Source organism: Bos taurus, chromosome 3 (genome assembly GCF_002263795.3).
Source record: "Bos taurus isolate L1 Dominette 01449 registration number 42190680 breed Hereford chromosome 3, ARS-UCD2.0, whole genome shotgun sequence".
Classification (NCBI taxonomy): Eukaryota; Metazoa; Chordata; class Mammalia; order Artiodactyla; family Bovidae; genus Bos; species Bos taurus.
In genome coordinates, this window is record NC_037330.1 from 18,908,450 (window position 1) to 19,048,788 (window position 140,339).

The 140,339-nt window shown below is 47.6% G+C and overlaps 7 protein-coding genes across 14 annotated transcripts; 6 read left to right on the forward strand and 1 right to left on the reverse strand.

Moving 5' to 3' along the window:
- The first annotated feature begins 13,745 nt into the window (after positions 1-13,745).
- On the forward strand, positions 13,746-23,598 carry THEM5 (thioesterase superfamily member 5). The gene is made up of 6 exons (NM_001192617.1): positions 13,746-13,939; positions 16,801-17,002; positions 18,231-18,369; positions 22,558-22,668; positions 23,109-23,233; positions 23,552-23,598. The coding sequence occupies exons 1-6, from the start codon at positions 13,817-13,819 to the stop codon at positions 23,596-23,598; spliced, it is 747 nt and encodes a 248-aa protein (NP_001179546.1). The 5' UTR covers positions 13,746-13,816.
- Positions 23,599-34,471: 10,873 nt separating this feature from the next.
- On the forward strand, positions 34,472-38,040 carry C2CD4D (C2 calcium dependent domain containing 4D). 3 transcript variants are annotated; one of them, XM_024989972.2, is made up of 2 exons: positions 34,472-35,923; positions 36,812-38,040. In XM_024989972.2, exon 2 carries the CDS (start codon positions 36,889-36,891, stop codon positions 37,927-37,929), a length of 1,041 nt encoding a protein of 346 aa, XP_024845740.1. In that variant the 5' UTR covers positions 34,472-35,923; positions 36,812-36,888; the 3' UTR covers positions 37,930-38,040. The 3 variants fall into 3 exon arrangements, with proteins under 3 accessions (XP_024845740.1, XP_010801382.1, XP_010801383.1); XM_010803080.4 differs by having other exon boundaries at positions 34,472-35,915; XM_010803081.4 differs by having other exon boundaries at positions 34,472-35,775.
- Positions 38,041-44,748: 6,708 nt separating this feature from the next.
- RORC (RAR related orphan receptor C) lies at positions 44,749-70,124 on the forward strand. Of its 4 annotated transcripts, none has more exons than XM_059884604.1 (12): positions 44,749-45,044; positions 45,513-45,550; positions 47,746-47,775; positions 59,776-59,861; positions 60,146-60,287; positions 61,562-62,074; positions 62,407-62,528; positions 63,373-63,505; positions 63,669-63,776; positions 63,959-64,069; positions 65,547-65,656; positions 68,608-70,124. In XM_059884604.1, exons 1-12 carry the CDS (start codon positions 44,764-44,766, stop codon positions 68,767-68,769), a joined length of 1,836 nt encoding a protein of 611 aa, XP_059740587.1. In that variant the 5' UTR covers positions 44,749-44,763; the 3' UTR covers positions 68,770-70,124.
- Positions 70,125-72,042: 1,918 nt separating this feature from the next.
- LINGO4 (leucine rich repeat and Ig domain containing 4) lies at positions 72,043-76,077 on the forward strand. The gene has a single exon (XM_002686037.6). It carries the CDS (start codon positions 73,179-73,181, stop codon positions 75,126-75,128), a length of 1,950 nt encoding a protein of 649 aa, XP_002686083.2. The 5' UTR covers positions 72,043-73,178; the 3' UTR covers positions 75,129-76,077.
- A 7,892-nt stretch (positions 76,078-83,969) lies between these two features.
- Positions 83,970-105,606, forward strand: TDRKH (tudor and KH domain containing). Of its 2 annotated transcripts, NM_001434881.1 has the most exons (14): positions 83,970-84,090; positions 98,285-98,421; positions 99,055-99,161; positions 99,767-99,956; positions 100,851-100,990; positions 101,097-101,418; positions 102,495-102,655; positions 102,838-103,010; positions 103,244-103,308; positions 103,590-103,741; positions 103,967-104,068; positions 104,321-104,414; positions 104,619-104,706; positions 104,884-105,606. In NM_001434881.1, the coding sequence occupies exons 2-13, from the start codon at positions 98,298-98,300 to the stop codon at positions 104,669-104,671; spliced, it is 1,683 nt and encodes a 560-aa protein (NP_001421810.1). In that variant the 5' UTR covers positions 83,970-84,090; positions 98,285-98,297; the 3' UTR covers positions 104,672-104,706; positions 104,884-105,606. The 2 variants fall into 2 exon arrangements, with proteins under 2 accessions (NP_001421810.1, NP_001098845.1); NM_001105375.1 differs by lacking the exons at positions 102,495-102,655; positions 102,838-103,010; positions 103,244-103,308; ... (3 more) ...; positions 104,619-104,706; positions 104,884-105,606 and having other exon boundaries at positions 83,983-84,090; positions 101,097-101,738.
- A 1,477-nt stretch (positions 105,607-107,083) lies between these two features.
- On the reverse strand, positions 107,084-110,154 carry OAZ3 (ornithine decarboxylase antizyme 3). The gene is given in 5 exon segments (NM_001172708.1): positions 107,084-107,338; positions 108,028-108,113; positions 108,620-108,795; positions 109,533-109,672; positions 109,959-110,154. Coding segments are annotated over 5 exon segments (708 nt in total). The 5' UTR covers positions 110,123-110,154; the 3' UTR covers positions 107,084-107,195.
- A 3,229-nt stretch (positions 110,155-113,383) lies between these two features.
- Positions 113,384-120,433, forward strand: MRPL9 (mitochondrial ribosomal protein L9). Of its 2 annotated transcripts, none has more exons than NM_001035029.2 (7): positions 113,384-113,560; positions 113,736-113,892; positions 114,589-114,713; positions 114,928-114,978; positions 116,685-116,786; positions 119,711-119,771; positions 119,906-120,433. In NM_001035029.2, the coding sequence occupies exons 1-7, from the start codon at positions 113,408-113,410 to the stop codon at positions 119,953-119,955; spliced, it is 699 nt and encodes a 232-aa protein (NP_001030201.2). In that variant the 5' UTR covers positions 113,384-113,407; the 3' UTR covers positions 119,956-120,433. The 2 variants fall into 2 exon arrangements, with proteins under 2 accessions (NP_001030201.2, XP_005203916.1); XM_005203859.4 differs by having other exon boundaries at positions 113,388-113,560; positions 119,711-119,794.
- Positions 120,434-140,339: the final 19,906 nt, after the last annotated feature.

Consider the following 140,339-nt stretch of genomic DNA (forward strand, 5'->3'; position numbering starts at 1 on the left):
ACCATCCTTCTTAGCAACCTCAGCATAGGATTTTTTTTCTTTGCTTTTTCAGTTGAGAACTTTCACCTTTTCACTTAAAGGAGACACTGTCTCTTTGGGAATTCTCTTGGACATATTTGAATTGCCAGTATCACTACTCTTGTGCTCTGGGTGCTCAGTCATGCCCAACTATTTGCGACCACGTGGACTATATACAGCCCACCAGCCTCCTCTGTCCATGGGATTCCCTTGTGTTCAAGACTTCATGCCCCTTATCATAATCCTGCTCTATGTGGCTCTCATACTCAAAAACTTGAGGAATCAGAAAATCTCTCCTAACATTCTAAATGATTCCCTTTTAACTTCTCCCAACTCTGAGAGGGGAACCAAGCTTTCCCCACTTCTGAAAGTTCCTGTACTCCTCCAGATTCTTCTGATCAAACTAAGAACTCCAGCTCCCCAGAGGAACAATCCCTGCAGGGACAACATTTTATCAGCCAGTCTGCCCCTGTTACCAGGGTCAATTTGAGCACTGCTGCTACTGCTGCTAAGTTGCTTCAGTCGTGTCCAACCCTGTGCGACCCCATAGACAGCAGCCCACCAGGCTCCCCCATCCATGGGATTCTCCAGGCAAGAACACTGGAGTGGGTTGCCATTTCCCTCTCCTTCACACTTCCAGTGCAGAGGGCACAGGTTCAGTCCCTGGTCAGGAAACAACGGTCCCACACGCTGTGTGGCCAATGCCAGAACAAAACAAGAACAGTATCAAAAGTAGCTTTTTCTGATTGCATATGCAAAGAGGACCAGTTTTGCAATTTCAAGGCAAAGTTTTATTTTAACCAGTTTTCTCTGGAATCTAAAGAATATTGTGGTCATCCTGTAAAAATAAATCATATTTCCTTTCTGTAGTCATAGTTTCATAGCTAAAATATAGACTAAATAGTGCTCAAATCCCATGGACGGAGGAGCCTGGTGGGCTACAGTCCATGGGGTGGCCAAGAGTCGGACACGACTGAACGACTTCACTTTCGCTTTTCACCTCACAGGTGGTCCCAGACGAAGCTAGCTTTTGACATACTTTTTCAGAATTCTGACGCTGAAAGTACAAAAATATGCCTAGGAAAAAAGCTTGAAGTTAACTCTTACATGTCCTTGAGATACAAACATAGCCCACTTTGCCTGAGATTTCAGCCTTTGGTTGTTTGGTGAAACCTCAAGTCAAGGAGGCGGTGGGGGGTAGGGGAGAGAGGAAAAGAGACATTTTAAATTTCAACTAGAAATCTATGATCTCTCTCTCTGTCTGTATTTATGTGTGTCTTAGTATGTGTCTTTGCCTTTGAATAATATTGCTGAGGTTAATTTGTAAATAAGCTCTATTCAATTGGCTTCAAAGAAAAGTAAGCACTCACAAATCAAGCAATTCTAAATACAATAGAGAAACTGAAGATGCTTGGACTTGTTAGACACATGCTTTGTATTACACTGAGAAAAGAAATTGTGCCTTGGGAAAATGCATGTTTATTGAGGTTATGGAATATGAAAAATATTCTATAGTCTATAGAATATGAAAAATAGAATATCAAAAATTGCCAATATGACAAATAGTTCATAATTGCTTTTATATTGGTTTTCACTAGAAATTAAGGTTTTTTTTAAGGGTTAAAAATTATAATATGTAATCAAAGCCACTGAAGTGACAAGGGAAGCATTTCAGAGTGTAAAGCAGGTAAGATATAAGTGTAAAGCAGGTGAGAGATGATATAAAGACTGGAGATACCTTGTTGAAGGAAATGAGAATAATTTTGTTCTAGAGCCAACTGTATATGGATGGGAAAAAAATAGGACAAGTTAATATAGATCCAGAAAGTGATAAAGGGTTTGTACAAAAGGAGCATTGGGAAAAGAATTTTGTATGTGGTCAGGACTTTCTAAGATTAATCAGGACTAGATTGAATTTAATTAGGTAAATAAATTTTGTAATTAATAGTACCAGACTTAAACTTGGCTTTCTGTCTGTTAAGAGAACAAAGTGTTCTTGGGATGCTGCTTTTGATAGCAGGCTGCATGAATTTCTTTGCCTTTAAGTAATTTATGCTTGCTTTAAATTTTTTTGTTATTTTGGTTATCTGGTAAATAAAAAAAGACTGTCTCCTGATATGTACAGGAATCTTAAAATATTTTTGAAAACCTCTAAAAAAAGGTTCTCTCTAAAAGAGAGAAATCCACCTAGACAAAATCTGATGGCAGGCCTTTGACATGGCTTTATTGCCTTTAGAAATTTAGTCTGAAACTCCTTCTGAGGAATTATACCAGAATCAGCATAGAAGAGCCTATGCAGTCAATAGACCAAACTTATTTTAAAAACAAAGTAGCCTTGGCTGTGTTTGGTTAAAAAAAAAAAAAAGTGGGATAATTTTAGGAAAAAAAATGTTTCACTGAATATTAAATTCTAGTTTAATATTCATATTAATTAAAGTCTGTGTTAGTAAGACTCACTTCTTGATAGTTCCTTGCTGTTATGTTATACTGTTACAAGATTTAATTAAATTATTAAAGGAACATTCCAAGTTTGTTTCTAAAGCCTAACTTTTGGGGTAAGATCAGATACTCCATGATCTACAACCAGGAGATTAACACTGGGGTGTGATCATTTAAATGGAAAGGAACATTCAAGACTATACCAAGGATAACTAATCTAGTAACACTAGAAAATTGGGACAAACGCATTATGGACAATGCCAGTGTACACAATTTCCCTTAAAGATAAGGACTAGCATGAAACAGGCTAAGCCAGACAGACGGGATATACTAGGCTGCGCCTAATGAAAGATCTTAAAGTCATACTTATGACCTCACTAATACTGCTGGCTATATTATTTCTTTTTTGGGCCTGTTTTACACAATTATTATTTCTTACATTACCAAATATGTGACTGAGCCTCTAATAAAATGATGGTCTATAGTTCCACACAAAATCAATGATTGTAATAGTATAACCATAGATACAGGAAGAAGCAACAAGAGGGAATATTTTCTTGGACCTTAAGAGACTAATAAGACAGGTGGTCCAGAGATTTCTGGGTACTGCTAACAAGTCCTAGTCCAATAATAGCATATCGAGTGGCCCCTTGGCAAAATCTTCATCACACGTGGGAATGAGCATTCCTAGCACCATGGGGTAAAATGAACATAAAATGCATCACCCAAACCACGGTCAAATTTATGGCCATGACAGAACCCTGCTGACTGAAAACTAGCACTTGCCATCTGCTTCTGCAAAGGTTAAATCAGGAATGGCTGCAGTTGCTAACCTTCAACATCCCCCGGACGGAATTCAGAGTAGAGATCAGGAATGAGACACTCTGTACTCTGCAAAACACTGACAGAGCAAGCCTTCAGATAGATAGTTTTAGGTAAGGATTTTTATGAGCCCAAATTCTTGCATCTTCTCATACCCAGAGAAATACTAAAATTATTAACAGTGACAACTGCTTTGGTTTATGTATTAATACCACATCAAAGGTTAAAACCTACTTGGATGAAACTAAACAATTGGCTACGAGTCTCTTCAAAGTGCAGGGTCTAGATTGGGATTCAGGCTTCTGGACTATTGTTCAGATACAGCCATAGATGTCGGTTGTTTTTTGTCTGCCCATCATCCCTTCCTCCCTTGGCTTCTGGTAAAGGAACTGTGTGACTTAGCAGACAGTCCTTCTGGGTTACATGTGACTCTACGGGGGAGGGGACCAATCACACCTCTGGCACTGGGGCAGGCACTTGACCAGCCTCAGTCACCTGTATGTACACTGTATAGACATGTTTATGAGTGTGCATGCATGTGTGAGTGTGCATGTGGGGGGGGCCATGCCTAGTATGTTTGAGCGTATGCATGTTCCTCTGTGTGTATGTGTTGGCATGCCTCTGCAGGCACTAAAGAGCCAGGTAACTCTGGTATGTAGTTCCCAGAGACGGGGGTGGGGAGCAAAGCACAGGGATTCATGGTGTCTGGGAGCCAGGCCAACCTAGCCTAGCAGAGGGTGCTGTGAAGGAAGCAAGTCTTTCTCTGCACCGAAGAACTCTACACCAAAACCGTTACAACACTGTTCTTTGCTGACGGGGCCACCCAGGCACAGTGGTCATGCCGGGTGTCCACTGCCCAGTACCCACCTGTGGATAAGAGAGGAGGCCACATCTCAAGCTGCCAACGAAGGGCCAGGAACTATCGCAGCAGGAAGGAAGGGACCTCCCAATGGGCTCTTTGTCTTAATGGACAGAACCTAGGGCAGAACTGCCTAGACCACCTGACTTCAAAGATGGAATCCATGGTCAGGCCAGTTTAATATGAAACTTAATCTTTTTACAGCATTCAAAGAATGGAGTGCAAGTGTTTCCCCTCAGCCCCCCAGAAGTATGAAGATAGAACCAGATCAGCCCCCAGGAAAGGAAGAACCAGTTTTTTTAGATGCTAACAATTCTGGCAGAGAACTCCAAGAAAAGAGGGAAGAATTCAGACAAAGAAGACAAAGAATTCAGAAGACCTGCCAACTAGGTCTGAGGACTAACTAGGAATAGGGGAGGTGGAGAAGGTGGCTATGGTGGAGAGGGTGGATAAGGGATAGTGGGTGGCAGGGGAAACTGCCCAACAAACGTGAGGCCTCCTTGTTTGGGAAGCACCAAGGTTGGGGGCGGAGGTGGGAGAGTCTTGGCAGAGGCTTCCCTGTGAGGGACAGTGTTCAAGACCTCCTCTGGGAGCCACTCAGGAACCAAAGCACCCCTGCCCCCAAGGCACGTCAGTAGTTCGTCCTGGGGACTGAAAAGGACTTGCCCTCATGGCGCTCACCCCACCCTCACTCCTTCATGACTGAGCAGCTGGAACAATACCCACCAGGGCCAAAGGACATGATTCCATAACCATATGATCATTCTGTGTGGACACACTCCAACCTAAGGATGCCCGTGGCCCTGAGGGCAGGAGTCCTGGGCACCTAGCAGCTGTTGGTTACGCCACCATCGCCTATATTCTGAGGGCCCATGAACTTGGCCCCTGAGTCAGTTCAACAGTTAGTGAAACCCTGTTTCAGAGTTTTCAGGGGAGAAAGGGCTCAGGTATCCCGGGAATGGGTGTTAGACATTTAACATACTCTTTAAGAGGAATGTGATCTTACTTTGTGCCCAAAGCTGGGAAAGCAGATGTGAGTGTCCATTGGTTTTGAAAGAACCACCGCTCAAGAAACTTTCTGGATTTGGGAAAGAGGGTATCCCAGGTGCTGGCCTGGCCATGCCTCTGAGCCCACCCTGAGCATGAGCACACCATGCACACACACACTTTCAGGATTTGTCACTTTCTGAGCTTAGCAGTCCTGCCTCTCTCTGCCTTTTCGCATTTCACAGTCCCAGCTGAGCAGCAAGGGGGAGCACTCACATTTCTGGGAGGACCTTAGGTTCCCCTCCACTGGCCTATATTCTTCGGGACCCCCTCCTTCAGCCCAGGGACCACACCAGGCAGCAGTGCTTGGAGCCAGGGCCTGCCAATCAGCTCACCTGGACACCAGGTCCCCTGCCACAGCCCTGCCTTACCGGTGTTATTCTTCTACCAGGAGGACATCCCACCAGCCCACCGCCCTGGTTCCCTCTGGACAGAGGACTTAGCAACCACTGCTTTTACCTCCACCCAGGGCCCCAGGCTTGGGAAAACAGGCTTTTCTCCTGTCTCGGCCAGTCTGAAGCTGACCTTCCCTGTAATACTTTGCACCCAGAGCAAAAAACAAGAACCTTAGAAACTGGATAAAGCAAAATCCTGAAGCAGCATAGAGCCAAATGACTCATCAGTTTCAACATATGACAGTTATTTTCCTCTCCAAAGGGCCCACCGTGGGCACCCAGAGTATAAAATGAATCTCAGGAAGGCCCCTCTGAGAGGAAGCCAGGTAAAGATAACTGATCTAGTAATACTCAGAGAGAAGAAAGCTGGAATAGACAAACAAGAAACTTCTGGAAGACCGAAGTAAGAAAGGCTCAGGAGTGAGCTTAGAATCAGATGGCATAATCAGCAGCCTGCAGGCCAAGTCCAATCAGAGATGTCAAGTCTGGCTCATGCAAATTTTTTTAAGATTTATTTATTTTTAATTGAAGGATAATTTGCTTTACAATATTGTGTTGGTTTCTGCTATACATCAGTATGAATCAGCCATAGGTGTACATATGTCCCCTCCCTCTTGAACCTCCCTCCCACCTCCCACCCCATCCCACCCCTATAGATTGTCACAGTGGCTCCTGAAAAATTGTTATACATTAGTTGCAATATTATAAGGTTTAATATAATAAAAGTCTGGATTTGCAGAATTCCCTGGTGGCACAGCGGGCAAGAATTCGCCTGCCAGTGCCGGGGATATGGGTTCGATCCCTGGCCTGGGAAGATTCCTCGTGCTGCAGAGCAGCTAAGCCCATGTGGCACAACTACTGAGCCCACGTTCTAGAGCCCGAGAACCACAACGACTGAATCTGTGTGCTGCGACTACTGAAGCCCACACACCTACAGCCTGTGCTCGGCAGCAAGAGAAGCCTCCGCAAGGAGAAGTCTGTGCGCCACAGCGAAGAGTAGCCCCCACTGGCTGCAAACAGAGAAAGCCTGAGCAAAGCAACGAAGACCCAGGGCAGCCAAAAAATTAGTTTTCTAAAAACTACTTAACAGGTCTGGATCTGTGCTGGCTTTTTGGGAAAATGCAAAAAGCTGGCAACTGGGCCTGGGTTCTATTATGGCAACCTTTGAATGGAACATGGACAGGGCAGCCCCCTCTAGGGTTCCTTGAGTTTGCCCATCACTTTTTGCTGTGCACAATGGTTCCTGCCCAGCCTGCCCCCCTGAGGCTTAACTCATGAGAAGGTCAAGAAACCAACATCTCTGAAGGCAGGGCCAGCCTGGGAAGGAGTCTGGAAATTAACCATGAACTTGATAGGGAGAGGTGCAGCCTTCCAGGAGGTGCCCTGTGTGAGCCTACAAGGCCAAATCTTCAGGAGGGATTTGAGTTTGCACTGGACGATATAGCAGTGGCATCTAGGAAGGCTATTAGGGAAGTTCTTTCCTCATCTAGAAAGGCTAACAGGGGGTTATCTCAGACAGAACCCTTCCAAAGTGCTGGGAATCCCCCATCCTGGCAGGGAGCCGCCAGCCCTGCTGGCTATCAGGAGAGGTCCACAGCCTGTCCCGAATGATCTGAGAAGGCTTCCAGTGCCCCTCAAGATGAGGAAGACTTTGTAAGATTTCTAGAAATGTTATAATTTTCCTCTTAAATATCTTGAAACAACACAAAAATCTTTAACAAACAAACAAACAAAAAACATGTCCTGTGAACTTGCTTGCCAGGCAGCAAGGAAGGAAGGCAGGCTGGGGAAATGAAGTACTATTGCCTCTTGGTCTTTTGAGGGAAGGGAACTGGAAAAGAGGCGAGTGGTTGCAGGTTTACATTTGGGAGGACCCAGGGCCAAGAAGGGATCTGATTAACCTACCTGTGTTGCTTCACCCCAAGCCAAAGAAATTTCTGGTTCAGTGGTGTGCTGGAGCCAGTGCTTACCAGCTTCCAAGAACTGATTGAGCACACCTTTTCCCAACTTCATAGTCAGGGTCAGTGGCCTCATACTGGTAGCTTGCGATCAGCCACCATAGGAATATTTACACATGACATGGCCCCAGAAGCATAGCCTGGGCCTGACCTGACACGTGGTACACAGGAGAACCAACTGTGGTACGCCAGTAAGCGGAAAGGGATCAACAACTCCTAGCAGAGAGTGTGTGAAAGTGTTAGTTGCTCAGTCATGTCTGACTCTTAGCAACCCATGGACTGTAGCCCACCAGGCTCCTCTGTCCATGGGATGCTCCAGGCAAGAACACTGGAGTAGGTAGCCATTCCCTCTCCATGGGATCTTTCCTACCCAGGGATTGAACCTGGGTCTCCTGCATTGCAGGCAGATTCTTTACCATCTGAGCCACCAGGGGAGCCCCCTAGCAGGGAGTTCAGTTCAGTCACTCAGTTGTGTCTGACTCTTTGAGACCCCAGAGACTGCAGCACACCAGGCTTCCCTATCCATCACTAACTCCCAGAGCCTGCTCAAATTCATGTCCATCGAGTCGGTGACGCCATCCAACCATCTCATCCTCTGTCGTCCCCTTCTCGTCCCACCTTCAATCTTTCCCAGCATCAGGGTCTTTTCAAATGAGTCAGCTCTTCACATCAGGTGGCCAAAGTATTGGAGCTTCAGCTTCAGCATCAGTCGTTCCAATGAATATTCAGGACTGATTTCCTTTAGGATGGACTGGTTAGATCTCCTTGCAGTCCAAGGGACTCTCAAGAGTCTTCTCCAACACCACAGTTCAAAAGCATCAATTCTTTGGCCCTCAGCTTTCTTTATGGTTCAACTCTTATATCTATACATGATTACTGGAAAAACCATAGCCTTGACTAGATGGACCTTTGCTGGCAAAGTAATGTCTCTGCTTTTTAATATGCTATCTAGGTTTGTCATAGCTTTTGTTCCAAGGAGCAGGCGTCTTTTAATTTCATGCCTGCAGTCACCATCTGTAGTGATTTTGGAGCCCAAGAAAATAAAGTCTGTCATGGTTTCCATTGTTTCCCCATCTATTTTCCATGAAGTGATGGGACCGGATGCCATGATCTTAGTTTTTTGAATGTTGAGGTTTAAGCCAGCTTTTTTACTCTACTTTTTCACTTTCATCAAGATGCTCTTCAGTTCCTTTTTGCTTACTGCCATAACGGTGGTGTCATCTGCATATCTGAGGTTACTGATATTGTGAGATGAATGCAATTGTGTGGTAGTTTGAACATTTTTTGGCAATGCCTTTCTTTGGGATTGGAGTGAAAACTGACCTTTTCCAGGCCTGTAGCCACTGCTGAGTTTTCCAAATGGGAGGGGAACTCTAATTGGTAGCATTTGCTGGTTTATTTATACAACAGAAGCTGCTGCTAAGCTGCTGCTAAGTCGCTTCAGTCATGTCCGTCTCTGTGTGACACCATCGACGGCAGCCCACCAGGCTCCCCCGTCCCTGGGATTCTCCAGGCAAGAATACTGGAGTGGGTCACCATTCCCTTCTCCAATGCATGAAAGTGAAAATTGAAAGTGAAGTCGCTCAGTCGTGTCTGACTCTTAGTGACCCCACAGACTGCAGCCCACCAGGCTCCTCCGTCCGTGGGATTTTCCAGGCAAGAGTACTGGAGAGGGGTGCCATTGCCTTCTCCACAACAGAAGCTAGCAAATGCTAATTATAGTTTTCCTCCCTGCTATGCTGTTCTTAGTCACTCAGTCGTGTCCAACTCTTTGCAACCCCATTGACTGTAGCCTGCTAGGCTCCTCTGTCCATGGGATTCTCCAGGCAAGAATACTGGAGTGGGTCGCCATTCCCTTCTCCAGGGGATCTTCACAACCCAGGGATCGAACCCAGGTCTCCCACATTGCAGGCAGATTCTTTACTGGCTGAGCCACCAGGGAAGCCCAAGAATACTGGAGTGGGTAGCCATTCCTTCTCCAGAGGAACTTCGAAACCCAGGGATCAAACTGGGGTCTCCTGTATTGCAGGCAGATTCTTTATCAGCTGAGCTACCCAGCAAGCCCCTCTCCTCCCTGCTGCTGCTGCTGCTAAGTCACTTCAGTTGTGTCCGACTCTGTGCGACCCCATAGACAGAAGCCCACCAGGCCTCCCTGTCCCTGGGATTCTCCAGGCAAGAACACTGGAGTGGGTTGCCATTTCCTTCTCCAATGCATGAAAGTGAAAAGTGAAAGTGAAGACGCTCAGTCATATCCGACTTTTATCGACCCCATGGACTGCAGCCTACCAGGCTCCTCCGTCCATGGGATTTTCCAGGCAAAAGTACTGGAGTGGGGTGCCATTGCCTTCTCCGCTCCTCCCTGCTAAGAGGTGTTAATCCCTTACCACTTACTAGCACACCACAGCTGGTTCTTCTGTGCAAAGGTCAGGCCTCCTCTATGCTTCTGGGGACATGTCATATCTCAGTCAGAAAAGCCTCCAAACTCAACATTCCCCTACAGGATCCCAAACAGGAAATGCAGGAGGCAGACAGCAAGCTAAATAAGAATCCAACAGGAGTTCTGAATTATGCTGAACCTTCACTGACTTCCCTCTGTTTTCTAATTGCTTATCCTGAGACTCCAGGTCTGGAGAAAAGCGTTTTCTCTGCACTGAATGTTCTTTGTTCTCTGAGCTGAGTTCACACAGAAGGAGAAGGGCTGTAGCCAGCCCCACGTTCAAGGCACTAACCAAGCACCTTTCCACCTCGCTGGATAGCTGACTACCCAGCCCACGTGTGGGAAGTGCTCTGTGTAGCAGAAGGAATCCACAAGATGTATGAAATAGTGGGAAAGGAGTTCAAAGAGAGGAGAAGAGTGCTTTCTCCACAATCTTAATTTTTCTCTTCCTAGATGGCCTTGGACAACAACATCCTCCATCCTACATGAGCCATCAGAATTCAACACCTCATGTACAATTTTGCCATCACCATAGATATTCTCCTCAGATATCTTTCTTTCTAGTTACTCTCCATCTGTCATACCCTTGATCTCATTATATCTTCTCTTAAATATCACAGCCATTGCCAGATCTTCATTTTTTAAAAAAATTTTCTCTCTCCTCCCTCTCAGCCGGGAAATGAAGGCTAAGCATCTCAACCACTGTCCTTCAAATTCCCTGTATTCCCCTGGACCACACTGTCTAGATGAACCTTGGAAATGATCAATTCACAGAAAATAAAACTTACACAAGAAAGAAAATGGAACTATAGCATATGGCAAGGCTGAGAAGAAAATTTACATAATCATAGTGATGTCAGGTTTTGAAAGTTAATTTAATCAAAAGCTGCAGAACAACTAAAGTAGGAGGGTGCTTATAGGAAGAATTTCCTGTGTTTTCCCTTTGCTCACACACACACACTCCCCTTGCTCTCACACACACACTCTAATGTCCGATGTGTGGGGTTTTCCTCCTCACCAAGCAATTCTCTATGACACCAGATGGATGCTCCATAATTTAAATCTGACACTAACCAAAGTTAGCACAGACCCCACGGGTTAAAGGCTTAGTCCCACAAGACTGTGCCCCACCTCAAATGCCGGTCACCACGTTACTCACAACTTCTGTCCGACTTGGCTACAAATCAGATCTTCCCATGACCACTCCTCTCCTTAGATTTGATCATTGGCTAGAACAGTTTATCAAATTCAGAAACAGTTTTACATTTATTGGCTTATGATTTATTAAAGGGTATTATGAAAGATATAGATGAACAGATGAAGAGATATGTAGAGCGAGATTTGGAAGGATCCTGCAAAGAGTCAGACACAGCTGAGCAACTGAACTGAACTGATCATAGAAGTTGAAGTGTGCCTACCTGCAAGCTCTCCAAACCCTACACTTCTGGGGTTTTTATGGAGGCTTCTCAACTGGTAAAGAATCCACCTGCAATGAGGGAGACCTGGGTTCGATCCCTGGGTTGGGAAGATCCCATGGAGAAGGGAATAGCTACCCACTCCAGTATTCTGGCCCGGAGAATTCCATGGGCTGTATAGTCTATGGGGCCACAAAGAGTCAGATGCGACTGAGCAACTTTCACTTTCATCACATAAGGATGATGAATCATAAACTCAGTCTCCAACCTCCTCCCCGTCCTGAAAGATGGGAGGTGAGACTGAAAATTCCAAGCTTCTAACCAAGGCTTCATCTTTCCAGTAACCAGCCCCCATCCTGAGGCTCTCTGGAGCCCACTCAGAGTCACCTCATCAAAACAAAAGATTCTCCTATCACCCAGGAAATTTCAAGGGATTTAGGAGCTCTGTGTCAGGAACCAGACAGTGAACCCAGGCAATGAAACAAGGATTTCCTTTCCTAGATTCAGCTACTGATTCTTCTTGGGATGACAGCCCCTGCCTTCTTCTCCCAGGGCAACATTCCTGGGATCAGCTCCCAGCATCCAACACTGCCCCCGCAACTCCCATGAATCCTTCTCCTCCCTGCTCCCTTTTCCTCTGCCTCCTCTTCAGTCTGTCTATGTTTTTTTTTTTTTAAGTATTTATTTGGTTCCTCCAGGTCTTAGTTGCAGCATGTGGGATCTGGTTCCCTGACAAGGGATTGAACCCAGTCCCCCTGCATCGGGAGCATGGAGTCCTAGCCATGGGACACCAGGGAAGTCCCCCATCTACCCTTTCTAAGATTCTTCTTTTCTCTCCTGTCTCCTGCTCAAGTCTCATATTCCAAATCAAGTATTGCACATACTTGCAAAGCTGCTGGCAGCTTTGATGGAACTTTGTTGGCAAAGTAATGTCCCTGCTTTTCAATATGCTGTCTAGGTTGGTCGTTTTTCCAGTAGTCATGTATGGATGTGAGAGTTGGACCATAAAGAAAGCCAAGTGCTGAAGAATTGATGTTTTTGAACTGTGGTTTTGGAGAAGACTCATGAGAGTCCCTTGGACTGCAGGGAGATCAAACCAGGCAATCCTGAAGGAAATCAACGTGAATATTCATTGGAAGGACTGATGCTGAAGCTGAAATTCCAATATTTTGACCACCTGATGCAAAGAACTGACTCATTGGAAAAGACCCAGATGCGGGGAAAGATTGAAGGTGGGAGGAGAAGGGGACGACAGAGGATAAAATGGTTGGATGGAATCATTGACTCAATGAACATGAGTTTGAATAAGCTCTGGGAACTGGTGATGGACAGGGAAGCTTGGCGTGCTGCAGTCCATGGGGGTCTCAAAGAGTCAGACACGACTGAGCAACTGAACTGAACTGAACTGAACATACAGGCTGGCAGACGGAATGAAGGAATGTTCAGGATCGCCGAGGCCTGGGGCAAGGCAAAGGGCACACAGGAATGAAGATGCCCTATTGCCAGATCTTTCCACTTATCTGGAGGTCTGAGGCCTTCTGCTCTCTATGAAACTCCTTGTTTTTAAATATTGGCAACTGGTTCAAATATTTATGATTAGACCCAGAGACTGAATCAATCAAAAAACTGAGTTCCCCCAGTCCTTGAAGAAGTTTCATTCCAAACCTTGACAAGAGTAAGGAAAATACTTATATTCTAGTCTTCTAGGGCAGCTAACTACAGAAGGTGGGATAAAATCTTTAAATTTCCATGTTTATTCTGGTGAATTAAATTCTGGGACTTTTAGTTGAAAATTGGCAGTTTTAATTCAGTAGAAAAAATACCACCACCAAAAAGAGTTCGCACCCTTGCAGACTGAGCACCTCTTCCCCACCCCACTCAAAGCTGGCTCTTTCCTAGACTTGTTTTTGACAAAACCTGTGCTGCCCTGCTCCCCATCTCACTCCCCAAACTGTCTGCTGCCAAAACTCCACCAACATACACAGATTCTCCATCAACAACCTCCAATCAAGGATCAGACCTCCCTTTCCTTTCTGGGAGTATTATTGGGTTCTTCCCAGAAAAGCTCCAGGGCAACTCTCTGAAGTTTCATATACACTACACTATTTTCATTAAGTACTCTTTTGCTCCTCAGTTCAAATATTTCTGAACTGAGGCCAGTCCTGCTCTGCATTCATGCCCAAGCAGCACCTGCCTCTCCCCAAGGGCTGGATGGAGCTCTGCACCAGCTAGAAGCCCCAAGCATCTGTGGGTGTTGCATCAAATGAGCCCAGCCTTGCCTAGTCATCTGTGGTGGAAGCTTGTTAATAAAAGCCTGAGACAGGAGAGAGGCTTGTCTGAGAGGCAGTTGCACCGACAGCACCAAGAAGCAGCTGGAGAGCATTCACTGGCCTCGCTGCTACAGCCCTGCAGCTCAGCGTTCAGTCATGCTACGGAGAGGCTTCCAGGCGGCAGTGATACTTGGTCACCATGGAACTCTTCCTGGTGCCACCCACCTCCTGCCCAGATTCAACCCTGCCTCAGCCTTCGGATCCTCCATGGAGTCCCTGGTGAGTGAGTTCTCAGTTCAACCAAATGCACAGCCCTTCTGGAGCCCAAGGATATAGCTGTTGTTCTTGTTGTTGTTGTTCTGTCGCTAAGCCGTGATTCTTTGTAACCCCATGGACTGTAGCCTGCCAGACTCCTCTGTCTATGGGGCTCTTCAGGCAAGAAAACTGGAGCAAGCTGCCATTTCCCTTCTCCAAGGATCCTCCCGACCCAAGAATCAAACTCAAGTCTTCTTCATTGCAGGTGGACTCTCTGCCATCTGAGCCACCATGGGGACCAACCCAAATCTCCTCTTCCTAGATCATGGCCAGGGCAGGTGAGCAGCTTGTTGGGAGCTATTTGATTTGGCAAAGGAAACCAAGTAGCCCAGCTCCCAAACTAAGACCACCAGGTCACTTTTCTCCTGATCTGAATCTTGTGTGGCCACCCATCACTTTCCTCCTCGGGGCTCAGACTGTTGGGACATCCGCACGTGACGGATGCTGTGTGTGGCCTTAGCAAACAGCTGATCTGTTGCCCATGGCTGCAGTTGGTGCATGAGCATGTGGTGCCACAGAGGACTCCTCTTCATCCCATAGAAGGTACCGCACCACTGCAGGTGCCCAAAACATGTTTCAGAAGAGCCCCCACTCCACACTTCGCCGTTGTTACTCACTTCAGGGTGAGGACAGCTGTGGACAGAGCTGAAGTAGCCCCTGAGGTGAGTAATGATGGTCCTCACCTGTGGTCCCTCTCCCGCCCCCCCACCCACCCCCTGAGGTAGACAGTTGCTCAGAATGAGCTCTGAGCTTCCCAGGTGGCATTATTGGTAAAGAATCCACCTGCCATGCAGGAGACAAAAAAGACACAGGTTCGATCCCTGGGTTAGGAAGATCCCCTGGAGGAAGGCACAGCAACCCACCCCAGTATTCTTGCCTGGAGAATTCCATGGACAGAGGAGCCTGGCGGGCTGTGGTCCATGGTGTCGCAAAGAGTCGACACAACTGAAGCAACTTAGCACACACAGAAAGAGCTCTAGGCCAACCATCAGCTCACATGCTCATAAGTTTGGCAACCTTAGCCATATTTCCTCAGTTTTCCCATCTGTACAGTGGGACTAATACTAGCCATTCTCAGCCTCAAAGAACAGCTCCAGGTGGTTTTCATTTTTGTTCTTGTTTGGCTGCATTGGGTGTTAGCTGCAGCACATGGGATCTTCTTTGCGACACACAGGATCTTTCATTCTGGCACTCCAACTCTCTAGTTGTGGCACAGGCTCAGTATTGCAGCACACAGGCTTAGTTGCTCCTCAGCATGTGGGAATTTAATTCCCTGACCAGGGATTGAACCTTCAACCCCTCCATTGCAAGGTGGATTCTTAATCACTGAACCAGCAGGGAAGTCCCTTCTCAGGTTTTAAAACAGGGCAATTATACTGCACCATCAAAGAGCTGCTGCCTCTAATTGTCAGCCCCAATGCCTTTCCTTCCCTTCCTTTGCACATTAGTGTCCCCTAGCCTGATAGCTCAGTTGGTAAAGAATCCACCTGCAATGCAGATCAGATCAGATCAGTCACTCAGTCGTGTCTGACTCTTTGCGACCCCATGAATCACAGCACGCCAGGCCTCCCTGTCCATCACCAACTCCCGGAGTTCACCCAGATTCACATCCATCAAGTAAGTTATGCCATCCAGCCATCTCATCCTCTGTCGTCCCCTTCTCCTCCTGCCCCCAATCCCTCCCAGCATCAGAGTCTTTTCCAATGAGTCAACTCTTCGCATGAGGTGGCCAAAGTACTGGAGTTTCAGCTTTAGCATCATTCCTTCCAAAGAAATCCCAGGGCTGATGTCCTTCAGAATGGACTGGTTGGATCTCTTGCAGTCCAAGGGACTCTCAAGAGTCTTCTCCCACACCACAGTTCAAAAGCATCAATTCTTCAGCACTCAGCCTTCTTCACAGTCCATCTCTCACATCCATACATGACCACAGGAAAAACCATAGCCTTGACTAGACGGACCTTTGTTGGCAAAGTAATGTCTCTGCTTTTGAATATGCTATCTACGTTGGTCATAACTTTCCTTCCAAGGAGTAAACGTCTTTTGATTTCATGGCTGCAATCACCATCTGCAGTGATTTTGGAGCCCAGAAAAATAAAGTCTGACACTGTTTCCACTGTTTCCCCATCTATTTCCCATGAAGTGATGGGACCAGATGCCATGATCTTCGTTTTCTGAATGCTGAGCTTTAAGCCAACTTTTTCACTCTCCACTTTCACTTTCATCAAGAGGCTTTTGAGTTCCTCTTCACTTTCTGCCATAAAGGTGGTGTCAGATATGCAGAGCATATCTGAGGTTATTGATATTTCTCCTGGCTATCTTGATTCCAGCTTGTGTTTCTTCCAGTCCAGCGTTTCTCATGATGTACTCTGCATATAAGTTAAATAAACAGGGTGACAATGCAGGAGACCCAGGTTCATTTCCTAGGTTGGGAAGATCCACTGGAGAAGGGATAGGCTACCCAGTCCAGTATTCGTGGGCTTCCCTTGTGACTCAGCTCGTAAAGAATCCGCCTACAATGTGGGAGACCTGAGTTTGATCCCTGAGTTGGGAAGATCCCCTGGAGAAGGGAAAGGTTACCCATTCTGGCTTGGAGAATTCCATGGACATGGGGTCACAAAGAGTCAGACGTGACTGAGTGGTTTTCACTTTTTCCCTTGCCTGATCACTCTCAGGAGTCCCCAGGGGCCATTTCCCTCAACACTGACAGAAGAGATTGAGAAGCCCAAGAACCCAGGAGCTGGGTTACATTACGTACAGGTACCGCAGCCCAAACCACAGCCCACCTTCCAGAAAGCCATCTAGTCTCCCCAATCTTTCCTGCCCAGGTCTCAAGATTCTGTCAGGAGATGAAAAAGAGTAAGAATTATGCCCTCCCCAATGCCAGCTGGGGTCCAGACATGCTGAGCCTGTATCATGAATTCCTGGAGAAGACCAAGACCAGTGGCTGGGTCAGAGTGCCTTCCTTCAGATCCAACAGAGACCACATCCAGGGGTTCAAGCTCCCACTAGACTTATCAGCTAACTCAGGTAAGGCCTGGCCTAAGAGCAGCCCTTGGCAGGCACATGCCCCAGCCCACTGGAATCAGTTCAGCCAGCCCCTTTTCCCAAGGCCAGAGACTTTTGGGGAGGAAATTCACAAGCTCTCTGCCAGTTCTCAGCCAGAAGTTCTTTCTGACAAGTCCACCTCTCACGATGCAGCCCCAGGCACATGGATGAGGAAAGCATCCTCTCAGCCCCTGCCCCCTCCTCCCCTCCTCCTGGGGGATGAGAGCACCCTAGTAACCACCTGTGCTCTCAGCCCAGAGTGTACCCACCGGAGAACCGCTGCCTCAGCCCTCCACCCATCTCCCTTCTCACCAGGGATGCTTGCTTTACTGTCAAGCCTTATCCCAAGTCCTCCTCCCCACCCCACAAAGGTCTGAGGATTCCCCCTTGCCCACTGCAGACCTTCCACACCGTCCCTGTTCTGCTAGGCCCAGAGACTCCTGAAACACCCACATGTCAGAGCAATAGAGCTTTCCACTTTGATCTCTCTGCATGTGCATGGACTTGGACGGGTTAACATGTCTCTCTCACTCACATAAGTGTTCTTCAAACCAAGTGCCGACTGGATGGTCCATTCAGTTTATGGAAAAAACAAAGTTGCATCAAAAATTTTTGAAGACTTTGGTTTTCATCCAAGAAGGATATGGTTCTTATAGTTGCCTTGAGGGGAAAAAAAAAAGCAGTCAGAACTTTGGGGGATTCATATCCACTTATTTTTCTGTTCGGTATTTTTATTTTGAACTACATGTGAATTAAATGCCTTACATTTTAATTTTCAATGTTTCAGTTCAGCTCAGCTCAGTCGCTCAGTCGTGTCCGACTCTTTGCGACCCCATGAATCGCAGCACGCCAGGCCTCCCTGTCCATCACCATCTCAGTGTTTAAGGTCTCTTAAAGTCTGACTTGTCTCTGACCCTACATCTACTCTCAGCCAGGGAACTTCGTGAGTGTTTCTTCCTCAAGATTCAGGGCTCCCAGAGGACAGGGCTGTGTCCCCTCAGACCGAAGACCTTGAGGACAGGTCGGAGCCTCACTCTCCAGTTGAAAACTCCCCAAGAGCAGAGCCCACATGTCCTCTGGTTCTCTCCTCAATGGTGTGCCAGAGGCCAGCTCCATCTTTGCTGCTGAATGACTGACCCTGCCTCCTGACTGGCCCCTCTGCCCTCACACACTCCCTCCTTCAGCTGTGTCACTGCCCATCTCTCCCCAGACAAGAGTGACTGGCGCCTCTTCACCAGGTGTATTGAGAGGGAAGGACAAGGCTACGAGTATGTCATCTTTTTCCAACCATCCGAGAAGAAGTCCATCTGTCTTTTCCAGCCGGGCCCCTACCTGGAGGGAGTCCCAGGGTAAGATAACGGGCTAACCCAGGGGGGACATCTTTGGCTGCTTCCTGGGCTTGGCCAAGGTGGTGCATTAGGCTCGGCCAGCCTCTGGGCTCTGTACCTCTGTCTAGGGAGGTGGGTGGAGAGTGGGAGGCACTGGGCTTCAGTCTCGCAGTGTCAGATGTGGAAGGATATTCTGTCATCTGGTTCAGTCCCCATTGGGCAGATAAGAGACAGTCTCCTTATTCCAGGCCTGGGAATTTTTCAGTAAGAAGGGGCCTTAGAAGCCACTCTGAGAGGAGTGTAGTGGACTCAGAAGATGACAAGGTCTGGAGTTAAGGGCCAGGCTTCCAGTCCTGCTCTGCCACTGCTTGTATGAAGACCCCAAGCAAGCAATTTAACCTCTGTCTCCTGGCCTTCAGTCTCCCGGAAAAGACAATGGCAACCCACTCCAGTATTCTTGCCTGGAAAATCCCATGGACAGAGGAGCCTGGTGGGCTACAGTCCATGGGGCTCTACAAAGAGTTGGACACAACTGAAATGACTTAGCATGCATGCACTTCAGTCTTGTTACCTAAATCTTGGGGCAGTAATATCTACCTCCCAGAACAGCTAAGAGAAATGAAGGGCCTCGGTTTATGGACTCATATGTATGGTTTATGTACTCATAAACCATAAAGCACAATACAGCTATCAGGCTATCTCTCCAAACTTCACCTTTGCCCAGTGGGCAAACTGAGACGCACAGAGGTAAATGATCTTGCCCAAGGTAGCACAGGCAGTTAAGGTCAGATCCAGGACTCTAACCCAGGAGGCGGGACTCCAAATCCATCGCTTCTTCTGTACTCCACTGCCTCCAAACTGGGAAGAGACCCAGGAAAGAACTCACACTGGGCGTAAATACATTCACGCTGGACATAAATACACATTCAGACGGGCCCTGAGCCTCTTGCTTAAGGACACTGGGTCACCAGGTCCACATTTGTCTGCCTTCTTGATCCCTGTTCCTGCTTTAGACAGTCACTGAAGGCTAACTGTGGAGTCAGAATCCTTGCAAGGGAGAGGAGAGAGGGGAGGGAAGGAGAAACGTAAGGGTCCCAAGACCTGAGACAGACTGAGTTGCAGTTAAACAGAATTCAAAGAGATTATTAGATGTCAGCACCTCTGCAGGCCACAGATTCTGACTGCATCCCTTTCGTCACCTTGGCCATCCTGAAGGTATCTTCCATGGGGACTTCCACATGAGTGCGTGCAGACACTGGGGGACTAGGTCAGAGCTCTACCCAGGCCACGGGTCCCCTCCCTTATGAAGAGGAAAACCCCCCAAAGGGGCAGGGATAGGGTGGAATGTGGCCTTTTATTTAGGGGCTCATGGAGGTGGGGCTGGAAAGGCAGAAGAGGACCCCTCGACACTGAGGCTAGAAGATTGAAGGGATCCAAGATGGGGTCAGCACTGAATTAGAAACACCCAGGTCAGTCTATCTCCCTGTGTAAGGAAAAATCTTGTACTTCCTGCTGTCTTTCTTTCCTGTGAGCCTCTTTCACTCTCACACAAAACACTTCACTTCTGACACTTCAGTCATCAAATGGCTGGAAGCTCTCCCAATACCAAGAAATTCTCTGTGACACCAACTGGGTGGGGAGCCTACGATAGAACTCCATTCTGACACTGTCTACCTGGAGATAGTGTCAGACCCCCCAGGTTAAAGGCTCAGTCCCACAAGACTGCTTCCACCCTTCTTTAGATGCCGATTGCTAGTGTAGGTGCACAGGTTACCCACAATTTCTGATCTGGCAGTAACTGATGGTTCCCAGTACACTTTACTCTGGTTGGATGAATTTACTAGAACCATTCACAGAACTCAAAGAAACACTTACTTATGTTTACCAGTTTATTAAAGATATTGTAAAGGATGAACAAGCTTCCATAGTAGCTCAGTCAGTAAAGAATCTGCCTGAAGTCCAAGAGACCCAGGTTCAACCCCTGGGTGGGGAAGATCCCCTGGAGAAGGAAATGGCAATCCACTCCAGTATACTTGCCTGGAAAATCCTGTGGACAGAGGAGCCTAGCGGGCTACAGTCCATGGGGGTCACAGTCAGACACAACTGAGCAACTAAACCACCACCAAAGGATGAACATCCAGATGGAAGAAGTCTGTAAGAGAAGGTCTGGGAACACATCGTGAGTTCAAGAGCTTCTGTCCTTGTGGAGTTGTGGTGCATCATCTTCCTAGTGTGGATGTGTTCGCCAACCCATACTAACTGGAATTCTTATGAAGGCTTCAACACATAGGTATGATCCATCATTAACTTCACTTTCAGCCCTTCTCCCTTCTCAACAGAACTAGAGGTTGTGGCGGCAGGACTGAAAATTCCAAGCTTCTAAATGGCAACCCACTCCAGTATTCTTGCCTAGAGAATCCTGTGGACAGAGGGGCCTGGGGGCTGCTGTCCATAGGATCGCACAGAGTCGGACACAACTGAAGTGACTTAGCATGCATGCATTGGAGAAGGAAATGGCAACCCACTTCAGTATTCTTTCCTGGAGAATCCCAGGGACAGAGGAGCCTCATGGGCTGCCGTCTATGGGGTCGCACAGAGTTGGACACAACTGAAGCGACTTAGCAGTAACAACAGCAATCATGGCTTGGTCTTTCTGGTAAAGAGCCCTCAACCAGGAGCTCACACAGAGTCACCTTGTTAGAACAAGAGACATTCCTATCACACAGAAAATTATGAGGGTTTCAGGAGCTCTGTGCCAGGACCCAGGGGCAGAGACCAAGATCCCCTGGAGAAGGCATAGGCTACCTACTCCAGTATTCCTGGGCTTCCCTTAAAAGAATCTGCCTGCAAAGCAGTAGACCTGGGTTCAATCCCTGGGTTGGGAAGATCCCCTGGAGGAGGGCACGGCAACTCACTCCAGTATTCTTGCCTGGAGAATCCCCATGAACAGAGGAGCCTGGTGGGCTACAGTCCATGGGGTCGCAAAGAGTCTGGCACAACTAAGCAACTAAGCACAGCATATATACATATTCTCTTATCTTACAAGTACCCGTCCAGCCCCAAGGCAATGAGGCAGGGTAGAATAACTGACCAAGAGCTACCCTGGAGCATCTTCACACTTGCCACTGGGTCCTGGGCCCTGAACAAAGAGGGAAGAGCAGGCGTACTGTTCTTTGGCTACAACTCTTCCCCTATTTCAAGCCATGTGGGAAGGGAACTGGCTAGAGGCGTATGTAAAGTTTTATAAACACTACCTCATTTGATTTGATGGGACACAAATTATTTTTATTCACAACTCACAGTGAGAAAACTAAGACTCAGAAAGGTTTAGCAACTTGCACAAGATCAAACAGGTAGTGAAGGTGGAGCAAGGAGTCAAACCAGGCGGGTGTGGTTGCATGGCCCCCAGTACTTTCCACCAAAGGGAGCAGAAGCAGGGGTGTGGGAAGCTGGCTGGTGGCAGGCACAGCAGGGTAACCCGTGATAGCACAGCAGGGAAGCTGACCTGGTCTGTGGAGAATCGGGGTCACACTGTTGAAAGTCAGAAACTGGAATCTCTTTCGAGTTATCTGCTTTCTAAAACTCGGTGCCTCTCTATTTTCCCCAACTCAACCAGCAATGGAGCTTTGGCATGAAGAAAGTCAGGTTACACAAGTGAGAACAAGAATTTGCACCCTCTAAATAAAGCAAGTGTTTGCAGCATCTGCTGAAGCTGGCTCTCAGCTTTCCACAGGCAGTGCCGCTCAGGAGTCCATCTTGTCATCACTGAATAGATCCTAGGTCAAGTTTCATGGTTACCCATCTTGAAAATGTGGGCTCAACACTGGCCAGAGTGACTGGTGAGGTGAGAGCTGCCCAAGGTCAGCTTAGAGACTAAAGCCCAAAAGTTCAGGGATTTTTCCATCCCCTGAAGGAGTGCACTTTTCCAAACTACAGTAATAGCTACCAGCAATTAGGTAATGAATCAAAAAAAGGCTTCTTCCATTCATTCTATCAGAAAAACGTTTTTTTCCTGGTGAAATACAATAATGGTATCAGTGGTTGCTAACACAGGCTGTAGTAACATGGAAGAAAAACCAGCTGATTTTGACTGGTTTGATCAGACAGGATCCAGATCCATTTCCTTTCCTTTCCTGGGGAAAGATGGAAGTGGGGGAGGCGGGGGTGGTGGTTTCTGTCTCTGGCCTTACTCCCTGCCCCTTCCCCCAGGTTTGTCCATGGAGGGTCCCTGGCAGCCTTGATAGATGAGACCTTTTCTAAAACTGCTTACCTGTCTGGAGAGGGGCTATTAACAGTAAATTTCAACATCAGGTTCAAAAAGTAAGTATGGGGTACTTCCCTGGCAGTCAAGTGGTTAATACACCTCACTTCCAATGCAGAGGGTGTGGGTTCAATCCCTGGTCAGAGAACTAAGACCCCACGTGCTACACGGTGTGGCCAAAAAATTAAACAAACAAACAAAAAATCAGATCATTTTTTTTAAAGTAAGTACAGATCTTTGGGGTGTGGGCCATTGAGGGGGCAGTTGGGGTGCAGAAGACCTGTCATGCTCCTTCCCCAGCCACACAGTCCCTTGGTCCCCTGGCCAGATCAGAACTTCTGCCATGCAACTCTGGTTGCTGGCAGATGGGCCCTGAGCCGGGAGCCATTTAAGTCCTTGAGACAAGGTAAGATGAAGAGAAGTTTGGGGGAGGACAGAGAGTTGAGGGGCAGGGCCCAGGGGCTTACATGAGCGGGGGCTAAGCCACCTCCTCTCCCAGCTTGATTCCCCTGGGCTCTCTGGCTGTGCTGAACGTCAACGTGGAAAAGATCGAGGATCAGAAGATGTACCTGTCCTGTGTCACCCAGAGCAGAGATCAGCAGACAGTTTACGCTAAAGCCTCAGGTAAAGAGGACCTCAGCCCCGGCCCCTGGCCCTGTCCTGCTGGCGCTATGCCCGGAACAAACGGAAGGGGGAATGCTAAGGATCCAATCACAAGGTGGGCTCCAACTGTTTAGAGTGGGATTGGGACCTGCTGTACACACAGGCAAAGTGAGGAAAAACCTAATTAGAACTTTTTTTTCCTGTATATGAGTGGCCCAGCGTGTCGCACAAAGACAGGACCCAGATACTGAGTAACTGGGTACCAAAGCTGTGAGCACCCCATCAGCTCCTGCCATCCGTGCCCTGGCCCCTGCCATTTGGCTCACCCTTCTCTTGCAGGCACTTTCCTCCAGATGCACCTGGAAGAGGATTCATCTCGACAATAGACACAGTGCCTTCAGGAGAGCCTAGCAACGACCACCTTGCCTACCAGGGACCCACCGCAGAGCAGGGAGGGGTGCTCAAGAAGTAATGGGTGAAGTGAAGGGGGGTGCTTTCCTTGCATAAATAAAGTCTCACAGCCCTGTTCTCAGTCCAAGACGCTCCTATAGTTGAAACTCAAGATTCTCCCGGGGCCTCCCACATACCCACTTTCCCATTCAGCACCAAGGGAAGCAGTGTACTGAGGCCTGCCAGGCGCTGGGTGAGGTGCCAGGCTCACAGTGATGAAAGACAAGGCCCTTGGTCTCAGCATGCACGGCGCAGGGCGGGGAGCAGAGCACCCCCGTCTGCTCCTCCCACCCCGAGGCCCTGGTTATGACACAAAGGAAGGAGAGATCAACTTTCCTCTAGGAAAGCAATCAGAGGTTTTCTAGAGGAAGCTGTGCTTGAACTGAGTCTCAAAAGTTAAGTGATGTCCACCAGGCAGGCAGGGAAGAGGAGGATATTCTGAACAGGGGGCTAGTCCAGGCAAAGGTACAGTGACTTTGGAGAACAGCAAGGTGCTGAGTGGGCAGGAGTTTAGGGAAAGAGAAGGGGGCAGGGCAGGTGCAGGCCATGGAAGGTGCCTTAAACCGAGCAGTGGACCTTGAACTTTGTCTTATAGGAAACAGGGATCCTTTAAAGGGTTTGGGCTGGAGCATGGCATAAAGTTTTGTTTTTTGGAAAGATGACTCTGGTGACAATAAGCGGTCAGCAAGACTGAAGGTGGGAGCACTGGTTAGGAGATCCCTGTGGGGCTCCAAACAAGAGATAGTAAGGACCTAACATGGTTCAAAGCAATGAAGATGAAATATGAAAATATTGCAAAGAGTACAGTTTCTGGCTTGATGGTTCCAGGCAGCATCACTGGGCATACAGGGGAGCAGGCATGAGGTGGAGGGAGATACTGAGGTCAACTTCTCACGAACTGAGCTTGAAGTACCCATGGAACCTCCACCATAGGGGGAGCAGCAGCAGGAGCCCTGGATATTATCATTTGGAACTCAGAATTGATTACATACTGACTCAGTCTGTAAGTCATCAATATAAAAACTGACATGGAATCCCACGGAGTAGATTATGCAGAATGAAAGTGAGGAGGAGCCAGAGAGCATGAGAGCGACAAGATGAGAGAGGAAGGAAGGACAGGGAAAAGGGTCAGTGACAGAACATGTGGCCACACTAAGGCTTAAAGCTGGGACAGAGAATCAAACACCCACTAAGGAGGCCAAGAATAGGACAGGTGGGAACGTCGTTAGATCAGCAATATCAAATGCTAAAGAGAAAGCGGATAAGAATTAAAAAGAGGCCTTTGGACTTGGCAGTAAGGAAGGTGGTGGTCTTTTTTGCCAGGAGATAGGAGCAAAATCTAGATTGTGGTAGATGAAAAATGAATGGGAATGACAAACTGAATGGAGATGAGTCTTTCTGGGAATTTTGTTGATGTTATTATGTTATTTAAAGAAAGAGATTTAAGTGTATTGAGGAGAGAGGTGTCATCTCGCAGAATAGCCATCTGGTCTTAGGGCTGGATCAAGAGCACAAATGGTGGACTTTCCTGGAGGTCCAAGGGATTCTTAACCGAGAATCCACCTGCCAATGCAGGGGACATGGATTTGATCCCTAGTCCTGGAAGATCCCACGTGCTGAGGGGCAACTAAGCCTGTGGGCCACAACTACTAAAACTCTGATGTCCACAAGTGGACACAAGTGGAGGCAGAAGAACATCAACATGACTCTGAGACCAGAAGGAAGGAGTTGGAGGGTGGTACAGAGAAGGATTAGAAGTTGACAGGAGCACCTTGACTTTCTCAGTGAGGTAGGAGGCAAGGCCACCAGTGGAGAAAGAGGTCTGGAGGAAGGGCAATGATTTGCATAAGCCACAGTGAGGATCAGGAAAACAAATTGACCAAGACATGGGGGCTAAGGCATGCTGAAGGCCCAGATACTGGTGAAAGGCAGGCCTCTGGAGTGGCACCAACCTGGAGTGAAAGAAAGGTGTGAAGCAGCCGGCAAAACCAAGGGGCCATGGCAGACACATCAGGTGAGAACAATGGTAAAGGAGGAAAAAGACTGATATGGCTGGTGCACATTTCTAGGGAGGAAAGGTTTGATGTGAGAACAGCTGCGTCATTATTCAGTCGCTCATTAGTGTCCAACTCTTTGTGACCACATGGACTGTAGCACGCCAGGCTTCTCTGTCCATCACCAACTCCCAGAGTTTGCTCAAACTCATGTCCGTTGAGTCGGTGATGCCATCCAACTATCTCACTTTCTGTCATCCCCTTCTCCTCCTGCCTTCAATCTTTCCCAGCATCAGGGTCTTTTCCAATGAGTCAGCTCTTCACATCAGGTGGCTAAAATATTGGAGCTTCAGCATCAGTTCTTCCAATGAATATCAGGGTTGATTTCATTTAGGATGGACTGATTGGATCTCCTTGCAGTCCAAAGGAATCTCAAGAGTCTTCTCCAACACCACAGATCAAAAGCATCAGTTCCTTGGCACTCAACTTTCTTTACAGTCCAACTCTCACATCCATACATGACTACTGGAAAAACCATAGCTTTGACTATATGGACCTTTGTCAACAAAGTAATGTCTCTGGTTTTTAATATGCTGTCTAGTTTTGTCATTGCTTTTCTTTCAAGGAGCAAGTGTCTTTTAATTTCGTGGCTGTAGTCACTGTCCACAGTGACTTGGGGGCCCAAGAAAATAAAGTTGGTCATTATTTCCATTGTTTCCCCATCTATTTGCCATGAAGTGATGGGACTGGATGCCATGATCTTAGTTTTTTGAATGCTGAGTTTTAAGCCAGCTTTTTCACTCTCCTCTTTCACCTTCATCAAGAGGCTCTTTAAAAAAAAAAAAAAGAGGCTCTTTAATTCCTCTTTGCTTTCTGCCATAAGAGCAGTGTCATTTGCCTATCTGAGGTTACTGACATTTCTCCGATAAGTCATGTCCAACTCTTTGCAACCCCATGGACTATAACCTACCAAGCTTCCCTGTGCATGGGATTTCCCAGGCAAGAATACTAGAGTGGGTTGCCATTTCCTTCTCCAGGGGGTCTTTCCTACCCAGGGATCAAAACCCCGTCTCCTGCATTGGCAGGCAGATCCTTACCACTGAGCCACCTGGGACACCCTTTATTAGGTATGGTGATGCCAAATGCTGAAACAGATAAAGCTTTGCATCTCCATAGTCTAACCCTTTTCATAAATAGACTGTGGTTTTCATTCATGTTAGGTCTAGTGTTTGGTTTTTAGCAGTCATTCAGTAACCTGACTGACAAAAGCTGTCATCTTCAACACGCAATTTCCAAAGTCATCCTGGGTTGACGCCTAGTTGCCAAATGAGAGAAGAGAGGATCACAGGGAGGTTTTCAGAACCAAGCCTCACTGTGTTTCCTCAGTCACAAGACTCCGCCAAACTGAAAGGAAGGTTAGCTGGAAAATATGGTCTAACTCCATGTTGTGGAAGAAAGGGGAATGGGGTTGGTAAGTAGCTAGCCACTACTGCCTCAGTTTGAAAGGAGAATCAGCAGAGGAGGGTGAGTCTGTGTCCAAACTCTCATCCTGCCAAGTAAAGAATTCAAATTCAGGGGGTTCAGAGAAAACGAGGTTTTTGTGGCATGGAACAGGGTCAGAGAGTTGGACACAAATTCAGCAGTGGTGGGTGGATCAGGCTCTCTTTCTAGTAACTAGACCACATACTTCCTAAGTCATCAGTCTTGAATGACAAGCAAAAGATCAGTTGACATGGATTTGAAGGGACTTGATCCAGTGCCTTCCAAAAACTGGAGATTTACTAGAAGCCACAGCCAGAAACCTTGTGGCAGCTATTCCCTCCCCAACATACTCACATAAAAATCCTTTCTCAAGGACTTCCCTAGTGGCCCAGTGGTTAAGACTCTGCACTTCCAATGCAGGGGGCATGGATTTGATCCCCAGTTGGGGAACTAAGATCCGACATGCTGCATGTCACAGCAATAAAACAAAACAAAAAAACACCTTTCTCTTGTGCTTTCATGGTTGCCTTTGAAAACCAATTAAACCCAGAGTCTAAATCAGTGTACACCAAAAACCTATTGTCCTTTGTTATGATCAGTTCAGTTCAGTTCAATCACTCAGTTGTGTCTGACTCTTTGCGACCCCATGGACTGCAGCATGCCAGGCCTTCCTGTCCATCACGAACTCCCAGAGTTTACCCAAACTCATGTCTATTGAGTCAGTGATGCCATCCAACCATCTAGGGCCTAATCTTCATTTATTTATTTTTTTAATATAAATTTATTTATTTTAATTAGAGGCTAATTGCTTTACAATATTGTGTTGGTTTTGCCATACATCAACATTAATCCACCACAGGTGTACACGTGTTCCCCATCCTGAACCCCTCTCCACCTCCCTCCCCACACCATCCCTCTGGGTCATCCCAGTGCACCAGCCCCGAGCATCCTGTCTCATGCATTGAAACCTGGACTGGGGATTCGTTTCACATATGATAATATACATGTTTCAATGCCATTCTCCCAAATCATCCCACCCTCACCCTCTCCCACAGAGTCCAAAAGACTGTTCTATACATCTGTGTCTCTTGCTGTCTCGCATACAGGATTCTCATTACCATCTTTCAAAATTCCATATATATGCGTTAGTATACTGTACTGGTGTTTCTCTTTCTGGCTTACTTCACTCTGTATAATAGGCTCCAGTTTCATCCACCTCCTTGGAACTGATTCAAATGTATTCTTTTTAATGACTGAGTAATACTCCATTGTGTATATATACCACAGCTTTCTTACCCATTCGTCTGCTGATGGACCTCTAGGTTGCTTCCATGTCCTGGCGATTATAAACAGTGCTGCAATGAACATTGGGGTACACTGTCTCTTTCAATTCTGGTTTCCTTGGTGTGTATGCCCAGCAGTGGGATTGCTGGGTCATAAGGCAGTTCTATTTCCAGTTTTTCAAGGAATCTTCACACTGTTCTCCATAGTGGCTATACTAGTTTGCATTCCCACCAACAGTGTAAGAGGGTTCCCTTTTCTCCACACCCTCTCCAACATTTATTGCTTGCAGACTTTTGGATAGCAGCCATTCTGACTGGCGTGAAATGGTACTTCATTGTGGTTTTGATTTGCATTTCTCTGATAATGAGTGATGTTGAGCATCTTTTCATGTGTTTGTTAGCCATCTGTATGTCTTCTTTGGAGAAATGTCTGTTTAGTTCTTTGGCCCACTTTTTGAATGGGTCATTTATTTTTCTGGAATTGAGCTGCAGGAGTTGCTTGTATATTTTTGAGATTAACCCTTTGTCAGTTGCTTCATTTGCTATCATTTTCTCGCATTCTGAGGGCTGTCTTATCACCTTGTTTATAGTTTCCTTTGTTGCGCAGAAGCTTTCAATTTTAATTAGGTTCCATTTGTTTATTTTTGCTTTTATTTCCAATATTCTGGGGGGTGGGTCATAGAGGATCCTGCCGTGATTTATGTCGGAGAGTTTTTTGCCTATGTTCTCCTCTAGGAGCTTTATAGTTTCTGGTCTTATGTTTAGATCTTTAATCCATTTTGATTTTATTTTTGTGTATGGTGTTAGAAAGTGTTCTAGTTTCATTCTTTTACAAGTGGTTGACCAGTTTTCCCAGCACCACTTGTTAAAGAGATTGTCTTTTCTCCATTGTATATTCTTGCCTCCTTTGTCAAAAATAAGGTGTCCATAGGTGCGTGGATTTATCTCTGGGCTTTCTATTTTGTTCCATTGATCTATATTTCTGTCTTTGTGTCATTTAAACACTTCCAAGAGAAGAAATATATTCCATCTTTCCCATACAGTCAAGAAAAGGAAGAAAACCAAAACAGTTGTATTTGAAAACTCATATATAACTTGCTTCTTTCTTTTCTCAGTTGGCAACTGGATGTCAACACTCAGGATGACTTTGGAAGACAAGTGCTGAGGATGGCAGAGGTTCGATACACCCTGTCACTTCTCCACTGGGGCCAGTTTCTAGCAGAAAACAAGCATAAGCTGCAAAACATACAGAAGGAGGAGGGTCTCAGGCAAGACCCACAGACAGGCTGGGAGTGACAGCCTTGATGGGAAAAGGCCTGGGGGGCAGGCAGGGATCTCCAGAATGGAAACAAGATCGCCAGCTGCTGGAATGCTTCTCTAGCATTGAGAGCATCGACAGATGCCTCTCTTCTCACAGAGGGTGAAGTATTGCAGCTTTCTAGGCAGAAACAAGGGGAGGTGCCACCTCCACACTTTAAAAGCCAATTCCATGTGTAGTGCATTCATCTGGAATGCAACTACTACTCAGGTATATGGGGTGGAATCCAACAGGCCATCCAGGCAAATGTGGGAGCTTATTTTGCTTGAAGCAAAGGATATGTGTTCTCCAAATATCTGAATCAAGGGCCAAGAGAAACCAAAGAGTGAATAAAGCAATTATAAGACTAACCAGTTCCGAAAGCAAGGGCTATCAATAGCTCATATCAGCTCCCCCTAAGGTCTTCCTGAAACTAAGATCAGAGAGTTAGGTTATCATCAAGGGTCCTGGGTGAGGAGCCAGAGCTGCAAGACATAGTGTGTCACCAGTCCTATCACCTGCCAGTACCTGCAGTGGGTGCGGGTGGCCAAGTTATGCTGCCTGAGGCCACTGCTCAAGGACAAGGGACAATTTAACCCGAAAGCCCAGGGAGTCTTGTAGTTGTCTGCTGACCTGAAGGAAAAGTCTCTCCCCTCTGTGTCTCTTCTTCTGGCTTGAACCCAGGAAAGCACTCTGTACTGCCCAGTCCTCTAAGTGTCCTTCTACAGTGGCACTGGCAAGAAAAAGGAGGTCAAAGTCCCAGGTCACCTATAAAGTTCTTGAGTGGCAGCAATGGTGCTGGGAGGAGGGGAAGCCACCCTGTGGGTCCTCATTCAACGAAGAAATTCTGCTTAATAATGAAGACCCCTGGAGTACAAGAAAGAACAGAGGTTCTTTAAGATAGAAGATCTGGGTTCTAGTCTCATCTCTGCTACTCTTTGGCACATCATTTCTTTTGGGGTCTGTTTCCTGCTCTATAAAAATGAAAGAGTAGATGAGGTGACCTCCAAGTTCCAGGTCTGATGTCTTATTGTTCTAATTAAGTCAGCTTTCAGCTCCCTGATGTGCCAGTAATTTGAGTGAGTGCTCTCAGATCCCCACCCTCGTCCTACTCTGCTCGGACTGCAGAGGCCCAGTGCCTGCAATCTACATTTCCCAGTCTCCTTTGTCATCGGCTTTGAAAGGCTCTGGTGGCAGACTGGAAAGCGGGAAGTCAGGAGATGTAAGGGTATTTCTCACCCTTTTCTGTTTTGAGAGGCAACTCAAGTAGTGGCGTAGATCCTACAAGTAGTTTTGTAGATCCATGATTACAGATCCTGCTAGACAGCCCTCACCTTCCTGTTTTGCCATTTTTATTTTTCCACCACCTTGGTGACAGGTTCCCTGTGATAAATGCCCTCTGTTGAACCACCTAACAGCTGCTTGCAACCCCATGGACTGTAGCCTGCCAGGCTCCTCTGACCATGGAATTCTCCAGGCAAGAATACTGGAGTGTGTAGCCATTTCCTTCTCCAGGGGATCTTCCTGACCTAGGGGTCGAACCCAGGTCTCCTGCATTGCAGGCAGATTCTTTATTGTCTGAGACACCAGAGAGAAGACTGTCTTCCTTACCAGACCCAGACTAATACAGTCAGATTGTGGATTGTCTACGGTCAGTTTACAGTCCCACTGGTGTACAGCCTAGCTAGTGTACAACCTTGCATGCCCCCTTAATTTAATATCTACCAAGAAGAGAAAACGGAAGGCAAGAGGAAGGAGGAAAATGAACAGTCAGAGATTGAGCACAATACTGGCTAAATCCAAATCTCTGCCCATTTCCCCCCTACACACAGCACAGCTGAGCACAGCTGGAGAAAACCTACACAACCTTCCTGTCCAGTCTCACTTGAAAGTCATGATCACTATCCTAAGTTACTGTTAGTTGCTCAGTCGCGTCCAGCTCTTTTCGACCCCATGAACTGTAGCCTACCAGGCTCCTCTGTCCACGGAATTCTCCAGGCAAGAATACTGGAGTGGGTTGCCATTCCCTACTTCAGGGGATCTTACTGACCCAGGGATCGAACCTGGATCTCCTGCACTGCAGGCAGATTCTTTACCATCCTCCTCCTCTCCCACTCTGCTGGGGCATCTGGGACTCAGTTGTTGGATGGCTTTTCTTTTCTACCTACAGTTTATCAAGTCTTCTGACTTTAAATTCCATTTACATTTCTCTCGGTGCCCACATTTATACTTCCAGTCTGGGCCTCTCCTTAAGCTCTGGATTCACACATCTACCTGCTTACTCAACATCTCCATTTTTTTAATTATTTATTCTTAACTGAAGGATAATTGCTTTATAATATTGTGTTGTTTTCTGCCATACATCAACATGAATCAGCCATAGCTATACATATGTCCTGGAGAAGGCAATGGCACCCCACTCCAGTACTCTTGCCTAGAAAATCCCACGGACGAAGGAGCCTGGAAGGCTACAGTCCATGGGGTCGCTGAGGGTCGGACACGACTGAGCGACTTCACTTTCACTTTTCACTTTCATGCATTGGAGAAGGAAATGGCAACCCACTCCAGTGTTCTTGCCTGGAGAATCCCAGGGACAGGGGAGCCTGGTGGGCTGCCATCTATGGGGTCACACGGAGTCGGACACGACTGAAGCAACTTAGCAGCAGCAGCAACATACATATGTCCCCTCCCTCTTGAACCTCCCTCCTACCTCCCACCCAATTCCATCCCTCTAGTCAGTATCTCCATTTAGATGTCTAACAGACAGCTCAAGTTTAACTGATCTAAAATTGTTGCTCAGTCGCTCGGTTGTGTTTGACTCTTTGCATCCCCATGGACTGCAGCACACCAGGCTCCCCTGTCCTTCACCATCTCCCAGAGCTTGCTCATGCTCATGTCCAGTGAGTCAGTAATCCCATCCAACCATCTCGTCCTCTATCATCCCTTCTCCTCCTGCCTTCAATCTTTCCCAGAACCAGGGTCTTTTCTAATGAGTCAGCCCTTCACATCAGGTGGCCACAGTATTGGAGCTTCAGCTTCAGATCTAAAATTGAGCTCCTCATATTTTCCCCCTCAGCAAATGGCAACTCCATTCTTCCAACTGTTAGAGCCAAAAACCTTGGATAATTCTCTTTAGATAAGGATGGATCCATCATGAAATCCTGTTGATTCTATCTTCAGAATGTAGCCAGAAACTGACTACTACAATGCTGATCCACGCCCCAATCATCTTGTGCAAAGATTATTTCAATATTCTTTTATCTGTTTTCCCTACTTATGCCCTTATCCCTCTCATTCTACTCTCAACACAGCTGCTAGAGCAACCTTTTTAATGCATAAGTCAAGTGGTATCACTCCTTAGCTCACCACAAGGAAAAGCTAAAACTGTTACAGTGGCTTCAAGCCCCATAAGATTCTGACCTTACTGTCTCTCTAAGGTCATCTTCCCATCATTCATTCTGTTCCAGCTACACTGGACTCTGCCCCCTTAAACACTCCAGGCATGCTTCTGCTGCAGGGACTTTGCATTTCAATTCCTTCTGCTTAGAATGCTTTCCTTTCTCCTTCCTTCATATCATTACTGAAATGTTACATTCTCAAGATGGCCATCCTTGACCCCACTATTTAAAATTGTATGCTCTCCTGACACCCTCTATGATCCTCCCCTACTTTAATTTTCTCCCCGACACTGATTTTCATCTGACAAGCTGTATTTTTTACTGATTCATTTTTGTCTATGGTTTTTCTTCTCCCACAAAAGTATAAATTCCATTTGGCCAGAAGATTTCTCTGTTCTCTGCTATATCCTCAGAGTCTAGTACACAGTGCCTGGCATGTGGTAGGTAGTCAATAACTATGGATGGATGGATGAATGAAACTAAAGAATCAAACTTCCCTGAATCCTACCCTTCCTCTGAACTTATCACAGAAGACAAAAATGTCCTTATTGTCAAGTAAGATTGAATTGGGGTTTCTGTTTTCATGTGCTTGTAGCAGAAGTCAGTCTAACTGATACCCAAGTATGATCTTTTTCACTCTTTTAGTTTTAGGGTTTTTTTTGTTTGTTTGTTTTTGTTTTTTTTTTAATTTCTGTTTAATTCCCTGGGTCTTCATTGCTATGCATGAACTTTCTCTAGTTGCAGTAAATGCGGGCTACTAGTTGCACTGCGTGGGCTTCTCATGGCAGTGGCTTCTCCTGTTGCAGAGCACAGGCTCTAAGTGCATGGGCTTCAGTAGTTACAACACAAGGGTTCAGTAATTGTGGCACATGGGCTTAGCTACCCCTCAGACTGTGGGCTCTTCCCGGACCAGGGATGGAACCCCGTGTCCCCTGAACTGGCCAGTGGATTCTTAACCACTGGACCACCAGGAAAACCTCTATGTATGATCTTAACCTTCATGCTAACTCTGAAGTTTAGATATTTTCTCTCCGTTTTTCAGATGGGAAAGAAGAACTCCTGAGAGATTAAGTTACATGCCAGAGGTCATACATTAAGTCCCAGGGCTCAAATCCCCAGCCTGACTGATGCCACAGCTGCAAGTTCTTGGCTGCAGCATTCCACACAGACCACTGTCCCCAGAAACGACACCAAGGCTGAGCTAAGTCAGAAGCCTTTGGATTGAAGGGTCTGGGTGCTGCCAGTCATCTCCATAAAGGACACTTTTGCTCCCTGAAGACTCTTAAGTATCAGATGTCAAAATAATAATCTTGTTCATTTCCCGAATTTCACAATTTGCCTTGTTGCTGTCCTTATCGTCTGTCTGCTTCCCCCTTCTATGTATCCCCAGCATTTAACACAATGAAGGGATAAATGAACTAATTCAGATACAATTCTGCTTGAAGTGAAAATGTTAGTCACTCAGTTGTGACTGACTCTTTGAGACCCCATGGACTGTAGCCCGCCAGGCTCCTCTGTCCATGGAATTCTCCAGGCAAGAATACTGGGGTGGGTAGCCTTTCCCTTCTCCAGAGAATCTTCCTGACCCAGGGATGGAACCCAGGTCTCCCGCATCGCAGGCAGATTCTTTACTGGCTGAGCCACCTGCTTAATATCATTCATTCATTCACAATTCTGACTGAGCATCTGACTTGTTCTAAGCACTGTCTTTGTGATGCTTACAGTCTACTAAGGGAAGAGGATATTAAACAGTCACAGAAATAAATCACACACACAAAAAAAGAAACTGAACAGGGCCATAAGGGAGAAGTATGGGGCACTATGAAAGCAGACAACAGAACATCCTAATTTCAATGGGAGAATGTCATTGAGGACCTCCAGATCTGAAGGGTGAAGGGGAAGTGGTCCTCGAAGATGAATGTCCTAAGGCGGGAATGAAGGATGGTGAGTGTTCCTGAAGTACAGCTGATGGTCTCATCTTGCCAGTGGTGGCCTGTGTTTCCTAGAATCTGCCTTCAAGGACAGGAAGGAAGGGGGAGACACTATGTTTACAGTTTAACACACATCTGACAAGCCTGACCTCTGCTCACTGATGGAAACAGCTCTGTCCTCAGTGTCTCTATGTCCAGATATTTCCAGCTTGGTCACTTTTCCCTGGTCCAGTGTAATTCAAAGAACCAGTCACTGCAGTCACTGTGTTTGGGAGCAACTGGGATGTTTCCAGAACTAAACAATGGGGGCCAAGACAGGATTCCAGCAGGGAGGGCTTTGCAGAAGTTACCGTTTGTGTGGTCAGGGCTGTAGGTTTCACCTAGGAGGGTTGGGTGGTGCCCGGGTAGCATTAAGGGATGGAGGCCACTGCAAACGAATGGCTGTCTCCCTTTTCACAGCAGCCCTCCCCAACTCCCAGCAGAGAAGGCCCCAGGGCACAGGGCTGGCTTGCTGCTAGAAACCTGAAGGAAAGAGTTAAGAAGGCCGGGCTGATGGACTCAAAGACAGAGCTGTGTTTATCCAGGAAAAGAGGTCGTACGTAGACAACGGAGGCCCCTGCCAGCTCCTCCCAGGACTGGGCTGGGGGAGCAAGCTGGAGAGGAAGTTGTTCCCCTCCCGGCTTCGAACGGCTCCTGGTCCGACGCCAGGACCCAGAGGCGGCCCACAGGTGAGGCCTGAACTCTGGGCGCCAGGCCGAGCCCATTGCTTTGGAGCTCAGACTCTCAGACAGAAAGTCAGAACATCGCGCTCCCTGGGAGTGCGGTGAGCCGGGCGGTAAGCGCGCTGCGGAGGGCCTCCCGGAATCAGGTCAGAAGGTGACGGAGAATCAATGCTGTCTTTGTGCTCAGCGGTTTCCTAGGGAGAAAAGGAGTGGAGAGTGGGAGGGGCAGCCCAACTACTTGGTCCGCTGCAGACTCGGGATGCGGTAGGACTGGGAGGTAGGGAGCCGGACAGCCAGGGCTTAAGTCGGGGGTGGCATCCTGTGCCCCCAAGAGGTGCTCTTCTTGAGCAGGCCGCGGGTGCTCTCGGGGCAGCAGTCAGATGTGCAGGCAGGTTGTTTCTGGCCTGGAACGACCCCGGAAGGCGAGGGAGGAGCAAGAGGATACAAGTGGGGCGAGGGACGAAGGATGGCTCAACCTGCAGAAACTTGCGCAGCCGCAAGGAACGGGAGCCAAGGGGTGGGGGTGGGGAGGGGAGTGGAGGGAGTCCCAAGCGGCGCCAGATCAGACCCTGGAGGAGAGCCCCAGTGTTCCGGAATGGGCATGGGAGAAGCGGGTAACACCCCCCCCCTCCCCTAGGGCCGCGGTGTCTCTTGAGGAGGAGAGTGAATATGAGGGAGTTTCAGCTCTGGGTCAGTGTTTGAGACTACAGACCTTTTGATAACGTGGTGTTAACTCGATTCTTCTAATAGGAGTCTAGGGTTCCAGTGGGTGCGTTAGGCCTTCTCACTCTGAAGTGGGTGTACATCTTTAGTACCAGTGAAAGCAGTGGGGGACTCTGTGTACTCGTATGTCCGAGGCCTGACTGTCTAGCCCTGGACTCCATTTCTCTCCGGACCCCCAGACTTTGTCGCCCTTTGTTTTTGCCGCTCAAAAAGGGCCTAGTGCGCCGGTTGGGCCCCCAAAGAAGGGAGCGGCAGCAGCTCACCCGGTGTACGTTTGCAGCATCATTCACCTTGGGCTCCCCTTCTTTCCTTGCCCAAGCCTCCACGCTGGACTCGGATCCTCTCGGCCTCGTGGAATTCGGACTTTCAGCACTCCACCACCACCGCCGCCGCCTCATGTGGCTCTTGGAGAAAGCTGGCTACAGGGCAGGGGCCGCGGAGCCCAGGGCCCGATGGGCGCCCTCCAGTTTGTTTCCTAAGCGCCGCACCCCGTGCCCGCTGGCTCACCCCTGCCCCAACGTCCTCACTCCGGATCGCATCCCACAGTTCTTTATCCCGCCGCGGCTCCGGGACCCAGGCGGCGCGCTGCCCCACAGCGGCGGGCGCGGCCTCCCCGCGACCTGTTCGCTGCCACACCTGGCGGGCCGCGAAGGCTGGGCTTTCCTGCCCGAGAGCCCGCACACGCGCCGGCGCGAGTCCCTGTTCCACTGGCCACCGCCCACCCCCGCCGGCGGGCTGCCCCCCGCGCCGTCCCGGCTGCACGTCTCCGCCCCGGACCTGCGCCTCTGCCAGGCCCCCGACAGCGACACGGCCTCGTCGCCGGATTCGTCGCCCTTCGGCTCGCCGCGGCCAGGCCCTGACCGGCCCCGGCCGCGCTCGCTGTCCCGGGTGCAGGCGAGCTCGGCGGGCAGTAGCCCACACGCCTCGCGCCGCGCGGGACCGCCCACGCCGCCCCTCTTCCACCTCGACTTCTTGTGCTGCCAACTGCGGCCGACCCAGGAGAGCGTGCTGCACCTCGAGCCCCGGGGAGGGCAGCTGCGGCTCTCCGCCGAGTACCCGGCCGGGCCCGGGCGGCTGCGGCTGCGCCTGGTGAGCGCTGAGGGCCTGCCGCGGTCGCGGGCCGGCCCCGGGAGCGGCGGCGGCGGCTGCTGCGTGGTGCTGAGGCTGCGGCCGCGCGCCCGGCCGCGGGGCCAGCGAAGCCGAGTGGTCAAATGCAGCACCAACCCCATCTTCAATGAGGACTTTTTCTTCGATGGGCTCGGCCCGCCGGACCTGGCCGCCCACAGTCTGAGGGCCAAGGTGCTGGACAGGGGCGCAGGATTCCGCAGGGACGTGCTGCTGGGGGAGTGTGAGACGCCCCTGATTGCCCTGCTGCCGCCCTTGGGTGCTGGGCTAGGTCCCGGGGCTTCCCTGGTGCCTGCCCATCTCAGCCTGTAGCCTGAGAGACTGTCTCTTCCTCAGGAGGGCTCCACCGGGTCTACAGTCTCCATTCTTTCCATCTGCCCAGCATGTATTTATTTTTGCAAATAAAATATCTGTCTCCCCTTGTTTGCACTTTGCGCTGTCAGATCTGCAGCCTGCCCTCCTCCCTCTGCCCTGGCCCTACAAGGGATGGAGGAAGTTCATTCAGGTTTTCTGATTTGGAGCAGACCTTAAGAAGTGGCTCTCAAACTTGAATTTGAGTATCACAATTACCAGACATCAGAAATGCTGGATGAGCTTGTTAAACACAGGGAAAGAATCCTGAGCTCTGTTCCTGACTCAGACACTAGTTCACTAGGTCTGACCTGAGTGGGTCCGAAGTCCCTGCTCAACAAGGCCCCTATCCCTTCAGGGGGCCCTCCAATCACTGAAAAGCTCTGTGACTGAAGCCCGCATAACTCTCCTTCCCCTGGGGGTTCCTGGGGGGTGCACAGGGGAAATCAACACTCCCCACCCATCTAGCACCCCACTCACACCCACATCTGATCTGAAGAGAGAGATGAAATTTCTGGGTCTTGGGAGTGAGTCAGAGGATGTCAGACTAGCAAACTATGCCTTTAGGGATCCTCTCTCCTGCCTGCTCCTGCCATACCTAGGCCTCCCTGGGGAGTAAAGCCGCACTTGAGTGCTGAAAGACCAAGATATAAGGTCACAGGGATTGAGGTCCTGGGGGCAGAGGGGGTCCCACCGGACTGTGAGAGCTATTCTCATGGATGCTCAGAAAAGGCTACCCAGGTGAGTAGGGGCAGAATGTGGAAGATGGATACGTGTAGGTCACAGTGTATTTACCTCCTACCTGAATGTCCCTGACGTCAGCAGTGACCTTCTTCTCTCTCACCCCTCCTTCTCTGAAGCTGGTTCCTCTTGGCTCGGGGCAGGCTTGGAAGAGGAAAACAGGGAGGAGGAGAGGGAGGGAGGGAGACACCGTGCCAACCCAGCTTGTTTTTCCCACCCCCTTGGGCCATTTCTCACTTTGCCAAGTGCCCATAACCAGGGCCAAGCCTTCGTTACCTATATAAACCTCAGCATATATAATGCTAGCATTACACACACACACACACACACACACAGCCCCCATGCTCCTCCATTCTTTCTCCCTCCCCTGATTAGGTCCCTCCCCAGTCCCCCAGGCCAGGGAAAATCCTGCTCCAGATGTCCACCAGGTGGTAGCATTGATCAACTAATATTAAGCACTAACAGCTACAAAAAATATGATCGCCATGAAATGGCAACCCACTCCAGTATTCTTGCCTGAAGAATCCTGTGAACAGAGGTGCCTGCTGGGCTGCTGTCTACGGGATCGCACAGAGTCGGACACGACTGAAGCAACTTAGCAGCAGCAGCAGCAGCATGCAAGGAATCTTATCCAACAACTTGTAAGCAACTCCCATGAGAGTTAAGTACTATTGTTAATATTGTTATCCAGTGTGACCTCAAGTTTTACTAATCCAGTGAGGGATAGAACTAGGATTTAAACCACAGTCTGGCCTTAGAGTCTGAGCTCTCAGTCACCTCACTATAGTGGTGCTGGAGAAGACTCTTTTGAGAGTCCCTTGGACAGCAAGATCAAACCAATCAATCCTACAGGAAATCAACCCTTAATATTCATTGCAGATGACACCATCTTATGGCAGAAAGCCATAAGAGAAAATAGCCTCTTGGTGCAAGTGAAAGAGGAGAGTGATAAAGCTGGCTTAAAACTCAACATTCAAAAAAAGAAGATCATGGCATCTGGTCCATTGAGTTCAGTCACTCAGTCGTGTCCAACTCTTTTTGACCCCAAGGACTGCAGCACGCCAGGTTTCCCTGTCCATCACCAACTCCGGAGCCTGCTCAAATTCATGTCCATCGAGCTGGTGATGCCATCTGACCATCTTATCCTCTGTTCTCCCCTTCTCCTCCTGCCTTCAATCTTTCCCAGCATCAGGGTCTTTTCCAATGAGTCATTTCTTCCCATCATGTGGCCAAAGTATTGGAACTTCAGCCTCAGCATCAATCCTTCCAATGAATATTCAGGACTATTCAGGATTTCCTTTAGGATTGACTGATTTAATCTCCTTGCAGTCCAAGGGACTCTCAAGAGTCTTCTCCAACACCACAGTTCAAAAACATCAGTTCTTCAGTGATCAGCCTTCTTTATGATCCAACTCTCACATCCAACTCTCACTACTGGAAAGTCCAGAGTTTAGTTTTGACTAGACCTTTGTTGGCAAAGTAATGTCTCTGCTTTTTAATATGCTGTCTAGGTTGGTCATAGCTTTTCTTCCAAGGAGCAAGTGTCTTTTAATTTCATGGTTGCAGTCACCATCTGCAGTGATTTTGGAGCCCAAGAAAATAAAGTCTGTCACTGTTACTATTGTTTCCCTTCTATTTGCCATGAAGTGATGGGAGGAGAAGGGGACGACAGAGGATGAGATGGTTGGATGGCATCACCGATACAATGGACATGAGTTTGAGTAGGCTCCGGGAGTTGGTGTTGGACAGGGAAGCCTGGTGTGCTGCAGTCCATGGGGTCGCACAGAGTCAGACACGACTGAGCAACTTAGCACATACACACATGGCAGGTGCTGGGCTTTGGATACAGCAGTGATCAGAACAGAAACGGGAGCTGTTACACAGAATGGAGTCAGTCCAAAACAGAAAGATAAATATTGATATCAACACATATATATGGAATCTGGAAAAATGGTAGCGATGGACTTATTTGCAGGGCAGCAATCGAGACTCAGGGCTTCGCAGGTGGAGCTAGCGGTAAAGAACCCTAGAGAATCCCTTGGACAGAGGAGCCTTGGGGGCTACAGTCCATAGCGTGACAAAGAGTCTAACGCAATTGAAGTGACTTAGCATGCAGGCACAATAGAGACACAGCATAAAGGACAAGCTTGTGGACACAGGGAAGGAAAGGAGAGGCTGGGATGAATTGAGAGGGTAGCACTGAAACGTATACATTACCACATGTAAAATAGCTAGCTAATGGGTAGTTGCTATATGACACAGAGGGCTCAACCTGGAGCTCTGTGACAACCTAGAGGGGTGGGAGGGAGGTTCAAGAGAGAGGGGACATATGTATACCTATGGCTGATTCATGTTGATGTATGGCAGAAACCAACTCAATATTGAAAGCAATCATACTCCAATTAATAAATAAACACTGAAAAAAAAAACAGAAATGGGAATCAGACAAGTTACAAAATGAATAAGCAAAATGTAAAAATGTTACTTGGTAATCTGTTTTAGAGAAAATTGAAGCAGGAAAGGGGCAAAGGAAGGAAGTCAGACAGAGAGAAGAAGGGAGGAATGGAAAGAGAGAGAGAGACTGAAACATTTCTTTTTAACCACAGTACTTTGTACCCGTAGGTCCTGTATTTTACTCATTATGCCAGTTAATCATTGCAACCACTCAGAAAGGTGGGTTCTGTTCCTATTTGACCGAGCAGATAGATCGGAGAGGTTAAGTAAACCTGCCTGAGGAGCAGCCCTGGCTGCAGGGAAATTTCAGGACTGTGGCTTCCTCCTCACCTCCTACTGCTGCTCAGAGGTGGCTGAGAGGTGAGAATTCAAGTCCATTCCAGTCAGGAGCAGTTCACTCAGCGTCCACAGCGGCAACCTTCCCCTCCCCACACCCTGGGGACCACAGAGTCTCAGGAGGAACTTCCTGGCGAGCTAAAGCCACAAAAGCATGCCCTGGGGCCACTAAGATCCAAAGACTCCCTCCAGTGTGCAGACTGCTCTGGCCTCAAAGTATGTTCAGACACAAGTCTGGACTGATATTATTGTCCTCCTTTTATTTTTTTAATTAACTTATTTATTTTAATTGGAGGCTAATTACTTTATAATATTGTAGTGGTTTTGCCATACATTGACGTGAATCAGCCATGGGTGTCCCTGTGTCCCCCATCCTGAACCTATTGTCCCCCTTTTAATGATGTGGTAATTGAGGCCTGATAATAGTAGGCTGCATTCTTATCTGTCTTTTGGCTCCAAAAATCAGAGCTCCTGCTTTTCAACGCTCCTTGCTGCATCCAAGCCTAAATGACCACAAATGCTAACTGACAGGCAGGGGGACATGGAACGTTCAGGGCCAGGAACTAGGGCCACATTTCTACTGTCCCTCCACATACAGTGGCCTTTGTGACAGGAAAGGGGAGAGCTGGTGACTGAGGTGTTTATAGAAGTGGGATGTCTTTTCTTTCATGGTTGAGGGGCCTGGGCCCCCTTCCCGAGTCACTCCAGTGCGTTGAGTTCTCCCCAGGCATGGACCTCTTAGGGAGGACCTAGAGGAAAGTGTTCCTAATCTCTGGGTCAGGCTTGCCAGAGGGGTGGGCCTCGAAGGATGGAGCTGAGGTAGTATGTGGCATGCAGGCTGCCCAGGTCCCCGTACTTTCCACCTTTCCACCCCAGGCCCCCCCAGGAGGGCAGGCCTGCCCTGAGCTTTAAGTGGTTTCTGTGGTTTAGGGGTGGGGAAGAAGGGAAAGAGAAGTTGGTGACTGTTCCCCAGTTCCAAGCCGCCACCACCACCCTCCACCCCCTCTAGGCTGCTTGCCCCTCACTTTCAGATTCCCCTGATAAGGGAACTTGGGCACGTGGCGGGTGAAATGATTCTCTGATCCCAATCAGCCTCTTCCTTGCATAAAAATGTGAGGAGGAAATAACCAATGCCCTGCTCTGAAAGAAGAGGCATTCTGGATTCCTCCAGAAAGGGGGCTGTGATTGGAGCAGAAGAGAGGAGGGGTAGGCACGAGGGGACTTCCCAAAAGGGTGAATTACCTTCTTGCCCCAGGGAGAAAGAACACCAGACATCCATGCTTAGGGCAAGGAAGGGGTAGAAATGTCCAGGAAGTGTGTAACTAGCTTAGGTCTAGGAGGACCCTGTCTTCCCAACCACCAGTCACTTCCTCCCCCACCTTACACAGTGACCCGAAGCGGCGGGGCTGAGAGAGGCAACCAGACCCGTGGTATCTGGGGCAGGCAGGGCTGCCTGGCACCATGCCAGGGCCAAGTGCCCATTGCCAGGCGCTCTGCATGGCCTCTGCTCTGTGCCCATGCTTGGGAGATCAGGAAGGATCCTGAGAGACCCAGAGTCAGAAAGGAAAGGAGGCTTAAAGAAAAGAAAAGAGAGAGATGAAGCACAGAAAACAGAAGAGCCTCAGGCATGGGGGGTTGGCAGAGGGAAACACAGAGAGAGGGTCCTGAGTGGACGCAAAGCCAACTGTGGGTGGGGAGGGGCTGGCAGAGCAGCACTCCCAGTGCCCCTGGCCCCTGCCTCTCACTGGCTCCATTGATCTGCCTGGGGGTTCTTCAGAGAGCTTTGCTTACTGAAGCCTGCCCAAGGGGCTGCACCCCAAAACAGACCAACATCCTGTTCTGTGCAGAGAAGTGTACACAGATGCGTGGGCCATGCATTTACCAAAAGGACATGAGGATAATCAGAGTCTCAGAGACACAGACACACGCCCTCAGACTCTCGGTACGAGAAGGTCCCCAAAAGTTTCCACTTCACTCTTCCTCACTCCCTACCCCCTTGTCAACCATCCTGGGAGCTGGAAAGTCCTTCTCTACTTCTAACCTCTGTCCTGTAAGCTGCAGCCCTCAGAGACTCTGGGAGCCACCTGGGAATGGGGGTGCCGCTGGGAGCCGAGCGTGAAGCTCCAGGGTGGGGCATGAGTGGAGGATGGCGAGATGGGAAGGCAGGCCCAGGAGGGGACAGCTACCCGCCTCTCCACGCCAGGTGCCACGTGCACCACGTTGGGGGGAGTGGGCTGCAGTCACGAGGCTGAGGCATGTCTGGCTCCTGCTCTGCTGTTTACCAGCTGGGAGTGAAAGCAAGAGGAGGTGCCAGGGAGCCTCCCCACTGCAGCCTGGCCCCTGGCCAGCCGGCCTGTTGGGTAACCAGGAGAGCCAGGCCCAGCTAATCAAACTCTGGGCCGAGGCTGTGCAGAGGATCAGTGGCACCCAGGACCCTCAGAAGCTGTATCCTGTGGCCTCCCCAGAGCACTTCCTCCGTGGGGGCTGCCAGACTGGGGGTGGGGGGTCTCCTTCCTGCAACTACTGCATGAAGCATGTCTCCTCTCCTCTCCTCTCCCATTGCTCCTCTGCCTCAGCACACACCTCCAGGCCTGCCCCTAGCACCCAGCAGAGCAGGAGGCTGTGAAGGCATCAAGGAGCCAGGGAGTTCTAGGGAAGGTCAGCAAAGTGCAGAGGCTAAGCAGGCAGAGGCCTCAAGGAAACCAAGAACTGCTGGGATGAACCCGACCTCACCCTGTAGAGAAGGCACCATCCCCCAAATAAGCCATCCCATCTTCATCTCTTCCCTCCCCACCTCCCCTTCACCAGTCACCTGTCTTGGTGGCTCAGTGGTAAAGAATCTGCCTGCCAATGCAGGAGACACAAGTTGGATCCCTGGGTTAGGAAGATACCCTGGAAGAGGAAATGGCAATCCACTCCAGTATTCTTACCAAGAAAATCCCAGTGACAGCGGAGCCTGGCAGGCTGCAGTCCATGGGGTTGCAAAAAGTCAGACACGACTGAGTGAGCATGCACGTCTTGGTCAAATAGAAAGCACATGATTCTAGAGTCACAAAGACCTGGGTTCAAATCACAGCTCAACCACTTACTGTCCTTGTACAATCCTTGGGCAAGTTGTGACTATCTTCGAGCATCATCTAGCTTATGAGCATCACATAGGTATCTGAAGCAACTATGCTTGCTCCATGGTGGACACTGGGAGGACTGGAGAAAATCATGGATTTACAGAAAGTGACTGGCAAAGGGCCCAGCACACAGTAGGTGATGCAGAAAGGCCAGTGCCCTTCCTGTCACCTATTCTGTCTCTCCTCAAGGCCCCAGACTCTGTTCCTCCCATCTCTCCCTGTGTCCCCTCCTGATGTCGGGACGCTCTGCCAGCCACTCCTTTCCCCTGCCTGCTGTCGGGCCAGGTGCTCCCTCCTCCTCTCTCTTCCCTCCCCTGGGCCCTGCTCCCTGCCCTCCTGGGCAGCCAGGGCAGCAAGGACGGCACCAAGGGAGTTGCCCCATGGACAGGGCCCCACAGAGACATCACCGAGCCTCGCAGGGTAAGAGGCCCTGCAGCCTTACAGGCAGGTGGAAGGGGCTCCCAGGAGGTGCAGAGGAGAGATGGAAGGGGCTGGTCGGGACGTGAGAGGGTTGGGGCAAGAGAAGAGAGGAGAGAAAGATGGGTTGGCAGGGGAGGGTAGGCTGGTGAGGCACGGCAGGTCTTGATAGAGACTGAAGGAGACATGGGAGGAAGGGCTGGGGACTAGACAGAGGAGAGAAAGAGGAAGGAGAAGCAGGAAGCACATGGAGGGGAAAGAAAGGGAGCCGTGAAGAAGGAAGAGACAGGTGGGCTGGGGGAGGAGAGGAGAGAAGAGAGTCAGGGAAACTGGAGGGAGGAAGGGCCAGCATGTGGGCAGGGTCTGGTTTCCAGTGAGAGCGCCCCCTGGGAGGAGGGGCAGACACTGCTCATCTGGCTGGGACCCCAGGCAGCAGTACGAGGCCGACCACTCCACCTTCTGTTCATTCAGCGACGGAGGAAGCTGTCCTGCCTCTAAAGATGACAAAGGTCAGGGAAGCAAGCAATAGAACCCTGTCCGGTGCCCACGCCCACCCCCAGCACTTTGCTCCCCACTGGCTCAGGGTGTGGGGTGGAGGATGCGGTTTCATTTCTGCAGAAGATGTGGGACGCTCGGCCAGGGGTAGCAGGGGGGGACCGGGGGGTGTGGAGAGTCAGGCAGTCCTTGGCCGCACGAAGGGTCTAACTCAGAGACGGCTCAGCGGGATCCCATGGCCACATGCTAGGTCAGGTGTGAGCCCTGAGGCAAAAAGTGGTGGGGCCACCTGGTGGAGGAAGAACTCCACTGCCGGGGCAAGCAAGGGGAGCTCCCCCACCCCAGGCCTGCTATGAGGTTCAAGGCTAGAGGCTAGAGAGAGGGTGCCACGTCAGGGAGGAAGCTGGGTGGGGCCAGGCAGGATTGGCGGCAGGCGGGAGGGGCCGGATGGAGCCACTCCCTCTCTGCGCAGTCCTCCCCCAACCCTACCCCACCCCAGCTGAGCCCAGACCTTCAAGTCCATCACTCCCACCCAGTCCAGTGGAGGAACTGGCTTACGGGCGCATCTCCTGGGCACAGGGACAGTGTGTGAGCCGGGAGGGTGAGCAGAAGGGAAAGATGCTGAGCATTAGACAAGTGCTGTGCTTAGTCGCTCGGTGGTGTCCGACTCTTTGCGGCCCCATAAACTGTAGCCCACCAGGCTCCTCTTCCATGGGGATTCTCCACGCAAGAATACTAGAGGGGGTAGCTATACCCTCCTCCAGGCGATCTTCCCAACCCAGGGATCCAACCCAGGGATCCAACCCAGGTCTCCGGCATTGCAGGTCTCCCGGATTCTTTCCCATCTGAGTCACCAGGGAAGCCCACTGGGCAAGTAGAAGGAAAAAGTAACAGGAGAGCACAGTCAGAGGTCAGGGGAAATACGGGGGCTTAAGGCAGGCCTGCAGCGTTTACTGAAATGAAAACTGGCCTTGCGCTCTGTGAGGAGCTGCTGTGTGGATGTACAAAATGCAGTAAGGTCTGGCAGGGGAAGCTTCTTCACAGGGACTCCTTCGGTAGGTGTTTAATAAAAGTTAACCATATGAATGAATGACATGCTCTTCCCTGCTCCAACCAGGCTCTAGCTGAAGGCTTCCCCCTCAGCAGCTGCTCCTCTGGAGGTCTGTGCCTCCCTGCCTCCCTCCCACATCAACCCATCTGTGCTCCCTACAGCCTTCTCTTCACCTGGACCAGCCACACACAGCAGGAGGCATTGCTTCTTCTGCAGGCTGGGGGGCCAGTGGAGCCAGAGCCTGCAGGAGGCAGTGTGTGTGCTGGGGATGTCTGTGTTTGCAGCTGTCCCTTCTTCCTTCTAAGCTCTCTCTTCTTCCTTCTAACACCCTCACTAGCCTACCCTCAACCCCTACACCTCAAAATTCCCAGGTGCTGCGGGCACAAACAAGCAACCAAGAGTTTTAACTCTGGCCGCTTGGCTCCGTGGTAAAGAATTCTCCTGACGATGCAGGAGACGCAGGTTTGATCCCTGAGTCAGGAAGATTCCCCTGGAGGAAAAAATGACAACGCACTCCAATATTCTTGCCAGCAAAGTCCCATGGACAGAGGAGCCTGGCAGGCTACAGTAGTAGGGTTGCAGAGTTGAACACGACTGAGCATGCTTGTGCAGCCAGCAGAATATTTACTGTGTATCTCTAAGGGGCAGGCACTACAAAATAACAATATGAACAAGGCAGACACAGTCCCTGCCTCCATAGGGCTTATTGTCTAGCAGGAAAGCTCCCTCTTCTTAGATCATGAACAGTTATAGCGGTGAGATGATGTGATGAGTGCCAGGAAATCAACTGCTGGAGCTGAGTGTGTCAGCACAAGGGCGGGAGGGCTTCTCTGGGGAAAAGACCTGATTGGGAACTTGGGGGATGAAAAGTTGTCTAGATTGAGGAGGGGCCAGGGAAGGGCCTTCCAGGCAGAAAGAATAATGTGGGGAAGTCCCAGAGTGGCGAGGAGCCTGGGACATTTCAGGATTTGAAGAGGCTTTGCATGACTGTAGGGCAGAATGAAGAGAGCAGTGCAGTGGAGGTGGTCCCACCTTCTCAGACGCCAGGTTCTTCCAGGAAGGACTGGGGTAGGGGTGAGGGCCTGAGCATTGGGGAGGATCTCTTGATCCTCCGTGGTCCTCAACTTTTGGCCCTGACCCCCTCTCTTCTCCTTACAGAGCTGCTGGCTGCAAAGAAGACCCACACCTGTGAGTAGAGGATTGGGGCAGGAACTGGTGCTGGGGTGTGGAGAGATGGCAAAGAATTCAGCAAGGGCGCCAGGAGGTCCATGTAAAAGCAAGGCACATGCCTTGCATGCTCGGAGCTGGAGCAACCGGGCAGAGGTGGCCAGGTCTGAAAGGAGGTGGAGCTGAAAAACCAGGGACATGGGGAGATGAGGAGGAGGAGTGATAAAACCTCAAGACTGGGGGGCAAAGGGAGGAGATAAGGGAGAAGCCTGAAAAGTGCGAGGGAATGTCGCAAAGAAGTAAGGAGAGCACAGTGAAAGGGAGCCACAGGAAGGAGAAGGAGCTGCTGGACAGAGGCACAGGAGATGCTGGGTGGGGCAGTGGGGGGTGGGCAGTGGTGGAGATCACTAGGTCAGACAGGGAGATGCTGAGGCAGGGTGGCCTCAGGGACTCAGGGTGCCTGCACCAGGCTTTGTGGCAGCAGAGTCAGGTTTGCTGTGCATCTCTGTGGTTAACACATCCCAAGGCATGAACAAGCCTGGGGCCAGCCTGTGCAGAGCAGGAGAACAGGAAAGCCTTCATCTTGGTAGGAAACACATGGAGAGAAACACTCTGGGTCCTGGGGACATTGAAAGACTGAGGCTGCAACATGTGAGGAAGGGATTAGAGCCCAGGAAGGACTTACCAATGGATACTAGCAAGGAATACCTTCTCTTGGGAACTCTCAACTCATCAGATCTGTCCTCCTACTTCATAAGAGAGGCTACACCCCCAGAAAATGCACCCATTGCACCTTGGTCTCAAAGCTCATGTCCCATCAACGTGCCCTTCCAGGCCCAGGATGCCTTCTCAGAATCCTTGAACTGAGGAGGACCACTCCAGGGCATGAGTCCCTTCTCCATGGCCCTGCCTTGGACTGCCTACCAGTTCCTCCTGAGAGCTCACTGCAGTTCTTTCTGCTGCCATCATCGCCTAGAGCTCCCTGTTCCGAGCAGAGAGATCTCAGAAGGCCCAAGCATCACCCTCCTCCCTGAGCTGGTCAGATAGGGGCTGGGAGGCCACCAGGAGGCTACATCCTTCTGAGTGGGGGGTTGCTTTGCTCAGCACAATCCTGATCAGTGCCTCGCCTGCCCCTAGCCACAGGGCCCCACGGAAATGCTGAGCAGGGCCCTGGGAGGAAAGCGGGTCAAGGAGTGACGCGGGTGAGCTGAGGGAGGTGGGGGCCAGGGACCATATGTGGGTGGGGGGGAGAAGGGGGACTTTCGGAGCATCTGGAACTGGAAGAGGCTAAACGCCATTCCTACCCTCAACCCCTTACCACAGAAACCTCGGCCAGGACCACACCCCCTCACCCCCTTCCAACCCCCTGGCCCTGTGCAACCATACCTCCACCCCACCCCCACCCGTGAGGGTCCTCAGGAGAACATGGGCTGACAGCCCCTCCCCCACCCACTGCCAGCTCCTGAGTGCCCAAGGAAGGCCAGCGGGGAAAGGCCTGTGCCAGGCGCCATTAGAGTCCCAGCAAGATCAGAGGCCTCTTAGGAGGTTTGGCCCAGATAATCCAGGAAAGATTAATGCCTCCTCCAGGCCCGGAGACTCTGAAAAGTGGGCTCTGGAAGTGGAGACAGTCATAAAAGGGGCCTCCAAGACAACCCCAGGAAGGGAGATGCCCAAGAGGGACTCCCAGACTGAGAGGGGCACCTGATTACTAAGGGGTCCTGAAGAGGGAACCCCGAGGCTGAGGTGCCCACAGAGCAGATATGAGGCTGAGAGGGCCTCTGAAGTTGATGGACCCCAGAGAAGGATTCCAAGACCAAGAAACTCTACAGAGACTCCCACAGCAGGAGACCCTCCTAAGCAGACCTGAACCAGAGAAAGCTTCCCATTTCTCAAGTGTAATCTGGGGTCAAACACCCTGATTTTGAGTCCTGACTCCACCACTTTGCTAGCTGTGTGACCTCAGACAAGTTACCTAACCTCTCTGTGTCTCACTGTCCTCATCTTTGAAGTAGGGATAATGGTACCTACAACATAAAGCTTTCTGTGAAGACTAGATCATCCACATAAAGCCTTAAGAACCATTTCTGGCACATGGTTAAGCATTATTATTAACATCATCTTCATTCCAAGTTCAGCAGTTTTGCTCCTGAGGAAATCTCTGACCGACTAACCCCTCCTACAGATAGTGGCATTTGTCTGATGGTTATTGCTGCTACTATAATCACTTATGCCCTAGCCCAGGGTATGTACCGTGTGCAGGGAGGGCATGAGCGTAGTGGGTGGTGGGCAGCCTCCCAGACTGCATCTCACTGAGCACGGCTGTTGGCAGTCCACAGGGTCGCAGGTGGCCCCAGGCAGACATTCTGTGACTTACCTCTAGAAATAGCCCCGTCCCTGGAGTCACCTGGCAAAGAGGGTCAGGCTCTCGGGGATCCTCGGGGGGAGGGGGAGTAAGGACCTGGCCCCAGGCTCATGTGAGCTCCATTCCGGCTCCCCAGCCAGAACTACCCTGGCGGGTGGAAACAGCTTTTACGCGTGTGGCTGTCGCCTGTGGTTTTGGAATTTTCCAACGCCCCCTGCGATTGGCTGCCCCGCCCCTCACACTCTGCCCCAGGCCCAGATTGGCCACATGGGGCGCCTGTCATCCTACCCGCTGCACCCCAGGGGGGGTTGGGGGGTGGAGTTGGGGGGGGTTGTCACTCGGCCACCTGTGTGGTGCAGATCTTAAACCCCCCGGCCCAGAAGCATTGGGGGAGAGCTAGGTGCAGAGCTGCGGACTGAGGCTCTGCCAAGAGGGCCTGGCCCCTACCCCTGCTGTCAGCTGCGCCCCATCCCTGGACCACCCCGGCTGAGAAGGACAGGGAGCCCAGGCGGCAAAGCCCAGGACTCAGTCATGAGAAGTAAGTGAATGGGCCTCCTGGGAGCGGGGAAGCCTGGGGCCCATCATCATTCCCGGGCCTTCTGAAAAGGAGGGAACAGTGTGGGCAAAAGCCAAGCGCTCTTCCCTGGCAGGGTGTGTCCTGGTCAAGGCTAGGATCTGTTGGATGGAGTAGTCGTGGAGTCTCATTCCTCAAACGGTTCTCTTAGAACAGTTGCAGTAAAGGGACTATTGAGGAACTCCTCTGTCATGGGCTCTGGCAAGGATCTCCCAGAGTAGGTGAGGTGCCCCGCGCCTTGTTTTACAAAAAGGGACTGAGACCCAGAGGGGCCCAGTGCTTCACCCCTAGATCACACAGCTGTAGTAGGTGGAGGCTGGTAATTAACAGGCAGCCCAAACTCGCTGTCCCGGCACCCACTGCAGTGTTTCCCTCCACGCCTCCAAACTACCTGTGGGCAGGGTGAGAAAGGAGGCCAGAGGAGCCGCTGTGCCCTGAAGCAGCGGGTTGGCGAGGGTAAAGACAGGGCAGCTGGCAGAGGGGGTCAGAACCCCAGCATCCAGGCCTCTGAGCCATCACACTCCCTGCCCACTGCAGGATCATGAGGACCAAGTGGAATCCAGCCAGGGTGGTGTGTGTGTGTGTGTGTGTATGAGAGACCCCTCATCCCAGGTTCAGACACCCATTTGATGAGTAGGATCAGGCAGTAGAGATGAGAGCAAAAAGCCTTCAACTTTACTGGCTTCCTGGCCCAAAGCCATGGGCCAACAGCTGGTGGGCAGATGTCTGGGGTCCCTGTTCCTTCCAGCAGAGCAGGGTGGGCAAATCGCCCTCATGTGGGGAGCCAGAGAACCTCCCAGAGCATAGGGTGAAGGACGAAAAGGGAAGCCCTGGACTCCTGTGGCCTGAGGCAGGAGGCACCCCCAGCCTCAACTGGGGGTCTTCCCACAACCCACAAAAGAGAGTCCATATTATACTGGAAAAACCCACGGGCTGAGTCTAAATATCAGCTTCTGAGCCACCTCTGTCCCTGACTAGCCTTGTCCTTAGGCAAGTCATTGCGCCCCCCTCTCTTATTTTAAAAAAAGCTGAATTTAAAAACAAAACTAACTTCGGAGAAGCTCCCGTTCTGACCAAGCAGAGAGCGGTGGTCTCCAAGTGAAGCATCCCCCAGAGTAGTGGAGGGAACTTAGAGGAGACACGGAGAGGTGGCCAAGGAAAGGAAAGAGCTTCACCTCCACACTTGGGGTGGAGACTCCCGTGCAGGCGTCCAAGCGGGGGCGGCCAGGAGGGGTGAAGAGACCCAAACTTCAGTTTCCCTTCTGGCTTCTTCCCAGTAGCAGCAAAGGTTAGTCTTCCCAGAAATGGTCTCAAATCAGCCAATCCACCTTGGGAAGAAGCAATGGTCGGATGTGCTTCAGAGCCTGGCAGGAGGGCAGGAGAGCCCGGGACTGAACAGGGGAGACACTGAACAGAGCAGGTCTACGTGACAAACCCACCCCCACCAAGCTGGTAGGCTGGAGAGGGTCTCCTCCCATCTGGGGTTGGTGCCGCCGGTCCTTCTCACTTGGACGTCTCTGGGCACCTCATAGCCCCTCATGAGTTCCAGCTACCTCCCTGTCCTCTGACCTTCTCTGGGGCGGGCAGAGCACTAGGGGCTTGGAACTGTGACCCACACAAAGACCAAGGTCCAGACACACCAGGAGCAGAAAACGGACCAGTGGCACTCCCCTGATGGTCCAGTGGCTAGGACTCTGTGCTCCCAGTGCAGGGGGCCCAGGTTCGATCCCTGGTAAGGGAACTAGATCCCACGTGTTGAAAATAAAAGATTCTGCATGCTGCAACTAAGACCCAGTACAGCCAAGTAAATTTAAAAAAAAAAAGAAAAAGATGAAGAAGAAAGGAACCAGACCAAGAAATAAAGAGAGATGCAGAGGCCAAACTCAAATGACAGAATATCTATGAAACACATAGGGAGAGAGTGATGTCTAGATAGAGCTACAACTGGAGAAATACCAGGAGAGCCAAAACATTACAACGTGTAGCCTGAGACAGGACTGAAGTGTAGAAGATGGAAAGGCACACAGACCCAGGGGGTGACAGAGAGAAAAGGAGGTGGGCAGGAGAGGGGAGACACTGAATATAGATCAGGTGTAGGAAGGCAGAAGTGGGAGGGATGGAATTTACAGAAGCTCCGAAAGAATGATAGGGTCTCTGCCATCATGACCTGCTGCCGAGGAGAGAGGAAACATCCATTAGCCAGAAGAGCTCCCCAGCCAGCCAGAGGGAGGGTGGCCCCGTCAGCTCACTCCGGGGCATGGCTGGAGTGGAGCCAACAGACATAAGGCCCTGGCGTTAGGCCTGGATGGGGAGGTGGGAGGGCAAGGGCTATGAGGTTGCGTTCTCGTCTTTGTTGTGCCCTGATCTTCCTCAAGTCTGGTCATGATGAGGAGGACCCGTCAACCAGAAAGAAGTCCAAGTCCCGGGGTGCCACAGACCTCACCCAGAGAGCTCAGGGCCATTCAAAGGGCCCCCTCCTTCCTCGAATCGCTGTTGTACCTTTGGCTTCTTCTCTCTGCCCATTCCTAACAGGACTCCCAAACACCTCCAGCTCAGGGCTTTAGAAGGTGGGAGCACCCCAGCCTGTCCCATCACCAAGAAACATGGGTATTGGTGTGGCTGCCCCTCCCAGGGGCTCCTTCCCGCTCCCCTGCCCCTGTCCCCTGATTCAGACGGGGAACAGGGACTTTCCCATGCTGAGAGCTCTCCTAGAGAGGCAGCCCTGGGGTCTCCTCCAATGACTAGTCCTTTCTGAGATCTCATCTCCACTCCTCCAGCTGCCCCCTCCCTGGGACTCCAGGCTCAGAAAGGATGGAGATATCCATCTAGGAGGAGGGATGGCAGCAGGGCTGGGCCACAGGGCCAGAGCCTGGGTCTTTCTGGGGGCCCTGGCCTTCCCACAGCAGCAGAGGCCCTCTGGAAAGGAGACTCGAGCCTCGGGAAGGCCGCTGGCGGTGCGTCTGGGCTCCTGCTCCTTACTGCTTCCTCCTGGTGATTCATCCCCTCCCCCCATCCCCTGGTTGTTTTCACTCAATTCTTTTGTTTCCCCTCCTTTCTCCTGTCCCAGACTGCGGGGGTGGCGGGGGCACCAGGAGGGGGTTTCAGGTGGCTGGCTGGCTTTCATAGCTTTTCAAAACCCCAGACTCTCCCTCGCCCACCTGAGTTTTAGCTTCACTACTTTCTCAGCCCTGGGACCTGGGTGTATCAGCAGAAAATTTTCACTAAGGGCAGACAGGAGCGTTCGCCAGGTACAGCGGCTTCTGTTCTGACCCCCACCCTGCCCTCCCCTTCCTGCTCTTTGCGGCGGGAGCCCACCGCCGTGGTTTCCAACTTTGCAGAAGCTGCGGGAACTGAGAGCTGAGAAAGGAGGGAGGCTGGTGACCGGCTGGGGTACACAGGGATCCCCTGGCCGGAGGTGTGGTCTCTGTGGGGAGAGGGACTGAGTTGGAGCTGGGGGGTGAGGGCCCCTGAGCTAAGAAAAGAGATACAGTCCTTTCTCACTCACTCACTCACTGGTTTCTGCAAAGAGGCCTGCCAGCATGCCTGACCTGAAAGCCAGACCACAGGCCAGAGGAGCTGTGGTCCTGCAAGGGGTCCTAAATCAGGAGCTCGGCTGGGGTGGGCGAACCATGGTTAAAGGCAGGAGGGGGCTGACACCACAGGAGAAGGTATGGGACAGAGGGAATAATGACTGGATCTTTAGACTAGACATGAGGCCCAGCTTTAGTTCCATGGGTGTCCTCCCTGAATTCTGGTCCTAGCCCACCCCCCTCACTTTGCACTTCCGCTGCAGCCGGTAAACATGCCCCCACCCACAATCTGCCTAGTGCATTTGAGTGTCTCATCCTTCTAGAGTGAAAGGCTCAATGGTTGGGGACACTGGCTTTCAGGTTACAGAGACCTGGGCTTGCATACCAGATCTCCCACTTCTGGTGAGGACCAGCAAGCTTGTGCAACCTTGGTCAAGCCACTCACTCTCCCCTGCTCGTTTTCTCGTTCTTAAAATGGGGACGATACAAAGAGTACCTACTTCACGGGATTATCGTGGTCATTAAATGAAAAATGTATGTAAAGCCTGGCACAGAGTAAGAATTCAGCCAACGCTTATGTCTATCATCCTTGTGTGTGCTCAGCTGCTCAGTCATGTCTGACTCTTTGCGACCCCATGAACTGTTGCCTGCCAGGCTCCACTGTCCGTGGAATTTCCCAGGCAAGAATACTGGGGTGGGTAGCCTCCAGGCTTTTCTGTCCATGGGATCAAAAATACTGCAGTAGTTTGCCATTTCCTTCTCCAGGGGATCTTCCTGACCCAGGGATCGAGCCCATGTCTCCTGTGTCTCCTGCATTGGCAGGTGGATTCTTGACCACTCTGCCACCTGGGAAGATGCCACCTGTCATCATCATCCTTAATCAATGTCCTTTGGAGAAAAAGAGAGAGAAAGAGGCGAGAGGAAAAGCCTAGCCTTGGGCAGATAGAGCACCAGGGGAAGATGAGGACCTCAGGGTGCCTCTGTCTGCACCTTTCTCTGCCAGAGCTGGGGTGGTTCTGGGGTTTGAGGGGAAAGATCCCCCTGGGTTGCAGCCCCTCCTTTGCTCCTACCACTTCCTCTCTGTGGCATAGGGCACCTGGACAGGGCCCAGGGCTGGCTTTCTAAGGTGGCACAGGGCCAAGCTCAGGATGCATTCAAAGAGCGCTATCAATGAATCTTGCAGCTGTGAGAAGGGTGAGATTAGAGGAGGCTGGAGGGAGGGGGACAGCCTACTTTGTCTCTACCGTATTTCCCCACATAGGAGGTGCTCAGAGGAGGCTCCCTGGGGATCCTTCAATCTCCAAAGCAGTCCAGAAGAGATTCATTTTCTTTTCCTAGTACTGTGTTGGAATGAAGTTTTAGAAGTCACACCGGTTGGCAGATAAAAGAATGAGCTGGGGAGGAGACCACCAGCCCCACCCTTATGCCCCAGCAAGAGGCAGAAGCAGGAAGAGGGACTACATTCTTGCTACTCAGAAATGTAGGGTGAGGACCAGCAAGCTTGGGCACCAACCAAGAGCTTGTTCAAATGCAGAACCTGGGGCCCTCCGACTTCCTGAGTAGGGACCTGCATCTTAACTAGCTCCCTAGGGGATCTTGTTGGCGACTCAGAGGTCTAGGGTCATGCAATCACTAGGTGGTTTCAGGAGGTATCATGTGTATGTGGGCACGTCGTCTCCCTCCTTGGAACTGAGGGGCCCTGGGAGAGAACCTGGGGTCGCAAAGAGTCGGACACGACTGAGTGACTGAACTGAACTGAACTGAACTGGGAGAGAACCACAGTGAGCTACACAGATCTTCCTGAAGCAGCAGGCAAGGGCAGATAGAGTGAGGGCTGTTGTGGGAGCCATGCTGCAGGGGTTGACCTCGAGGCTCCTGACCTCTGCTTAGTTCTAGTTCCTGGCACTGTTAGGCCCTTAGGTGGTAAGTTCCTGGCAGGCCAGGCTCCTGGGAAACAGCTTGAGTAATCCTGTGATTACTCAGCTCCCCTCCCCAACCTGGGTTCCCACCAGCTACTGCTTCAGGGACAGGGCTCATGGGGGGAGGCTGCAAAGGTGAGGTATTCAAGGTGTTTTTCAGCTCCAGCTCACCCCACCGCCACCTCTGCCGGTCCTCTTCCCGTCCTCTCCCCGCCCCTCCTCCACAAGTCACACTCGTGTGCACCGGTACTTTCTCTTTGAGGTTTTGGGTAGATGGCATGGCCGGGGTACAGGTGGCAGGGCCAGGAGGGAGGAGCAGGATAAGAGGGCCTGACCGTGCTGACAGGGCCAGGCCTTGGGCATGGGGGCAGGACACGAGTGTGGGTTTTTTCTGTGTTTCCGGGGCTCTCTCTCCATCTCTGCATCTGTCTCTGTCGTCTCCTGGTCCCGAATCTCTTGGTCTCTCTAGCTGAGAGGCTGGAGGGTCCAGCTCAAAACCCCTGACCCTGTGTGCCTGTCTCACTCTGTACCTCTGTCTCGGACTGTGGCTGGGGAGTGTGGGACTATGGTTGCTGGCCCAGTGGCTGGGGTCCAAACTCTGGTCTCCCCCAAACACGGGTATTTGTGAAGGTGGTCTGTGGCTGGCCACATCGTCCTATGAAAAGGGCAAGGTCTCAGTGACACTGTTGTGAGGTTCCTGGGGCTGGGACCAGCAGTGGGTCAGGCGGTAGGGCCGAGAGACGTGTCTGGGTCAGCCGTGTGGTCAGCGCATACACGCACACGGATGTGGCTCTTGGAGAAGGGAAGAGGCAGGGAGGCCTGTGGTTGAGTGCTGGGCTGGAGCCCAAGTTCCTACTGTGGCTTGGCCTAGTCTCCCTCCCGCTTACTTTTTGGGTGACCCACGATGGTTTCTGCCCTCTCTGGGCTTAGGGCCACTGAGGAGTGAGATCCCACAATGCTGGAGGGGAACTTGTGGGGGAGAGGCAAGAGCTGACTCCACAGGAGACAAGTACTTCTCTTGGGCCTCAAACGCCTTCAGGGTTCTCTTCCCACTGCTGTGCTCGATGGCAGCCAGCACACAGTGTTTCCAGCTGCAAAGCACTTTCCTCGGGTGAGTCCGTGTACCCCCTATGCTAACACCCGTCACCCCCTGCACCGGCCACGAAGGCTGTGCTGACCCTGATTTTACTGACAAGGGCACTGAGACCTAGAGAATCCAGTGGCTAAGATGTGCAGGTGTCCCTGCATTCTCTGCCCCTTTTCTAGGTATCCAGTCCTCCCTTGTTCTCTCTTCCCTCCATTCATTCCCATCTGCTCTTAATTTACTGGAAAGAATCTGAAAGTTCTCTTGCCATCTGTCCTAGATGATCAGGACAGCCTATTGGGTGGGTGCTGGGCAGGCTAGTGGGACTGCCTGAGAACTCGAGTCAGGAGAGACTCGAGATCTAATGGACAGATTTCAGACACCCTGTCCCCCATGAGAGGCAGCTGCTTACTCTGACTCGGGTCTAGGCTAACCTGAGGGGATGATGGTTTAAGGGTAACAAAAACAATATTTGGGGGAGCAGTGGGCAAGCCATGGTCACCCTCCCCACCTCACATCAGCAGGCCCTACACCACAACCAGAGTCCAGGCCTAGGCCAGAAGAGAGTTCATAGCACTGGATTTGCCCTGCAGGCAGCGGCTGCTTCCTCTGACCCTTGGAATCAGAGATGAGGGGGAGCTGTGGTCCTAGACCACTTTTACATCCTGCTCCATCCCAGGCAGGAGAAGGCAATGGCAACCCACTCCAGTACTCTTGCCTGGACAATCCCATTGGCGGAGGAGCCTGGTGCGCTGCAGTCCATGGGGTCGCAAAGAGTCGGACACAACTGAGCAACTTCATTTTTCACTTTCATGCATTGGAGAAGGAAATGGCAACCCACTCCAGTGTTCTTGCCTGGAGAATCCCAGGGACAGGGGAGCCTGGTGGGCTGCCATCTATGGGGTCGCACAGAGTCGGACACGACTGAAGCGACTTAGCAGCAGCAGCAGCCATCCCAGGCATTTTCCCTCAGAGGGGAGGCAGCAGGTCAGCAACGGCAGAGGAGAGAAGCGCATGCCCTTAGGAGTGATGAAAACACCTGAAAGGGAACCCATCCCTGCCCAGTCCCTCCAAAGATTGGCTGGTGGAGAGGCCGGCGGCTCATCCCTGAAACTTAGCAGGGAGCTGTGGGCATTGACAAGGATGGGGCAAAGTAGAAATGGACCTGGGGCCAGTAACCATCCACAGCGAAGGCACCAGGGAGGTAGATTACAATGAGCTTAGTGGGAGAGGGGGAGGGTCCTGGCAGCCAGTCAACAAACACTAACACACAAATATGCACAGTGTACACACTGGCTCAAGCAGCTATGCCTGTTGCCTCGTGAATCACATATACCTTTCGTGTACACACACACACACACACACGCGCACACACGAGCACCCCTTCAAGCAGGCAACATGCCCACTGATGTGTGTGCCCCTGAAATCACAGACATGGATCAGCAGAATGGAAAGCTATGGGGAACTGGGAGATAGACCCAGCTCCTGAGTAAGCTAGCTTTGTGAACCTGGGCCAACCATCTGATCTAATCTGGCCTATTCCTTCCTTGGTAAAGGGGAAAAAAAGAGGTCTGAATGATCCGATGGTCTCTAGTCCCAGCCAGTGTTAACATTCATGATTTGGGCTCACACAGCTGGAGGCAGAGGCCCGCGTACACACACGTAAGCATCCATACACAGCCACCCTCTGCTCTGGGCCAGGAACCTGGGAGCTCTGTTTGATCCGCTCCCTGGCTCTCAGACATCCAGAAGAGCTGGCTTGCTGCCCCCACTTTCCTGGGCTCCATCTGGCTTCTCTCTACCCTCTCTGGGCCCCACCCTGTGACCCTGCCCTCTTGGCCCCCCAGTCTCCGCACAGCCCCTCCCGGAGCCTTCACAGCCCGGCTGAGGATGGCAGGCAGCTCTACCTGGCCCCCAGGTGCCTCCCGCCTGGTGCACCACATCTTCCCACCAGGCCCCACAGTCTGCCCTGGGGGGCCAAGCCCCAGTGTGGGGAGGGCAGCTCAGAGGAAGCCCCCTGGGCGGGAAGCAGGTGTTGTGAAGTAGTGAGGACTCCTAGGTCCGCAGGCGGGAGGGAGGCAACTAGAGCTTTTCATCTTGAAGGGCTGAGCAGGTGGCCTCTCTGCAGCTGCTTTCTCTGCCCCCATAGAACTGGTACAACCCCAGCCACTCCGCAAAACTAAAACAGCCTCCACAGATCCTTTGCTGAGTGGCATTTGGCATTCACTCCTTCGTCCATCTTATTGTTGTTGTTCAGTTGTTGTAGCCCGCCAGGCTCCTCTGTCCATGGGATTCTCCGGGTAAGAATACCGGAGTGGGTTGCCATTTTCATCTCCAGGGGATCTTCCCGACCCAGGGATTGAACCCACGTCTCCTGCTTGGCAGGTGGGTTCTTTACCACTGAGCCACCAGGGAAGCCCGGTCTCCCATCTTACAAGAGGACTGGGGTAGGGCAGCAGAGGATACACCACGTCCCTCGATCTGCCTCCCAGGTGCTGGGGTAGGCTGCACCGAAGGCTCCCAGGCTCACCTCTGCTCTTTCCTTCTTCCAGCACAAATTGAAGTGATTCCGTGTAAAATCTGTGGGGACAAGTCATCTGGGATCCACTACGGGGTTATCACCTGTGAGGGGTGCAAGGTGAGTGCTCGCTCATACACAGTCTCTTCAGAGGATAGGAGAGGGGGCTCGGCAGCCTCCGTACTGCCTGCAGGGCTGGTCTCCTGAGACGGCTAGGGAGCTGCCCGGTGGTGCCTTGCCTGGAGAGCCCTGTGCCAGAGGGCCTTGTCTTCAACTTGGGAAGCGACTGCAGGACAGATTATAATGGAGGAGAGAAAACTGAGGGGTCCTACGATCTGGAGGTCCTCAGACTGATCTCGGCCCTGCCAGGGCCAGCAGCCATGGTCTTCACCTGCCTTCCCCAGGGCTTCTTCCGCCGGAGCCAGCAGTGCAACGTGGCCTACTCCTGCACCCGCCAGCAGAACTGCCCCATCGACCGCACGAGCCGCAACCGATGCCAGCACTGCCGCCTGCAGAAGTGCCTGGCCCTGGGCATGTCCCGAGATGGTGAGGCCGAGTGGGCAGCCCCCCAGGGCTTCAGTCGCCAGAGCGGCGGCCTGACCAGACGGGTTCAGCGGCACCAGACCGGGGTTCAGCAGCCTTCCGGGTCTCCGCCCTCCAAACTTCCCTCTAGCAGGCTCTGGTCTCTTCCACTGTCCAGCGTGGCGGTGGGCAGGCTGCCCTCATCAAAGGTCTTCACAGTCCCCAGCTTCAGGCTCTGCAACAACAACCCTTGTTTCCTCAAACTCCTAGGCCCTTTTCCCCTTCCTTGGGAGGGACTCTCCTCACCCGACTCGCCTCCAGCCCAGATCCCATCCCCATCCACAGTCCACATCTTTCCCCAGCTGCCCCCTTGCTCCAACTCCACCTGGCTCCCCGTACCCCTATCTCCAGCTTGGGACAAAGGGCTGTGACTATGAATGGGACCACAGTCACCCTGAGAACAGCCCGGAAGGCTGAGGTTCACAAGGGCGGCTGTTCCTGGTGCCTTTCTCCCTTTCTCAGCCACTGCCCCCTTGGCAGCCCCCAAACTGCTCCCCCCTCCAACACCACAGAAGGAGCCCAGGGTGGGGCTGGGGGAGGCATGAGGTGATGGGGAGCCAGAAGGAGCCTGTCAGCACTTTTCAGCGCCCAAAATAACAAAGTGAAAGGAAACACGCAGGGTTGCAAAGGGGCAGGCGGGGTGAGGGGCTGTGCCCCCACACCTGGGAGGGGCGGTGGGGCGAGTGAAAAGGCAGGAAAGAGAGAGCAGAAGAGGATGTTCAGAAACAAGCCGCGGAGCCTGGGTTGGGCTGTGGTGAGTATCTAGGTCACCAGGGAGCCTGTAGGCCTGACCACAGGGAGACCTGTGTTCTCGGCTCTCCTCTTCCTCCCGACCCTCCTAGATTGGGCGAGGTGACCCCGATACAGCTTGAGGCTCCCTCCCCAGCCATCCCCAGCCCCATAGCAGGAGGCCGGGCTCCTCAGCCCAGACTCATTGCTCAAATTCTGCCATTTAGTCCAAGCTGGTTTCAAGCAGGGAGAGTTTGCTCAGAAGACTGATACGTCTGCTGATACATCTGGGCTGGACAGAGCCCAGAAGCAGACAGGAGTCGGCAGGAGTGGGTCTTGAACAGAAATGCCTGGAAGGCAAGCTCCCGGGCCAGACTGGAGAAGCTCTGCTCGGAGTGAGCTCTTCAAGGAGCAGCAAGTTAATCCTGTAATGGTCACAATGCCTATTGACTCTGCCCTGTGCCATGTCCTCCCGCCTCCAAAACTCCTGATCCCCCGACCTCTTTCAGCTGTCAAGTTTGGCCGCATGTCCAAGAAGCAAAGGGACAGCCTGCATGCAGAGGTGCAGAAACAGCTGCAGCAGCGGCAACAGCAGCAACGGGAACAAGCGGCCAAGACCCCTCCCATGGGAGCCCAAGGAGCAGACACCCTCGCCTGCACCTTGGGGCTCCCGGATGGGCAGCTACCCCTGGGCTCCTCGCCTGACCTGCCAGAGGCCTCAGCCTGTCCCCCTAGTCTCCTGAGGGCTCCAGGCTGTGGGCCCTCCTACTCCAACAGCCTGGCCAAGACCGGGCTCAACGGGGCCTCGTACCACCTGGAATACAGCCCTGAGCGGGGCAAGGCTGAGGGCAGGGAGAACTTCTATGGCATAGGCAGCCAGCTGGCCCCAGACAGGGGTGGACTTCACTCTGAGGACCCCAGGCGTCCTGGGCTTGGGGAGCCAGGACGGGGCCTGGACAGCTACTTCACCCCCAGTTTCCGCAGCACCCCAGAGGTGCCTTATGCTTCCCTGACGGAGATTGGTAAGCAGCTGGGGAGGCGGAGAGTGTAGAAAGATGAGGGAGGAGCTTTCAAGAAAGGGGCCCTGTGGGACTTCCCTGGTGGTTAAAAGTCCACGTTTCCACTGCAGGGACATGGATTCTATCCCTGGTCAGGGAACTAAGATCCCACATACTGTGCAGTGTGGGAAAAAAAATGGAGTGGGGGGCCCTAGTCAGCATCACATGTAAACCAAGCATACACAAGGGTCTAGGGGGAGGCAGAGCAGGTCTAGGCCAGGCAGAGGAGCGCCCTTGGTATGCGAAAGGTAGGAGCTGGCTGAGATGGAACCTCTGCCTTCCTCCCTTGACCCCAGAGCACCTGGTGCAGAACGTTTGCAAGTCCTACCGGGACACGTGTCAGCTGCGGCTGGAGGACCTGCTCCGTCAGCGCTCCAATATCTTCTCACGAGAGGAGGTGGCTGGCTACCAGAGGAAGGTGAGGCCAGGACACCGCGCCGGGGAGGAAAGACTCCTGCCACTACCCAGGGAGTCCAGAGACAGCAACCTGCACACATGAGTGGGCTGGGCCGAGGCAGGGTATCCCAGAGAGACACAGTGTGCACCTGCTTTTAAGTACGCACCCTAGCAGATGGGTGAGAGCTTCTCCTTAGCTCCTGCCTATGGTTGTTTTACCTGGTCTTCATCGGTAAAGAATTTGCCTGCAATGGGGGAGACCTGGGTTCGATCCCTGGGTCAGAAAAATCCCCTGGAGAAGGCAATGGCAACCTACTCCAGTATTTTTGATCCCATGGACAGAAGAGGCTGGAGGGCTGTAGTCCATGGGGTCACAAAGAGTTGAACACCAATGAGTAACACACACACACATATACACACACACACCCTATGTCCTTCACCACCCAGACCTAGAAGTACAGACCTCAGCATACTCTCCTTCCTCCTCCTCTATCAACAGTAGTCAGACTTCTCATTAGCATCTGTTTCAACACTCTTTCTCTGCCAGGCACTGTGCTGAACACTTTACATAAATTACCCTTGACCCTTACAACAACCACCCTATTAGGCTGCCACTCCTGCTTTTAATGGACTGAGAAAGTGAGCACAGAGGAGTTCGTAGACGTACTCCACGCCACAAGGTAGTGGAGCCAAAGGCAAATTTAGATCCACTGGGCCCCAAAGTGCATTGTGCTAAGAACAGGCTAAAAACACAAGTGCTGAGAACGTGGGGGGTACTTGCCGTTTTGTCTGGGCTCCCAGGGCATCAGTGGGGTCCCGGGGGTCCTAAAAGACAGCTCCAGTGGGACCTCCCTCCTCCTCTGCAGTCGATGTGGGAGATGTGGGGACGCTGTGCCCACCGACTCACCGAGGCCATTCAGTATGTGGTGGAGTTCGCTAAGAGGCTCCCGGGCTTTATGGAGCTCTGCCAGAACGACCAGATCGTGCTACTCAAAGCAGGTGCCCAGGGAGAGCGGGTGGGCTGCGGGGTAGGGGGCACCAGTGTGGAATGGGCGGGGCTGTGTGGAGGGAGGTGCCTTAGGGACCCAGGACACTGAAGGGAGACAGAGACAGATTCCTGGCTCTGTGTGACAACGCGCCTGCATTTCTCCCCACTCCCCAGGAGCCATGGAAGTGGTGCTGGTCAGGATGTGCCGGGCCTACAACGCTGACAATGACACAGTCTTTTTTGAAGGCAAATACGGTGGCGTGGAGCTGTTCCGAGCCTTGGGTGAGGGGCAGGGGGAGATGAGCAAGAGAAGTCCGAGGCCAACCCCATCCGAGGCTTCCAGACCCAGGGCGTCCTCTTTTCAGGACAGATTGCCCGCTCTGCTCCAGACACCAAGGGGGTGGGTGTCCTTGGGCACCATGGCCTCAGCCGCCTTGCTCACTATTTTGTTTCCACCCTCCCAGGCTGCAGTGAACTCATCAGCTCCATCTTTGACTTCTCCCGCTCCCTGAGTGCCTTGCGCTTTTCAGAGGACGAGATCGCCCTCTACACAGCCCTCGTCCTCATCAATGCCAGTGAGTGTCACTGGGCTTGGGCAAAGGACAGTCAGGCGGTGGGGGCACAAAAGGTACTGAAGAGTCTGGACCTTGTGTGCTGTGCTCAAACGGCCTTTGCAGGTGGCACTGGTGGAAAAGAACCCGCCCACCAGTGCAGGCGACATAAGACATGTGTGTTTCCATCCCTGGGTCGGGAAGATCCCCTGGAGGAGGAAATTGCAACCCACAGGCAGGCGGTGGGGGCATGACGGATACTGAAGGGTGTGGACCTTGGCTGTGGTTAAATCTAGGAAGGTATTTATAAAGCAGAATAAGCCCACCCAATGTTGCTGTAAAATAAGATGAGTCAAAATAAAGATCCAGAGGAGCCTGAGAAAAGGAAGAGAGACGTGCAGGTGGGGCTGGAGAAGTGGGGAGACATGAGGAAGAGAGGAAGTGAGCCACTTCCCTGAGAGCAATGAGGCTGCATGTGAGTCCCTGCCAGGGATTCCACTGTGGCTCCACACTGGAATCACCTGTGGAGCTTTAAAAAATGAATGCTGTGATTCTGACGTCATGGATCTCAGGTGCAGTCGGAACACCAGAATTTTTCACAGCCTCTCGCAGGTTATTGTAACGTGCCACCAAGCTTGAGAATCGCTGCTCTGTGTGAACTCATTTTAAGGCAACAAGCCATCGGGAATTCCCTGGCGGCCCAGTGGTTAGGACTCCACGCTTTCACTGCTGAGGGTGCGGGTTCAGCCCCTGGTGGGCAAACTAAGATCCCACAAGTCCTAGGACAGAGCCAAAAATAAAAACAAAAGGCTACCTGCCATCAGGGCAGGACTCTGGATGTCCACTCCACAGAATGGAGTGGGCTGGGTGAGCCAGCTGAATGCCAAGGATTCTGAGAACCTGGGGAAGTGGGTTGTGCTACTAACCTGAGTTTGGAGACCAAGTTATCAGTCCACTGGCTCTACCAATGAGTAGAGACTGAAACATGCCCCTTGACCTGGAAATAAAGACTGAAAAGAGGACTTCTGGTTATTTTATGGAGTCAGGACAAAAGTGGTTTGTCTCCTGAAGTTAGCCACAGACTGCTGTAGAAGCCCCAGTGCTGACCTAGGTGGCTGCACAAGGCCCATCTCCTCTCTGGGACCATCTTTACCAAGTCAGGGTGAAGGGGGAGATCTTTTCTTCCACACAGCAGAGTTTTAGTGGAGAGCACTGAATTAGCTATGTGAAATATCAGGGACCAGGGAGAAGGCAGCCTGGAATGGGGAGATCAGAATGTCTCATCTCTTTCATCTCTCCCCAGTTTTCCTTATAGAGAGCTACCCGAGACCCCCACAGCTTACCAACTCCAAAACAATACACACCCACACCCCCTACACTGTCTCTCACTCAGCTAAGAAGATCTCTGTTCAGCACAGATGTCCAGAATGACACACCCTTTGGGGGAAGTTAATGTCCATGTTCTTTCTTGTTTTTGCTGTGGTCCCATCCCCTCCTTCAGACCGGCCAGGGCTCCAAGAGAAAAGAAAAGTAGAACAGCTGCAGTGCAATCTGGAGCTGGCCTTTCATCATCATCTCTGCAAGACTCATCGCCAAGGCATCCTGGCAAAGGTAGGAGCAGTCCCTGGGACAGAGGAGGTCAGGCCCGGCGCCAGATCTGTGACCTCAGGGTTTGCAAGGACCAGGGTCTGAGGGTCCAGAGGAGGAAGTGCCTGAGAGCTAAGTTGGACGAGAGAGCTTGTAACAGCACAGGACACGGGGACTGAGCAGCCACTTCTGTGTGGGTACAGATGAAAAGTTAGGGAGCCTGAAATTGGGAGGGACCTCCAGGGAACAATTCAGTTTAATAGAGCCACCGCTTACCAGCACCTGCTTGTACTGTGAGTGGAAAGATACAGAGATGCCGTCCTTACCCCCACCAAGAGTTTTTAACCTGCTGTGAAGAAGAGATTTGTATACCAATGACTAACGCTGAATAGGATGTGATACGGGATAAAATAATAATGTGATTAACAACGTGCTTTCCCAGATATACTCATCTTTGTGACAACTCAGTCAGTAAGAGAGATGTTAAAATCTCCCTGTAGTGATAACAAGACCTGAATGACTTGTTCAAGTTTACACAATCGTGGGTGATAAATGCAAGTCCCGGGGCTCTTTCTACTGCATCTCTGTGCCCCTGACATATTACTACAATAAGAAATATTGGGGAAATGTGACAGCATGGAATAGGGATTAAAAATAACTTGAGGGCAAAAGGAGAGGATCGTAAATGCTTCCTAGTGAAGGTGGCATTTAAACTAGGCCATGAAATATTTATTTTAACAGGCATTGAGGGGTGGGGTAGGCATTCCAGGCTTAGGGAACAATATGAGCAAAAATAAGGAGGCAAGACAATGCGTATATGGAGAATAGTTGGTGGAACATTTTGACTACATGCTAAGATTGGAAGCTGGGATAGATTGATGGGGGCAGGAAAGTAGCAGAAGACAACCTTAAAAATTAGGTCAGGGAGCAAATCAGAGAGGACTTTCAATGCCATATTAAAGAATTAAGACTTTATTTCCAGGCAATGGAGAGCACCAAAGGCTAGAGGAATGATATCATCAGAGCTATTTTTTAGGCAATTTAATTTGGAACCAATGTAAGGGGACCATTTATGGAATGGTTCAAGCAATGGACCCTTGCTGTGTGCCAGGCACGGTGCTGGGTGCTGAGAATACAGAAATGACTTAAATGACAGTCTCTGCCCTACATGAACCTCAAGTCTGGTAGAATAGTTCAGGAGGAGCACCAGCTGGGAGGGCAGTTGGAAAGCAAATCTGGTGGAATCCACCTTCGGAATGCATTGCCTCCCCACCGTCACCCTCTTGCTGTCAGCGCTCACTTGAACCATTAGAGAGGCCTCCAGCTGGACCCTGTCTGTCCCACTGCAGCCACACGGCACTCCTCAGTGCTCCTGTAGCTGCCACCGTGCTGATAATCAAAGCCAGAGTCTCTGTTGTGGCCAGCTGGCCTCATGGCATGACCCCCGACTTCTTTTCTTACCTCTTCTCCTTCCACTGCCCTCTCAGTCACCCATTCCAGCAGCACTGGCCTCCTTGCTATTCCTTGAACACATCAAGTTGCTTCTCAGGGCTTTTGCACCTGCTGCCCCAGGTGCCTGGATGCTTCTTCCCCTCGTTTTCCAAACAACCTGCTCCATCCCTTTATTCTGGAGAGCTTTTCCCAGACCACCCCATCCAAAAAGCTTTCTGAAGTTTTCTAATATTTATTTTCTGGCTCCCTCACTAGAATATACAGTTAATAAAGGTAGAGATTTTATTTTATTCACTGATGCATCACCACAGCCCATCATAGTGCCTAGCCAAAAGGTTCTCAACACACATAATGAGAATGAATGAAAGAATGAATGAAATGAATGAAAGAATGTTGCAATAGCCCAAACAAATGCAAGATAAAGCAGGAGGAATGAGAAGAGGATGAATTTAAGAGGTATCAAGGGATCCCATGCTGCCTGCTCTTCCCTGACTGTCCCTTTCCTAGATACCTAACCTGGGGAGAAAGGGATGGTGGCTGGTGAGAGGTGCTTTTAAGCCTCACTTGGTGATACAGGAAATTGCAGAAGAGAAATGGTTTTCTCAGTCTTTCTCCAGTGAGGTCTCTCTGCCTCTGTCTCCTCACAGGTCTCTGGGCCTTTTTCATTCCCCTCCACTGGCTGAGTGCTGGCAATGTTGATTTACTATTTGCAGTGTTGGGTATCTGTTTGGAAAATGCTTAGTCCAAAGAAACAGTTATTGAGCATTTGCCATGTGCAAGCAGTAAGATAGGTACAGAGGATACAGAGAGAGTAGGGAGGAGAGGGAGGGAGAGAGACTCGAGGAGCTTAAATCTAGGCTGGAGAGGTAGACAAATTGGATCATTTTCCTAAAATGGGATTTAAGTGCTACACAGAGGGAAGCCCAAAGGAAGGGACCCTTAATCCAGGGAAATAGTCCTAGAGGAGGTAACACTGAAGGTGCTAGAATTAGCCAAGCACAGAAGAATTGAAAAGGCATTCCAGGTAAGGGGAACAGCATCAACGAAGGCAAACAGGCGCCTAACAGTGTGTAAGAGAGTCACAGACTTTCACTATTATAAAAGCATGGGGACTTCCCTGATGGTCCAGCGATTAAGATGTCATGCTTCCAGTGCAGAGGGCATGGGTTCAATCCCTGGTCAGGGAATTAAGATCCCACATGCCACATGGCGTGGCAAAAAGATTTTTTTAAAAAGCATAAGAGAGTGAGAGAGTCCTGAACAGGGCTCATTTAAGGAGTAGCAGGAACACCATTTGGGGGTTCAGCCAGAAAACATGTTCCTGTCCCACTGCGGTTCTCGCGTGCTTCCAGTTCTTTGAATACAGACCTACCCCTACCAATGGGATCTGGCTGACCCCCAAGTGCTGAGTGTGCAGGGAGGGAGTACAGAGGGTTATCCCAGCCCAGGAAGGATGGGAGGACTTCTCTGACCTGGGGACAGAGCTGCAGTACTCACCCTTCTTCCCATGAACCCACCTCCAGCTGCCACCCAAGGGGAAGCTGCGGAGCCTGTGTAGCCAGCACGTGGAAAAGCTGCAAACCTTCCAGCATCTCCACCCTATCGTGGTCCAAGCTGCTTTCCCTCCACTCTACAAGGAACTCTTCAGCACTGAAATCGAGTCACCCGAGGGCCTGTCCAAGTGATCTGGAGGAGGGACTCCGTTCTCTTCCCTAGAGCCTGCTGGCTCACCTTTCCCTTGGTCTTTTCCTTTCCTGTGGCCCCTGGAGGGTGGTCTCTGACTATATGGGGGGATGGGTAAACAAACGCTGAGACTGGGTTTCAGCCCACCGGTCTGCCTGGCAGCAGGCCAAGAGCCAGAGGGTCGGGATTGAGGGACTCCGTCCCCAGCCTCAGCTTTGTCCGGACTCCTTTCCCATGCCCTGTCACCCCCAGCTTCTGGGAGGCCTGGGGTGGGATACAAGGACCTCTCGGAGGACCTAGGTATCCTCAGGACAATAAGGGGTTCCAGGACACCCTGGATGAATGGAACTCAACTCTGGACTCGGAAGCTAAGAATAGGACTTTGAAATACCTCATTGCACTTCCCTGGGGGCTTTGGCTGGGGTGGTGCCACAAGCTTGGAGACTGGCGGCCGGAGCCCAGAAGGACCTGCATATAACACGAATCTGCATCACCAGGTTTTCTGCCTGACCCCTCCTCCCAGCTCAGCAAGGAAATGGTTAGGCACTCGGGGGTCTTGAAAAAAAAAAAAAAAAAAACTGGATATGTGAAGGGTAAGGATCGGATGGGAGTAAGGGAGGGGCTGGGGATGATAATTTTATGGGCTTTGGATATAGGGATAGGGTATGATGAAGACCAAGAACATCACAGATAGACAGTTAGAACTCAGACTTCTTTTGTGCACTTTAAAAATAGACTTTAGGGATTACCCAAATCTGTCAGAGACACACATCCACAGACAGGTGAAATATACTCACACACTCAACCTGCAGTCATGTGGCTCTGTAGACACATTTAATCTGACACAATCTGTCTCCCTTGAGGTCACAGCTCAGAGGAGCTTAGCGGCCCCAGGGAAGAGTCCCAATCCTGAGGGACCCCAGAACATTTCACCTGGTGCTCTAGTTCCCCAGTCTTAGGCCAGGGGCGGCCCAAACTCTATGCCAGCCCCAGCTGTCTTCGGTTGCAAGAAATCCTAAAAGAAGAGGTAGCTGGACACTGATCAGTCACAGGGCCAAGAACAGACCCTTGGAGTACTAGTTGTCTGGTCCCCACCCTGCAGCCCTGCTCTTGTTATGAGAAAGGAAGCAGATGCAATTCCAGCACTCTCTCCGTGGATACCGCTGGGTCCAGCAAGGTGGAGAAGACCGTGATCTTGCCCGAGAACTTCTCTTGGTTTTATAAACAGCTGTGTTCCCTGCTTGGAGGGAAACAGCAGGTGGTCAGGGGGTTTGGTTTTTTTCTTTTTTTTCTCTCAGGGGAGTGTAAACATAAACTCCAACCTGTGCCATTCTTTATAAAATGATTTCAAAGGCAAGAGGTGTGTGTGCCAGGTGGGAGGAGCCTTAATGAAGGTTATCCTAGTGCTGCTCTGAAATCTCATTCTGCATGAGGACCCAGGTTCCTAGCCCAGGCAGCCATCAACATTGTAAGGATGCTAGCCCCCCACCCTGAGCCGTCCCCCATAGAGGTGAGGGAGCTGACTATCAGGAACGCCCCCCCTCCCCCACTGAAGCAATCTCAGACTAAGCACCAGAGCAGGCATTCTGGACTGAGAACTTTCCCCACAAATGATACCCACAGGGGACATTTAGAATGAGAGGTGGCACAGAATCGCCCAGCATTTGGGAGACTGAAAGACAACCCTATGGAGAATGCCTGGCCGGCCCCAGAGCTCCTGGGGGAGTCAGGATGTCCGAGAGACTGTGGAGCTGCCAACCCTCCCACCCCTGGGGCTCCAAGCCTCCCCCTGCGCTCCCTCCCCTCCACTGCCAGCCTGTAGTGGCGACTGCTGCAGCCCTCCCTGGTTGCTTTATTTATTTATTTTGCACCAACAGGGTTGCTGCAGACTCATTCTCGCCCGGTTTAAAAGAGAGAGAGGAAAAAAAAAAAAGGAGAAATGCTTTTTGGCTCTTCTCTCTACCTCGGTCTTGGCAGCAGGCGGCCGCAGCAGCAGTAGCAGCAGTGGCCCGGCAGGCGGGCAGGCAGGGAGTGAGGCACTTAGGGAGGTGCGGGCCGAGGGGCAGCTTGAACGGGACAGGCCCCCAGCCCTGGACAGATGCAGTGCCCAACTTGATGCCACCCTCCGGCTTCTCCGGTAAGTGACCCCACCTCCTGTCCTGGAGCTGCAGCTGCCCTTCTCCATAACATGCTCAGAGACAAGGCCAGACCCACGAGGGCTAGAGGGTTTGTGCCCACTCTGCTCCCAGCCCACCATTGATCTTGGCCTCTTAGGACTTTGATGGGAAAAGTAAGATGTCCCAGGTGCCCCTGGGCAAAAGGGCTCCAAGGAGCTCTCCCTCCATTTCCCAGGTGCTCTACTTCTGGGAAGGATTATTTTGCAATCATTGTGGATATTCCAGAGACCTTTCCTCCAGGAGCACCCCCCCACCCCCCATGTAGTTCCCCATGCTTCACTCAGGTCTGCTTTAAAGAGGCTGTTCCAGTATCAAATGTGTCCCTGGACTGGCACACAGAGGCAAGAAGAAGAAAGACCCCTCCTTCTTGAGGGTGATGCCCCTGGACCCCAGCCCACATGAGGAGAGAAAGAAGGGTTCTGACACCTATCTGTTCCTGCAAAGTGGCCGGAAGCCAGTCCGATACCCATGGAGCTTAGCAAAGGAAGTTTGCGATTACATTAGCCACCTTTAAAGAGAAGGGGGCCGGACCTGCCAGCCCCTGGTCTGGCAGGCTCTGGAGACTAAGAGGATGCTCACAAGAGTGGGAAGGGGGAAAGCTGGGTTACACGCTTCACTGCACTTTTGCTGAATGCAGGAAAGAAGGAAGAGCAGGAACTGCAGCAGTAGTGATAAAGAGCTAGCTGTCAGGTGGACTTCCCAGGACAGGCACTGGGGGAGGGGGGCAGGGATGAGGGAAGCTGGGACATTGCTCCCTGGAGAATTCTTAGCATGCCATCCATACCTGTTAGTTTGGGATAGGGAACAGAGGAGCCTGCTCAGTAGCCTCAGCTGGGCCATTCTTTCTCATGCCCAAGCCTCAGAACAGTGTCCCACGTCCCGTGCTCTTTCAGCCTCTTTCTGCAGTTCCTGAATTACTATGGTCCTCTGAAATAGCTGTAGGGTAGCCACCTGAATGATCCTTGTGGGAAGGGGTATAGTGTGGGAAATAAAGGGGGAAAAAATCACACTATCTCTTAAACTGTCTTTCCTAAGTTCCACCTGGGAGAAAATGGCCCATGTGGTAGAAAGCTGACCTCATAGCGCCCAGAAAGTCAGAAGTCTGAAAGGTCAAAGGTGACTGGGATCTGCAGCTAGAAAGAAACCCAGGCATCCTGCCTCCCAGGGAGCATTAGTTTGCTCTTGTCCTATCTGTGCAGCCATCCCTTGCCAATTCCAGTACTTCCCCTCTCTTGGGGTCCCAGTGGTCTTTGAACAGGGTGGGTCCATGGCATCTTTTCTCCTCTGTCGCCTCACTCAGCCTCCAGTGGTCATCACGGTCACCATCATCCTAATTTTTCCCAGGCACCTGGCACCCAGAAACTTACTTTAAGTTGACAGACTGGGCACACAGCCTGTGCCAAGATATCCTATGCCAGCCAAGGGCCTGCTCAGTCCCACCACAGTATGTGGTCAGACACTGTCCCTCCTCACTCATCTATGCCTCCCTGGCTCCCAATGTGTCTCTTGTGCATTTCTCAGGCAGCAGAGGCCAAAGGCAACAAGAGATCTCTCTCAGACTCCCACACGGGGTTTGAATCAAAACACCATGGAGGGGCATGAGAGAAGCCTAAGTCTGAGGACCAAGCAAACAATGCTCGGCCTCTCTCGAGTCCCTTACACCCCAACATCATCTACAGAGGAGGTGGGCTGCCCTTGGGGCTCTGGTGAGGGATTCACGTGTGCCCTGTATCCTCTGCCACATTTAATGTGTAGATTGGCTGTCATCCATAAGGCGTTCTGGGGAGATTGCCTCGTGTTAGTCTGGGGACTCGGGCCCTGGGCCAGGCTGGAGGAAGGCAGAGAGGCCGTGAGTGGAGCCTGGGGGGCCAAATTGATGCCCACATGCTTCCCAGGCTTGGATGACTTCAGTCAAGGTGAGGCCTCTCTCCGATCAGGATCCAGGGATATGACCCCCGTAAGCCTAAGACAAAGCTGTGGCAGATAAATGAGAGAAGGGTAGGCAGAGAGGGTCAGGGCAGAGACTAGGAGAGCAGCTCTCAGAAGAAGGGACCTGGTATTTCTGGATCTCTGAGATAGAGGGAAACTCAAAAGTTACTTCCCTGCTGCTTCCTGTCATGTTTCCATAAAACCTTCCCCACTGGACTAGGGTTCCATGAGTTAGTAAGCACTCAGCCTGTTACCCAGGGGTGGTGGAGGGAAGCAGAGAATCCCCAAAGAGGAGGCTCCAGGGGATGTACGCCAGACTCTCTCCTGTGTCTGCACACTACCCGGCCACGCTGAGACAGGTAGCTCAATCCCTCTCCTCTACAGAGGCTCAGGGAAATTCATGGTACCCATCATCTGAGCCACTTTCCAAAAAGGGCCATGTCATCCTCTGTTCCAGGAACAAAGAGGGCATGGCTGTGGCCACAGCTCCAAAGCAAGCCTGGCCCCCATGGCCCCCCGTCTTTTTCCTGCTCCTCCTGCCGGCGTTGGGGAGCAGCGGCAACTGCCCTGCTGTGTGTGACTGCACCTCCCAACCCCAGGCAGTGCTTTGCGCCCACCGGCGACTGGAGGCTGTCCCGGGGGGACTCCCACTAGACACCGAGCTCCTGGACCTGAGTGGGAACCGCCTGTGGGGGCTTCAGCAGGGAATGCTCTCCCGCCTGGGCCAGCTCCGGGAACTGGACCTGAGCTACAACCAGCTGTCCACCCTGGAACCAGGGGCCTTCCACGGCCTGCGCAGCCTGCTCACCCTGAGGCTGCAGGGCAACCGGCTGCGAATCATGGGGCCCGGGGTCTTTGCGGGCCTGTCTGCCCTCACACTGCTGGACCTTCGCCTCAACCAGATCGTCCTCTTCCTTGACGGCGCTTTCAGGGAGTTAGGCAGCCTCCAGCAGCTGGAGGTTGGGGACAACCACCTGGTGTTTGTGGCTCCGGGAGCCTTTGCCGGGCTGGCCAAACTGAGCACCCTCACCCTGGAGCGCTGCAACCTCAGCACCGTGCCTGGCCCGGCCCTGGCCCGCCTCCCAGCACTGGGGGCCCTGAAGCTCCGAGAACTGGACATCGGGAGGCTGCCAGCGGGGGCACTACGGGGGCTGGGGCAGCTAAGGGAGCTGGAGATCCACCACTGGCCAGCTCTGGAGGCTCTGGAGCCGGGGAGCCTGGGCGGGCTCAATCTCAGCAGCCTGGCCATCACCCACTGCAACCTGAGCTCGGTGCCCTTCCAAGCACTGCACCACCTGAGCTTCCTCAGGGCCTTGGATCTTTCTCGGAACCCCATCTCGGCCATCCCAGCCCGCAGGCTCAGTTCCCTGGTACGGCTCCAGGAGCTCCGACTGTCGGGTGCCTGCCTCACCTCCATCGCGGCCCACGCCTTCCATGGCTTGACGGCCTTCCACCTCCTAGATGTGGCAGACAACGCCCTTCAGACACTGGAGGAAACAGCCTTCCCTTCTCCAGACAAACTGGTCACCCTGAGGCTGTCAGGTAACCCCCTGACCTGCGACTGCCGCCTCCTCTGGCTGCTCCGGCTCCGCCGCCGCCTGGACTTTGGCTCTACCCCACCTGCCTGTGCTGGCCCCCAGCACGTCCAGGGGAAGAGCCTGAGGGAGTTTGCAGACATCCTACCTCCAGGGCACTTCACCTGCCGACCAGCCCTGATCCGAAAATCCGGGCCGCGCTGGGTCATGGCCGAGGAAGGGGGGCACGCCGTTTTCTCCTGCTCTGGAGATGGGGACCCAGCCCCCACTGTCTCCTGGATGAGGCCTCAAGGGGTTCGGCTGGGGAGGGCTGGGAGAGTGAGGGTCCTTCAGGATGGGACGCTGGAGATCCGCTCTGTGCAACTCCGGGACAGAGGGGCCTATGTCTGTGTGGTCAGCAACGTGGCGGGGAATGACTCCCTGAGGACCTGGCTGGAAGTGATCCAAGTTGAACCACCGAATGGCACTCTCTCTGACCCCAACAGCACCTCCCCAGGGATCCCAGGGCCTTTCTTCTTGGACAGCAGAGGTATAGCTATGGTGCTGGCGGTTGGCTTCCTCCCCTTCCTCACCTCGGTGACCCTCTGTTTTGGCCTCATCGCCCTCTGGAGCAAAGGCAAAGGCCGGGTCAAACATCACGTGACCTTCGACTTTGTGGCACCTCGGACCTCTGGGGATAAGAACTCTGGGGGTAACCGGGTCACTGCCAAGCTCTTCTGACCTTTCCTTCCACAGCGGGGCCTCATCTAGGCCAGCTTCAGATACCACAGTGGGAGAGAACCAAGGCTGCTTGGACTGGACATTCATCCCAAACAGCCCAGATCTTCCCCACCTTCTGCCCACACCACGCCAGCAGCAGATGCCGCCTCCTCATAGCCTGCCTCCTCAAGTTTTTGCAGTTTAAGGATAGCATTGTCATCTCTTCCCTGAGAGTCCCAGGAAACGGAAGGTGTAGATCCGTTTCCAGCCCAGCCCTCCCTGCACACCACATACAAAGCAGGAACTATAACCCTCCAGTCTGCTAGTCTAAACTCCAGACTTCCTTCACACACACTTACACATACCCTGAATCAGATCAGTTCAGTTCAGTCGCTCAGTCATGTCCGAATCTTTGCGACCCCATGAATCGCAGCACTCCAGGCCTCCCTGTCCGTCACCAACTCCCGGAGTTCACTCAAACTCACATCCATCGAGTCGGTGATGCCATCCAGCCATCTCATCCTCTGTCTTCCCCTTTTCCTCCTGCCCTCAATCCCTCCCAGCATCAGAGTCTTTTCCAATGAGTCAACTCTTCTCATGAGGTGGCCAAAGTACTGGAGTTTCAGCTTTAGCATCATTCCTTCCAAAGAACACCCAGGGCCGATCTCCTTCAGAATGGACTGGTTGGATCTCCTTGCAGTCCAAGGGACTCTCAAGAGTCTTCTCCAACACCACAGTTCAAAAGCATCAATTCTTCGGCACTTAGCTTTCTTCACAGTCCAACTCACATCCATACATGACCACTGGAAAAACCATAGCCTTGACTAGACGGACCTTTGTTGGCAAAGTAATGTCTCTGCTTTTCAATATGCTATCTAGATTGGTCATAACTTTTCTTCCAAGGAGTAAGCATCTTTTAATTTCATGGCTGCAGTCACCAACTGCACTGATTTTGGAGTCCCAAAAAATAGTCTGCCACTGTTTCCACTGTTTCCCCATCTATTTGCCATGAAGTGATGGGACCAGACACCATGATCTTCATTTTCTGAATGTTGAGCTGTAAGCCAACTTTTTCACTCTCCTCTTTCACTTTCATCAAGTTCCTCTTCACTTTCTGCCATAAGGGTAGTGTCATCTGCATATCTGAGGTTATTGATGTTTCTCCCGGCAATCTTGATTCCAGCTTGTGCTTCTTCCAGCCCAACGTTTCTCATGAGGTACTCTGCATAGAAGTTAAATAAGCAGGGTGACAATATACAGCCTTGACATACTCCTTTTCCGATTTGGAACCAGTCTGTTGTTCCATGTCCAGTTCTAACTGTTGCTTCCTGACCTGCATATAGGTTTCTCAAGAGGCAGATCAGGTGGTCTGTTATTCCCATCTCTTTCAGAATTTTCCTTAGTTTATTGTGATCCACACAGTCAAAGGCTTTGGCATAGTCAATAAAGCAGAAATAGATGATTTCTGGAACTCTCTTGCTTTTTTGAATAACCAACACCAATTGCCAAACCGCAGTGATAAGGCTACTTCAGGGGTGGGGCTGGAAAGTGCAACTGCTTCTTGGAGTCTGCTCCTTATCCAGGTGGTGGTGTCTCTCTCTCCCTCTTGCTGCTCTATCCCCTCTCTAGGCCCAAGGAACTAGGGCCAGTGACCCCAAGCTAAAGAGAAGAGGATGTGACGGGGGACTGGGGACTGGGGATGGGGACAGACTACACACTGGCACTGGGTCTGCATGAGCCCCCCACCCCTGCCATATCATTAAACCTGCTATCAAAAGGCTATGATAGTGGCAGCCACAACTAAATGTGATCGCTCGAGCTTTCTTTACTTCAGTCTGTTCCACCTCTTCTTTCTGTCAGAATCCCGCTTTCTACCCTTCTGCCTGCCTATTAAGCCTGTAACAATGACCTTGCCTGAATCTAACGAGCCTGACAGCCAAAGGTTTATGCAAAAGGTTGCCCACCATGCCTGAAAAGATCAGCACCCGCAACCCATTTCCATGTCAGCCCTTTCCTCTGTGTGCTCCATCTCCAGAGTTGGAGGAGAGAGTTTCTGCCTTCCAAAGGATCCCTCTGCAGAAATTCCAACCCAGGACACCCAGCTCCTCCCCTTTCTTTCTCATTCTGGTTGGAATCTCCCAACCGTTACTGTTGTGCAGATCCCTAGTGCCCTTAGTGGAAAGCAAGAGAACCTCCACAAAATGGTAACAAAAAGAGAATCTGCAGCTGTCAAAGGAGAGAGACCCAGAACACAACAGGACTAGGTTTGGAGGAGCAAGATGGGAGGGGCACTGTGAGCTCTAGTGCAAAGTGGAGGGAAGAAGGAGCAGCAGGAACTACATGCCTTTCCGCTGTCCTCATGGAGACCCCAAATGCTGAGGTGGAGTAGGAGGAGAAGATGCTAACTGCCTCTGAGTGTGCTTCAAAGACAGGGCAAAGCAGTGCCAGAAAAAGTGGAGATGCTGAGAGCTCAAGAGAGGTAGAAGCAGTCTCAGCATCATAGGAAGGGGAGGAGTGAAAGGAGAGGAAAGGAGCTGGGAGGAGGGACCGAGAAGTGGAGAGTCACGAGGTCCCGGGAACCTCTCTTTCTCCCTCCCTCTCTCTCTCTCTGCAGCAGCATCTGCACAGCATCCTCAATTCCCCTCCATCTTCTGGGCCCCCACCCATCCCTCACCCAACAATCTGCAAGCATCATCAGCTTCTGAGCCATTCCTGCAGTCATAGTCCTTGCTCTGGGGAGACTCTACTCATTAGAAGACTCCCAGCCCAAACTATCCCTGACAGGTGAGAGAAGCTGACGCCATATGGAGGTAGCCAGACTTCACCAGTAGGCAAACTCTTCAGCTGGGCAGAGGTGGGAATGTGGGGGTGGGGTGGAGAGGACGCAGAGGTGAATGTGAAACCCAGCAGTTTGGAGGGTGAGGCTGGGGAATCAGGCAATCTTGAGTACCCTGGAGCCTCCAACCCTGCCCCCCACCATGCACAGACAGTTCTCTTAGCCTTGCAGCAACCTCTCCTCTCCAGACATCAGAAAGGTTCCCCTGGGGCACGCCCCTCTTCCACCAGCTGCTTGTTAGACTGGGACTTGGCAGACAGGTGCCAGAAGTTCTCGTTTCAACTGTGCACATTGCAATGCAGAAAAGGGCAGAAGCAGCACTGCAGTTCAGGGAAATCTCCTCTGGGAAGCACCCCCTCCCTGAGGCAGTGGGGAACAGACGACGTGTATCTAGATCAGGAGCTGCTGCTGCCTGCGCCCCACAGCCTCCAGAGCAGCCCAGGAGAGACAGGCTGCAAGTCACTTGCGGGGTTGCGGGGTGCTGCACTTAGTCACTCAGTCGTGTCCAACTCTTTTCAACCCCAGAGACTGTAGCCCCCCAGGCTGCTATGTTCATGGGGATTCTCCAGACAAGAATACTGGAGTGGGTTGCCATGCCCTCCTCCAGGGGATCTTCCCAACCCAGGGATCAAACCCATGTCTCCCACATTGCAGGTGGATTCTTTATCAGTTCAGCTACCAGGGAAATCCCACGAGTCACTTAGGTGATTTCAAATTTTCTGGTATCACATTGAAAAAAAAAAAAAGCAACAGATACAATTAATTTTAAGACTGTAGTTTATTTAACCCAGTGTACCCAAACTCTGATCATTTCAACATGTTATCAATATAAAAATGAGTGATAAAATATTTCACATTATTTTTTCATACTAGGCCTTTGAAACTTAGTATATCCTTAACACTTACAGCACATTCCAATTTAGTAACTAAATTTTCACCAGCAATATCTGATCTGTATTTAGGTTTCATAAAATTCACTGTTGAAAAAATCAACTCATACATCCAAGTTGTTCCAACTATATTAAAAGTTTTCTAGGGACTTCCCTGGTAGTCCAGTGGTTAAGACTCTGTGCATCCACTGTAGGGGTGCATGGTTCCAATCCCTGGTTAGGGAACTAAGATCCCACATGTAGCTCGCTGTAGTTTTCCATAGCTAAATATTGGTTTTAACACTTAAATCAACTGAAATGAAATCAATTTTAAATCCCACTCCTGAGTCACACCAGCTATCTTTCAAGTGTTCGATAGCTACATGTAGCCAGTGGCTACTATATTAGACAGCATAGCTCCAGATGTTATACTCTAGGTGTAGACTAGGGCCTCTCCAGCACAGGTAAGAAAAGTATCCCCCCCAAAACACATTCAACCTAGAGGAAATGCCTGTGGGGCTCTGAAATGCCTTTCCAGAACACCTTCAATGAGTGACACTAATTACTGTAACAAGGTTACTGGGATGAGCACTTGTACCACAGTTGGTACCATCATCAGTAAGCCAACTGCTTACCTCACCTGTCTGGAAAGGCTGCTTTAGCTGGGGCAGGGTTGGAGGGGTGGTGGTAGTGGTATGTGTCTGTGTGTGGCCAAGTGTGTGACGACAACCAAAGACATGGGCAGGTGGTATGTGTGTATGTGCAGAAATGTTATGGTCCACATCACAGGCAATCCAGTGCCAGCCCTCACCTGGGGCGACAGCCGTGGAGATAGAAAAGAAATAACACTTATTTTATGTTAGTGGTTATATGTAGGATTTCTAATTTAATCCTCAACCCTATAAAATAGGGAATCTTCGCTGATGGAACTAAAGGTCAGGTAGATTAAGTAACATGCTGGAGTACACAGAGCTAATTAGTAAGGGAGCTGCTTCTGAACTTAGGGCTGTCTGATTCAAAAGCCAAAGGCTTTCCATGCCATTGTCGTACAGCTCCAGTCACTGTCTGCTCTCATTACCCGCTTCCCCAGGGTCTCTCGGCTGCAGGAACTGACCTGTGAGAAAGGTAAAATCCAGGGGACATCCTCTGCCCCACCTACTCTGACCAACTCTTAAGGAAAACTGGGGTCAGTTGTTGATCCTCACCTTTCAGTAACTCTAATGCACCTGATTCAGGAAGCAGAGGATCAGTTGTTGGTTTTTAATCTTTTTTTCTCAGTCTCCTCTCCCAATGTCCTTGCCTCTGCTCCAAGGACCAGCAGAAAGCAGCAGAAATTCCAGAAATCAGATGAAATGCCTGGATGCCAGCAACACCTCTTGTGATTAAAAATGGAGGCTTCAGATTTCACAGGTGCTTTTCAGAGTTCTAACCTCAACAACCTCTTAGGTTATAGAGCACCGGCTCAGGAATTTCCAGTATGGTGGGATGATTGGTGAACTGCATTACTCTCGAGAAAAATTCAGCTCTATTCACCTGCCTACTCCTGCTTGAGAGAACCTTCCTGAGATCATCCTGCCCAATCCTCTCTCTACCCCTCCTCTCTTTCATTTCAGACATGATCTCATCTAAGCTGAGAGAAGTTTGGATCCAAAGACATTCTGGCAGCACTTCCACACTCCCTATTTTGGTTCCTGAGATACTCTAATTTCCCTATGTCCTTTGCTGGGCTGTTTCCCTGATTCAAAGGAAGAGCATGCTGCAAGACAATGATCCTTAACTTTGAGAGTTACAGACCCCTGTGAGAATACTCGGTACACACAATGGACAAAAATGCTTATAGAACCTCTGCTGGGAGAAGCCTCGGGTGGCAGGGAGAAAGGTGAAGGCTTAGGCTGCCTGCGCTCTCCAGGTCCATTAGAGGCAAAGAGAAAAGGCTAGGAAGGGCTACGGTGTGAAGTAGCTAATTGCATAAGAGCAAGTGATAGGACAGATCCTATAAGAAAACATACTGTTGCCTCCAGCTGCTCTACTCCCCTCCCTGCCACCATTCTCCCCGCAGCATCTATCTCTCAGCGAGATGCAGGAGGCTTTGGGTAGGACTTTTGCTCTAAGAAGTCAGTGTGGTGGTGATGCAGGCTGGAGGGTGTGTGAGATAAGGAACTCCTGAATCCTCTTCCCCCAAACTGCTTTGTAAAGGGGGATTAAGGAGGAAGACTTCGAGCTGGATGGCGGTGGCCAAAGAGGCTGAGGAGAGTGTCTCTCTCCTAGGACGCCTGCCACAACTCATTAATCTAACCTAAAGACAGAAGAGTAGCACCAGCATAATTTCTGATACTAAGACCCATGCTCCCAGTTGCTGGTTTCTGGTGAAGACCCTTGAGTGATGGGGCGAATCCTACAATGGGCAGAGCCACTGTGTTGTTTTCCAAAACCTCAGAGAGAGCATCATTTGAATGGTTTGCATGTTGTCCAAGAAGGGAACTCTGTAAGCAGCAGGTTCTGGAACTACTGTATAGGGAACCCCTCCCTGTCCAGCCCTCTAGCTACAGTCTACTTCCCTGCTTTGCCTTGTGGAGTAGAAACAGCTGCCCACTGAATTCTGGGCCACCCACACTTTAACTAGTTTTACCTACTGCCACCTACACCTTGTTCAGAATACTCTTCAAGGAAATAAAATGGACTCTTTAGAACTGGAGATAAGAATAAAGAAATCACAATTCACCCAATCACAATTTGTCCTATGTCGTCTTCTTTTTATTGTGACTTTTTTTGTTATGCAAGTATTTTTTATTTTTATGGAGCTGAATTTGTCAGCATTTTCTTTGATAACTTCTAGGTTTCATATCATATTTAGAAAAGCCTCCTACTATCTAAGATAATTAAAAAGTCACCCTATGTTTTCTTTAAATACTTTTATAATGTCCTTTTTTTATATGTAAGTATTTAGTTCACCTGGAATTTATTTTGGTGTTAAGATGTGAAATAGAGATCCAATTTTGTTTTGTGTGCTACGTCACCTCAGTTGCATCCAACTCGTTATGACCCTATGGACTGTAGCCCACCCAAGCTCCTCTGTCCATGGAATTCTCCAGTCAAGAATACAGGAGTGGGTAGCCATTCTGTTCTCTGGGGGATTGGGGGATCTTCCTGAACCCAGGGATCAAACTCAGACCTCTTACTTGTCCTACACTGGCAGAGGGGTTCTTTACCACTAGCGCCACCTGGGAAGCTTTTATCCAACCCTTATCAGATATCCAAAGTATATGAACAGACAATTTACAGAAAAATATAATTGCCACTTAAACATACTAAGAGATGCTCAACCTTATAAGAGAAATGAAAATTAAAATTGCAGTAAGATGCCATTTACACTATCAGATTGTCAAAAATCCAGAAGTCTTATAATAGGCTGTATAAGCTTGCTGATGGCAGAGAAAACTGGTAAAACTTCTGTGGAAGGCAATTTGGCAATACTATACTTAACAAAATCTTTTTCAAATGTTGTTGATGGAATGCAAATGAGAAAAATCTTTGTGGAAGAAAGAGAATTTGTGAAATTGTATATAGCCAAATTAAAAAAAAAATACACACAATGGTCAGACTTAAATGTTTGCAGCCCTAAATGTTTACTGTACATATATACAAGAGACAAACAAAATATACTTGGGTGTCAATATAATGTTAAAGGACTGATTGAATAAACCTTAATACATGCCTCAAGCTTACTGTGAAACTTAACTATTAGGCAGATACATGTGTACTGCTACAGAAAGATATCTGGACCATGCAAAAAGAAATTGCAAAATAGTCATATATAACATGTTACCAACTGGATAATATATATAAATTTAATGTATGCATATTATAGAAATCTTGTGGAAAATCCACAAGAATCTGGTAAAACTGGTTGCTTCTTTAAGGATGAGAAACCTGTTCATTCCTTGATAGAATGTACATGTATTACTTATTCAAAACACATATTTTTTAAATTAATACAAAACGGAAAACTGAGGCTCAATGGCATCTCCTTAGTTGACTAAACATATAATCTTGCATTTATTTTACAAACATTTACTGCATGCTTATCATGTGCCAGGCATTGTAACAGAAGCTGGTGCGCACGATTCCCACATTACATGGAGCGCTCAACCCCTGAGCCCCTAGTGCCGGGCGGGGACTGGAGGCGGGGAAGGATCGGAGCCATCTCGCGAGGCTCTCCGCCGCTCTGAGTGGGTAGCAGGGCCCAACCGTCCATAACGGTCCAAGTACCCAGACGGCGACTGGAATACACTCTTTCAAAGCAAACTGCCGTCTGCATCCCCTTCCTCGCCCCCACAGAAACGGCCCCCCTACCCGCAGCTTGTGCCTTCGAGCCAGTAGACTTGGCTGGTATCCCTTTAATCCCCAGGGAAGGGTGGGCCCCTGATGCCCGAACTACCCACAGCTCCCTTACCACGGGTTGCTCCGAACTTGGGTACTTCATCTCTCCTGCTGTGTGGTGTCAGTCCTCCTCGTCTGTTCACTCCTCGAAAGAGAAATAGAGCTCCTCACGCTCTGCGGCGCAATTCCTTCCGCTTGGTTTTTTCTACATCTCTACAAAGCCTTTTTAATGTCTTCCCGCGGGATGAGGCGGGGGGGGGGGGGGGGAGCGTTTTTAATGTCTCCTGAGTCTCTGTCATGGTATGCAGACCGATCGAGGCAAAGAATCGCCCGTCAGGAGGCGGCTTCCCCAATGGTCACTGGGTTGTAGAGTGGCACTGGCTTTCTACAAAGGCACTAATTTTGTGCGAACAGTGATGCGGTTGAGTGATTCCACCCACTTGCACCTCTGGAGCGCTGATTTACAACCCCACCCCCACCCCCACCTCAGTGGAAGCCTCCTAGGTAATTGGCCTGGAGATGGGCTGGGAGTACTCCTTGAGCCTCTAATTGGCTGTTTAATACTCAGCAGGTGCAATCTCAACGTCGTCGGCTTTCCCTGCAGTCTATTGGCTAACCTGGTGGGCCCGGCTTAGATTTCCATCCGGGTAATTGGGTACCAGCACGCAGCACAGCGCCGTCGCTCAGGGGCAGCTCCCGCGAGGATTGGTTTCGAGGAGGAGGTTGATTGGGCGGGCTTGCAAGCCGGGCACTGATTGGTGCGGGCTAGCTGAGGGGGCGGGGAAGTGGCGGCTGAAGCGAGGCTGGCGGGCCTCGGAGTGGTGCTGCTGCTGAGAGGCGGCCACGGCCCCAGGGGTGAGGTGCGAGGCAAAGCGCGCGAAGGCTAACTCCAGGAGCGGTAAAGGCGGGGACCAGGAGCGGAGGTTTGGGGAGTCGGGGAGGCGAGAGCCAGGGACACCACTAGCAACAAGAAGGCGGGGAATGTGGGGTTGAGAGAAGAAAGGCGCCCCCGGGCGAGACGAGGGTGTGGGGCCCGGGAGCTAGCTTCTGAGCCTGGGGTCGTGAGGCGCTTTTTGGGGGCGGCTTTCTCCCACCCCGGGGCTAGTAACTGTTTCCAGAGAAAGGGCGCTCGTCCCAAGGTAGTCACAGCAGACCCTTGCACCGTGCGAGAGGGTTTGCCCCAAGCCAGTGATTATCAGTTTACCTCTTATTTCCCAAAGCTTTTTCTTTAATGGTCTTCAGTATTTGTTTTTCCAGTTTTCCTCTTTAGTTTTTAACGCGCATAGAATCGTGGGTTTTGGCTCAAGACTTCTGTGTCACAGCTACTCTTTCCTCAGCTGAGAGAAATGGGTGGAGGCTTTTTTCACTCACTGGTTTAAAAATAAATGTAGCAAGAATGAGAACATTGAATGAGCTGCTTCAATTCAACAAACCGATCACCATGTTTTAGGTACCTTGTAGGTTTCTGGCTGTTAGGAGATCCTGGAGTGATATATCAGATCCTGGCTCCCATGAAGTTCACTTTGTGTTTTGAAATGCATATCAGATAGTTGTTAGCAACTGTTTTAATACAAATATCGTTAGCTTTTACTGAAAAGCGTTGCCTACCTACTTTTCTCAACCTGAGATGACCCACATGTCTTCTGTGTAGCTCAGATGGTAAAGCGTCTGCCTACGATGCCGGAGACCCGGTATTCGATCCCTGGGTCAGGAAGATCCCCTGGAGAAGGAAATGGCAACCCACTCCAGTATTCTTGCCTGGAAAATCCCATGGACTGAGGAGCCTGGTAGGCTACAGTCCATGGAGTCGCAGAGTCGGACATGACTGAGCGACTTCACTTTCTTTCACTTTCTATGATCTTAAGTTCTAGTCTCCTCTTTACATTCAACTTGAAGTAATAAAGTCAAGCACAAGTTAGCATTTAGTACTGTAGAATTGGCGCAATCCCTGGTAACTCAGATGGTAAAGCGTCTGCCTACAATGCCAGAGACCCGGTGTTTGATCCCTGGGTCAGAAAGATCCCCTAGCAAAGGAAATGGCACCCCACTGCAGTATTCTTGCCTGGAAAATCCCATGGACTGAGGAGCCTGGTAGGCTATAGCCCATGGGGTCGCAAAGAGTCAGATGCGACTTCACTTTCACTTTCTTTTTTTCACTGTAGAATTATTCTTATTTCCATCATATTTTCCACTTTTAATTTTTAAGAGAAACTTAGCAATGTGAAAGGATATGTAAATTGTAAACAACTATACTTGATTAATATTAATCAAGTAGATATTCTTTGAGATATCAGCTGATATTTTAGCACAAACCTCATTCGTAGTATTTGAAGAGATGTTCGTAAAATTTAGGTTTTGTTTCAAATGGAAGTCACCCAGTAAATTCATCCATGTCACAGACATTCATCCCCCACAACAGATCATCAATATTCTATCTCAGACACTACCATCTACCCGGTGCTCAAATGAGAAACGTGATAGCCAGCTCCTTGGCTCACCCTCTGACTTTCCCATAAATCAATTGCTGGGTCTTGTGTATTCTTCCTTTGAAAGCCCTCTGAACCGCCTGTCTGCTTCTCTCCATCTCCATCATTGACACCTGGACTAGCCTCTGAATTGGTCTCCCTACACCGCCTGTTGTTGCCTTCAATTCATTCTCACTACAGACATAGCCATTAATCAATGATTATAAGCAATGCAAATGCTATGAAGGGATGTTTGGAGTACTGTAGAAACCCATAGCAATAAAACCCAGCTTAGTACAGAGTCGTACTAGGGTCATTCTGTCTTCTCTGAGATAGAGAAAAACATTTTGAGGTGTTCTAGAGACCCTTGGAAAACCTCAAAGTTAATTAGAGGTAAGATGAACTTTATTTAGAATTTGAACTTTGGGAAGTTTGTCAAAAATACCAAAAAGTTTTGAGACTTCCCTGTCAGTGATTAAGACTCTGAGCTTCCAATGCAGGGAGTGCCAGTTCCATCCCTGGTCCAGGAAGGGATCCCACATGCTGCTCCTTGTGGCCAAAAAGTTAAAAAAAAAAAAAAAAATTAAACATATCAAAAAGCTTTAAAACACTTGGTCAAATAGGATTATACGTGGAATGATTCTTGGTCACCGAACCAAAGTGACAATAAAAGATCTCAAAGGCAAATATAGAAATGTATTTCTGTTCCTCATACCTTCTTTTTTCTGAAAACATTTCTTTCCTCGTATACTGCAATGTTTCCCTTATTCTAGTAGCTTAAATTGCGTATATTAATTAGAATTCTCAGGTCTTAAAACTCTAATGAAAACTAACAAGTAAGCAATTATTAACTGTTTTACATTAGCATTCTGTAGATTGGCAAGCTTATATATAGTATGTAAATATATACTATTTATGCTTATAAATAGTACATAAGTACTATTTATGGTTTCTAGAAAACATGTGCTTTTTAATAGAAAATGTGTTAGCATGGCACCAAACCTATTAAATAGTTCCAAATATCTTTAGTTTCTTTGTAAAAGGAAACCTATATTCACTAGTGCTATAGTATCTCATTTTATTTGGTAATTATCTATTCATTAGATTTTCAGCATTTAACTTAATTTAGCAAAATGCTAAAATTTCAAGTTACCAAAATATGGAGAGCATTTTGGATAGACATTCCCAAAACATAATTAGTCTGAAAGAGTTTACCTAAAGGCTCTTATTTCATTTACCTCTATTTACTTAAACGTTTCATCATATCAAGTTATTTTCTTGCCGGCAAATTTTGCAACAGATTTAAGGTCTTGTTTGATTTCTAGTAAATCTAGGTACAATAAAAATATTATCCATTATGTTGATGATTCTAAAGAGATACATATTACTAATTCAGCAAACTTAAGCTAACTTTAATACCAGATATTGATTCAGTATTGAGTATTTCCCAGATGTTACCAGAAAATTGGCTTCACCTCTTGGTGGGTATCAAGCCATAAAACCAAGTCAAAGACTGGGAGAAAAAAGGATTCATTGCTTGCAGCAAGTAAAGAGAACACTGAGGATCTGTCTCCAAACATGTCTCCTCAAATAGCAAAACTGGTGGGTCTGTGTAAGGGCACATGCATATTCATGAAGGGTCTTGGGTGATTGAGAGTCCTCTCTTTAGTTGATTGAAGTCAGGAGAGTCAGGAAAAGACAGCATCATCCCTTAGGTGTCAGTTGGTCTGGTGGTTCAGTGCTTCAGGCTAATCTTTAGGACTGAAATAGAACCTGGAGTTCTGTTAACAACTAATAATACCTTTGCTGTTGTTACTTCTCTTGCCTGATAAGCCATTGTTTTCTGGATTCTTTGTTCCCTTAAAATCATTTGTTACTGTCCTGAGACCTGTTCAAGGACAAGCATTGTGGCCAGGCTTAGATTACAAAATGATTTAGGCTAAAAATGGCTTCTCTACTGTCAAGAAAACAGTGTCCAGGGATCTCTTATCCTATCTGCTAACAAGATCGTGTGAAATTTCTGAGTATTTATATAGATGTTTTATTTCCTTTAAGCCAATTACATACAGCTCTTTTACAAATTAATTTTGGCAATACAGCACATCTACTGGAGAAGGCAATGGCAACCCAGTCCAGTACTCTTGCCTGGAAAATCCCAGGGACTGGGGAGCCTGGTAGGCTGCCGTCTATGGGGTCGCACAGAGTCGGACACGACTGAAGCGACTTAGCAGCAGCAGCACAGCTACAACACAGATACATAACAGACACCCTATAGTTTTCATTCCAAAATTTCAGCCATGAATCAGGGACAGTAATATTAAACCCATCAGTTACAAGCAAATTCAAATTGGGTTTCTGGCAGATGGAACAAATCAGTCACCTTTTTAGATGGCTAAACCCTTTCTACTAATATTTAATGGAGAAGATAGTCAAGATTTTGTCATTGACAAGTTCCAAATGACCTACATGCTTCCTGAAATTTGCATTTTATTTTTTAAATTGAAGTGTAATTGATTTACAATGTTAAGTTAGTTGCTGGTGTACAGCAAAGTGATTCTGCTATGCATATATACACATATTATTTTTCATATTTTCCATTATGGTTTATTACAGGATATTGAATATGCTACACATGTGCTATACAGTAGGATGTTGTTTATCTACTTTATATACAGTAGTTCGTATCTGCTAATCCCAAACTCCTAATTTATCCCTTCTCCATTCCCTTTCCCCTTAGGTAACCATAGGTTTGTTTTCCATGTCTGTGAGTCTGTTTCTGTTTTGTAAATAAGTTCATTTGTGTCATATTTTAGATTCTACATGTAAGTGATATCATACAATATTTGTCTTTCGGACTTATTTAGTATGATGATCTCTAAATCCATACGTGTTCCTGCAAGTTACATTCTTTTTTATGGCTGAGTAATATTTGTGGTAGAGGAATACTTGTACCACATCTTCTTTCACTACTCCTCTGTCAATGGGCATGTAAGTTGGCTAATGTGAGTAGTGCTGCCATGAACATAGAGGTGCATGTATCTTTTTGAATATGGTTTTCTCAAATATATGCCCAGGAATGGGATTGCTGAATCATATGGTAGTTGTACTTTTAGTTTTTTAAGGAACCCCCATTCTGTTCTCCATAGTGCCTGTATCAGTTTACACTCCCACCAACAGTGCAGGCAGGTTCCGTTTTCTCTACACCTTGTCTAGCATTTATTGTTTGTAGACTTTTTGGTAATGGTCATTCTAACCAGTGTGAGATGATACCTCATAGTAGTTTTGATTTGCATTTCTCTAATAATTAACAGTATGATGAGCATATTTTCATGTATTTTTTGACCATCTGTCTTCTTTGGAGAAATGTCTATTTAGATCTTTTGCCCAGTTTTTGATAGGGTTGTTTTGTTTCTTTAATTGAGCTGCATGAGCTATTTGTGGTATAATCTGAAGTTAGGGAGCCTGATTCCTCCAGCTCTTTTCTTTCTTAGAATTGCTTTGCCTATTCAGGGTCTTTAGTGTTTCCATAAAAATTTAAAAAATTTTTGCTGTTAATTCTGTGAAAAATGTCGTTGGTAATTTGATAGGGATTGTATTAAATCTGTAGATTTCTTTGGGTAGCATACTCAATTTGACGATATTGATTTTTCCAATCCAAGAACACGGTATGTCTTTCCATCTGCTTGTCATCTTTGATTTCTTTCATCAGCAGTTTATAGTTTTCAGATTACAGGTCTTTTGCCTCCATGGATAGATTTATTTCTAAGTATTGATATTTTATTCTTTTTGATGATAAATGGGATTGTCTCTTTAATTTCTCTTTCTAATCTTTCATGCTTCAGTCATGTCCGACTCTTTGCGATCCCATGGACTGTAACCCACCAGTCTTCTCTGTCCATGAAATTCTCCAGGCAAGAATACTCAAGTGTGTTGCCATGCCCTCCTCCAGGGGATCTTACTGACCCAGGGAAGATCTCTTACATCTCCTGCATTGGCAGGAGGGTTCTTTACCACTAGCGCCACCTGGGAAGCCCCATAGAATTGCAAGAGTGTATGAATTTTGTATCTTGCAACTTTACCAGATTCATTGAGCTCTAGTAGTTTTCTGGTAGTATCTTTAGGATTTTCTGTGTATAATATCATGTCATCTGCAAACAGTGACAGTTCTTTTCTTTTCCAATTTGGATTCCTTTTATTTATTCTCTGATTGCCATGGCTAGGACTTCCAGAACTATGTTGAATAAAATGGCAAGAGCAGACATCCCTTGTCTTGTTCCTGATCTCAGACGAAATGCTTTCAACTTTTCACCATTGAGTATGATGTTACCTGTGAGTTTGTCATATATAGCCTTTCTTATGTTGACATAGGTTCCCTCTATGCCCCGTTTCTGGATAGTTTTTTTAAATCATAAATTGGTATTGAATTTTTATCAAAAGCTTTTTCTGCATCTATTAAGGTGATCATATGATTTTTATTCTTCTATTTGTTAATGTGGTATATCACACTGATCAATTTGCAGATATTGAAACATCGTTGCATCTCTGAAATAAATCCCACTTGATCACGGTGTATGTTTTCTTAATGTATTGTAGGATTCACATGGTTAGTATTTGAGAATTTTTGCATCTACGTTCATTAGTGATATTCACCTGTAATTTTCTTTTTTGGTGGTATCTTTGTCTGGCTTTGGCATCAGGATGATGGTGGTGTCATAGAATGAGTTTGGAGTGTTCCTTCCTCTGCAGTGTTTTGGAACAGTTTCAAAAGGATAGGTGTTTACTCTAAATGTTTGATAGAATTTACTTGTGAAGCCATCTGGTCCTGGACTTTTGTTTGTTAAAAGTTTTTAAATCACAGTTTCAATTTCAGTACTTGTGATTGGTCTGTTCATATTTTCTATTTTCTTCCTGGTTTTCTTTCTTTTCTTCCAAGAAAGGAGACTATACCTTTCTAAGAATTTTTCCATTTCTTCTAAGTTGTCCATTTTATTGGTGTATAGTTGCTTGTAGTAGTCTCTTATGATCCTTTGTATTTCTGTGGTATCAGTTTTTCATTTCTAATTTTATTGATTTGCGCCCTTTTTTCCTTGATGAGTCTGACTAAAGATTTATCAATTTTATCTTTTCAAAGAACCAGCTTTTAGTTTCATTGATCTTTTTTGTTTTCTTCATCTGTGTTTCATTTATTTCTGCTCTGACCATTATGATTTCTTCTACTAACTTTGGATTTTGTTTTTTTTCTCTAGTTGCTTTAGTTGTAAGGTTAGGTTGTTTGAGATTTTTCTTGTCTCTTGAAGTAAGATTGTATTGCTGTAAACTCTCAGAACTGCTGCTGTGTCCCATGGGTTTTGGATCACTGTTTTCATTTTCATTTGTCTCTAGGTATTTTTTTATTTCGTCTTTGATTTCTTCAGTAATCCATTGGTTTAGTAACATATTGTTTAGCTTCCATGTTGTTTGTTTCTTACCTTTTTTTTTTCTTGTAGTTGACTTCTGACCTTGTAGTTTTGGGATTGTTGTGGTTGGAAAAGATGCTTGATATAATTTGTTTACTATCATTACTCTCTTTTGTCTAACTTTTTATGTTTGTAGCCTCTGTTCCTTGGCCTGCAGGATTGTAGCTTCTTGCTTCTGTTCTCTGTCCCCTTGTAGGTGAGGTTGGTCCAGGGGCTTCTGCAGGCCTCCTGGAAGGAGAGGCTGGTGCCTGCCCACTGGTGGGTAGAGCTGGGTCTTGTCCCTCTGGTAAGCAGGAGTGTGTTTAGAGGTGGCTGTGGGGTCAGGACAGCTTTAAGCAGCCTGTCTACTGATGGGTGGGGCTCTTTCCCACCTTGTTAGTTTTGTTGTTGTTGCACTGGGTCTTCATTGCTGGGTCTTTTGTTGCTGCACACAGGCTACTCTTCATTGCAGCACATGAGCTGCTCGTTGCAGTGGCTTGTCTTGTTGCAGAGCATAGGCTTCAGTAGTTGCAGCATGTGAGCTCAATAGTTGTGGCACATGGGCTTTCGTTGCTCCACGGCATATGGCATCTTCTCGGACCAGGGATCCGTGGATCCCGGACCAAGGATCTGCCCACGTCCCCTGCATTAGCAGGTGGATTCCTATCCACTGTACCACCAGGGAGTCCCTGTGGGTTGTTTGACCTGAGGCATCTCAGCACTGGAACCTGTAAGCTTTTGAGTGGGGCCAGGTCTCAATGCCAAAATGGTGACCTCCTGGAGAGCTCACACTGAATATTCACTGGGTCCCCTGCCACCTGTCCTTGCCCTCACTGTGAGCCACAGCCAACCTCTGTCTCCCCAGGAGAACCTTCAAGACCTCCAAGTAGGTCTGGCTCAGGCTTCTATGGAGTCACTGCCCTGGGTCCCAATACATGTAAAACCTTGAATGTGCTCTCTAAGAGTAGAGTCTGTTTCCCCCAGTCCTGTGGCGCTCCTGCACTCAAGCCCCACTGGCCTCAAAGCCAAATGCTTTGGGAACTTCTGCTTCTGATGCCAGATCCCCAGGTTGAGGAGCCTGACTTGGGGCTCAGAACTCTTACTCCTGTGGGAGAACCCCTGCAATATAATTATTTTCCAGTTTGTCAGTTGCCTACCCAGTGGGTATGGGATTTGATTAAATCGTGAAAGAGCCCCTCTGTCTTGTGGTTTCTTCTTTGTCTTTGGATGTAGAATATATTTTTTTATTGGTTTAAGTCTTTTTTGTCAATGATTGTTCAGCAGTTGTGATTTTGGTGTTTTCATGAGAGGAGGTAAGCTTAGGTCTTTCTACTCCACCATCTTATCTCTTCAGTATCCAGTAGACTTTTTAATGATGGCCATTTAGCACAGTGTGAGGTAGTACATCGTTGTAGTTTTGATTTGCATGAAATTGTGTTTTAAAAAAATAGTCTGGGGAACTTCCTGGTGGTCTGCACTCCCTGTGCAGGGGGCCAAGGTTCAATCCCTGGGGACCATAGATTCCACGAGCCACACAGTGCAGCAAAAAAAAAAAAAAAAAGATGGTCCAGATAAGAGCTCCTGGAAAAGACCAAATAGAATATTTGCATTTCAAAGGCATAGGAAGAAAAACACAAGTTCCTCCTGGGATACTTTGTTCCTTAAGGGCTAGATTTTTGTTCTCCAGTACTTGCAAGCCTCTTAATAAGAAAGGTTTTGTTGTTGTTTAGTCACTAAGTCATGTCCAACTCCTTGTGAGCCTGTGGACTGTAGCCTGCCAGGCTCCTCTGTCCATGGGACTTGGATTTCCCAGGCAAGAATACTGGAGTGGTTGCCATTTCCTTCTCCAGGGGATCTTCCCAACCCCTGGAAGGGAACTCTTATCTCTGAAGTCTCTGGCATTGGCAGGCAGGTTCTTTACCACTGGCACCACCTGTGAGTTTTGTATTATTTCTGGAGGCCACACCTCTGGTCCTATAAAGACTAGATTTTTAAAACAAGTGTTAGGGGAAGCACACTGACTGAAAACCACCCACCCTGGCCAGGCACCATAGTAACTATTTGCATGAGTTATTTTATGACCGGAGGTCCTGGTAAGGAACACGGAACTCATAAGCCATCACTAACCGGAAGAGTTCGGGAAAGAACAAAAGGAGACACCATGTGTCCAGTCACCTTCCATAATCCTTCTCGTTGGCATCCATCTTGGCTGAGCAATGCATGTGCCACCAGGAAGGACTCTGAGTCAGGATGATTGGCCAAAGACAACCTGGAAACTAATCCCATTACCATAAAACCTGAGACTGCAAGCCATGTGTCAGAGCTGTTTTCCTGGGTTCCCTTACCCTACAACTCTCTGCCCAGGAGCCCTTTCCAGTAATATTTCTTGCTTGGTTAGCACATGTGTCTGCTCGGACAGTTCATTTCTGAGTGTTAGAGAGGAGCCCATTTTTGGGCCCTGGAAGGTGGTCCCCCTTCCTGCAACACAAGGACAGTGGTTTTTAATTCCTCATAAAACTGAGTAGCCACCTCAGGGCAAGGACTGACATATGCATTCACCAATGCTGGAATTTTATGTTCCCTCATTTAGCTTGGGGGACAGAGACTCCACCTCCCCCCAGTAAAATTCCTCTCAGGTTCTAAATATCAGCTGTGATCATTTTAGTCAGGCCAGTGGTCACCCATCTTGGCAATCCATTTACACACACTTTTAAGGATTCTTCCTGGGCTTAAGAAATTATTTAGCTATGGTCTACAGCCTCAGGTGTCCCATTTCTTTTTTTTTTAATTGAAGTATAGTTGATTTACAATACTGTGCCAGTCTCTGCTTTACAGCAGAGTGACTCAGTTTTACACATATATATTTCTTTTTTTTTTATATTCTTTTCCATTATGGTTTCCTGCGCTATGTATAGTAGGACCTTGTTTATCCATTCTAAATGTTTGCATCTACCAGCAAATTCCCAGCTGGCCCCTCCTCTCCCTCCCCCTTGGCAACCACAAGTCTGATCTCTGTGTCTGTGAGTCTGTTTCTGCTTGTTATTGGTTCATTTGTGCTCTGTTTTAGTTTCTACATATAAGTACGGATTTGTCTTTCTCTTTCTGACTTCACTTGGTATGATAATCTCTAGTTGCATCCATGTTGCTGTAAATGAGATTACTTTGTTGTTCTTTATGGCTAAGTAGTATTCCATTGTGTATATATATATATATATATGTCTCATCTTCTTTGTCCATTCGTCTGTCAGTGGACGTCTAGGTTGTTTCCATGTCTTGGCTTCTGTGAATAGTGCTGCTGTGAACATAAGGGTGCGTGTATCTTTTTGATTATAGTTTTGTCTGGGTGTATGCCCAGGAGTGGGGTTGCTGGATCATATGATAACTCTGGTTTTCTGAGGAACCTCCATACTGTTTTCCATAGTGCCTGTACCAACTTGCATTCCTCAGGTGGTCCCATTTCTAAAGGTAACCATTTAATAGTGTCTCCAGAGTGGAAAGGCAAGTCAGAGACAGGATTATTAGAATGAGTATTCAAAGATAGAGGGGAGCAGTTTTTAGGTACCTATCATTAATCTTTAATTAGCCTTCTACAACAAATCTTTCACTGAGGCTGTTTTGAAATTTTGAAGTGTTTTGAGGCTTCTACATATCAGTTAAAATAGGTACAGTGGTTTAAGATGAGAGCTGTCTAAAATTTTAACTTGGAAGATTTTCAATTCAGGATCCAAAGGATTTTTAAAGAATCAGGATTTTTAAAGGATCAGGATTTTTAAAGCAGGATCCAAAGCTTTAAAAAGCTAACCCTGTACAAATATTTCTCCCTGCTAACCTAATTTTTAAAAGAGAAAAATTCTTTCCACTATTTCTAGTAGACCCTGCAGGCAGAGTTTCAGGAGACTGCCAGCTTTTAACTGCATTCAGAAAATCAGTTTTGGAATGCCAGAAAGAGAAGCCAGTCTTGGCCATTTCAGGGTAGGGTTTCCTCTAATTTTTAGTTAAGTATTTGCGAGCATACATAAACCCAGCTGGTATTCCCGTAGGTGGCTGTCTGTCTACACGAGAGTTTGGCCTTCGAGGCACAATTTCCCATTATTAACTTGGCAGCCTAATTCAGATATGAGATACAGTCTGAGCAACATTATAAGGGCAGTATAGTGGATCGAATGTGGCCGTTTCTGAGTCTAGCTCCCCAAGAGTGTTACGCTTTATGGTTCGGGCAGGCTTCTGCCAGTGGGGCGGTTTGGTCGACGCATGGTGCAGATGCACAGTGCACAGTGGAGAGGAGAGAGAAGGCCAAAGGGCAGAGGAAATTTTTTTAATGTTTAAATTATCCTTGCCTTAGAATATGAATTTTTATTTCATCACACGTAATTTGTTAAAGTAAAAAGCAGAATGGTTGTAAGTGTATTGATGGGCTAAGGAGTAAGACTGTGAAGACAGAAGTGACATGTGACAGAGCAAAGATACTTAAGAAAGCACATCCTGTTCCCCAGTAGAAGTAGTGTTAGAATATAAGGCTGTGGAAATGATGGGCAGAGATTAGGTTATAAAGAACCTTTCAAACCACTGAGCTTACATGTAGGCAAGAGAGTTGCTGAAGATTAAGAGGAAGTGTGTTCATTCAAAGATTATTATTGACCAAATACTTATTAAGTGGCTACCATGTGCTAAGTACTGAGGAACAAAAAAAAATTCCTGCCTCTGGGGAGTTAACTTTCCAATGGGGAAACAATCAAAATGAACACCTTGCAGGTCATTATAATGACTGGCTTTTAAACACAGTGAAATGGAAAACCGTGGAAGGATTTGAGCAGATGAATAACACTTTTCACTTACTCCAGCTGTTATATGGGGAATAAATTGGACGATGATAAAAAGCAGGGAGGTAATTAAGCTTTTTAATAATCTAGACGAGATAATGGTGGTTTTGAGCAGATGTTGGTCATAGCAATAAAGAGGTTAAAAAGTGGTCAGATTCTGGATAATCTGACCAGGATAGAGGTGCTGTTTGAGGGAAAGAAGAATAAGATTTTTAGCCTGAGGAACTGAAAAGAATGGAGTTGCCACTAACTGATAGGGCAAAGAAGAAAGGAGTGAGATCTGGGGTGCTTAGTGAACTTGCATTTGCTAAGTTTGAGATAGCTGTTAAACATCAAAAGGAGATATTTCATAAGCAGTTGGATGTACAAACCTGGAGTTCAGAACTGTCCTCACTAGATCTATGAATTTGGGAGTTAAACAGTCGGCAAATAGATGGGGCTTAAAGCCAAGACGGAATGATTCTTGAATAAAGAGGGCAAAGGACAGAGCCCTGGGTCACTCCAGTGTTTAGAGGTTAAAAAATGGAGCAAGAACCAACAAAGGAGACTGATGGAGCCGCCAGAAAGGGAGAAGGAAAACCAGGAAACAGTACTGTGAAGCCAAGTGAAGAAAGTGTCAGAGGAGAGGGAGTCGCCAGCTGTGCCAAACTCTGGTGGTGGGGGAGGTAAAGGGAGGACTGAGATTTGACCATTGGATTCAGGAAATCCAAGTCACTGGTGACCTTCACCAGAGCAGCAAGGGTGAATTCAAGAAGAGAAATCTAGCGCAGAAGCATTGACACTGAGTTTTCTTGCAAAAGGAAGGAAAGAAATGAGTAGTATTTGGAGGAATAAATGGAATTGAGAAAGAATTTTCTTTAAGAAAGAAATAATAGCGTGTTTGTCTGCTTGTGCAAAGATTCGGCAGAGAGGAAAACATTAATGATGCAGGATAAAGAAGGAGAGCAACACTTACATGAAAGACTCAGCGCTAGAGCCAAAATAGTTCATCCATGACCACAGGAAGGAAGATAAAATGCTAGGAGGTGGACGTGGATGGATCAGTTTGGAAGTTAGTTAATATTTTCTCCAAATGCTTTACTTTCTCAGTGAAATAGGAAGCAGACATCAGTTGAGAGGGAGAATGAAGAAGGAAGCACTAGAGGTTTGAGAAGAGATGGTATAAAATAATTGGGAGGGTGAGCAAGTACTGATACATGAAATAAAGAAATAGAGTGAGGGACATATTAAGACATGCTGGGTAAGAAAATGAAGATACAGTGTCAGAGAGAGACTAATAGCAAGACCGTTACAGTGGTCTAAATGAGATTTGATGAGCAATCAGTTCAGGTACAGTGTTGGGGTCATTAGCATATAGATAGTAGTTCAGGCTTCAAGTATGGATAAAATTGCCCAAAGAGAGCAGAGTGACAATAGCAATGGATAGAGGCCACTGGAAGACCAGCTCAAAACTCAGAAGACTCCTCCAGATAAATAGAAACCATGGGAAAGAGGGAAGAGAGGTGAGATTAGATAAGGCTTATATATGCCATCTAGGTGGCAATGGCACCCCACTCCAGTACTCTTGCCTGGAAAATCCCATGGATGGAGGAGCCTGGAAGGCTGCAGTCCATGGGGTCACTAGGAGTCGGATACGACTGAGCAACTTCACTTTATTTTTTCACTTTCATGCATTGGAGAAGGAAATGGCAACCCACTCCAGTGTTCTTGCCTGGAGAATCCCAGGGACGGTGGAGCCTGGTGGGCTGCCGTCTCTGGGGTCGCATAGAGTCAGACACGACTGAAGCGACTTAGCAGCAGCAGGTTAATTACCTGGAAAGTTTTAGTTTTGATGAAGGAGCAGGAAGAATCCCCTTTCACTGTTAGTTGAGGAGTAAGTAGAAATAAGGAGTACAGAGAATAAATAGACCACACTTCCAAGAGAGAGAAGTAGAAGTAGCAAAACCTAAACCTGGGCCTGGAGTGCCATTCCTTTCAGAGACAACAGCATCCAGAAAGGCCAGAAGGCATAGAAGTGCACACGTAAGGAATTTTAAATAGTTTGATATGAAATGTAAATTTTTTAAAATATTTGATTCAGTTAATTCCTTGTTCCTTTGTCTTTTAAAGCTGATCAATACACAGTCCTCTTTGCAGGGGTTGGGCTGGGAGTAGTACTCCTCTGTTTAATCATATGTGTGTGTGTCCCTCAGCTAACTTTCTGAAAAAAGTACCCCTTTCATGACCTTTCACATGAAGCACACCTTGAGACTGCTCCAGCTCTTGAAATGGGAAATTAGGCTGTAGTGTTCTTTGTAATATTGTAATGTGTTCCATCCTCTCTGGCGTAAAAGTTGTATGAAAGCTCCTTTCTCTTCATATGCTTATTTCAGGAGGCGGCCGAAAATGTCCACTGAACGGACTTCTTGGACAAGTTTGTCCACTATTCAAAAAATAGCACTGGGCCTTGGGATCCCTGCCAGTGCAACAGTGGCCTATATCCTATACCGCAGATACAGGGAAAGCAGAGGTACGTGAATCCATGGCTGTACATACCGAAATGGTTAGACTATGTTCTGGCATTGTTAACTTGAAACTTCTTTCAAGTTATCACTTGTTGGGATGTAATTGGCTCTCTGTGAGGGACCTTTGAAACAAAGTTTTTCTTTTCTACCTTAATGTGAAGCTAGTCTGTGAAATAAAGAGTTCATTTTATAATTCTGTTGATTTGTTCCCTTCAGCAACACCAGCACTGTAAGGGATTCTGCTAACTGTTGGGTCCAGTTTCCCCACTGCCTGGACCTAGAGAGGAGGACTTAGAAAATGATTTGTGTATAAACGAGGGAAGTTCTGAGCCTAACGGACTCCTCAGGCAACTTCTGGCCTTCATTCTTCTCCAGGAGTCATGTCTTGGGAGAAGTAGTTTGCCCAGAATCTAATGGCTTTCCCATTTTAGCATTTGAAAACGGTATCCCAGAAAGAATGCCCATCTTCTGGTCTTTCAGGACCTTTTAGTTCCCACTCAGATGCTGCTTCTCCTTCTCTTTATGATTGAAATCCTCAGTTTATCTTTTACATCAATGTCTCTTTGACAGCTTTGATTCAGGGGAGGGGAAGTAATAGCTTTGGGTACTGTCTAAGTCTGATCTGATGATCTGTGCAGAAGAACGGCTGACATTTGTTGGGGAAGATGACATCGAGATAGAGATGCGAGTCCCCCAAGAGGCTGTAAAGCTCATCATTGGTCGGCAAGGAGCCAATATTAAACAAGTAAGTGTGTGAGCAGGCAACAGCTTTCCCGGGATTGATTTCTGCTGTCCATCCTCTGCCCCCATTCTGTAAAACCCACTTACACTATGTATATTTTAAACAAAACAAAACAAAAATAGGAAGTTTCTGGCTGCTATTTTCCTTCCAGAGATGAGTACCTCTACTCCTTATAGAATGGGTGACTTAGCTTGAAATGGGGATTTTTAATTGGATGGTTCTCATCCTGGTATAGTTTGAATCATTCCTGTCTGCTATGGAATTATGAACTCTTATTAATTGGCAGTAATTAATTGCTCCCTAATTCTTTTTACCATCTTCCATTATTCATTTGGAATGTCAAGAAAACTAAATAATTGATTGTTTAATCCAAATTTGGGGAAATACCAGTCTAAACACAGAGAAACTGTTTTGGATTAACTGCTGTTCAGGGTTATCTTTGTCTCTCCTTCCGTAAGTACATGTAATTGAGGACTGCTTACAAAACCCGATTTCACTGATTACTGTGTCCGGTTCCATCCACCTCCAGGGTTAGGTTTAGAGTATCCTTAGCTGACCCAGGTGAGAGCTCTTCCAGAACATACTGCCACATATCCTTTTCTCTGCAGCTAAGAAAGAAGACAGGTGCTCGGATCGATGTGGACACGGAGGATATAGGAGATGAGCGGGTGCTGCTTATCAGTGGGTTTCCTGTTCAGGTGTGCAAGGCCAAAGCAGCGATTCATCAGATCCTGACAGAGAATACGCCAGTGTCTGAGCAGCTCTCAGTCCCCCAGAGATCCGTGGGCAGAATCATAGGTACCACTGGACAACTTTCTCTGCTGTTTCCTTTTTTGTTCCCTTTGCCTTCCTTTCTTTCACACCTTCCAGAGGGCTTTTCCTGGCCTTCTTCCCCTTCATCTTGCTGAGGGAAATTGAGAGAAGAGCTTTACTTTTTTTATAAAGCCAGTGGTAAAGCAAAACTCATTACCTCAAGAAGTTGTAAGAGAACTTCCCTGGTGGTTCAGTGGTTAAGAATTTGCCTTCCAATGCAGGGAACATGGGTTCGATCCCTAGGCGGGGAGCTAAGATCCCACAAGCCTCAGGGAAGCTAAGCCTGTGTGCCACACTGGAGAGATGCCTGCATGCTACAGCTAAGACCCAACACAGCCAAAAATAAATAATAAAAAATTTTTAAAGTATGATCTGAACCTTACAAATAGGTTCCACAAGGGTTCAGGTAAATGTATTTACCTCATATTAAGACTTTTAAAGGGAAGCTAAGGATGCTCATTTTATCCTAAATCTCTCAAGACCGTGCCATAGAAAGCACTTTTTATGCCTTCTCCTAGAGCATTCCTCATGCTGCTGTGAGAGGCAGAGAAGCGTCCTGTGCTTGGTCCAGTGGTTTCATGTGGGATGTCTGCTAATGAAGTGAGGACGTGAAGTCTGCTTAGTGGCCAGAAGATGAAAGTGACATGACCACATTAACTTAGCCAGTGTGTAGAATTTAAATAAAATGGGTAGAGCAAATAATCTAGTACCCCCCTGATTACAGTAAGGATTTCAGTAGCTCCTGTTTTCCATTCACTATCCTACATTCTGTTTAGTTTGAAAATGAGCCCTGACTCTCACCTCATAGTGTATACAAGATAGTGGCATCACTAGGAGTAGTAGAGGAAAGGACAGGGTCTTATGTATTATTCAATACAGGGAGAGGCGGCGAGACAATTCGTTCTATCTGTAAGGCCTCAGGAGCCAAAATAACCTGTGACAAAGAATCAGAAGGAACATTGCTACTATCAAGACTTATAAAAATCTCAGGAACGCAGAAGGAAGTGGCAGCAGCTAAGGCAAGTAGCTAACCTGAATTGTATCTGAGAGTGAGAAGAACCCTTTACTCCATCCTGGGTCAGTATCTGACCATGTAGATATCATCCCTTCTCTTATTTTCCACAGCATTTGATACTGGAGAAAGTTTCAGAAGATGAAGAACTTAGGAAGAGAATTGCTCATTCTGCAGAAACCAGAGTTCCACGGAAGCAGCCAATCAGCGTAAGAAGAGAGGAAGTGACAGAGCCAGGTGGAGCCAGAGAGCCAACTTTATGGAAAAACACTGGCACTAGCTTAAAACAGGCTGCACCTCTGGCAGTTCCTCCCCACAAAGGAGATGGTGACGTGGCTGCTGTGGGACCAGAAGAGGGTTCCTGGGAGAAACCTAATGATGACAGCTTTCAGAGGTCTGCTGTCCAGACCAGTCCAGAGATGTCCATGTTTGAAAGTATGTAACAAAGGGGACCCCTTAGCCATATGGAAGATAGGCATACTGGCTATGTGTGTATGCTCAGTTGTGTCTGACTGTTTGCAACCCCATGGACCGTGGCCTGCCAGTCTCCTCTGTTCATGAGATTTCCCAGGAAGAATACTTTAGCAAGTTGCCATTTCCTTCTCCAGGGTATCTTCGCAACCGAGGGATCGAGCCCTCTGCCAATCCTGCATTGGCAGGTGGGTTCTTTACTACTGCTACCTGGAAAGCCAGAAATACTGGCTTAGATAACCCAGAATAAGGAAACAATAAAAAAATAATTTCTGTTTTCTTGACTACATTTACAGTTCTTTAATTACAGATGGGACTTTCCGGTAATATTTTCCTTGGGTTAATACTGAACACAAATTTTTTTCTAAATACAAACCAGCTAATTAGAGAACAATATAGAAATGTGCTCGTTCACAGGAAACTGGTCTGCAAGTAATACATCAAATAATTGAATTACATGGTATTCTTTCTTCAAACATATACAAATAAGTAAAATACTTTTGAGTCCAATATTTTTTCCTGTCTCATTACTGTTCTTAAAAATCTTCACCATTCAAGAAGAATGAAAAGGCTATGGGCTTTTTCTTCTATGCATAGGTACTGGGATGGGCAGGGAAGACCAGAGTCCTTAAGAGGTTCATAGACATGTCCAGGGTCTGTAATGAATCGGTGGTGGAATACAATCTGGAGCAGGCCCACATCTGTCCACATATCTTCTCCCTAGCATATGGGGATTTCCCTTCATTATAATTGGTGCTGATTTGAATACACGGCGGATGACAAAGAATGTGAAGAACTCTAATTACTCAATTACATATAAAGAACAGAACATAGCTTATAGTACCTTTCCTTCAGGATGTTTTTGTATGATTCATCCACTTGTCCCTCCAGCCATTTTTAAATGGTATTAGCCACTTGTTATTTGTACCTCTCACCCCACTGATGCAGTCTTCCCATTTCAACCAGAGATGATTCTGATAATGGTCATCATATTAGATAATAATGATTCTGTAGCTTAACTTGCTTATGCCTGTGGTTAGTTCCCAGTCCGGACTTCAGTTTCCATGCTGATGAGTTCCTAGAAGTGTATGTCTCTGCCTCTGAACATCCTAACCACTTCTGGATCCAAATCATTGGCTCCCGCAGCCTGCAGCTGGATAAGCTTGTCAGTGAGATGACCCAGCACTACGAAAATAGTCTGGTGAGTTGCTATAGGGACAGGGCTGGGGTTTGATGAAAGGGGGACATACCTTTTTCATTGTGATGTATTCTCTTCCCTTTCCTGTGGAGCAATGGCTTGTTCTTTCTTCCTTCTGGTATTCAGTTTTTTAGCCCATCCCTTCCTAACTCTGCCCTCTCCTGACTCCTCATTTCCTTGTGTAGCCTGAAGACTTGACTGTACATGTAGGAGACATTGTCGCAGCACCTTTACCTACAAACGGTTCCTGGTATCGAGCCCGGGTCCTTGGTACCTTGGAGAATGGGAACCTGGACCTTTACTTTGTTGACTTTGGAGATAATGGAGATTGCCCACTGAGGGATCTCAGGGTGCTCAGGTCAGTGTGGAATCAGGCTGGAGTCTCATCTGTTGACTCAGTCCTGGCCATAAGGTGGTGAGCTGTTGGCACTTCTCACTGGGGAGGAGGTGGGGGGGAGGGTTGGAAGAGAGCCTCTTTAGAGATCAGTTAATTATCTTCCACTGCTGGGTTAACTGGTACTATCTAGAAGGAACGAATATAAGAAGGCCCTCCTAGCACTAGGATTCTAATTTCAGTTTCTTTCACTTTAGGAGTGACTTCCTAAGCCTTCCATTTCAAGCAATAGAGTGTAGTCTGGCACGGATTGCCCCCTCAGGTAAATTGGTCCTATTACCTATTGACTGTGCGTACAAACAGAATAACTTTCACAGGGCATGTGGTGGGGATTCTCACATTCCCAGGCTTTTTGAGTTCTGGGGGCTCAGGCGCCTTTTCATCACCAGTGCCAGACAGCAACAGCCAGAAACCTGCCTGGCAGTCAGACATAGGTACCTTCTGAAGTAGACAGAGGTAGTTCCAGCTTCCCTCCAGGGCATAATCCCACCCCTGTCAGCACTGACCCCTTCTTAGGCTCTGTCTACAATTTTTTTTAACCAGGTGAACAGTGGGAAGAGGAAGCTTTGGATGAGTTTGACAGACTCACTCACTGTGCTGACTGGAAGCCCCTGGTGGCCAAGATCTCTAGCTATGTCCAGTCTGGGATCTCAACTTGGCCCAAGATCTATTTATATGATACTAGCGACGGGAAGGTAAGACTGAGGTTCACTTGTTGCTCACTGTCTCTTCAGTATATTTACAGGCTCATCTTCTTTTCCTTTCTCAGAAATCCTTATTTGATAATAGTCCTGCTTCATAAGCTCCTGCTTAACTGAACCACCAAAGGAATTTTTTAAAGTATCAATCCCAGCTCTTCTGCCCTTCCTTTGATTTGCCCTTCTTTGAACACCAAGAAGCCTTTTCATTTCTTTTCTCAGAATCTTGATATTGGGCTAGAATTAGTTCGTAAAGGATACGCAGTTGAGCTTGCAGAAGACATGGAAAAAAACAGAGCTGTCCCAGTAATGTTGGACGACCTCGTAAGTGAGCCATTATCATCATTTGGGGTGCTGCTTTGGGACAAACCTTGTGCCTCAAGACAGGAGGGCTTCTAGTCATGCATGCAATTTGTAGAACACCCTTAAGGACTCTGAGTTGCTCCACTAGTTGATCAATGGAAGCACTGTGTCCCTTAGCAGCCACACCAGACTCTGTGAGCAAAATGATGGGGTCGCTTCTCTTTTCCCACCAGCCAAACACGTTCTTCCTTTTTCTCCTGTTTATTCCCTCAGGCCACAGAAACAGATGTCTCACTGAGCATGCTCACTGAGACCAAGAAGAGCCCTGGAGAGATAGCAAACACCCTGTCCTGCCTCAGTTTATCAGGTACAAACAGCATTTGCTCCCTCGAGCATCTCTGGAAGTTACCAATTCTTAGTCAGCCTCTCCAAACTAGGGAAGTTGTGTCAAGATTTATCTCCTAACCAGAGTAGTCATTGAACACCAAAAAGCCTATTTTTTTCTCTGATCCTCAATGGCAGTGCCTGCTACAGTAGGGCAGTATCTAACTTTACCCTCATGTCTGAATAGAAGCTGCCTCTATGTCTGGTGATGATAATCTTGAAGATGACTACTTACTCTGAAGTCACCTTCAGTTGCCTCGGCCATCTGCTTTGCTGTGAGTAGAACTGTCCTCTCTCTGTAGCAACCAGAGAGTAATGAGGTGACCACAGGGCCTTGCCTCTTCCCTGCAGCCCATCTTATTACTACTATTCTGCAGCTGCCTTCCTGCAGCTTTACTTTCAGTTTGAGCCCTTTCAAGCTTTTTGTGTCTCTCTGTGTGTGTCTTTGGCAGGTTTGGCATTAGACTCGGTGCCTGGAGAGAAGAGCCTGTAATAGAGATCTATGCAGTTCTTCCTTCGTTATATACATGACCTGGCTTGCTGTGAACCAAATGCATTTTCTTCTTCCACCGGACTACCAGAGAGCATGTGGGGTGGAGGGAGACAGACACATGCCCCTAACTCTACCCCCTGTGCCCTGTGCAGTGTGAGTACTGCCACATGACTTTCAGGCTGCTTAGTATCCAGCTTGTTCCCCTCTGGCAGTCATAATGCACAGTACTGCTAGGCAGCGTCCTCTTTGAGGCTGGGAAACAGCCAGGGTTTGGTTATTGGAAGTGATAATTCTGCAGACTGACTCACCACATGAGGTGACTCTGGTTAAGGGGAAATCTTTTGAGTGGTAAACTCAAAGATTGCAGTTAAGTCAGGCAGCAAAGGCAAAAATCAGCATAATTATATTAAAAGCCTCAGAAAGTGAGAAGAGAATACTGCCTCCCAGCCTCAACTGCTAATGTGTTATTGGAGACAAGATTTTTGTAACAGTGCTCCAGCTATTTCCCTGTAAACTTTGGTTAAAATACAAGTAGACAAGGAGAAAGGTAACTCAGGAAATATTGCTATATTGCTGGTATAGTATCTATATCAATATATGTATACACACAGAGCCATAGAGAACTTGTAGAGCTGTTTAGATCATTTGGGGTGTTCTTTGCTGAATAAAGTTCTTAAGAAAGTTATCTAAAACTAAATGCTGGTTGAATCACAAGGTGGAAACAAGCCTATGGGTATCTTCTGTACTGAAATCTGGTAAGATTGCCTAACACCTCACACCACCTATGAAACAGCTGTCCCTCTCATGTGCAGATCATATTCTTTCCTTAAAGCGACTTCAGAATTAATCATTCACTAAAACCTCACCTAAAAGAGGTAGATTCGAATTACAGAAACCTGGGTTCTAGGAATAGATCTGCTGTGAACTTTGGAGCCTGTTTCCGTACGTAGCATCTCTCCATTTCTGACAGTATTGTGAGGATCCAGTGAGAACTGTGAAGGTGCTTGAAAATGGGTGGGAGAATAACGGTAAATTAACCTTTTTTTTTTTTAAACATCAGCAAGGTAAAGTAGAAGACTTAAAACTAGCACATAAGACTCTGACACGCAGGACTCTTAATCCAGGAATTGATGAAGGCTACCCATGTACTACATGGCAACTATATTTTCCCAGAAACACAATTTTCAAATTTGATTGTCTTAGAAAAACCTCGGTAGAAATTAGCAGAAAGACTTCAGTGAAGGAGCATCTCTGGGTAGCTTGGGCAGTCCCACAAGAATCAATGAAAGCATGCTGTTGATTTGATATTTCAGACCTTGGCTGCACTTGCTCACTGAAGCCAGCTTGGCCCTGGAATTGGAGCTACTCTACGACAGGATCATGGGGCCAGTTAGTCCCCAGTTTCCTCAGCCTTTACTCTCTTCTTTTAATTTTATTTAATCAAAGTACAGTTGATTTACAGTGTTGTGACAATCAACACTGCAAAGTACAGCAAAGTGACTTTATTTTTGTATTATTTTTCATTATGGTTTATCCCAGGATATTGAGTATAATTCCCTGTGCCATACAGTAGGACCTTGTTGTTTATCAGCCTTTACTCTAAAAAGAGGTCTCCTGATATAAACTGTTCACAGGACTTCTATGAAAAATGAGTGGTATCTCATTCTTAGCTACAGTTTGTTACTGTGTATGAAAGCCTTTTCCTTTAACATGGCTTTTAAGACCTTTTAACCCATTCTAATGAGTTCCCTATTCTTAACAGCACTACTTCTGCAGCCTCCTGGAATGTTCCTGCCCTTAAACTAGTGCCACAGGAACCATGTACCTTCTCTCATTTCCTTCACTGGTCTCCAGTTTGAACCGAAGTATATGGATAAAAATATCCCAGTAAAGCTTAAGTCTTTGTGAATTCCCCGGTGCTTGGTTCCTGCTCCTGGCCGGTGCTCAGATGGTTAAAATAAACAAGGGAATAGTTTTGGGATGGGGGAAGGCAAAAGCTTAAAATCCCTGGGTCCTTTCCCTGTCTTGCTCAGACCCCTTTGAGCTTTTCAGTCATCAAATGTCTGTCTGTCCCTCAGTGAATTCAGCTCTGTAAGGCTCATTTTTCACTCCAGCCAGCCCTCTCCCCCACTCCCCCTGCAAAGAAATAGTAAACACAAGAGGATTGCACTACCCTTTACTCCTAGACGGAAGGTGTTTTGTCACATCCTGGAAGCTTGGTTCTCACTTAACAAGGCTCCCAGCCCCCTCACAGAGTAGGAATAAGCATGTTCAGGGAGGTTCACTGGGCAGGTGGCCAACATCCCTTTCAAGGGGATACACCATAAAGATGACATTGTCCCAGGGAGGAAGGGCTGGGTGGTCTGGTCTGACCACCTCAAAGCCCATGTAGCTGAAGGCACGTAGCAGAGCACCTGTGAAAAGAGAACAACATTAGAATACTCTGAGGCTCCATGCAACCATTCCCCTAGATTTGGCTTCTTCCACTGGGGAATGACCGGGCAGGGAGCAGTGTGGTGCAGGCACAGGGATGATGTGCTTTGGAGTCAAACAGAGCTGGACTGTAACCTGGCTTCAGTGTTCTACATGTTTGTAAAATGAGGATCACAGAATTTAAATGAGATGTTTACAAAGTGCCTAACACAGTGATGGTATAATAAAATCTTGCTTGTCTCTCATATCCAACAGAGTATAAGCTCCCTGAGGGAGCAAGCATTTCTGTAATGTGCACCTCACATCTGGTTAAATATATTCCTGGCCTTACACCTGACCCTTTCACATTATGGGTGCTTAATACATTTGAGACTCTTTCTATCCTACCAGCCACAACCCTTGAATGGCTTCTGTGTAATTTCACCAGTGCTTCTTCAATTTAGCTTCTGAAATCTGTGTGCAGGGCCTTTCTGACAGTTCAGTTATGACTTGAATGAACAGAATACTAGGTGCCTTAATTTCCTTGGTGGGGAGAAGGGGATGGGTGTTGAATCCCTGAACTGCCTGAACATGCCCTTTAGAATGAGGGGAGGAAGGTCTCCTATAAAGGGGAAATTGCTGTCAGCTGCTTCAGCACAAAGGGCCAGGAAGGAGAGAGCAGATTCCCCACCTCTGTCATTCCGGTTGTTTTGGATGTTTACAAACACGGAATCCACATTGGTCTTCTCCTCCACATACTGCAGTGCTGCGGTCAGACTAGGGACCAGAAGGAAAATGGTTAAGGCATGTTTCACAAACTCAAAACTGAGAAAGGTGCCTATTTGCAACAGAAGGTGTTTTATTGCTCATTGTTTCCTGACCCAAGGAAGTGAAAGTTCCAAACTAGTTTTGATGGATTTTTCTCTGAAGCTAAGGGTTTATACACTGTGGCCTCATACCCCTACCGTGGAAGGGGCTTGGGGAAAGGGGGCCACTCCATAAAGACAAACAGCTGGAGATCACTTCCTTTCAACTATTTATGGATTCCACCTTGTGATTCTGAATCAGTTTAGCAACCTCCTATAGGCTGTTATCCCTTGAATCCAGATCCTGGCTCAGCTCACCAGGAGCTGGTTCAGTGATTTGGCTGGTTCAATGATTTGAATGTATCCAGCCCCTGAATAAGCCCTCACTGGCTAGCATTCCCATTACCTGATTGTGACATCAGAGTGAACCCCTACCTCTTCCCTTCACCTCCACTCCCCCCATCCAGACTCAGTTACCTTTCCCAGTTGCCTTGATCCAAGGCCCGATACGGGATGTCCAGGAAGAGCCTGTGGTCACACAGAAGGCCGTGCCAGTGGGCAGAGGTCTGGGGGGTGAGGCGGAAGTGGAAGTCTAACTGCACCGGGTCCTTGTGAAGCAGGGGGTCAGTAGACAGCACCGTCAGGTTCCCAGCCTAGAAAAGGAGTAAAACTGAGAGTCTCCTGTTTCTGTGCTCACCTAACCCTCAAATCAGATCTCAGACCTGTTTAGGTGTGTCTGTGGAAGCAAGGAGGGGGCTGATGGAGAGCCTAGGTGAAGTGGAGCCAGGCCTTACTCAATATCTCTTAGTTCTAGGACCTAACTCTGTCCCTATCATGGAGTTTTCCTTGACAAAAATTTGCTGACTCCAGTGAGGGGTGCACTAATGGTTCAGAAACTTGTATTTACATCAAACAGCTTATTCTTTAAACAAAGCTGTGTCATCTGTTTACTGTCTCACTAATATTACTCTTCTACTTTTTTCCATCATATAAGTTTTCTCTAAATTCTGGCACTTCTTATCTACAAATGGATAGCTCATACCTAGGCATGATGATACAAAGGCGAGTGCAGGAGTTCCAGATTCTGGACCCAAAACTTAGCATCTAAACAGCTTTATGTCCCAGAATACAGCTTTATGTCTTAATATAGTCTGTCTTTGTTTTCAGTTCTTCTTTTCCCATCCTGCTTTTCAACACCAGCCCTAGGACCCTGCCTTAAGTTCTCTGGACCAGAATCCTTGCCTATAAAGCAAGTCACTTTTACACAGGAGGTCACATGAGCTAGCTTTCTATGATTTATTTTCCAACTAGTTCATGTCCCTTTGCAAGATACCATATTACAGCAAGCAATGGGCTGCCATGTCCCAGCACCAGCTCCCAGTCCACTTACCGAATATAATTCTTTAAGCTGGTCTTGATCACCCTGCTCGGTGTGTCTGGCCCCCTGAAGACCTACTAGGGACTCAGGAGCACTGAAGACAGCAACGGGGCCGGAGTGTCAAGTCCTCCTCTTCCTTATAAGTGGTGATACTGATGAGGGAAAAGAGGCCCCAAATAGTTGATCTCTGAGTCTGAGATGAGGAGAGACTTACCTTCCAGGTACACGGGGCCAGGTCTGGCACTGTCTTCTGTATCTTCTGTGAACCAGCCTATCTATTTCCATTTCCCCAGGCCAGCCAGATAGAAAGGTTTACAAAGTTCCATGCCAGCCTTCCACCCTACTTTGCTATTATCTTTTGCCACTTAGGGAGTCCTTTCAAATTCTTTTATTTTTCTTTACGGTTAAACAACTACAGGTAGAGATTAAAACAAGTACCTTTTACAGCAAGGCAGCATCTTCTCCCGGAGGGTGATCCGGTACTTGTAACAGTAAAGGTAATAGGCGTATGGTGACCAGAACGGGTAGAGGTAGTTCCGTGTTTTTCCCCTCTTGATATAAGAAAGGGAGTAGAAAGAGGGGCGTGACCTGTAACAAGGCAGTTTCTTAGTTCAGTGCCTCCCCGCGGCAAAGTGAGGTTCAGGGGCTGGTGGCAGGGGTTCAGGCCCCTGGTCCCATTGTGACACGGTGAGCACTGTGACATGGGCAAAGGGCCAGCCTTTCAGTCACTTCAGGGCTCCTCTCTGTGCTCCCTACCCCATCTACCCCCTTAGGTAGCCCCCAGAGCTCTTGTTCAACTAGTATGGACTTCATGGCTGACCAGAAATTAAAATACTTTTTGTTTCTGTGTGGTTGATAAACAGCCCTGGCTGACCACTTGTGCTCACGGAACATGGGCTCCCCTCTGGCGTGTGCGTGTGGCAAACCCACGCTTCAGTAACAGATTGGGGTCTGATACTGCAGGAGGCTTCTAAGGCCCTGATCCAGTATCTGACTTGATTGGTTGGTTCCCTATTCAGTTCAATATTTTTATTATCCCTACCTTTAATAACCCAGTGGTTCTACATGTTGTTGAACTTTCTCAGTGCCTTATGGGGTAGGAACTGCAAACTCAGTGTCTCCAGGAGCCTGGACAGCTAGGGGAAATTAGTGGAGCTGCTGGGTGGGACTATAGCAAAATGAAAAGCTCACACACTCTTAAAAAAAGCCGGGGGGTTAGGGTGCGGTGTGTAGGGACACAGCTCAGCTCCAAGTTTTCATGCAGGAATGCAGACCAGATCATACAATTTTCAACAGAAACTGGAAAGAGATTTTTGTGGTAAGTTTCTCAAAAAGATTTTTTTTTTAATTTGAGAAATTTTACTACTAACAAAAAATAAAAATTATTGATTAAATCAACATTGTGTGCAAAATTTGGAGCTGGCGCCACCAGTCTGAGACCTCTGCACGTTCTTCATTCATCTATTTACAAATACTTATTGGGGGCCTACTGTGAGCTTGGGATACACCAGTAAACAAACCAAATATCCCTGCCCCATGGAGCTTCGAACACTGAAAGAACAAACCTAAACACTAAACACAAGAGAACTATTTCACGTGTTAGAAGATGAAAGAAGGCTCAGAAGGGTGAAGGGGTGGGACAGTGGCAGTAATAAAAGGGTGCTCTAAGGAGCTCTCATTGAAAGGGTGACATTTAAAGACTCAAAGAGGGTGAGGGAGTTAGGCCAAGCCAACATCTGAGGATAACAAGCTTCTGTGTGAAAGCAACAGCTAGTGCAAATCCCTAAGGAGAACGGGTCAAATGTTTTCAAGTCCACTGTGGGTTACAAGCTACGTGCTAAGTTGCTTCGGTCCTGTCTGACCCTTTGCGACCCCCTGACATAGCCTGACAGCCTCCAGTCCATGGGATTGTCCAGGCAAGAATACTGGGGGTTGCCATTTCCTCTTCCAGGGGATTTTCCCAACCCAGGGATTGAACCCCCATCTCTTATATCTCCTGCACTGGCAGGCAGGTTCTTTACCACTACTGCTACCTGGTAAGCTCTGTAAGCTATAGGGGGAGTAGAAGAAGACAGCTAATGGGACCGGGTCACACAGGGCCTCGTAGACCATTGTATGGCCTTTTTCTTTGACTAAAGGGGGAAGTCTTTGCAAGTTTTGGACAGATGAGACATGATCTGACATGTTTTTCAAAAGATTCTGACTGGTGTATTGCAAATAAACTGTAGAGCTCTAAAGGATTATTTGTTAGGAGACTATTGCAGTAATCCTGGAGAAAGATAGTATCTTATACCATGGTGGAGAGCTGGAGTGATGGGATATGGTCGGATTCTGGAAATAGTATAAAGGTAGCACCCACAGGATTTCCTGAAATAGGAGAGAAGGTGAGTCCAAGAACTGAAAGAAGGGAGTTAGCATCGACAGAGAAGAAAGGCTGCCGGTGTGGCAGTATGGGGCAGAGGATAGAGATGGGTTTAGTTTGGAGCGTGTTAACTTTGCATTGTCCACAGTTGTATAAGGGGAAGATGAAGTAAGCAGCTGGATAGTCATGTGTGGAGTTTAGAAGTCTAGGGTGAAGACAGAAATTTGATGTCATTGGCATTATGAGTAAAGATTGGCATTCAGAAAAGATCCAAAGACTGAGCCCTGGGGGCACTCTAAGAGATAAAGAATAAAGGAGAAATCAGCAAAGGAGACTGAAGAAAATGAGTGAAGCTCCCCGCTTGTTTCTGGGAGCATGTTGAGACCAGAAGGAGAAAAATAAATCGGGTGTCCTGGAAGCTACCTAAAGAAAGTGTAATTACGAGGGACTGCTGGCCAAAGGCTGTTTATAGGTCGAATAACATGATGCTCGGAGAAGGCAATGGCAACCCACTCCAGTACTCTTGCCTAGAAAACGGATGGAGGAAATGAAAATGCTCCTCCTGCTATGGACGGAGGAGCCTGGTAGGCTGCAGTCCATGGGGTCGCTAAGAGTCAAACACGACTGAGCGACTTCACTTTCACTTTTCACATTCATGCATTGGAGGAGGAAATGGCAACCCACTCCAGTGTTCTTGCCTGGAGAATCCCAGGGACGGGGGAGCCTGGTGGGCTGCGGTCTATGGGGTCGCACAGAGTTGGACACGACTGAAGCGACTTAGCAGCAGCAACATGATGCTCAGAGCATCTTTCCATAAATCTCTTGCCAAACAGGCCCTATTCATTCCATTTATATGGTTTACTCCCCAGTACTGAGACCCTCCACAGAGGGAACTGTCTCCCTCGTGATTTATACTTATTTAAATATTTGTTAGGAGACTATTGCAGTAATCCTGAAGGAAGATAGTATCTTATTCCAGGATAGGAGGACTAAATAGTGTAACGATTAAGAGACGATCCTGAGGTTGGCAGTTTTCCAAAGGATTCCATCCTTCCACCACTTTTAGATAGATTTGAAGTAAGGAAAAGGGAGAGCAGTACCCTCTCCTCTCAGCATCCAGCTATCACAGAACGTCAGAACCGGAAGCGACCTCAGAGAGCGACTGGAGCTAAATAAAAAGCCCCCAGTAATAGAGACTAATAAAGACAAGTGAAGCCAAGGGAGGGAGCGGGTGTCTCCCGGTGTCAGTGCACCTAACAGTCATTCCACTATCGGTCAATGGCTATGGGTGTCCCTCCCCCGAGAAGAAACTGGGAAAAGGGAGTGGCGGAAATGCTGAATCGTGGAGCACCCATCCCAGCCAGATCTCTGGTCTCCAGACACCCAAATCGCAGCTTAATCCGTGCCAGGCTTTCCTGGAAGCTCAGCGCGCACAGAGCCGCGCCGGCTCAGGCGCGCCGCGGGCAGCCCGCGGGGGCCTTTCCTGCCGCCTGCGCCTTGCGGACGTTCCTCCGCGCCCGAGAACATGGCGGCGGCTGCTTTTGCGGTCCCGCGGGGAGTTCAGCTGCGGGTGCTCACTGAGCGGCTGCTGCGAGGAGGGGTCCGGGAGCTCCTCCGGCCGCGACTTTCAGGGAGCACCCCCGGCTCGGAGCGCGACTTCAGCCTGTCTCACAGTCGGGTGAGGGCTGGGTCTGAGTCCTGGGGCTCCTTGCCTCTGGTGGAGCTAGTTATGGCCGAGGCTTGTTTTAAGAAGCGCGCTGAGACCGGGTGGGCCCCAAATCAAGGGTGGTGGGCTCTCCTTGAGGTGCCGGCGGCCAGTGGAGGAGGCTCACCCTCGCTCCCCCGGCCTCCAGGGCACAGTCATTGTAGAGCGCTGGTGGAAGGTGCCGCTAGCGGGAGAAGGCCGGAAACCGCGCCTGCACCGGCGACACCGCGTCTACAAGCTCGTGGAAGATACGAAACACAGGCCCAAAGAAAACCTGGAGCTCATCCTCACCCAGTCGGTGGACGGTAAGGCCCGGGGAGAGGTACTTCTCTCAGGCTGGTTCTGTTCGGCATCAACTTTTTTCTGCCCTTTCACTACTGAGAAGAAGCGGGTAAAAAGTACTGTGATTGTGACATTGATTTCCTACATAGAAAATTAGAATATGAATGCAGCATCATCTAATTTTATGTTCCAGAGTCTTGGAAGGCCTCATTTTGACTGTTTCCCTATGCGTGGGCTTCCCGGGTGGCGCTAGTGGTAAGGAACCCGCTTGGCAATGCAGGAGACTTAAGAGACACTGGTTTGATCCCTGGATCAGGAAGATCGCCTGGAGAAGGACACGGCAACCCACTCCAGTATTCTCCCCATGGAGAGAGGAGCCTGGCGGGCTACAGTGCACATGGTCGCAAAGAGTTGGACAGGGCTGAAGCCACTTAGCACGGCATCTTTAACAGTGTGTGGGGAGAAAGGCCTGACAGTAGGCACCACATACTGAAATCTCTGTGATGGGACAGTGCTTCACTTTGTACATGGAATATTGAGTTTCTCAATCAGACCCTAAAGAAATGAATTCGAAATCGTGCTATTCCTAGTGAATACTAATACTTCTTCTGGGAGGAATAAGCACTGTGAGAGAATAAGAGGTCTCTTTTTCTTTGATCATCTCCTCTTTAGGGACTGCTAGATAATTCTGATCCTGTGCCTCTGTTCTCTGTTGGCAGAACTTGGAGTCCGAGGTGACCTGGTCTCAGTGAAAAAGTCTGTGGGCCGTAATCGACTACTTCCTGAAGGACTGGCTGTGTATGCATCTCCTGAAAACAAGAAGCTGTTTGAAGAGGAGAAATTGGTGAGCCCAAAAAGAAAGCAGAGGGACTCAAGAGATAGTAAAACCTGAACATTACTTCTAACAGCTTCTTTCCCTTTAATATTTAATTTGAAAATGAGGTAGGGACTAGAAGAACAGGAATTCAGAAGCCCAGACTATGCCCAGTATAGTAAGAATTTGTTGTTAGTTACTATGGACTCTTTTCTCTTTTTCAATCTGTAACTTTCTTTTCTAGCTGAGACAAGAAGGAAAACTAGACAAGATCCAGACCAAGGCAGGTGAGGCGGTGAGTAGAAACAGAAAATCTTTATTTATGGGTCACATACAGAAGTCACCAACCTCTCCCTAAAAGGCTTCTTGATTTCCTTGAAGTCTCCTAATTTCAGGCACAAGGTAGGGGCAGGGGGAAGTACTGTGGCTGCTGTAACTGATACTAATATTAAGACCTCCTAGGAGATCCTGACATGTTGGGTCAAGTGCTCTGGCTTATTGAGGGAGGCCCCAACCTGGGCGGGAACCCTTGGAAAAATGTGAGATGAGGACTCTGCCTTCAGGGGTGTTTACAGACAAGCTGGAAAGAACACAGACACAAGAGAAAGTGATACATAAACTCAAGACAATAAATCATGAGTGACATGGACTAAAATGGATTAGGGTGATTGAGGAGGGGTTTTTTTCAGATGGGATTGAATTAGGCCTTGTGGGATTAATAGGCTTTGGATAGACCAGGAAGGTAGGCAAGGTGTTAAGGGAGACAAAGTCTGAGTAGATAATTAAGGCATGTTTTAAGGTTACACTGCATTTATAGTTATTACAAAATACTGGCTATATTCCCCAGGCTGTACAGTACATCCTTGTAACCTGTCTTACACTCTATACCTGTGCATCGGTTTTTGTCTCGTTATATTCACTGATTTGTGTTTTTTAGATTCCACATATGTAAGTGATATCACAGTATTTTTCTTTCTCTGACTTATTTCACCTAGCATAATGGCCTCCAAGTCCATCCTTGTTGCCGCAAATGGCAAAATTTTGTTCTTTTAAATGGCTGCATAGTGTTCCATTGTATCTATATGTGTGTGTGTGTGTGTGTTGCGTATACCATATCTTTATCCATTCATAATAGACACTTAGGTTGTGTCCATAACATGGCTATGAACATTGGGGTGCATGTATCTTTTTGAATTAGTGTTTTGGAGGGGGTTGGATATATATACCCAGGAGTGGAATTTCTGGATAATATGGTAGTTCTAATATTTTTAGTTTTTTGAGAAACTGCTGTACTGTTTTCCACAGTGGCTGCACAAATTTAAATTCCCACCAACAGTGTACAAGGATTCCCTTTTCTCCACATCCTTGCCAGCATTTGTTACTTGTATTCTTTTGATGATCGCCATTATGTCAGGTGTGAAGTGATAGCTCAGTTAAAGCATGTTTTAAAATAGAAAGTAGACCAGCCTAGTTAAAACAGAGGACTTGAATAGTATATTAGGAAATATATGACTGAAAAGTGGGGTGGGCATGATTTATAAAACATCTTTAATCCTCAGCTGATGAATTTATACCTCATTCTTTTTTTTTTTTTTTTTTTTAATATACCTCATTCTGTAAGCAAGGAGGAATCATTAATGGTGTAGTGGTAGGATTGAAGGGCCAGAATATTGGGTTAAAACAGTCTATGAAAGTCTTTCCATCCTGAGATGAACAGTCGATGAGCCTAACTTTGACATGGCCTGTGTCTCCTTGCTTAGGGAGAGCCAAGTACAGGCAGCATTCCCCTCCAGAGCATTGCTGAAACATGTTTCCATGATGTCAGTCATGAGACAATAGGAATTTTTATCTTTCCTATTCATCATCTCACCTCCCTTGGCTACGAGGCAGGAATCGTGCTTTGCCTGAACTCTCAGACTTCATGCCTCTTGGCCTCTTGCTAACATGTTTCCTCTCCTTGATTCCAACTCTAACCCACCCTCTGTTTATAATTCCTCTCAGACAGTGAAATTTCTGAGGAGTTGCCACCTGGAGGTGGGAATGAAGAACAACGTCAAATGGGAGCTAAACCCTGAAATAGTTGCCCGCCACTTTCTCAGAAATGTGAGTACTCCCAAACACCACTGTAGCCCTAAGATGGAAGCTACCCCTGGGAAGCAGCAGCTACTCTAGGATTGATCCCTCTGTTAGGAAAGGGTGTGATCATCCAGCTGAAGTTAGGGAAAGCTTTTTTTTTTTAATTGATTTAAAACATATTTCTACTGTGCAGCAAAATGATCGTTTTATATATATGTGCCCTTTTTCATATTCTATTCTGAATATACTGGATACTGAATATAGTGCCCTGTTGTGTACAGTGGGACCTTGCTGTTTATCCATCCTATATAGTTGCAATATATAGTCTGCTAATCTCAGACTCTCAATCCATCCCTCCCCAGTCTGGCAACCACAAGTCATTTCCCTCCCACAGTGCAAGCCAGCCAGGAATGCTTTCCCTTAGTTGGACAGCCATACGTAAATCGATGCGCCCTCCTCCTGGGCAGTCACAAGTCTGTTCTCTACGTTTGTGGATCTGTTTCTGTTTCATAGATCATTCGTGTCACATTTTAGATTCCACATGTAAGTGACAGCATACGGTCTTTGTCTTTCTGACTTAGTTCACTTAGTATGGTCATCTCTGGGTCCATCCCTGTTGCTGCAGATGGCACGGTTTCATTCCGTTTTGTGGGTGAGTCGTGTTCCGTTGTGTATATGGACCACAATTTCTTTACCCATTCATGTGCTGATGGACGTTTAGGCTGTTTCCGTGTCTCGACTGCGATGGGCCTTTGCTGCTTCACGCAGGCTTTCTCTGGTCGCAGCGAGCATGGGCTCTGTTGTGGTGTGCAGGCTTCTCATTGTGGTGGCTCCTCTTGTTGCAGAGCATGGGCTCTAGGTGTGGGGGCTTCAGTAGCTGTGGCACAGGGGCTTGGTTGCTCTGCAACATGTGGGATCTTCCCGGACCAGGGATCAAACCCATGCCCCCTGCATTGGCAGGTGGATTCTTAACCACTGGACCCCAAGGGAAGTCCCAAGGGAAGTCCCACATGTATCTTTTTGAATTGTAGTTTTGTCCAGATATAAACCCAGGAGTGGGCTTCCCTGGTGTCTCAGACGGTAAAGAATTCGCCTGCAATGCAGGAGGCCTGGGTTTGAACCCTGAGTTGCAAAGATCCCCTGGAGGAGGGCATGGCAACCCACTCCAGTATTCTTGCCTGGACAATCCCCATGGACAGAGGAGCCTGGTGGGCTGCAGTTCCTGGGGTCGCAGAGTCCAGCACAACTGAGCGACTAAGTGCATACCTAGGAATGGTATTGCTGGATCATATGGCGATTCTTTTTTTTTTTTGAGGAAGCTCCATATTGTTTTCCATACTGGCTGCACCAGTTTACATTCTCACCAGTAGTGTAAGAGGATTCCCTTTCCTCCACACCCTCTCCAGCATTTGTTATCTGTAGACTTCTGTTTCACTTCTGGATACACTGCCTTCATTGCTTCATGTGGGCTTTTTCTAGTTGTGAGTTGGGGCTTCTCTATACTTGAAGTACACGGGCTTCTCCTTGCAGTGACTTCTCCTATTGCAGAGCATGGGCTTCAGTGGTTGTGGTGTGTGGCCTCTGTGGTTGCAGGTTGCAAGCTCAGTTGCCCCTCGGCATGTGAGATCTTCTTGGACCAGGGCATTGAACCCACGTCCTGTGCATTGGCAGGTGAATTCTTCACCACTGGACTACTTGGGAGGTCTATTTAGACTTTTTAATGGTGTGAGATGGTACCTCATTTACTTTTGATTTGCATTTCAGTGGACAGGGAGGCCTGGCGTGCTGCGATTCATGGGGTCACAAAGAGTCGGACACGACTGAGCTGAACTGAATCATTAGCAGTGATGAGCATCTTTTCCCGTGTCTGTTGGCTGGTGTGTGTCTTCTTTGGAGAAATGTCTGTTTAGGTCATCTGCCCATTTTTTGATGGGGTTGGCTTCTTTTCTTTCAGTTTTTCTTTATTTCTAGCTGCACTTGGTCTTCATTGCTGTGCACAAGAGCTGCTCTCTAGTTGCAGCGCACAGGCTTCTCACTGTGGTGGCCTCTCTTTTCAGAGCGAGGGCCCTAGGATGCATGGGCTTAGTCGCCCCACAGCATGTGAAGTCTTCAGGGATTCAGCTCATGTCCCCTGCATTGGCAGACAAGATTCTTAACCACGGGACCACCAGGGAAGTCCAGTTGGGTTGTTTTTTTGTTGTTGAGTTGTATATGAGTTGTTAGTATATTTTGGAAATTAAGCCCTTGTCAGTGGCATCATTTGCAAATACTTTCTCCCAGTCTGCAGGCTGTCTTTTTGTTTCATGGTTTCCTTTGCTGTGCAAAAGCTTGTCAGTTTGGTTAGGTCCCATTGCTTACTTTTGCTTTTATTTCTGTTGCCTTGGAGACTAACCCAGGAAATCATTGGTACAATGTATGCCAGAATGTTTTGCTGTGTTCTCTTCTAGTTTTGTGGTGTTATGTCTTGTGTGTAAGTCTTTACACCATTTTGAGTTTAATTTTGTGTATGGTGTGAGAGTGTGTTCTAACTTCATCAATTTACACGTGGCTGTCCATCTTAGGGAAAGTGTTCTGGATTGGTTTGCAGAGGCGTGGAAGGGAAATGACTAAGGATGGTCACAAAGAAATTGAAAACTGATAGAAGATGGGAACATTTATTTTCTCTAGATAGGAAAAGCTGGGGAATTGTGACACTGGAGAATTTTTACTTATGTGGATGAAGTGATTTTGATCTCAAACCCTGTTTCTCTTTGTGAAACCACCTCCCTGAGAAATCAGGACTGAGTTTCTCTGCCACTGTTTATGGAGGTTTGTGCCTTTCCGTGGGATCAGCCAGGGTAAACTCCCCAGTTTTACTCATCCCTGTACAGGGAAGTCTCGAGTCCTCTTCAGATTGCCCAGTGTGGCAGCCATGTAAAAAGAGCTCCTTTTGGTTGTGATTTTTTTTGCAGCTTGGCGTTGTGGTTGCCCCACATGCATTAAAGTTGCCCGAAGAGCCCATCACCCAGAGGGGTGAGTACTGGTGCGAGGTGACGGTGAGTGTTTGACATACGGTCTCCTTTTTCTGACTGGGTCGAAAGCTGGGATTGGGTCGTGTTGGCCTTATTTGCCCCCTGACCTAAGCATTCCCTTTGTTCTGTGGGCAGGTAAATGGACTGGACACTGTGAGGGTACCTATGTCCGTGGTGAACTTTGAGAGGCCCAAAACCAAAAGATACAAGTACTGGTTAGCCCAGCAAGCTGCCAAGGGAATGGCCTCCACCAGCTTCCAGAAGATCTGAACCTGTTCTCCCTCGAAAGCAGCGAAGCAGAATCAGAGGAACGGTGGAGCAAAGATGGACCAGCACTGTGGTACCGCTCCTAGCTCGAACCAAACAGGGAATTTTAGAGAGCGTATGGAGGCAGCAACAGCAGACCGGACTGCATGTATGTGTTGAATCGTCCCTATTTTCTATCTTCAACAGTTACCACGTTTGGCCTTACTGGGGAGGCTGCTCCAGAAGTACAGGCTGTGGATTTGATAAGCTAGATATTAACAGACCAAAAGAGTCTAGATCCTATTTAGCCTCTTCCTTCATTGGAATTCACTGGAATAAATGGTAGAGCTAGCTAGCTTATTCTCATCATCCAAACTGAACACTGTATCTCTGAAAAAATAAAAAGGTTGTGCTCTTTTTAGGTGTTGTTTACTGACTTGAGTAGACTGGGGACAGGACTTCCAAGTGGAATGTCCTCTTGGAAAGCCCCTGGGGTTTGCTCCTAAAAGGAGAAAAAGAGAAAACATTTTTTGGGCTACAGCCCACAGTTGCTATGGACAAATTACTCAACAAGCTGATATACCTTATGGTCTTAAAACTTATTAGGTATACTAATAAAGTCCTCAATACAAATAAGCACAATGGATTCTACTTTTCTAAGGAGATCTGAATAAGGCCTAAGGACAGTTGTTGGAGAAAATAAAGCTGGGATGAAAGAAGTTTAAAAAGGGAACTCTTGAAATTTTGAAAAAGAATTTGTCTGGTTTCCAGACAAAGGTTAAGATGTGGGGCTAGTTCATAGGTAATTATGGATTGGGAGATGAGGCAAGTAGATAGTTCTGCATAAGTTCAAGGTTCTTTCCTGGAAGAAAGACCAACTCTTCTTAACAATGAATTGTGCCGGAGTCACTCAAATGTGAGATTTTTAGGAAGGATAAAGATGAGACCATTGACTCTTTGCTACCCTTATCAGAAGCTCAGAGAAATTGATTTATCCTGTTTGAGCTCACCTGCCTGGAGAAGGCGATGGCACCCCACTCCAGTACTCTTGACTAGAGAGTCCCATGGACAGAGGAGCCTGGTGGACTGCAGTCCATGAGGTCGCTAAGAGTTGGGCACGACCGAGCGACTTCACTTTCACTTTTCACTTTCGTGCATTGGAGAAGGAAATGGCAACCCACTTCAGTGTTCCTGCCTGGAGAATCCCAGGGACAGGGGAGCCTGGTGGGCTGCCGTCTGTGGGGTCACACAGAGTCGGACACGACTGAAGCGACTTAGCAACAGTGTCCTCGCCTGGAGAATCCCAGGGACGGGGAGCCTGGTGGGCTGCCGTCTGTGGGGTCGCACAGAGTTGGACACAACTGAAGCGACTTAGCAGCAGCAGCAGCTCACCTGCCTTGCCAAGCCAATTAACTACTTTCATCCACATGCAGCCATCCTTCTAGTGAGGGTTCTTTCATCAGTGGTTGCAGCACTTGTATCTGTATCCGTCACACTTTCCAGAATTCCATAACTCAGGTCGAGCACTAGTATTCTTTGAAATTTGCTGTTCAACTGTCAAATTTACCATCAATCCCTGCTATCCTTGAAATGGAAAGGTCATTTAACACCACATCGTTCCATACTACCACCATCACCAGGTTGAAGCTCTCTGAAATTGGGCAACAGACAACATTCCACACAGCTAATCTCAAAAAGTGTTTAAATACTTGTCATAAGGTGAGTTCTTGGCAAAACCGTGATGTGGGTGAGGTTTACTGGGGGGAGTCCTCTAGATTAACACCTGTTGGGGAATGAAGGAAGATTAGGTAGAGACAGAAGTTGAGCTGATGCAGTTTCAGCAAAGGCCTTAGTCCCACAGGAGGCTGAAGCTAGGAATGGCTCTACAAAGATGTGTGCCATGTTGAGGCAAGTGGCCAGACCTTTAGAACCCGACACTGACCAGGGAAGGGTCTTGGGTGTGGTGACTGATGTCAGGCACAGACAGTTCCCAGGGGGAACACAGATGAGAGCTGTACACATTCTCAGCAGCCTGGGAAATGAGTGCCTCAGTGCTGAAGGCAGGAGTCTGGGCAGCACACCAGTGTCCACTACAGTCCACTTATTGCGCTCTTCAGACCCATTTGCTTCAAGTCCCAACATGATCCTGCAGGTTCTGGGAAAACAAGAGGAAGATCTGGGACAGACTATAGCCCCTGCTGCTGTAGCTTAAGTCTACAACTGATACCTATTTCTTCTTGGACTACCCATTCTAGATTCTCCCCCACATCCCCTCAGGTTATACTTCTGTTGGCCTAAATGGGTTACTGTCTCAGGCCATGACTACACTTGTCCATTTATAATAATCAGGCAAGAGTGGATGACTTAGGTGCCAAATATACGCTCCCTTGTCCCCATTGTGTAATTGCAGCCTTACCTCCTGATGGTTAAGTCAGTTACTCCTGCCAGGTTAATGATTCCTTCCCTTAACCTCACTGTCTTTTGGTAGTGATCTGAAGTAAATCTGCTGACAGCCCTAACTTAAAATGTAATGAGATTTTTAGTGTGTCCACTAGTAAAAATATTCCCCTTCTGTGAAGCAGGACTTCTAAATATTCAGAGCCCTGAGCTGGAGGCACAACTTCCAGGTGGGTCACTGAGAGTGATGGTAAAGGGGGGCTGCTCCTACACCCAACCCCCGATTCCCAGACCTGTGTGTTTTAGTTAGGGACAGCACTCTAGGCTGATCAAGGGTATAAACCATCCCGGAGGATGGTATCTCATCATTACAGGGTGTCGTCTCCAAGCTGGTGTCTCTAAGATGCTCCATCGTTGTGTTGCTTCTAGATGGTACGGTGTGTGATCAGACCATGGATCCTGTGGGCATGTACCCAGTCCTGCACCTCCTTGCTATTAATAGGCGTCTCTTAGGGTTGATAGAAGAGAAACTGATTAGAAATTGAGAAACAGAACACTGTAGATGAGGGAGTGGCCAGAGTTTTGAGGATCTGCAGAGGGGTCCCCTCAAACCTTGGTCTGAATACTGATCTGTGGATGTGTGGGGTGAAACCGAGGCTGGGAGGTGGGGAACACCAAAAGACAGTAAGAAACAGTTCTCCGAGCTCCCCCACACAGTACTAGGAATGTTTTGTTTGTATTCCTGACAGTGTGGGTAGATCTTACAATGCATAGAGCACCGGGTGGAGTCTTCAAAAGGGCGTTAGGATAAAGGCTACTCTGGACCCACCATGCAAAACTTGAAAGCAAGCCTTGAAAGGATCAAACTGATAACCAAGCATGCCAGAACCAAGACCAACACTCATGAAAGAAATGCAGCAAACATAAAATATAACACTAAACAAAATTCCCAATGTCTGATGCCCAGTCAATACGCATGCACGCTCAGTCATATGTGACTCTGAAACTCCATGGACTGTAGCCCGCTAGGCTTCTCTTCTCTGTCCATGGAACTTTCCAGGCAAGAATACTGGGGGTATTCCCAACACGGATCAAACTCACGTCTCTTGCACCTCCTGGACTGGCAGGTGGATTCTTCACCACAGAGCCAGCAAATCAAATATTACCATAAAAAAAGACACAGAGAGAGTCAGGGAAATGTTATCCCAACCAAAAGAAATTTTCCTAAAAATGACAGTGATGGTGGAATTAACACAGCTATAAATATGCTTCAGACATTTACGGCTGTAAAGGCAAACAAAACTATAATGCGAGAGAGAATATAAGACCCAAATGGAACTTCTAAAGATGAAGAATACAATACCTGACATGAAAAATACATTGATGGAACTTCTTTCTATTGGGGCTTCCCTGATAGCTGGTAAAGAAACTGCCTGCAGTGCAGGAGACCCCAGCTCGATTCCTGGCTCAGGAAGGTCCCCTGGAGAAGGGAATGGCTACCCACTCCAGTATTCTGGCCTGGAGAATTCCATGGACTGTATAGTCCACGGGGTTGCAAAGAGTCAGACACAACTGAGCGACTTTGACTTTCAGAGATGAAGAATACAATACCTAACGTGAAAAATACACTGATGGAACTTCTACTTCTGGGGAAGGTAGAATAGCTACACTTTCACCACTCCTGGTACAACTATAAGTCCTAGAAATTATACATGAAACAAAGACGACTGAGAAGTGGAAAGAAGCAAGCATACTGCCTAGGAATGGTGGGGCCCAAGGAACAACACTGCAGTGAATCCCTTGGATTTTCTTTTTGCCTCATTTATCCCAGATTTAAAGAACCAGCAACCTGGAAAGGCCAAATTGGGGTACAAATAAAAGTACAAATAATAAGCCTCAGTAAAAGCCTGCTCCTAGTCAAAGCAAAGGAGCAGCCTTAGCAAAAAACCTTTTAGACAATTAACTGCTCTACTCTAGCCAAACACCACAGACAGCACTGTGGCCCTGCCACCACCACGCCAAGGCTGAGAGGGGAATCTAGCCTTTCATCCTCTATAAAGGTGATAACACCTGGGCCAACACACCTGCCAGGGAGGTGCCACAGAAGGCCAAATAAGAAGCTACAAGCTCCCCCTCCACCAGCCAGTAATAAGTCCTATCCCTCCCTGGTGTCATCAGGGAACCTGGATTCACTCCCACCTGGCAGAAAGGGGCATGCTTCTGCCTTCCTACAGGGTTGAGTCAGAGGAGGCCTAGTAGAGAGTTTGCACTTTTACCATTACCCAGCAGTAATGAGGCCTCATTCACCGCAGTATCAGTGGAGACCATGTAGGAAGCTGGAACTCACATCCCCACCTAATGGGAAAGAGACGCTCCACGTGCCTGGGTGTCAGTGGAGGTAAGGGGTAAAATCTGAAATTATACTTGGCAGTAATGATCTGTTTCCCCTTTCTGTGCCAAAGCAGTATAAGAGAAAGTCAGTTAAAACAGAAGTAAGTTTTAAATTAAGATTCAGAGTTTCATAATACAAAAATGTCAAGATTCCAATTTTTAAAAACCTGTCCTCATACCATGAACCAAAATGATTTCAATGAAAACAGAAAAATTGATGCCAGTACTGAGATGACAGAGATATTAGAATTACCTGGCATATTTTAAAGCAGCCATGAGAAAAATGCTTCAACAAACAATTATGAATATGCTTTAATGGGATTAAAATAGCTTTTAGAGAAATAGATGATACAAAGAAGAATTAAGTGGAAGTATTAAAACTATAAAATGTAATACTGGAAATGAAAAGTTCAGTGGATGGACTCAGCAGCAGAACGAAGAGAACAGAGGAAAGGTTTGAAAAAGAGAACAACAGAAACTCCCCACTATGAACAACACAGAGAAAAGAGAATGGGGCGCGGGGAAGAACAGAGCCTCAGAGGCCTGTGAGACTATAACAAAATATCTAATATTTCTGTCATTGGAGTCCCAGGAGGAGAGGAGAAAGAAAGCAGGGCTAAAAATATAAATATATACAACAGAGTAATGGCTGAAAACCTCCCAAATTTGTTAAGAGACATAAACATATTGATTCAAGAAACTAAGCAAACCCCAAACAAGATAAACTCCAAGAAATTCATGCCAAGACATATCAGGACTAATCTGAAATCTAAAGACAAAAAGTCTTGAAAAAAGCTAGAGAAAAATGACACTGCTGCTAAGGGAAAAACAACCCAATTCAAATGACAGCGGACTTCTCATCAGAAACCACAGACGTGGGAAGGAGTTGATACCGTATTTTTCAAATGTTGGACTGTTGACCAGAATTCTATACCTAGAAAAAAAAAAATCCTTCAGGAATGACAGGGAAATTAAGATACTCTAAGACAAAGGAAAACTAAAAGTTTGTCACCAGTAGACTGACTAAAAGAATGGCTAACTATGGGGAACAGTGTGGAAATTCCTTAAAAAACTGGAAACAGAACTGCCTTATGACCCAGCAATCCCACTGCTGGGCATACACACCGAGGAAATCAGAAGTGAAAGAGACGTGTACCCCAATGTTCATCGCAGCACTGTTTACAATAGCCAGGACATGGAAGCAACCTAGATGTCCATCAGCAGACGAATGGATAAGAAAGCTGTGGTACTTATACACAATGGAATGTTACTCATTTATTAAAAAGAATGCATTTGAATCAGTTCTAATGAGGTGGGTGAAATTGGAGCCTATTATACAGGGTAAAGTAAATCAGAAAGAAAAACACCAATACAGACGTGAGTTTGAGTGAACTCTGGGGGTTGGTGATGGACAGGGAGGCCTGGCGTGCTGCAATTCATGGGGTTGCAAAGAGTCAGACACGACTGAGCGATTGAACTGAAACTGAACTGATGGAATTTAGAAAGATAACGATGACCCTCTATGCGAGATAGCAAAAGAGACACAGATGTAAAGAACAGACTTTAGGACTCTGTGGGAGAAGACGAGGGTGGGATGATGTGAGAGAATAGCATTGAAACATGTATATTACCATATGTGAAACAGATCGCCAGTCCAGGTTCAATGCATGAGACAGAGCCCTCAGGGCTGGTGCACTGGGATGACCCTGAGGGATGGGATGGGGAGGGAGGTGAGAGGGAGGTTCAGGATGGGGGACACATGTACACCCATGGCTGATCCATGTCAATGTATGGCAAAAACTACTACAATACTGTAAAGTAATTAGCCTCCAATTAAAATAGATAAATGAATTTTTTTTAAAAAGCATGCATGTGTGCTAAGTCACTTCAGTCATGTCCAACTCTTTGCGACGCTATGGACTGTAGCCTGCCCAGTTCCTTTGTCCATGGGGAATCAAAACAACAACAAAAAAGAATGCCTAAGGAAATTCACTAAACAGAAAGGAAACAATAAAGAATAAAACAACTTGGAATATCAGGAAGAAAGAAACAACAGGGTTAGTGAAAATATGGGTAAAGTCAATAGATCTCTTGAGTTTTATAAATTATGTCTGACAGTTGATGAAAAAACTATAACATTGTCTGATCTGCTTCTAACAATATGTGTATGTTAGTCACTCACTCATGTTTGACTCTTTGTGACCCCATGGACTGCAGCCCGCCAGGCTACTCTGTCCATGGAATTCTCCAAGAAAGAATACTGGAGTGGGTTGCCATGCCCTTCTCCAAGGAAATCTTCCTGATCCACAAATCAAACCCAGGTCTCCTGCCATTAGCAGGCAGATTCTTTGCCATCTGAGCCACCAGGGAAACTCCTAACGATACGTAGAGGAAATATTTTAAAGAATTATAAACAAGAGAGAACAGGGTATTATACAGATGTAGGGTTTCCATACTTCACTCAAACTGGTAAAGGATAACATCAGTAGGCTATGATACATTATGTATATATAATACCTGGAGCAGTCAATTTTTTAAAAAGCTATACAAAGAGATACACTCAAAAACAAAATGGAATTCTAAAAAATGTCCAAGTAATCCTCAAAAGGCAGGAAAAAGAATACAGAAACTGAATAAAAACAAAAAATGGCAGCCTTAAGCTCTAAACATACCAATAAATATATTAAATGCAACAGTCTAAATACATCAATTAAAGACAGAAATCAACAGTGTCGGTGAAAAAAAAAAATGACCTAAATAGATACTGTCTACTGAGAACTCATTGGAAATATAATGATACAATGAGCAGAAGAGGAACTGGATGAAAAGTCAAAAGGTATAAGCTTCCAGTTATAAATAAGTACTAGGGATGTAATGCACACGATAAACATAATTAACACTGCTGTATGTTATAAATAAAAGAGCAAATTCTAAGAGTTCTTATCACAAGGAAACATGTATCTATTACTTTAATTTTGTATATGAGATAATGGATTGTCACTAAATTTATTGTTATAATCATTTCGTGATGTATGTAAGTCAAATCTCTATGCTGTACACCTTACACTTACACGGTGCTGTATGTCAATTATATCTTAATAAAACCAGAAGATATATATATGTGTGTGTGTAAAAGATATATATATGTGTGTGTGAAAGTAAAAGTGTTAACTGGCTAATTTCTCAGTTGTGTCCAACTCTGTGCCCATGGACTGAAGCCTGCCAGGCTCCTCTGTCCATGGGATTCTCTAGGCAAGAATACTGAAATGGATTGCCATTCCCTTCTCCAGGGGATCTTCCCCACCCAGGGATCAAACCTGGGTTTCCTGTATTGCAGGCAGATTCTTTACTGTCTGAGCCACCAGAGAAGCCATATATATATAATATATATAAATAATGATACAGTCAAGTTAAAAGTAAAAGGATGGGAAAAGTTATACCATGCAAATATTAAACAATAGGAAGTGGGAGTGGTTGTATTAATATCAGAAAGAGTAAACTTCAGAACAAAGAATTACCAGAGTACATTATGAGAAATGCTGGACTGGAAGAAGCACAAGCTGGAATCAAGATTGCCGGGAGAAATATCAATAACCTCAGATATGCAGATGACACCACCCTTATGGCAGAAAGTGAAGAGGAACTAAAAAGCCTCTTGATGAAATTGAAAGTGGAGAATGAAAAAGTTGGCTTAAAGCTCAACATTCAGAAAACGAAGATCATGGCATCAGGTCCCATAACTTCATGGGAAATAGATGGAGAAACAGTGGAAACAGTGGCAGACTTTATTTTGGGGGCTCCAAAATCACTACAGATGGTGACTGCAGCCATGAAATTAAAAGACGCTTACTCCTTGGAAGAAAAGTTATGCCCAACCTAGACAGCATATTCAAAAGCAGAGACATTACTTTGCCAACAAAGGTCCGTCTAGTCAAGGCTATGGTTTTCCCTGTGGTCATGTATGGATGTGAGAGTTGGACTGTGAAGAAGGCTGAGCGCCGAAGAATTGATGCTTTTGAACTGTGGTGTTGGAGAAGACTCTTGAGAGTCCCTTGGACTGCGAGGAGATCCAACCAGTCCATTCTGAAGGAGATCAGCCCTGGGTGTTCTTTGGAAGGAATGATGCTAAAGCTGAAACTCCAGTACTTTGGCCACCTCATGTGAAGAGTTGACTCATTGGAAAAGACTCTGATGCTGGGAGGGATTGGGGGCAGGAGGAGAAGGGGACGACAGAGGATGAGATGGCTGGATGGCATCACTGACTCAATGGACGTGAGTCTGAGTGAACTCAGGGAGATGGTGACGGACAGGGAGGCCTGGCGTGCTGCGATTCATGGGGTCGCAAAGAGTTGGACACGACTGAGCAACTGAACTGAACTGAAGAAGATCACTATATAATAATACAAAGACCAGTCTACCAAGAAAAACATGGCAATCCTAAATGTATATGCCCCAAACAAAGAGGTGAAAAACAACTGAAGCAAAAATAAACTGAACTAAAAAGAAGACAAATCCAGAATTATATTTGGAGACTTCAGTAATTCAGTAACTGATAGAACAACCAGAAAGTCAGCAAAGATACAGAAAAATTTACCACCACCATCAACCAACAGGACTTTATCAACATTTACAGAACACTCTACCCAACAAGAGCAGAATACATATTTTTTATGTATAAAAAATAGGCCATATCCTGGACTATAAAACCAGTCTCAACCAGTTTAAAAGAACTGAAATCAAACTAGAAATCAATAACAGAAGGATAAGAGGAAAATCTCCAAATACTTGGAAACTGACTTATGGCTTAATGAAGTCTCAAAGAAAAAAAAAATTTCTAATATATCGAACTAAATAAAAATGAAAATGCAACATATTAAAATTTGTGGCACACAGCTAAAGCAGTACTGAGGGGAAATTATAGCTCTAAATGCATACATTAGAAAAGAAACATCTAAAATCAGTCATCTAAACTCTCACCACAAGAACCTAGAAAAAGATCAAACTAAACCCATAACAAGTATGAGCAAGGAAACAAAAAAAAAAAAAATAAGGAAACAGAACAGAAATCAATGAAACTTATAAAAGAAAGACAATAGAGAATATTAATGAAACAAAGAGCTGGTTCTTTGAGAGGAAAAAAATCAATAAAATTGACAACCCCCTGGGAAGAGTGACAAGAAAAAGACAAAATTAAAACATAGGAATGAAACACGGCAGATCCCTAAAACCCCCACAAATGCTAAAGAGATAAAGGAATACTATGAACTCTATACACATAAAATTGAGAACTTGGACAAAACAGATTAAATCCTTGGGAAAAACATTACAAACAACCCAATATGAAATACATCATTTGAACAAACCTATAACAATTAAGGAGAAAAGGAAAGATATATCCATTTGAATGCAGAGTTCCAAAGAATAGCAAGGAGAGATAAGAAAGCCTTCCTCAGTGATCAGTGCAAAGAAATAGAGGAAAATAATAGAATGGAAAAGACTAGAGGTCTCTTCAAGAAAATTAGAGATACGAAGCAAACATTTCATGCAAAGATGGGCTCAATAAAGGACAGAAATGGTATGGACCTAACAGAAGCAGAAGATATTAAGAACAGGTGGCAAGAATACACAGAAAAATGCTACAAAAAAGATCTTCACGACCCAGATAATCACGATGGTGTGATCACTCATCTAGAGCCAGACATCCTGGAATGTGAAGTCAAGTGGGCCTTAGGAAGCATCACTACGAACAGAGCTAGTGGAGGTGATGGAATTCCAGTTGAGCTATTTCAAATCCTAAAAGATGATGCTGTGAAAGTGCTGCACTCAATATGCCAGCAAATTTGGACAACTCAGCAGTGGCCACAGGACTGGAAAAGGTCAGTTTTCATTCCAATCCCAAAGAAAGGCAATGCCAAAGAATGCTCAAACTACCACACAATTGCACTCATCTCACAAGCTAGTAAAGTAATGCTCAAAATTCTTCAAGCCAGGCTTCAGCAATACGTGAACCGTGAACTTCCTGATGTTCAAGCTGGTTTTAGAAAAGGCAGAGGAACCAGAGATCAAATTGCCAACATCCGTTGGATCATCAAAAAAGCAAGAGAGTTCCAGAAAAACACCTATTTCTGCTTTATTGACTATGCCAAAGCCTTTGACTGTGTGGATCACAATAAACTGTGGAAAATTCTGAAAGAGATGGGAATACCAGACCACCTGACCTGCCTCTTGAGAAATCTGTATGCAGGTCAGGAAGCAACAGTTAGAACTGGACATGGAACAACAGACTGGATCCAAATAGGAAAAGCAGTACGTCAAGGCTGTATATCGTCTCCCTGCTTATTTAACTTCTATGCAGAGTACATCATGAGAAACGCATGCCTGGAAGAAGCACAAGCTGGAATCAAAGATTGCTGGGAGAAATATCAATAACCTCAGATATGCAGATGACACCACCCTTATGGCAGAAAGCAAAGAAGAACTAAAGAGCCTCTTGATGAACGTGAAAGAGGAGAGTGAAAAAGTTGGCTTAAAGCTCAACATTCAGAAAACAAAGATCACGGCAACCAGTCCCATCACTTCATGGCAAATAGATGGAGAAACAGTGGAAACAGTGGCAGACTTTATTTTGGGGGCTCCAAAATCACTACAGATGGTGACTGCAGCCATGAAATTAAAAGACACTTACTCCTTGGAAGAAAAGTTATGCCCAACCTAGACAGCATATGCAAAAGCAGAGACATTACTTTGCCAACAAAGGTTCGTCTAGTCAAGGCTATGGTTTTTCCAGTAGTCATGTATGGATGTGAGTTGGACTATAAGGAAAGCTGAGCGCCGAAGAATTGATGCTTTTGAACTGTGGTGTTGGAGAAGACTCTCGAGATTCCCTTGGACTGCAAGGAGATCAAACCAGTCCATCCTAAAGGAAATCAGTCCTGAATGTTCATTGGAAGGACTGATGTTGAAGCTGAAACTCCAATACTTTGGCCATCTGATGCAAAGAGCTGACTCATTTGAAAAGACCCTGATGCTGGGAAAGATTGAAGGCAGGAGGAGAAGGGGACGACAGAGGATGAGATGGTTAGATGGTATCACGAACTCAATGGACATGAGTTTGAGTAAATTCCAGGAGTTGGTGATGGACAGGGAGGCCTGGCGTGTTACAGTCTATGGGGTTGCAAAGAGTCAGACATGACTGAGGGACTGAAGTGAACTGATAACAATTAAGAAAACTGAGTAATTTTAAAGTGTCCCCTTCTCCCCAACCACCAAAAAAGCATAAACCTCTTGAGGCCCATATATTTTCTCTGGAGAATTCTACAAAATGTTTAAGAATTAACACCAATTCTATATAATCATTTTCACAAAGTAGCAGAGGAGAGAATACTTCCCAATTCATTTTATGAAGCTATATTACCCAGGGATGGGGAGAGGGGACAGACTACAACCGTACAAAAAAAAAAAAAAGATAAGTACAAACAAATATCCCCCATGAATATAAATCTAAAAATCCTTAACAAAGCATCAGCAAATACAGTTTAGCAATGTATGGAAAGATTTATATACCATGCCCAAGTGGAGTTTATTCCTGGGAGGCAAGTACGGTTCAATATTCAAAAATCAACCCATGTAATCCACCATATTAAGACTCTGAAGAAGAAAATCACATGATTATATCAATTGATTCAAAGAATCATTTGACAAAATTCAACACCCACTCGTGATTTAAAAAAAAAAATAGAAGACTCTGGAAAATAGGAATTCGGAAATCTCTCAAACTTGACAAGAACATCTGCAAAGCCTGCAGCTAACACTATACTCAATGCTGAAAGTCTCAGTGAGTGCTTTTCCCCTAAAATCAGGAACAAAGCAAGTATATCTGCTCTCATCCCTCTTATTCAAAATAGTGCTAGTAGTTCTAGACAGGGCAATAAGGCAAGAAAGGGCAATTAAAAGGCAAACAGATTTGAAAAGAAAAGTAAAACTGTCCCCATTTGCGGATGTCCCCAAATTTTCTACATAGAAAATCTTAGTGAATCTACCAAAAAACTCCTAGAAGCAAATTAACACATTATTGACTGGGGGATTTCTGCAGAAACTAATGCCTGTGGCCAGGGAATTATCATGTAAGTGAATACTGAGATGTCTCCAGTCAATAACATTTGGGTAACAAAAGATGTATTAATGTCTCTGGTCAACAATGCATTAATACACACACACCCCTATGTGGACACCAAAATTAAAAATACTACTTATCATTGCTCAAAACATGCTTTTAGGTATAAATAACAAAACAAATACAAACTATACAATGTCATTGAAATAAAGATCTAAATAGAGAGAAACATTCTATGTTCATGGATCAGAAGACTCAACTTAGTAAAGGTGTCAATTCTTCCCCCAAAATTGATATGCAGGTTTAATGAAATTTACTATCAAAATCCTAACATTTTTTTGTTGACAAATATAGTATTGTTCCAAAATTTATATGGAAGGCAAAGGAACTAGAACTAAAATAATTTTAGGAAAAAAACACAATGAAGTGTAATAAATCTACCCAACTTTATTAATAATATAGCAACAATAATCAATGCTGTGTATTATAGATAGAGAGACAGACACATCAATAAGAGGAAAAATATAGAGATGTCAGAAACAGACCCACACAGATATGTTCTACTCCTTTTTTGGACAAAGATACCAAAGTGACTCAATGGAGGAAAGATAGCTTTTTCAACAAATGATGCTGGAGCAATTAGACAAGCATAGGCCAAAAACGAAATTCAACCTAAGTGTAACGCCTTATTCAAACATCAAAATGGCCACAGACTTAAGTGTAAATTGTAAAATTATAGAACTTTTTAAAGGACAAAATCTTTAAGATCTAGGATTAGACAAAGAGTTCTTAAATTTGACAACAAAAACATGCTCTACAAAAGGAAAAATCAAGAATTTGGATCTCATCAATGTTAAAAGTGTGTGCTCCTTTGAAAGCTCATGTGAAGAGAATGAGAAGACAGACAACTGGGAAACAATGTTTGCAAATCATCTATCTACATATCTAAGTAAACTAGCTCTCAGTAAAAAAAAGACACAGGCAATGCAGTCAGAAAATGGGCAAAAGGCATGAACATATACTTCACTAAAAAGGAAATAACAAGGGACAGGAAGCACATGAAAAGATGTTCAACACAATTAGCCAGAGAAGTGCAAATGAAAACCACAAGGAAATATTACTATGCACCTATCAGAATGGTTAAAGTAAAAAATTGTGACAATACCAAATGCTGGTGAGGATACAGAGAAACTGGTCATACAGTGCTGCTAAGAATGTAAAATGCTGTAAGTGAAGTCACTCAGTCGTGTCCGACTCTTTGCGACCCCATGGACTATACAGTCCATGGCATTCTCCAGGCCAGAATACTGCAGTGGGTAGCCTTTCCCTTCTCCAGGGAATCTTCCCAACCTAAGGATCAAATCCAGGTCTCCTGCATTGCAGGCAGATTCTTTACCCGCTGAGCCACAATATATATGCAGAATGGGGTAGCCACTATGAAAAAGAACTTGGCAATTCTTTACTACCTTAAATATACACTTACCATTTAACTCAGCAGTCCCATTCCTAGATAGTTACTAAGGAGAAATGAAAAGTTACTAATAATATTAATTTAATGTTCATCAAAGCTTTATTTCCCCAAATGGAAATAACCCAAACAGCCATCAACTGGTGCATAAAGAAGAGACTACTATCTAGCAGATAAAGGAACAAACTAATGAATACAGATGGATTTAAATATATGCTATGCGAAGTAAGCTGGACACAGAAGACTACATGCTGGGGTTCAGTGGTTAAGCCTCCATGCTTCTACTGCATGGGGAGCAGGTTTGATCCCTGGTAAGAGAACTAGCACGTTTCCACATACCTCAGCCAAAAAAAAAAGAATACACTGTGAATCCTGCCCTCTCTCTAAGGGGTGAGCTACCTTTCTTTACACTCGATAGGCCTTCCCATAACATCTAGTGCAAGATGATATACAGAACTGAAAAATGAAAAGCATGGAGACAGAAGTGACCTTGAATGAGAGAGAGCTGGCACACACTCAAAATGTCTGTTGATAAATGAATGGATTTTGACCTCACCTACAGTTAGAGTAAGTTAATTATCCATGGACACATAGCACGTCCTTGTTCCTGAACTGCCATCTAGTTATTGTTCTCCAAACTAAACGAGTCTAGGTAGTTTTCTCCAGTGTGAAATACTGGAATCACATTAGATTTTGAATCAGGAGAGGGCTAGCCCCCGTGCCACACTGTCATGTGTGGGTACGTTTTTCCATCTGTGACATAAGACTGGCTGATCTCCAAAGCAATTTCTGCTTGAAGAAATTCTATGATTCAGTCCTTCCCTTTAGTTTTCATTTCTCTAAAGTGTGGAAACAAAACACAGTAACCCATTTAGCCTCTTTCCATCAGATTTTGTTCTCAGGTACATCTTAACTGATGTACCCTACAGCTTAATTGATGTAAACCCTACAACTAGCTTTTCACACTGTTGAAAGGAAACATACCCATCTGAATGCAGAGTTCCAAAGAATAGCAAGGAGAGATAAGAAAGCCTTCCTCAGTGACCAACGCAAAGAAATAGAAGAAAACAATAGAATGGGAAAGACTAGAGATCTCTTCAAGAAAACTAGAGATACCAAGGGAACATTTCATGCAAAGATGGGCTTGATAAAGGATAGAAATGGTATGGACCTAACAGAAGCAGAAGATATTAAGAAGAGGTGGCAACAATACACAGAACTGTATGAAAAAGATCTTCATGACCCAGATAACCGCAAGAGTGTGATCACTCACCTAGAGACAGACATCCTGGAGTGTGAAGTCAAGTGGGCCTTAGGAAGCATCACTATGAACAAAGCTGGATGGAACAAAGATGGAATTCCAGTTGAGCTATTTCAAATCCTGAAAGATGATGCTGTGAAAGTGCTGCACTCAATATGCCAGCAAATTTGGAAAAGTCAGCAGTGGCCACAGGACTGGAAAAAGTCAGTTTTCATTCTAATCCCAAAGAAAGGCAATTCCAATCCCAATTTCATTCCAATTCCAAAGAAAGGCAATGCCACAAAATGCTCAAACTATTGCACAACTGCACTCATCTCACACACTAGCAAAGTAATGCTCAAAATTCTCCAAGCCAGGCCCCAAGAACAGTACATGAACCATGAACTTCCAGATGTCCAAGCTGGATTTAGAAAAGGCAGAGGAACCAGAGATCAAACTGCCAACATCTGCTGGATCATCAAAAAAGCAAGAGAGTTCGAGAAAAACATCTACTTCTGCTTTATTGACTATGCCAAAGCCTTTGACTGTGTGAATCACAACAAACTGTGGAAAATTATTCAAGAGATGGGAATACCAGACCACCTGACCTACTTCCTGAGAAATCTGTATGCAGGTCAAGAAGCAACAGTTAGAACTGGACTTGGAACAACAGACTGGTTCCAAATTGGGAAAAGAGTACACCAGTTCAGTTCAGTCACTCAGTCGTGTCCGATTCATTGCGACCCCATGGACTATAGCACACCAGGCCTCCCTGTCCATCACCAACTCCCGGAATTTACTCAAACTCATCTCCATTGAATCGGTGATGCCATCCAATCATCTCATCCTCTGTCGTCCCCTTCTTCTCCTGCCTTCAGTCTTTCCTAGCATCAGACTCTTTTCCAATGAGTCAGTTCTTTGCATCAGTTGGCCAAAGTATTGGAGTTTCAGCTTCAGCATCAGTCCTTCCAATGAATATTCAGAACTGATTTCCTTTAGGATGGACTGGATGGATCTCCTTGCAGTCCAAGGGACATTCAAGAGTCTTCTCCAACACCATAGTTGAAAGAATCAATTCTTTCGGCGCCCAGCTTTCTTTATAGTCCAACTCTCACATCCATACATGACTACTGGAAAAACCATAGCTTTGACTAGACAGACCTTTGTTGGCAAAGTAATGTCTCTACTTTTTAATATGCTGTCTAGGTTGGTCATAGCTTTTCTTCCAAGGAGCAAGGCTTTTAACTTCATGGCTTCAGTGATTTTGGAGCCCAACAAAATAAAGTTTGTCACTCTTTCCATTGTTTCCCCATCTACTTGTGATGGGACCAGATGCCGTGATCTTTGTTTTCTGAATGTTGAGCTTTAAGCCAACTTTTTCACTCTCCTTTCATTTTCATCAAGAGGCCCTTTAGTTCTTCTTTGCTTTCTGCCATAAGGGTAGTATCATCTGCATATCTGAGGTTATTGGTATTTCTCCCGTCAATCTTGATTCCAGCTTTTGCTTCATCCAGCCTGGCATTTCACATGATGTATTCTGCATATAAGTTGAATAAGCAGGGTGACAGTATACAGCCTTGTTGTACTCCATTCCCAATTTTGAACGAGTCCGTTGTTCCATGTCCAGTTCTAACTGTTGCTTCTTGAACTGCATACAGATTTTTCAGAAGGCAGCTTAGGTGGTCTGGTATTCCCATCTCTTGAATTTTCCACAGTTTGTTGTGATCCACACAGTCAAAGGCTTTGGGGTAGTCAATAAACCTTATTTAACTTATATGCAGAGTATATCATGTGAAATGCCAGGCTGGATGAAGCACAAGCTGAAATCAAGATTGATAGGAGAAATATCAATAATCTCAGATATGCAGATGACACCACCCTAATGGTAGAAAGTGAAGAGCAGCTGAAGAGCTTCTTGATGAAAGTGAAAGGAGAATGAAAAAGTTGGCTTAAAACTCAACATTTGGAAAACTAAGATCATGGCATCCGGTCCCATCACTTCATGGCAAATAGATGGGGAAACAATGGAAATGGTGACAGGCTTTATTTCCTTGAGCTCCCAAATCACCGCAGATGCTGACTGCAGCCATGAAATTAAAAGATGCTTGCTCCTTGGAAGAAAAGCTATGACCAACCTAGACAGCATATTAAAAAGCAGAGACATTACTTTACCAACAAAGGTTCGTCTAGTCAAAGCTATGGTTTTTCCAGTAGTCATGTAAGGATGTGAAGAGTTGAACTATAAAAGAAAGTTGAGCACTGAAGAATTGATGCTTTTGAACTGTGGCGTTGGAGAAGACTCTTTCCCTTGGACTGCAAGATCAAACCAGGCAGTCGTAAAGGAAATTAGTCCTGAATACTCTTTGGAAGGACTGATGCTGAAGCTGAAACTGCAATACTTTGGCCAACCGATGTGAAGAACTGACTCATTGGAAAAGAGCCTGATGCTGGGAAAGACTGAAGGCAGGAGAAGGGGATGACAGAGGATGAGATGGTTGCGTGGCCACCGACTGGATGGACATGAGTTTGAGCAAGCTCCAGGAGTTGGTGAGGGACAGGGAACCCTGTCATGCTGCAGATCATGGGGTCACAAAGAGTTGGATACAACTAAACAATTGAACTGAGTACAGCTACCAGACAACCATCTGGGTTTTGTTCTTCCAGTTCCCAGAGATGCACTTATCACTGTAATTCTTCGAGTGCTCTATGCTGTCACTTCTCCAGCTCAGTGACCAAAGTATAGGCCACCTTGTGAAGTCCTGCTCCTGAAGGGCCTGTCTTAGATTCCAGGCCAGCCGGGGCCTGTGTGAGATGGGTCCAAAGTATGACTACTGCTGTTGTGTGGGGCCTTGAAGAAGCTTTCTCCAGAAAGCTGTGAGTCTTCAGTCTCCCACACATAGCCCTAAACTGCAACATATCAACTTGCATTTTAGTTTACTCCCTCTTCCCCTGGAGACTCTTCTCAGTAACCATGCCCTGTCCCAGGTTAAATTTACCACCTCACTGAAACAAGCACTGCTACCTACAGAGCCCTACCATGGGCATGCTGCCCGCAAGTGTAACAGCACCCCACACAAGTCCACAAGAGACATGTTATCCCCCTTATAGATGAAGAAACTCAGCACCCAAGGGGACAACAGGAATACTTTATCAGTGCCAACAGCCTGTTTTTTGTCAACAAGCATTTAGTGAAAAGCTACTGTATGCAAAGCACATTTGGTTCTTTCTGGTAAAGCAGAAGCCTCCCATGGATGCTGAAAAATTTCTGGGTTTGTATGTCTATAATGAATGTGCTAGCATGCTCCCAAGTTGTTTCTACAAAGCAAATGTTAGCATCCATAGAACTCAGATTCATGATGACAACTGTGCTCAAAGGTCAAATCTAGTAGCACGTCCCACTTTTTACAGATATGGAAAACCGAGGGCCTACAAGACTGTTAAGCACAGAGATAAGAGTGAGGAAAGAATTCAGGAAGAAGTCTGCTTGGAAGAAACAAGACTTGCCCTTCAGGTTTAATAATGGGGAGATATGATATTGCGCAGCAACTTGGTGCCTGTCGATACCTGATCATCTGTTAGCATGTAGCTCCACATGCTGGGAAATGTTTTCTGGCCACGGTACCCCTCCTTGCCAACGGTTTGCTTGCAGCGGCTTGCCCTTTTCTCTTATCATTTCACTTTTGAAACTGATTATAATTATCCACGAATCCATGGGCACTCTCTAGACTATGGGTTCCTTGAGGAAAGAGTGTGTCTTATTTCCAAAACTTTGCATCCTGATTATATAATATGCCCTAGTATTTGTTGAACCCACTCCAGTGTTCTTGCCTGGAGAATCCCAGGAATGGGGGAGCCTGGTAGGCTGCTGTGTGTGGGGTCGCAGAGAGTCGGACACGACTGAAGCGATTTAGCAGCAGCAGCGGCAGTATTTGTTGAATAGTAAGTGAACAAATAAATGAATAAAAACCTTGCAACCTTTCATTCTGACACTTTTAAGGAGATGTCAAAGGAGCTCATGAAGCAGCTCTGCTGGAGATAAGGCCCTGGATTTCGCAACTTCTGAAAAACTTTCTATTATAGGGATCTGGGAATGTGTGAACACGGTCCCAACTCCTAGCCCAGTTCCCCTTCCTCTTGCTCACTACTTGGGCCTGGAGCGGGCATTCTCCGAGCGGCGTCTCGCCCAGGAGAGGGCAGCAGAGGCCCATCCAGTGAGATGAGAGCCCAAGCTTTCTGGCCCAGCCCTGCCTTCCCACCAGGTGAGGAGAGCAAGCCCATGAGAGCTTCTGATCCAATTATGAGGATGAGAAAACCGACACGGAGTTCGCTCTGGGTCACATGATGGCAAAGTCAGGCCTGCCCATTAGTCCCCATTACTTCTGGATGTCAGGGCCCATCTGACGTTTCCAAGATGCTCCGAACATTTTTTAGCCTAAAACAGACCTGCAGCAATGGAAGACGTCAGATCCCTGGATGCTCAGCATCTCCCGTTACAAAAGCCCACCCTTGACACTGCCTCTCCACCTACTGCGCTTCCTCCATTCTCCTCCCGGCCATGTTCCTAGGAGGTCGTGTCCATAGGGAGCATACATCCACTTCCACATCCTCAGCTCACAATCGCTACTACGTCCACGGCAGTCAAACTCCTGTCAACCCCACTGAAGCTAACCATCGGTATTACCCATGGTTATTACCCAGTTACACATCGGTGGAA

What these genes read in the sequence shown, in the direction of transcription:
- LINGO4 (XM_002686037.6), top strand. Translation starts at nt 73,179, where the DNA reads ATGTACGCCAGACTCTCTCCTGTGTCTGCACACTACCCGGCCACGCTG.
- TDRKH (NM_001434881.1), top strand. Translation starts at nt 98,298, where the DNA reads ATGTCCACTGAACGGACTTCTTGGACAAGTTTGTCCACTATTCAAAAA. An exon ending in ATCCGTGGGCAGAATCATAG is followed by an intron (nt 99,957 to 100,850) that starts GTACCACTGGAC and finishes TATTCAATACAG; the next exon opens with GGAGAGGCGGCGAGACAATT. An exon ending in AGCACTACGAAAATAGTCTG is followed by an intron (nt 102,656 to 102,837) that starts GTGAGTTGCTAT and finishes TTCCTTGTGTAG; the next exon opens with CCTGAAGACTTGACTGTACA.
- RORC (XM_059884604.1), top strand. Translation starts at nt 44,764, where the DNA reads ATGCAGAAAGGCCAGTGCCCTTCCTGTCACCTATTCTGTCTCTCCTCA. An exon ending in ACATCACCGAGCCTCGCAGG is followed by an intron (nt 45,045 to 45,512) that starts GTAAGAGGCCCT and finishes CTGTTCATTCAG; the next exon opens with CGACGGAGGAAGCTGTCCTG. An exon ending in GGAGCTGTTCCGAGCCTTGG is followed by an intron (nt 63,777 to 63,958) that starts GTGAGGGGCAGG and finishes CCACCCTCCCAG; the next exon opens with GCTGCAGTGAACTCATCAGC.
- MRPL9 (XM_005203859.4), top strand. Translation starts at nt 113,408, where the DNA reads ATGGCGGCGGCTGCTTTTGCGGTCCCGCGGGGAGTTCAGCTGCGGGTG. An exon ending in CCTCACCCAGTCGGTGGACG is followed by an intron (nt 113,893 to 114,588) that starts GTAAGGCCCGGG and finishes CTCTGTTGGCAG; the next exon opens with AACTTGGAGTCCGAGGTGAC. An exon ending in AGTACTGGTGCGAGGTGACG is followed by an intron (nt 119,795 to 119,905) that starts GTGAGTGTTTGA and finishes TTCTGTGGGCAG; the next exon opens with GTAAATGGACTGGACACTGT.
- C2CD4D (XM_024989972.2), top strand. Translation starts at nt 36,889, where the DNA reads ATGTGGCTCTTGGAGAAAGCTGGCTACAGGGCAGGGGCCGCGGAGCCC.
- THEM5 (NM_001192617.1), top strand. Translation starts at nt 13,817, where the DNA reads ATGCTACGGAGAGGCTTCCAGGCGGCAGTGATACTTGGTCACCATGGA. An exon ending in AGACTTATCAGCTAACTCAG is followed by an intron (nt 17,003 to 18,230) that starts GTAAGGCCTGGC and finishes ATCTCTCCCCAG; the next exon opens with ACAAGAGTGACTGGCGCCTC. An exon ending in AGTTTACGCTAAAGCCTCAG is followed by an intron (nt 23,234 to 23,551) that starts GTAAAGAGGACC and finishes CTTCTCTTGCAG; the next exon opens with GCACTTTCCTCCAGATGCAC.